The 144179-nt window shown below is 39.2% G+C and overlaps 1 protein-coding gene and 1 pseudogene across 5 annotated transcripts; one reads left to right on the top strand and one right to left on the bottom strand.

The window, feature by feature from the left end:
• Positions 1–53264: 53264 nt before the first annotated feature.
• On the bottom strand, positions 53265–54235 carry LOC115898631 (annotated as a pseudogene).
• Positions 53683–139626, top strand: ACSL4 (acyl-CoA synthetase long chain family member 4). 5 transcript variants are annotated; one of them, XM_010378640.2, is made up of 16 exons: positions 53683–53934; positions 92154–92206; positions 104992–105228; positions 105468–105645; positions 106990–107099; positions 107224–107362; positions 110239–110389; positions 110543–110666; positions 114769–114840; positions 119302–119441; positions 120152–120324; positions 122973–123047; positions 125060–125251; positions 126840–126954; positions 128935–129092; positions 136754–139626. In XM_010378640.2, the coding sequence occupies exons 3-16, from the start codon at positions 105001–105003 to the stop codon at positions 136909–136911; spliced, it is 2013 nt and encodes a 670-aa protein (XP_010376942.1). In that variant the 5' UTR covers positions 53683–53934; positions 92154–92206; positions 104992–105000; the 3' UTR covers positions 136912–139626. The 5 variants fall into 5 exon arrangements, with proteins under 5 accessions (XP_010376942.1, XP_010376935.1, XP_010376926.1 ...); XM_010378633.2 differs by having other exon boundaries at positions 53788–53934; positions 104989–105228; positions 136754–139261; XM_010378615.2 differs by having other exon boundaries at positions 53813–53934; positions 104700–105228.
• The last annotated feature ends 4553 nt before the right edge of the window (positions 139627–144179 follow it).

Here is a 144179-nt window from a genome sequence, read left to right as displayed (position 1 = left end):
AGAAAGACAGAAAACCCCCATGAACCTCATGAAGAAGGCCAAATTTCACTGTCTTCCATTTTCCTTTCTCCAGTGGTCATCACTAAGATATATTTAGTCCAGTGCTTCCCAAACTATTTTAGTAAAGGAACAGTTTTCCTTTCTTTAAAAGAAAATTCCAATCTGTCATAGACTGATACTTTATTTTAAAAATAAAAATAGTTATAAAATGATATTTAATAAAAACCAAACTTGTAAAAATACAAGCTCAATTTTTTTTTAATAATTAGGTTCAACAGACAAGAATATTCTGTTACATTGCTATACATTTTTTAAAAATTCTAACTCTCAGTTTCTGACTAATCTCGTCACAGACCAGTACTGGTCTGTAGCACACACTTTTAGTGTGATTGATCTAGTTAAAGTTCACAATACTCATCATTGTCCTCTAAAAATGGGGCACAGTGGTTAAGAGTACAGGTTCTACCAACAGACTTTCAATTCCCAGTGAATGAGTGGTGAAGTCAATACTTGCCTCATAGGGTTGGTACAAGGATTAAACAGGAATTTGTTTAAAGCACTTGTCTATGTTGAGCCTCTTGTAAGTGTCAATAACTTATTATTCTGGACCAGTATACATGCTGGGAGGTACACTTCTGCTTAATGTTTGTACCTCAATGGGTACAAATAAATATTTCCATACCATGTTCTTTAAATGAATCAGATTGTATTATCTTCTAATAACTGGGGCAATTGGTCTTTGTGTTTTCTTACACCCAGAAGCTGACCAAATCTGTACAAGTGAACCAAGCGGCTTGAAGACTTTTGCTTTCAAAGCTCTATTGGTTCATCCTTGAGATAGAAACATGACTTTTCCAGCTAAGTTCTAGATTCCACGTAAGCTAAATAGTCATAGTCAAAGGTCTAGCCTCAGTAAGATCACTGTCTATGTCTCTGTGAACATTTGCAAAGCTAGTGTTGCTGAATACTGCCTCCTAAAATCTCGGTTATGTTTCCTATATAAGAGAAGAAGGCCCGGAAGGCATTCAAAGTACTGGAAAAACTTGGAGTTGGGAGGGGTGGGTTGGGGGTGCCCTGGAGCCCGGAATGTACCTGCTGAGTTGGATCAGGAAGCAAAGTGTGCCAAATGGCCTTGTAACAGGGTTAAGCAAAGATTTATACTTGTCAGAGACGTGGCTAACTGTTCTAACCTCCACCCCCATCTTGGCGTTTCCTATTATGCAATTTTCTAGTTCCAGCTAAATCCACTTCTTTTGATTGTAAAAAAAAAGTAATAATAAACCTACACCTGAATGGCATAGAACATTAACCGATTGTTTCCCCATATCAAGCAAACATACTTTTCATTAAGGCAGAGCTCATAAAAATCCAATTCACGGCCGGGCGCGGTGGCTCAAGCCTGTAATCCCAGCACTTTGGGAGGCCGAGACGGGCGGATCACGAGGTCAGGAGTTCGAGACCATCCTGGCTAACACGGTGAAACCCCCGTCTCTACTAAAAAATACAAAAAGCTAACCGGGCGAGGTGGCTGGCGCCTGTAGTCCCAGCTATTCCGGAGGCTGAGGCAGGAGAATGGCGTAAACCCGGGAGGCGAAGCTTTCAGTGAGCTGAGATCCGGCCACTGCACTCCAGCCCGGGCGACAGAGCGAGACTCCATCTCAAAAAAAAAATAAAAATAAAAATAAAAATAAAAAATCCAATTCACTCTCACTGTTCTGGTCTGTTCAGGATGTAGGGCCAAAACTGAGGCAGTTTGGGTCACGGGGGCTGTTTAGAGCATTGCCTCCGGCCTCACTAGGGTACTGAGTTTCCTTCTCTGTGGTGAACCGAACTGACTTCACTTTTTCCAGTTTAGTCTGGTAAAGCTACAAGTTTCATGTTCCAAATTTACTTCAAGTTGCTGCAAAGTCTATTTCTGTGTAGTTGTAAAGGGAATACTATGTATTGAGAAAGGCAAACCAAATTTCTCAGAGGTTCAATTTGGTTTTTAGCAGAAGGAGTAGGCTCAACCACATTTGCAGGGGAAGGGGTGGTTGTAAATTCAGAGCATCAACCGGTGATATATTATGTTCATCTCTGAATTTAACAATTATGAGGCCCCATGATTTCCCACCAATGGTGGGTGTGTGCGGGGCAGGGAAGAGGCCATAAAGGCTACTAGAACGGAAGGAAGTTTGTTAGATTGTTATATTAAAAAGTAAGCTGAGTGATGAGTAAGACATCCTTCCGCCTCCAGAAACAAGGCCATCTGGCAGGTCCTTGGCAGAATTGAAAATGAAACAAAGTATTAACTCTCGAGTCCTTTTTCAAAGTTAAAAGCTATTTTGTTCCTCATCCAATGAGTAAAAATGATGCATATTTACCTGGAATATGAACTGCAAATGCGTGTCTCACTGTCTTTGGATTTTTTGAAATGAGTAGAGAGGGTTGCTATTTTAACAATTGAAATTCAATGACTCTGCTGCTGCTGCTGTCACCCTCTTGCTGTGTGGTTTATCAAGCATTCGCGTCGAAATGATCCACTTCTTGGTGGGAAGACTCACCTGGGAAATTGTGCTCTCTGTAGTCACATAATCAAATGTAGTTACAGAGACAATGAGAAATCTTAGAAGATTCCTTTGAGGAGAAAGTCAGTCTATTGATAAGACAGAACCAAAGAATTTTCCCCAGGAGGCATCACATTGCCTTGTGTCATTTTCTAAAGCAGCACAGCATAGCAAGCCACTAGTGAATGAGAGTATCTTGGTTCTGATTCAGTAGTGTCCTTGGATAGTTTAGGCCGCAGTGAGAAAATACTTGTCTAAAATACCTTTGAAACCTAGAGCTGCTGAGTACACTGTCAAAATCACTAATGCTCCCATGGCATTTAGCCCCCACCTACACCCCAAATTCCATATGCCACAGTGATGCACCTGGCTTTGTTTCTCCCACAACTTAAGTTTTTCGTGGGGGAGATGGGGTTCATTCATATTTATGCTTCGCGGTAAGTGGCATTTATTTGTGTAGGAATCCTTTTGGTTAACGTGTGACAATCCCCTGAAGTCTTTCTAGTCTTATTTATTTTTGGTTGTGTGAACGTTCTTAGTAAGGAAGAGTCAATGGTTTTAATACTCCTCTCTCTCTCTCTCCCTCCACCCCCTCAGCCGCCCCCCACCCCCAACCGCCACTTCTCTTTTGGGTCTGGATATTCTGAAGTTCTCTGAGAATTAATCCAAACCAAACTGCCTAGGTGCAGGGTGAGCCCTCTAGATAGGGTAACTATGGTAGAAAGTGTTCCTAAATCTAACTTGACTTCCAGAGGAAATTTAAGAATCTTTTTTTTTTTTTTTGAGACGGAGTCTCGCTCTGTCTCCCTGGCTGGAGTGCAGTGGCGCAATCTCGGCTCACTACAAGCCCCGCCTCCCGGGTTCCCGCCATTCTCCTGCCTCAGCCTCCCGAGTAGCTGGGACTACAGGCGCCCGCAACCGCGCCCAGCTAATTTTTTTTGTATTTTTAGTAGAGACGGGGTTTCACCGTGGTCTCAATCTCCTGACCTTGTGATCCGCCCGCGTTGGCCTCCCAAAGTGCTGGGATTACAGGCGTGAGCCACCGCGCCCAGCCTTTTTTTTTTTTTTTTTTTTGAGAGGGAGTCTCGCTCTGTCGCCCAGGCTGGAGTGCAATGGCTGGATCTCAGTTCAGTGCAAGCTCCGCCTCCCGGGTTCACGCCATTCTCCTGCCTCAGCCTCCCAAGTAGCTGGGACTACAAGCGCCCGCCACCTCGCCCGGTTAGTTTTTTATTTTTTTTTGTATTTTTTAGTAGAGAGGGGGTTTCACCGTGTTAGCCAGGATGGTCTGGATCTTCTGACCTCGTGATCCGCCCGTCTCGGCCTCCCAAAGTGCTGGGATTACAGGCTTGAGCCTCCGCGCCTGGCCTAAGAATCTTTTAAGCTGTTCTTGGGCCCAAGGATTTGGGATGAGTATATTTAGTGATCTAAAAATGATTGTTGGAAAACAGAGGCTAACCACTATGCTACTTGGATGTAGAGAGAAAATATTTTTTGTATTCAACACTTGTATAATGATTTATAGTTTTCATTGTGTTTAAATATTGTATTACTAAATTCCCTCAACCTGTGTGGTGAGGGAGTTGATGATATTCTCACAAGGAAACTAAAGTCAGAAGATTAAATAAGTTCCTCAAATGTAGTATGCCAAACTCTTTCAACCAGAAGGGTGACTTTAGCACAAAAGGGAATTTTTTCACACGACTACATGGTACCTGGCAGAACTGAACAGAGAAAGCGTTGCCAGAAACCTGGGGTTCAGAGATTTTAATAAGGATTCAAAATTGCCAGAACATTCTCTCTACTCATCTTTATTTTTTCTTTCTCTGCTTGGATTCACTCTGTAGACACTTTCCCTATATATGGTGAGAAAGATGGTGGGTGGTAGCCTACAGACGTACCCTTACGATTCATGATCAAAGTGAGGGCTACCTTTACTTCAGACGCTTTTGGGTAAGACTCAAATTCACTTAGCTTAGATCATGAAATCTCTCTCTTGGACCAATAACTGTTTCCTCGGAGGTGCAGTGCTACTGTCACCGGTGGAGGGTGTCCAGGTTCTTGGTGTCTTGAACAAAAAATTGAACAAAATGCACAAAAAAATAAGGAAGGAATGAAGGGATTTATTGAAAATGAAAGTACACTCCACAGTGCGGGAGTGGGCCTAAGCATAGGGGCTCAAGGGCCCTGTTGCAGAATTTGTAAGCGTTTAAATACCCTCTCGAGGATTCCATTGGTTACTTGGGATATGCCCTATGTAAATGAAGAGGATGAAGTAAAGTTACAAAGTTCACTTGGCCTATGTCCTATGGAGAGGATATTTCCTGTCATAGCTGAAGTGTGAATTGGCCTTACGTTCCCTGCCTCCAGACCCTATTTTCCTGCCTCACTATGGTAGGACCAGGCCTGGATCATGTGCCCACCCTTGTAGTCGGGTAAGGGTGGGTGCACCATGATTGCCAGCTTCACCTAGAAGACAAGGAATGGGGAAAGAGTTATTCAAAGGCAAAGGGATGATGTTACTGGACAAAGGAGAATGTGTGTGAGGTAGGCAAAAACACCAAGTATTGCAGCCCACTACACCCAAATTCTGGAAAGTCCAGGTGGCTCTTTCTAAAACACCATGCTAAGAGAGAATGAGGTGAAACAAACTGGTCAAACACAAAGGATAGCATTTAAGGAGTTTTAGAAGTTTGTTTTAGAGGTCTTAGTCACTATTTTTGAGAAGTCATGAAGAATAGATAGGCCTAGTGAAATGAAAAGTCTGCATACAACCCATGATTGAAAAGAGTGATGTTGCCGGGCACGGTGGCTCAAGCCTGTAATCCCAGCACTTTGGGAGGCCGAGACGGGCGGATCACGAGGTCAGGAGATCGAGACCATCCTGGCGAACACGGTGAAACCCCGTCTCTACTAAAAAAATACAAAAATCTAGCCGGGCGAGGTGGCGGGCGCCTGTAGTCCCAGCTACTCCGGAGGCTGAGGCAGGAGAATGGCATAAACCCGGGAGGCGGAGCTTGCAGTGAGCTGAGATCTGGCCACTGCACTCCAGCCTGGGCGACAGAGCGAGACTCTGTCTCAAAAAAAAAAAAAAAAAAAAAAAAGAAAAGAGTGATGTTGGGAAAACTAAGAGAGCAGTAGTTCTCAAACATTTTGGTCTAAGGAGTCCTTAATACCCTTAAACATTATTAGGAACCCAAAAGATATTTTGTTTATGTGCTATCACTATCTATATTTATCAAGTGAGAAATTAAAACTAAGACATTTAAAAATATTTAGATTATTTAAAAATAAAAAACAACCCATTGTGTGTTAAATAGTATTTTAATGAATAATAATTATAATTCCTTCTGCTTAATCAAGGACATTCTTAAGTGAAATGGCATTTCTTTTTCTGCCAATATGTGGTAGTAAAGCACATAATAACTAGTAGCATAGTTTGGTACCCCTGCTTTAATCCATGCTACAGCACCAGCAGTTTTACCCACCATTGCTTTTTCACCATCAATACAATTACCAACACTCTGGAAAGGCAAATAATATTTTAGCATTATTTTGAAAATAAGTTTGACATCTTCAGCTCCCTAAAAGGGTCGTAAGAATTCCCAGGCATTTGTGGACAACTTGTCGAGAACCAGAACTGCTGCAGTGGAGATCATCATGTAATTCATTTACCCACAGAGACTAGCATCAAGTACTGGATAGCAGTCAGCCCAGGTTCATATAAAGCAAATCATCCTATGACATTTTTTTTTTTTTTTTTGAGATGGTGTTTCCCTCTTGTCGCTCAGGCTAGAGTACAATGGCACGATCTCGGCTCACTGCAACCTCCGCCTCCCAGGTTCAAGGGATTCTCTTGCCTCAGCCTCTCTAGTAGCTGGGATTACAGGCGCCTGCCACCACGCCCAGCTAATTTTTGTATTTTTGGTAGAGACGGGGTTTTACCATGTTGGCCAGGCTGGTCTCAAACTCATGATCTCAGGTGATCCGCCTGCCTTGGCCTCCCAAAGTGCTGGGATTACAGGCGTGAGCCACTGCACCCGGCCCATCCTATGACATTTTAATTTTCTTATTTGAAAGAAAAAATGGACCATAGAGTTAAGAGTGAAATAGTATCATTGTAATGAAATCACTTTGAAACTGTTTAAAAGTCTTGTTAGGTTTTCACAATCAACATGGAAAAACATTTGTTAATCTTGCAATTCCCTAGAAGAGTTTTCTGCCCCTTCTAAGAGTTTATAATGTAAGCCAGCCTATATCTACACAGTTCACCACAGGAATAAATCTGTCTAAAAAGCAGATAGCAAAATAAAAGAAAACACCCCAGATTTAAACAATTGAATTAGTATGTCAGATACTCAGATCTGGTTTATTGTCACAGTCCTGTCCATGATACCATCTTCAATAGCAAGTTATAAAGACTTCTCACTATGGACAGCATGAAAGGCCACATCTGTCTGGAAGCCCACATCCCAAAAAAGAGACTATCAGTGGCTCATTATTAATCTGGAACTGGATTGGGCATGGTGGCCTACACCTGTAATCCCAACACTTTGCGAGGCCAAGGCAGGAGCATTGCTTGAGCCTAGGAGTTCGAGACCAGCCTGGGCAACAAAGTGAGACACTGTCTCTACCAAAAATAGAAAAAAATTAGCCAGGCATAGTGGCACATACCTGTAGTCCCAGCTACTTGTGAGACTGAGGTGGGAGGATCACTTGATCCCTCAAGCGAGGCTCACTGAGGCTGCAGTCAGCTGTGATTGTGCCACTGCCTTCCGGCCTGGGTGACGCAGCAACATCCAGTCTCAAAATAATAATAATAATAATAATAATAATAATAATAATAATAATCTGGCATGGTACTGGGGATCTTATGTCAAATCCACTCATGATTGCCAAAAAGATATTGATAGAGTAATACACTTGAATATAGTTTTTGTTGTTTTGTTTTTGTTTGTTTATTTTTGAGACAGAGTTTCACTCTTGTCACCCAGGCTGGAGTGCAAGGGTATGATCTCAACTCACTGCAACCTCCGCCTCCCGGGTTCAAGTGATTCTTCTGCCTCAGTACCCCCAGTAGCTGGGGTTACAGGTGTGCGCCATCACACCTGGCTAATTTTTGTATTATTAGTAGAGATGGGGTTTTACCATGTTGGCCAGGCTGGTATCGAACTCCTGACCTCAGGTGATCCACCCACCTCAGCCTCCCAAAGTGCTGGGATTATAGGCATGAACCACTGTGCCTGGCCTGAATGTAGTTCTAACGTGGGCGCCTTGTTAAATTGGGACTGCATTGTGGGAACAGGCCAGGTAACTTTTTAAAAAACAAATCAAGCCACTGAACAGAGTTTTGGGACATAAAACTTTTTTTTTTTTTAACAACGGAGTCTTGCTCCATCACCAGGCTGGAGTGCAGTGGTGCAATCTCGGCTCACTGCAACCTCTGCCTCCTGGGTTCAAGTGATTCTCCTGCCTCAGACTCCCGAGTAGCTGGGACTACAGGCGCCCACCACCACACCTAGCAAATTTTTTAAATTTTTAATACAGACATGATTTCACCTTGTTAGCCAGGATGGTCTCAATCTCCTGACCTCGTGATCCGCCTGCCTCAGGCTCCCAAAGTGTTGGGATTACAGGCGTAAGCTACCCGCCCAGCCAGGACATAGAACTTCTAAAGGCAGAACTTTGTAATTAAAGATTTGAGTATTTATTTGTTCAATGTCTGCTTTTCTCATTCACCACAGTATCCACAGAGCCTGATGTAGAGTAGTGTTCAGTAAATATTTGCTGAATAAATAAAGCATTGATTGCTGCCATGGTCCTTTATAGTCTGACCTGTGCCTATCTTCCCAGCCCCATCTCTCACCATGCTCTGTCTGGACTCCAATCATGGTGACCTTATTTTCATCACTTGAATGCACCATACTTTCTATTCGAAAAGAACTTATGCTGTTTCCTTTGCTCCAAATAGTTGTTTTATTGTCTAATAGAGCAACTCACTTGTCAGATCTCAGCTCAAGTTTTAGGTTCACGTTTCTCAGGGAAGCCAACCATGAGCTCCATGACTAGAACCATCCTCCTCTTACAAGCTTTTGTAGGATCTAGCATAGGTACAGGTTTAAGTTTGGTCCTGTGATTATTTGATGTTTATCTGATTAGATTGTGCTTGTACGTTAAGTGAAGGCAGGGACTAGATCTGTTTTCACTCTGCCTCATAGATCACAGAGCAATGCCTGGGGCATAAGTGCTTCACAATTATATGTTAAATGAAGGAGACAATAAACGAAGTTCATTGTTCCCCTGTCATCTAAGGCATCTACTACTACTTGGGATGGGAGAGGAAAGGCATTAAATGACCCATTGTTTATTCTTACATTTCTTGAATTATCCTCATTCCTTATATTCTCCTCCCTGATGTATTTGCTTTCTGTGGTTACTCAGCTTAAGTGGCCATTAGAACCCTAATAGACTAGGATCATTATTTGGAGCAGAGGTGGGCAAATAATGACTCATGGGCCAGCCCATTGCCTGTTTTTGTAAATAAAGTTTCATTAGCTATTCCCATTCATTTACACATTGCTGATGAGTGTTTTCGCCCCATGGCAGCAGAGTTGAGTAGTCACAACAGACACTGGTCTGTAAAGCCTAAAATATCTCCCATAGGGTCCTTTATAGAAAAAGTTTGCCAACTCCTGATTTACAAAAATGTAATGTATGGGTTTTTTGAAAGCCTTGTTTCCGTGTTTCCAATATACTTCTGGACTTCCTAGTTATAAACTTAAAATGATCACTGTGTATGAGGGCTTGACACAAAGTGATAGTCTTTCCATCATTTTCACAAAAGAAGATGTTCTTTGATTTGCAGCCAGAGTTGCCTTTTTTAGACTCTGCAAATTTTGAGTCCCTTGTGCAATAATAGCTAACATTTATTGAGCATTTTCAATTTACCAGGTTCAGTTCTAAGCACCTTACATGAATTACCTCATTTATTCCTCACAACTCCTCTGTGGTATACATTTATTATTATTGCTTTACACAGGAAGACAGTAATGAACAGAGAGGTTGTACAGCATGCCAGTGTCACACAGCTTGTGGAAGTTCCTGAGCAGGAATTTGATTTGAGCACTCTGATTCCAGACAGGACCTATGCTCTTAACCATTCCACTATCCTGTTTGTATGAATCCTTTACTTCAAAAGCTCCATCTTATTTCTGATTTCTAAATACAAAGACAGTTTATGTGCTATTGTTTCCAAGTGAGACAACTTAAAGTTTTGCGGTTGGGGGTAAGATATAGAAAGGTTATTAAAGTCTCAATGCTTGCCAGAGTGCCAGATACACACACAAAAAATCAATCAACAAATGTCTTTATTGTTGTTAGGAGTGAGTTGATGTCAAGGAGGAAGAGGATGAAGACAAAGAAATCTCTACTAGGAGTTTTGTCTCATCCTAGGTCATTGCCAATGAATGAGGACATAGTTGTAGGTATTGGTTATAGTACTTAGGGATCTGACTCCCTCTAAGCATGGAAGAAGTAGAAATATCTCAATATTTTAACTACTTATACCTTGTAAACAAAAGAAGATAGAAGCAGGCAGTAATTAATTAACTATAGAAATAAATTAATAAGTTATACTCCATAGAGGTTAAAAAGAATAATACATTTCATGAAATGAAATGTGACTGCAAAATCTGACCTATTTTATTCAGCTTTCTCATGTGATTTAACAGACTTCATCAGAACGGTTCTATCACAACTACATCTACAACAATTGGCTAGCTCTATTTTTTTCTTTCTATGTTTTTTCATTGTTCTTATGAGCTCCGGCTAGTTCAGTAGTATACTTATGTTCCTTCATTTTTTTATTCAACAGCTATTTATCATGTGCCTACTATGTGCCAGGCTATATTATAAGTGCTAAGTATACAGCAGTGGAACAAATCAAACAAAAATATCCTGTTCTTATAAAGCTTACATTCTTGTTGGGAGGAAAACTGAAAAACAAATATTGGATGTCAGGTGGTGATTAGTGCTATGCAAAATAATAAAGCAAACCTAAGAGGAGGGAAACAGACACATGGGTGGCAAGTTTTAGGGGTATGTGCTACTTTAAGATAGGAGTATTTAGGGTAGTTAAATAGGGTAGTTAGAGAAGGCGTCTGCATCATATCTCAGGCCGCTGAGACTCAAATGAAATGAAGGATGTCAGGAGGAATTGATCGCATTCTGAGTGAATAGCAGCAGTACAAAGGCCTTTGGGTAAGACAGTGCTTGGGTTATTCAAGGAACAGCAAGGCCAAAAAGGCTATAGCAGAGTGAGGGAAAGTCAAAGATGAGGTCAAAGACATAGTTGGGAACTAGATAATGTAGGGCCCAGTGGGCTAAGTCAAAGACCTTTGAATTCACATTACATAAAAAGAATTACATAAAAAGTAATCTTGGTTTTTACATTTTTTGTTGCGGAGCTTCCATTTGTAAACTGGAACACTGATTATTATAACTGCTTATTTAGATACTCTGATACTTACTTTGTAGTGGTAGAAGCAGCTAGCTGGAAGAATAGAACAGGAATTAATACATCAATGGTGTAACGAAGTTATATCAAGACAGACTAGCTCTTGGTGGACGGCTTCCTTTTTGGCATGATAATGTCTGACCTTTAAGAAATGCTTTCAAATCTGTGATCTCATCACACTCTCATAACAACCCCAAGAGATAGGGGGGACATGTGGTATTACTGATATTGAAACAGAGGGAGTTTGTATGGCTTACCCAAAGGTCACTCAGCATATGAATCATTATCAGAGGCATAGACTCCTGACTCTGAACGTATTACCCCCTCATCGCCTGCTAAAAGGACTGTTGGGTAATTTTTTGACTCAGAGGTCAGAAGGTTGAATCAACCAAATTATTAGCTCATTCCTCCCTTCCACTTCCCAAGGGCATAAAAGTATGCATTACAGAATGAAGCGAACAAAGGTGGAGGGGAAGCCCTTGCTTTTTCTTTTTCTTTCTCACTCTCTTCCAGAACAGCCTTTAAACTTAGAAAGCATAGCTGTATTCTTAGAGAATGACTGCGCATGTAGGACCACAACCGTCTTGAAGACCATAATAGTCGAGGGGCCATCCCTCTTCCCACCACTGTAGGAGAGTATAGCAGTCACTGTGAGTCCTACTTGTCTTGCTCAATATTCTTTTTTTTTTTTTTTTTTGAGAAGGAGTCTCGCTCTGTCACCCAGGCTGGAGTGCAGTGGCCAGATCTCAGCTCACTGCAAACTCCGCCTCCCGGGTTTACGCCATTCTCCTGCCTCAGCCTCCTGAGTAGCTGGGACTACAGGCGCCCGCCACCTCGCCCGGCTAGTTTTTTTTTTTGTATTTTTTTAGTAGAGACGGGGTTTCACCGTGTTAGCCAGGATGGTCTCGGTCTTGCTCAATATTCTAACAAGTTAAACCTCTGCTGCCATATGCTCAATTTACAGTATATTTATGATCATCTTCCTAATGATACTTGGTAAAAAAACTAAAGTACTCCTCAAAAATGACACAGTCCCCTTCGACAACTGGAATGCTGATTTAAACAGAGGATAGTTGCTTTTTGGGATGGTGCCAAGTAATTGAGTGGCCAAACAAACAAACAAAAAAAAAATTCAGGGTTTCTGAATTCCGGAAGTAGAGAAATAACCCATGTATTGTTGCAACTCCTTTCCCATGACAAATGCTGGCTTTTCCTAAGGCCGAGTCCTCAATTCTCTCCCATCTCACTCTATACTGTCTCCCTAGCAAGCTCACCCATAACCACAGCTTAATTACCACTGTCATACAGATGAGCCCAACCTATATTTCCATCTCGGACTGCTCCTCTGACCTTTAAGACTGTATATCCAACCATCTACTTGATTTCTCCTATACGATATCTTAAAGCCCCCTCAAACTCAACTCACTCTCCAAACCTGGTACTCTTCCAGCCTTTCTTATATTAGTGGCTTGCCCTACCATTCTGTCTAGTTGTGCTTAGGAGTCTTTTGATACCTCCTGTTCCTCCCCTCAACTTGACACTTGTGTTTTGCCGAATTCTGCTTATTCTACTTCCTAACAAAATTCAGAATCTATCCACTTCTTTCCATCTCCATTATCACTATTGTACCATCACCTCTCACCCGGAGTACTGCAGCATTTCCTAATATCTACACATATCTACTCTGGCTCCCCTCCAATCTATTCTGATTATAATCAGAAAGGTCTTTTTGTAAGGAATGCTTTATCATCCTCTTACTTAAAACCTTTGTGACTTCCCACCACCCTTACAGTAAAACACAAAACTCCTTAATGTGGCCTACAAGGCCCTGTGTGATCTGGCACATGTTTTGTTTCCAACGTAACCTGAAACCCCATTACTATTCACACCACAGCTACATTTATCTCTAAGTTATTCATGTCACCATGCTTCCTCCTGATATGGGGACTTTGCATATTTTGAGCTTTCTTTTTTTCAGATGGAACCCTTTCTCCTTTTTTTCTCACCTAACATTTATTCATGCTTCAGATCACATTTTAAGCAATCCCTTCAGGGTAGCTTTGATCCTCCTCACTAGGTCAATCCAGCTGTTATAAAGTATCATAGCACTGTCCTATGCCCTTGGAGCACTTGTCACAGTTGCTTTTTACATTTGTTAGTGTGATTGCTTGATTATGTTTTTTCATTAAAAAAATATTTATTGATTGGCCGGGCGCAGTGGCTCAAGCCTGTAATCCCAGCACTTTGGGAGGCCGAGACGGGCGGATCACGAGGTCAGGAGTTCGAGACCATCCTGGCTAACACGGTGAAACCCCGTCTCTACTAAAAATACAAAAACTAGCCAGGCGAGGTGGCGGGCGCCTGTAGTCCCAGCTACTCGGGAGGCTGAGGCAGGAGAATGGCGTAAACCCGGGAGGCGGAGCTTGCAGTGAGCTGAGATCTGGCCACTGCACTCCAGTCCGGGCGACAGAGCGAGACTCCGCCTCAAAAAAAAAAAAAAAAAAAAAATTTATTGATCAACACCAGGGAGTGGCAGCCTGCATTGAAAGTGCCCTAGCCTTCTTCCTTGTCAGGGGCCACAACACTGATTCCTTAGCAACCACCTCCCACCCCCACCCCTTATTTTATACAGTCAGGGTCTTGCTCTGTTGCTCACACTGTAATGCAGTGGCGCAAGCATGGCTCACTGAGACATGGCTCACTGCAGCCTCTAACTCTTGGGTTCAAGTGATCCTCCTACCTCAGCCTCCTGAGTAGCTGGAACCACAGGTGCACACCCGGCCCTTTTCTTTTCTTGTCTTGTCTTGTCTTGTCTTGTCTTGTCTTTCTTTCTTTTTTTTTTTTTTTTTTTGTAGAGGTCTCCCTATGTTGCTCAGGCTGGTCTCAAACTCCTAGCCTCAAATGATCCTCCCACCTTAGGCTCCCAAATCACTGGAATTACAGCATGTACCACAATGCTCAGCTTGAAGCCCTTCTTTCTACGTGGCTTTGGGCTTACTCTCTGGAAACATCCAAAGAATAGAGCAATGGGGTGCCTCTGTTATGAGGACTCCTTGCTGCCCCTCCAGCCTGCCTACCACTGAGGGCTTCTTGACTTCGGAGAATCAACCTTCCTTCAGAAGGGCTGACCTTCCAAGGGTATGCCAAGGAGCAGCTGACCTCAGAGACTAGCATCCCACTTCCTGATTATTTGATTATCATCTGTCACCTCTCACTAAATTGTGAGTTCCTTGAGAGCAAGAACTCACCATGGTATTCCTAGTGTTTACCACAGTGCTCAGCACATAGTACACTCATTTCTTTTTTCTTCTTTTTGAGATGGAGTCTCACTCTGTCGCCCAGGCTTGAGTGCAGTGGCACAATCTTGGCTCACTGCAACCTCCGCCTCCTGGGTTCAAGCAATTCTCCTGCCTCAGCCTCCTCAGTAGCTGGGATTACAGGCACCTGCCACCTGGCCTGGCTAATGTTTGTATTTTTAGTAGAGACAGGGTTTTGCCATGTTGGCCAGGCTGGTCTCGAACTCCTGAGCTCAGCTCACCCACCCACCTTGGCCTCCCAAAGTGCTGGAATTACAGGCGCGAGCCACCTCGCCCAGCCTGCACATAGTACACTCTTAATAGATACACGTTGCATGAATGACTGAACATGTTTAAGGACATTAGGTCAGTAATTTTTTTCTCTGGGAGCAAAGTACTAAACATTTTCAGTTTTCTCAATTTCTTTTTATTTTCTTTCTTTCCTTCCTTCCTCCCTGCCTCCCTCCCTCTTTTCTTTTCTTTCTTTTCTTTTCTTTCTTTTTTTTTGACAGAGTCTTGCTCTGCCACCCAGGCTGGAGCGCAGTGGTGTGATCTCGGTTCACTGCAACTCCGCCTCCAGGGTTCAGGTGATTCTCCTGCCTCAGCCTCCCAAGTTGCTGGGATTCCAGGTGCCCGCTACCACACCTAGCTAATTGTTTGTATTTTTAGTAGAGATGGGTTTTTGCCATGTTGGCCAGGCTGGTCTCGAACTCCTGACCTCAAGTGATCCTCCCACGTGGGCCTCCCAAAGTGCTGGGATTACAGGAGTGAGCCATCGCGCCCAGCTATTTTCTCACCTTCTTTAAACCACTGACTGGATTCCACATCCATGCCCAAGTTCAAATAGTTGTGTATATTTTATAACAGTATGTTCTATGATGGTAGAAAAATAGATCTAGTCATGGCTCCCATAAATTTAAATACCAGTTTAAAGACAGGAATGAATAGAGTTTTGCAACTGGAATTTCTGATGTGAATCTTTGAAAAGAATGTCGCCTTATAGTGCCATTAGAATAACTTAAATTTTAACATTTTTCCGTTGTGTTTTGTTTTTCCATTTTGGTTTTCTTTTTTTCCTTTTGAGAGTTTTGTTCTGTCTCCCAGGCTGGAGTGCAGTGGCTCAATCATGGCTCAATGCAGCCTGGACCTCCCAGGCTCGAGCAGTCCTCCCATCTCAGCCTCCTGAGTATCTGGGACCACAGGCGCATGCCACCACACCTGGCTAATATTTTTTTTGTAGAGATGGGGTCTCATTATGTTGTCTGGGCTAGGCTTAAACTCCTGGGCTCAAGCAATTCTCCTACTTCAGCCTCCAAAAATGCAGAGATTACAGGCACAAGCCACCACACCTGGCATTTTTTTTTTTTTCTATTTTAAATACATTTTATTGTTTAGGGCAATTTTAGGTTCACAGAAAAATTAAGAAATTACAGAGTTTCCATATACCCACTGACCACCCCCAACCTCAGTCTCTCACTATCAACATCATGCATCAGAGTGGTACATTCATTACAATTGATGAAGCTATGCTGACACATCATTATCACCCAACGTCCACAGTTTACATTAAGGTTCACTCTTGGTTTTGTACATTCTGTGAGTTTGGACAAAGGTATAATGATATATACCCACCTTTAGCACAGCATACAGAATAGCCTCACTGCCTAAAAATTCTCTGTGCTCTGCCTGTTCTTTCCTTCCTCCTCACTATCCCCTGGCAACTATTGGTCTTTTTACCATGTCCATATTTTTTTATTTTCCAAAATGTCATATAGCTGAAATCACACAGAATGTAACCTTTTCAGATTGGCTTCTTTCACTTAGCAATATGCATTTAAGTTTCCTCCATGCCTTTTCATGGCTTGATAGCTCATCAGTTTTTAGAGTCAAATAACATTTCATTGTCTAGATTTGCCACAATTCATTTATCCATTCACTTACTGAAGGACATCTTGGTTGCTTTCAAGTTTTAGCAATTGTGAATAAAGCTGCTATAAATATCTATGTGCAGGTTTTATGTGGACAGAAGTTTTCGATCATTTGGGTAAAAGTCAAAGAGCACAAGTGCTGGATTTTATGGTAAGAATATGTTTAGTTTTGTAAAGTGTCTTCCAAAGTGGCTGTACAATTTTGCATTTCCATCAGCAATGATTGAGAGTTCCTGTTGCTCCACATCCTCACCAGCATTTAATGTTGTCAGTGTTCTGGATTCTGGGGATTCCAATAGGAGTGTAGTGGTATCTCATTATTGTTTTAATTTGTATTTCCCTAATGATATAAGATGTGGAACATCTTTTCACATGCTTATTTGCCATCTGTATATCTTCTTTTTTTTTTTTTTTGAGACAGAGTCTCGCTCTGTGGCCTGGGCTGGAGTGCAGTGGCCGGATCTCAGCTCACTGCAAGCTCCGCCTCCCAGGTTCACGCCATTCTCCTGCCTCAGCCTCCTGAGTAGCTGGGACTACAGGCGCCCGCCACCTCGCCCGGCTAGTTTTTTGTATTTTTTAGTAGAGACGGGGTTTCACCGTGTTAGCCAGGATGGTCTCAATCTCCTGACCTCGTGATCCGCCTGCCTCGGCCTCCCAAAGTGCTGGGATTACAGGCTTGAGCCACCGCGCCCGGCCTGTATATCTTCTTTGACTAGGTGTCTGTTCAGGTCTTTTGCCCATTTTTCAATTGAATTGTTTGTTTTCTTATTGTTCTGTTTTGACAGTTATTTGCATATTTTGGATTACAGTTTTTAAATCAGATATGTTTTTTACAAATATTTTCTTGTAGCCTGTGATGTGTCCTGTCATTCTCTTAACAGTATCTTTTGAGGAGCATACGTTTTTTATTTTAATGAAATCCCATCTATCAATTATTTCTTTCGTAGACTGTACCTTTGGTATTGTATCTAAAAAGTCATCACCACACCCAAGGTCATCTTGATTTTCTCCGATGTTACCTTCTAGGAGTTTTACACTTTTGCATCTAACATTTAGCTCTATGATTCATTTTGTGTTAATCTTTATGAAGGGTGTAAGTCTGTGTCTAGATTCTATTTTGTGCATGTGGGTGTTCAGTTGTTCAAGCACCATCTTTTTTCTTGTTTTTCTTTTTAAAGGTGGGGTCTTGCTCTATTGCCCAGGCTCATCTCAAACTCTTGGGCTCAACCAATCCTCCCAGCCATAGTGCTGGGATTGTGGATGTGAGACACCATGCCCAGCCGAACCACCATTTGTTGAAAAGACTTTCTTTGCTCAATTGCATTGTCCTTGCTGCTTTGTGAAAGATCAGTTGACCATACTTACGTGAGTCTATTTCTATGCTCTTTACCTTATTCAGTTAATCTATTTGTCTTTCTTTTACCAATACCATACAATCTTTTTTTTTTTTTTTTTTTTGAGATGGAGTCTTGCTCTGTCGCCCAGGCTGCAGTGCAGTGGCCCGATCTCTGCTCACTGCAGCCTCCTCCTTCTGGGTTCATGCTGTTCTCCTGCCTCAGCCTCCTGAGTAGCTGGGACTACAGGCACCCACCACCACGCCTGGCTAATTTTTTGTATTTTTAGTAGAGACGGGGTTTCACCACGTTAGCCAGGATGGTCTCAATCTCCTGACCTCATGATCCTCCTGCCTCGGCCTCCCAAAGTGCTGGGATTACAGGCCTGAGCCACCGCACCTGGCTTACCATACCATCTTAATTACCATAGCTTTATAGTAAGTCTTAAAGTTGGGTAGTGTCAGTACTCCAACTTTGCTCTTCTTCAATACTATGTTGACTATTCCGGGACTTTTGCCTCTCTTTATAAACTTTAAAATCAATTTGCCAATATTCGCGACGTAACACTATGGGATTTTGATTGGGATTGCATTGAATCTATTCATTAAGTTGTTGGGAAGAACTGATATCTTGACAATATTGAACATGGATTATCCCTCTTATTTAGTTCTCTTTCTTTCATCAGAGTTTTTTTTTATTTTTTATTTTTTATTTTTATTTTTAGATGGAGTCTTGCTCTGTCGCCCAGGCTGGAGTGCAGTGGTGCGATCTCAGCTCACTGCAACCTCCACCTCCCGGGTTCAAGCAATTCCCTGCCCCAGCCTCCTGAGTAGCTGAGATTACAGGCACCGGCTACCACGCCCAGCTAATTTTTTTGTATTTTTGGTAGAGACAGGGTTTCACCATCTTGGCCAGGCTGGTCTGGAACTCCTGACCTCATGATCCACCTGCCTCGAACTCCCAAAGTGCTGGGGTTACAGGCGTGAGCCATCGCTCCTGGCCTCATCAGAGTTTAATAGCTTTCCTCATATAAATCTTGTACATATTTCATGAGATTTATACCTGCATATTTCATTTTTGAAAATGCTAATGTAAATGGTATTGTGTTTTTATTTCAAGCTCCACTTGTTTATTGCTGGTGTATGGGAAAATGATTGACTTATGTACATTAACCTCATATCCTACAACCTTTCTATAACTGTTTATTAGTTCCAGGACTTTGTTTTTGTTTTGTTTTGTTTTGTTTTTGCAGTTTCTTAAGAATTTTCTACATAGATGATCATGTCATCTGCAAAGAAAGTTTTATTTCTTCCTTTCCAACTTACATACCTTTTATTTCTTTTTCTTGTTTTATTGCATTAACTAGGACTTCTGATACAATGTTGGAAATAAGTGGTGAGAAAAGATGTCTTTGTTCCATATCTTTGCAAACAAGCTTCTAGTTTCTCATCATAAACTATGATGGTAGTTGTAGGTTTTTTGTTAGCTGTAGGTTTTTGTAGATGTCCTTTATCAAGCTGAGGAAGTTTTCCTCTATTCCTATTCTGCTGAGAGTTTTTTTTTTTTTTTTTTTTTTTTTTTTTGAGACGGAGTCTCGCTCTGTCGCCCAGGCTGGAGTGCAGTGGCCGGATCTCAGCTCACTGCAAGCTCCGCCTCCCGGGTTTACGCCATTCTCCTGCCTCAGCCTCCGGAGTAGCTGGGACTACAGGCACCAGCCACCTCGCCCGGCTAGCTTTTTGTATTTTTTTAGTAGAGACGGGGTTTCACCGTGTTAGCCAGGATGGTCTCGAACTCCTGACCTCGTGATCCGCCCGTCTCGGCCTCCCAAAGTGCTGGGATTACAGGCTTGAGCCACCGCGCCCGGCCGAGTTTTTTTTTTTTTAATCATGAATGGGTGTTGGATTTTATTAATTGCTTTCTCTCCATTTGTTGATATAATTATGAGACTTTTCTTTTTTGCTTGCTGATGTAATGGATCACATTAATTGATTTTTCAAATGTTGAACCATCCCTGTACACCTGGTATATCCCACTTGTTTGTGGTGCATAGTTTTTCAAAAATTCTTTGTTGGATTTGATTTGGTAAAATTTTGTTGAGGATTTTTGCATCTATGTTCACGAGAGATGTTGGTTGTTGTTTTATTTTCTTTTAATGGCTTTGTCTGATTCTGGTATTAGGGAAGAGCTGGCCTCATAGAACGAGTTAGGAAGTATTCCTTCTGCTTCTATATTCTGACAGATATTGTAGATAATTTGTATAATTTCTTTCTTAAATGTTTGGTAGAATTCACCTTGATAGAATTTACCATCTGTGCCTGGTGCTTTCTGTTGTGGAAGGTTATTAATTATTGATCAATTTCTTTAATAGATTAAGAAATTCTCTATTCTTATTTAGATTGTCTATTTCTCCTTGTGTGAGTTTCGGCAGATTATATCTTTCAAGGGATTGCTCTATTTCACCAAGGTTATCAAATAATTTTTTCATAGTATTTCTTTATTATCTTTTTTTTTGAGACAGCGTCTTACTCTCATTCAGGCCAGAGGGCAGTGGTGTGACCATAGCAGCCTTGAAATCCTGGGCTCAAGTGATCCTCCTGTCTTAGCTTCTTAGGTAGCTGGGACTACAGATGCATGCCACTACACCTGGCTTTTTTTTTTTTTTTTTTTTTTTTTTTTGTAGAAACAAGGTCTCTATTGCCCAGGCTGATCTCAAACTCCTGGCTTCAAGTGATTCTTCTGCCTCGGCCTCCTAAATGCTGTGATTACAGGTGTGAGCTACAATACCTGACCTCTTTCATTATTTTAATGTCCATGGGATCTTTAGTGATGGTTCCTCTTTCATTTCTGATCCTAGTAATTTGTGTCATCTTTTTTTCCTTGGTTTACCTGGAAGGACGTTTATTAATTTTATTGGTCTTTTCAATGAGCCAGCTTTTTGGTTTTGTTGATTTTCTTTATTGATTTCCTGTTTTCAACGTTATTGATTTCTGGTCTGTCATTATTTCTTTTATTCTGTGTACTTTGGATTTAATTTGCTCTTCATTTTCTAGTTTCCTTAGGTGCAAGCTTGGATAATTGCTTTCAGATTATTCTTCTTTTCTAATATACATATGTAATGCAATCAACTTCCCTCTAAGTACATTGCTTTTGCTGCATTGTGCACATTTTAATAGTTGTATTTTCATTTCTATTTAGTTGACAATATTATTAAGTTTCTTTTGAGATTTTTTCTTTAGCCCATGTGTTATTTAGAAGTGTGTTGTTTGATCTCCAAATATTTTGAATGTTCAGGTTATCTTTCAGTTATCGATGTTTAATTTCATTGTGGTCTGAGAGCACACGGTGAATGATTTCTATTTTTTAAAAAACGTAATGTGTGTTTTATTGCCAGAATGTGATGTATATTTCAATTTAGCTTGAGAAGAATGTGTATTATGCTGTCGTTGGATGAAATCATTTATAGATGTCAATTATAACCAATTGATTGATGGTGCTGTTGAGTTCAGCTATGTCCTTAATGATTTTTTGCCTGCTGCATGTGTCCATTTCTGATGGAGGGGTGTTGAAGTTTCCAACTATGATAGTGGGTTTCTCTGTTTATCCTTGTAATTCTATAAATTTTTGCCTCATTTATGTTAATACTCTGTTATTAGACAAATGCACATTAAGGATTGTTATTCTTCCTGAAGATTGACCCCTTTTATCATTATGCAATGCCTCTTTGTATCCCTGATAATTTTTCTTGCTCTGTAGTCTGCTCGTCTGTAATTAAGATAGCTTCTCAAGACTTTTGATTAGTGTTAGCTTGGTATATCTTTCTCTATCCCTTCACTTTGAATCTATGTGTGTCTTTATATTTATAACCGACATATTGTAGAAATAATCTAACTGGGTCTTGTTTTTTTGACTCATTCTTACAATCTCTGTTATTTAATTGGTATACTTAGATCATTGACATTTAAAATCACTATTGATTAATCATCTGGGTTAATATCTGCCATATGTATTACTGTTTTCTCTTTGTTGCCCTTTTTATTTGTTCTTGTTTTTGTCCTCTATCCTTTTCCTGCCACTTTTGGTTTTAATTGAGTATTTTATATGATCCAATTTTCTTTCTTCTCTTAGCATATCAATTATACATTTTTTGGAGCTTTTTTAGTGGTTGCCTTAGAGTTTGCAATGTACTTTTACAATGAATTCAAGTCACATTCAAATAACATTTCACTAATTCATATGTAGTGCAAGTACTTTATAACAAATTATCCCCAATTCTTCCCTCGTCCCTTGCATTACTACTATCATTTATTTCACTGATACACAAGTGTATGCAACTATATATCTATACACACATAAATGTGCATATGTAATCTAACCCTTGTTGCTCTTATTATTTTGAACAACCATTACCTGCTAAATCAATTAAAAATCAGTAAATAAAAGTTTTCCTTTACTTTTATTTATTTCATCTCTAATGCTTTTTATTTCCTTATATAGATCCAAGTTTCTGATCTATATAATTTTCTTTCCCTCTGAAGAACCTTTAAAACTTTATTTATTTATTTATTTTCTTTGAGACAGTATTGTGCTGTCACCCAGGCTGGAGTGCAGTGGTGCGAGCTCGGCTCACTGCAACCTCCGCTTCCTGGGTTCAAGCAATTCTCGTGCCTCAGCCTCCCAAGTAACTGGGATTACAGCCATGTGCCACCACACGAGGCTAATTTTTGCATATATATATACACATATATATACACTATATATATAGTATATATATCATATAAATAAATATATATATGTATATATATATTTTAGTAGAAACAGTGTTATGCCATGTTGGCCAGGTTTGTCTTGAACTCCTGACCTCAGGTGATCTACCTGCCTTGGCCTCCTGAAGTACTGGGATTACAGCCATGAGCCACCATCCCCCAGCCTAAACTTTTTTTTTTTTTTTTTTTTTTACAAAGCAAATCACTGTCAAATGTTCCCAATGTTTTCTTGTCTGCAAAAGTCATTATTTATCCTGCACTTTTGAAGAAACTTTTTACAGGATACTTAATTCTAGGTTGGTTATTTTTTTTTCTCTCAACACTTTAAATATTTAACTCCACTCTTCTTGCCTGTATAGTTTCCTAGAAAATCAGACGGGGCACAGTGGCTCACACCTGTAATCCCAACACTTTGGGAGGCCGAGGCAGGTGGATCATGGGGTCAGGAGTTCGAGACCTGCCTAGCCAATATGGTGAAACTCCATCTCTACTAAAGAATATAAAAATTAGCCCGGCGTGGTGGTGTGTGCCTGTAGTCCCAGCTATTTAGGCGGCTGAGGCAGGAAAATCACTTGAACCCGGGAGGTGGAGGTTGCAGTGAGCTGAGATGGCGCCACTGCACTGCAGCCTGGGCACCAGAGTGAGACTCCATCGAAAAGAAAGAAAGAAAGAAAGAAAGAAAATCAGATGTCATTCTTATCTTCACTCCTCTATAGGTAAGATGTTTTTCCCTCTGTCTTCTTTTAAGCATTTTTTTTAATCTTTGATTTCCTGATAATATATGCCTAGGTGTAGTTTTCTTTTTTTTTTTTTTTTAAATATTTATCCTGCCTGATGTTCTCTGAGCTTACTGGGTCTGTGGGATGGAGTTTGACACTAATTTGGGAAAATTCTTAGTCATTATTCCCTCAAATAGTTTCTGTTCCTTTCTCTTTTACTTCTCCTTGTTGTACAAAGGGTCTTCTAAAAGTTCATGGAAAGTGTATATTATGAAAAACTATACATGACTTAAAAATTTTTTGCACCAAACTAAAGTCATCCTAACTTGTTCTAACATGTCTGAACGGGTTCTAGTTTGAAGAACTAAGAAGAATAGGACATCAGTTTGAAAAGAGCCTCTATTAGAACATTATGAATTCTGCTAAAATTGAAGGAAGAACCTGTTTGGACGAACGGAGGCAAGATGGTGCACTTCCGGGTTCTTCATCACCAACTTTTCCCGCGCGCACGAAAATGCAGCCGGTGCTCGGGAAGGTGCAGACCAACCGGGCATGCGCCAGGTGACGTCAATCCGAAGAGACCAAGATTTACCTGGTTGCACCTGCGGAACGCCCCCCCACACGCCCGTGCCCCGCCTATTGCCCTCCCACTCCTAGAAAAGCCGCTCCGGACGGACGCCACGCGTGGACTTCCCAGCCCCACTCCTGTCGGGATGTGGGGACTGTATCAGGAACCCCGCCGGAGAGCCCCACCGGGGGACTCTGTCGGCCTCCTTTGCCGGAGGCCGACAGACCTCTCCCCCACACCTTAGGTGACCAAAATAAATTTGCAGTTTTGCTCCTACCCTTGCCTGCTCGCTGGTTCTTTTGTGCCCGCTCTGGTGGTCTTTAGAAAAAAAACAAATCAGAACCAACATTAAATTTGTGATGAAACTCGGGTGGAATAATGGTGATATCATTGATGTTTTATGAAAAGTTTACAGGGACAATGCCCCAAAGAAATCATCAGTTAACAAATGGATAACTCATTTTATTTTATTTTATTTTATTTTATTTTATTTTATTTTATTTTTTTTTGAGACGGAGTCTTGCTCTGTCGCCCGGGCTGGAGTGCAGTGGCCGGATCTCAGCTCACTGCAAGCTCCGCCTCCCGGGTTTAGGCCATTCTCCTGCCTCAGCCTCCAGAGTAGCAGGGACTACAGGCGCCCGCCACCTCGCCCGGCTAGTTTTTTGTATTTTTAGTAGAGACGGGGTTTCACCGTGTTAGCCAGGATGGTCTCGATCTCCTGACCTCGTGATCCGCCCGTCTCGGCCTCCCAAAGTGCTGGGATTACAGGCTTGAGCCACCGTGCCCAGCCTAACTCATTTTAAAAAGGGAGATTATATTGAAGATGATCATGCAGCAGCAGATCATCCACATCAATTTGTGAGGAAAAAATTCATCTTTTTCATGTCCTAATTGAAGAGGACCAACGATTAACAGCAGAAACAATAGCCAACACCATAGACATCTCAGTTGGTTCAGCATACACAGTTCTGACTGAAAAATTAAAGGTGAGCAAACTTTCCACTTGACGAGTGTTGAAACCACTGCACCCAGATCAGCTTCAGACAAGAGCAGAACTTTCGATGGAGATTGTATTTTCTTAAAAATTATTTTTAATTATTGTAGGTAAATAGTAGGTGTACATATTTATAGGGTACATGAGATATTTTGATACAGGCATACAATGAGTAATAATCACATCCTGGAGAATGGGGTATCCATCCTCTCAAGCTCAATTGAAATTTTTTTTGACATTTTCATCATATACTTTAATCCCTTCATTTTACAAATGAGGAGAATGCATTGCCTATGGTCTCATAGCAAAGTGACGACTAGGTTGGGGCTAGAATCAGTAAAGGTTGGGACTAGAACCAGGTGTTTCAACTAGTCTCGTATGTGTCCAAGTGCACCATACTTGGTGGTTTTGAATTCTTAGAGCTGAGTCTTGTGTGGTTAGGGGGTCATGTACAACTTTGCTAGTAGGGAGTTCGCTTCTTAAAAACATTTTTTTTCAGCTCCCCACACATCTAAATATTTTGTGATGAGATACTTTGAAAGGGTAAGTCTGGCTCCATGAATGTCCCATCTGTATAGCTGCCAAGTATCCTGATTTAGAAGGGTCCTGGGCTCTGGCTGTTTACTTTTTTGTTTGGTTGGTTTTTTTTAAAATTATACTTTAAGTTCTGGGGTACATGTGCAGAACGCACAGTTTTGTTACATAGGTATACATGTGTCATGTTGGTTTGCTGCACCTGGCAACCCGTCACCTACATTAGGTGTTTCTCCTAATGCTATCCCTGCCCTAGCCTCCCAGCCCCCGACAGGCCCTGGTGTGTGATGTTCCCCTCCCTGTGTCCCTGTAAACTCATTGTTCTCATTGTTCTCATTGTTCAACTCCCACTTATGAGTGAGAACATGCGTTGTTTGGTTTTCTGTTCTTGTGTCAGTTTGCTGTGAAATTTTAAATAAGTGGGATCAAGATCCTGAAGCATGTCTTTGAAGAATTGTAACAGGAGATGAAACATGGCTTTACCAGTATGATCCTGAAGACAAAGCACAATCATAGCAATGTCTACCAAGAAGTGGAAGTGGTCCAGTCAAAGCAAAAGCAGACTAGTCAAGAGCAAAGGTCATGGCAACGGGTTTTAGAGATGGTAAAAGCGTTTTGCTTGTTGACTTTTTGGAGGGCCAAGAGACAATAACATCTACTTATTATGAGAGTGTTTTAAGAAAGTTAGCCTAAGCTTTGGCAGAAAAACTCCCGGGAAAACTTCACCAGAGAGTTTTTCTTCACCAGAACAATGCTCCTGCTCATTCCTCTCATCAAATAAGGGCAATTTTGTGAAGGCTTTGATGGGAAATCATTAGGCATCCACCTTACAGCCCTGATTTGGCTCCTTCTGACTTCTTTTTGTTTCCTAATTTTACAAATTCTTTAAATGGCACCTATTTTTTTCTTCCGTTAGTTATATAAAAAAGACGACATTGACATAACCAAATTCCCAGGGCCCTCAGGGATAGACTAGATAGCTGGTATTATTGCTTATAAAAGTGTCTTGACATTGATGGAACTTGTATTGAGAAATAAAGTTTATGTATTTTTATTTTTATCTTAAAAATTGTTTTAGACAGGGTCCTGCTTTGTTGCCTAGGCTGGCATGCAGTCGTGCATTCAAAGCTCAATTAAGCTTCAAACCCTTGGGCTCAAGCAGTTCTCCCTCCTCAGCTTCCTGAGTAATTACTACTCTATGCATGCACCATCACTCCTGGCTTTTTAAAAAAAATTTCTTTTGTAGATATGGGTCTTGCTATGTTGCCTATTTTTATCTCTTAATTCTATTTTTTCCACAAACTTGTTGAAGTCTTCTTGTATTTCTGTTATGCATATGCTATATCTTTGTTTCCTAGTTCTTGGACATTCCGTTTCTTTTTTTCATTTTTTTCTCTTTGCTTTTCAGTTTTGAAAGTTTCTATTGACACATACTTAAGCTCAGAGACTCTTTTCTCAGCTGTGTGCAGTCTACGAACGTGTCCATTAAAAATATTCTTCATTTCTGTTACAGTGTTTTGATCTTTACCATTTCTTTTTTTATTCTTTCTTAGAATTTCCATATCTCTGCTTACATTACTCAACTGTTCTTGTGCATTATCTACTTTTTAAATTAGAGCCCTTATCATATTAATCATACATAGTTTCTTTGAATCTACCAACTGATAATTCCAACTTCCCTTCCATGTATGATTCTGGTTCTAATGCTTGCTCTGTCTTTCAAAGTGTATTTTTTTGTTGTTGTTTTTTAGTATGCCTTATAATTTTTTGTTGAAAGCTGGTCATGATGTACAGGTACTGGGTGAAAGAAACTGTTCAATAGGCCTTTAGTGATATGGTGCTAAGGTTTTGGGAGACGGGAAGCATTCTATAATTTTATAATTAGGTCTCACTATTTTAGTGATGCTGTGCCCCTGGGCTGTAGACTTCAAAAGTGCCTCTCTGTGTCCTCCCTTCCCCCTACCTTAGATGGGACAGAATGGCTGGAGGGGACTGGAGCTGGAGTTGGGTATTTCCCTTCCTACAGGCAGAAGGGTAGGGCAGACTGGAGTCGGCCATTTCCCTTCAGCCAGGTCAGTTAGGCTCTGATGAAACCTCAATAGGTTAGGTTCCGGTAAAATAGATTCTCTTGATGGCAGGCCTTGTTAAGAACAGAATGCTCTGGCATATTTCAAAATAATTACTTTCCTCCCGCTACTTGAAACCCTAAGGAGTTCTTCTCTGATCTTTACTGTGAGAACCTGGTAGAACTCCCAGGAGGTAAAACAAAGAAGTTTTCAGCTCACAGGCTTGTCCACACTGAGCCTCCAACAATTCATCAATTACAGTCTAGGTTTTCCTACCCTGTGCTGGTTCCTGTGGATGTTTCTGCTCAGGTTAAGTTGTGATTCTCTGGATTCTCCTGCCTGTCTCTCCAATTCTGGAGGCAGCAGTTTGCACTGTGACCTTACTTCCCTGACAGATGTAAGAAGAGTTGTTGATTTTTCAGTTTGTTCGGTTTTTTACTCATTTTTAGGATGGAATGGCAACTTCTAAGCTCCTTACATACTGGACAGGAAACCAGAAATGTCTGTTGGGTTTTTAATGGCACTTTTCAATGTAGATGTTATCTCTGCAACTCTTAGATAAACATTTAAAACACAAAAGAAAGTAATCTGATCTGTGTTAAAATGTGAATTGCTTACTGAAATATTGGCAAGGTAGAAAGGTAGGCACTTAATTGTGTACTAACTGTCAATAGATTAAATAGCTATTACTCTCCACAGGCAAAGGTTAAGTTTTTTTGTAAGAAAAGAATTTCAACATCAATGGGTGGAGCATGTAATAGTGGTTTGCTTTCAGAATACAGAGACAAAACATTACTTTTTATGTTTACCCAATTTCTACATCATCATCTGTTCCCTTTGTATTATTCAAAGAGACACTATGGGTAGAGACCTCCGCATGTGAAAGAGTGACTGAAGAGTCTCATTAGTGATGCAGCCCTCTCTATACCGGTGTGCGTAAAAACATCTAGTAATCATTTCTGTGGTTTTTCAGGGTTTGGAGCTCTGAAGTTCTCTTGCAACTTGCAGACTGTCTCTCCCAAACTTCCTTACCATTCTTCCCTGACAAGAATCCTCTGCTCCTTTTAGTCTAGTTTCTGGACTCTTCCCAATGTGCCCTCTTTATTCCCAGTCTCTACCCTTGCTCATATTGTTTTTTCTTCCAAGGATGCAGTCTGCCCTACTCTGTGCCATCCAGCTCAAATCCAGACTTCTCTGTGAAACCCTCCACTATTCTGGCCTTTTTGGACTTATTTTGACTCTTGTAGTCTGCTCCACAGCATTTAGCCTTTTTGTTTTGTTGTATGGCTTCCTTTGTCTTATGTATTCAGAGCCTGTCTCCTCAATAAAAGATTATATCTTGTCTCTTTCATATGCCCCACAGCATTTAGTACAGTGGAAGGCACATAGCAGCTTTTGCTTGTTGATGACTTGCTTAATTGTTGTCTGACACATTGGAGTGTTTACTGCTATGGATGTCTGAAATTCTACAGTTACGAAAAAATTGTGAAAACTTTGCTTTACTTTGACTGTATGGCATATTCTTGGGGATAGGGGCTACCTGTATATAGTTACCCAACTTGTGCTTGCTATGTGAAAACTGTTGGAATGGGTATCAAAACTATTATAATTCCACTTACCTTCATTCAAAGACTTTTCCGGTTTGTCATTTGATTTTTTAAAATTATTTATTTTTGTGAGGACATGGTAGGTGTATATACTTATGGGTTACATGAGATATTTTGATATAGGTATGCAATCCATAATAATCACATCAGGATAAATGGGGTATCCGTCACGTCAAGCATTTGTCTTTTGTGTTACAATCTAATTATATTCTTTTTTTTTTCCTTTTGAGAGGGAGTTTCACTTTTTGATGCCGAGGCTGGAGTGCAGTAGTACAGTCTCGGCTCACTGCAACCTCCACCTCCCAGGTTCAAGTGATTTTCCTGTCTCAGCCTGCTGAGTAGCTGGGATTACAGGCGCCAGCCACCATGCTCGGCAAATTTTTGTATTTTTAGTAGAGACGGGTTTCACCATGTTGGCCAGGCTGGTCTTGAACTCCTGACCTCAAGAGATCCGCCCGCCTCAGCCTCTCAAAGTGCTGGGATTACCAGTGTGAGCGACCGCGCCCGGCCTATATTCTTTTGCTTATTTTAAAATGTTCAATTAAATTATTATTGACTGTAGTCACCCTATTGTGCTGTCAAATACTAGTTCTTATTCATTCTTTCTAACTTTTTTTTGGTACCCATTTAGCTATCCCCACTTTGTCTGCACCCTCTAAACCCCCCACCACCTATCCCAGCCTTTGGTAACCATCCTCTTGTCTTTCTGAGCCTGGCTTATTTCACTTAACATAATGACCTCCAGTTCCATTCATGTTGTTGCAAATGGCAGAATCTCATTCCTTTTTTTTTTTTTTTTTTTGGCTGACTAGTACTCTATTGTGTATAGGTACCACATTTTCTTTATTCATTCATCTGTTGATGGATGCTTAGACTGCTTCCAAATCTTGGCTTTTGTGAACAGTATACCAACAAGCATAGGAGTGCAGGTATCTCTTTGATATACTGATGTCCTTTCTTTTGGATATATATCTAGCAGTGGGATTGCTGGAGCTTGAGGAACTTCGAAACTATTCTCCATAGTGGTTGTTCTAATTTACATTCCTACCAACAGTGCATGAGGGTTCCCTTTTCTCCACATCCTTGCCAAAATTTGTTATTGCCTGTCTTTTGGATTTAAGCCATTTTAACTGGGGGAGATAATATCTCATTGTAGTTCTGATTTGTATTTCTCTGATGATCAATGATATTGAGCACCTTTTCATATGCCTGTTTGCCATTTGTATGTCTTCTTTTGAGAAATGTCTACTCAAATCTTTTGCCAATTTTTTAATCGAATTATTAGATTTTTTCCTATAGAGATGTTTGAGCTCCTTATATATTCTGGTTATTAATCTCTTGTCAGATGGGTAGTTTACAAACATTTTCTACCATTCTGTGGGTTGTTTCTTTACTTTGTTGATTGTTTCTTTTATCATGCAGAAGCTTTTTAACTTGATGTGATTCCATTTGTCCATTTTTGCTTTGGTTGCCTGTGCTTGTGGGGTATTACTCAAGAAATCTTTGACAACTCCAGATGTCCTGGAGATTTTCTTGTAGTAGTTTCATAATTTGAGGTCTTAGATTTAAGTCTTTAATTCATTTTTATTTGATTTTTGTATATGGTGATTTTTGTATATGGTGAGAGATATGGTGAGAGTTTTTCTCCTTTGCATGTGGATATCCAGTTTTCACATCATTTATTGAAGAGATTGTCTATTCCTTAATGTATGTTCTTGTCACCTTTGTTGAAAATGAGTTCACTGTAGATGTATGGATTTGTTTCTGAGTTCTCTGTCCTGTTCCATTAGTCTATGTGTCCATTTTTATGCCATTACCATGCTGTTTTTGTTACTGTAGCTCTGTAGTATAATTAGAAGTCAGGTAATGTGATTCCTCTAGTTTTATTCTTCTTGCTAAGGATAGCTTTGACTATTTTAGGTCTTTTGTGGTTCCATATAAATTTTAGGATTTTTTTTTTATTTCTGTTAAGAATGTAATTGGTATTTTGATCAAGATCGCATTGAATCTGTAGATTGCTTTGAGTAATATGGACATTTTAACAATATTGATTCTTTCAATCCATGAACACGGAATATTTTTCCATTTTTTGGTGTCCTCTTCTTGTTTTTTTTTTTGAGGCGGAGTCTCACTCTGTCACCCGGTCTGGAGTGCAGTGGCCAGATCTCAGCTCACTGCAAGCTCCGCCTCCCGGGTTTACGCCATTCTCCTGCCTCAGCCTCCCGAGTAGCTGGGACTACAGGCGCCTGCCACCTCGCCCTGCTAGTTTTTGTATTTTTAGTAGAGACGGGGTTTCACCATGTTAGCCAGGATGGTCTCGATCTCCTGATCTCGTGATCCGCCCGTCTTGGCCTCCCAAAGTGCTGGGATTACAGGCTTGAGCCACCGCGCCCGGCCTTTTGGTGTCCTCTTCAAAGGACATTTTAAAATGATGAGACATTTCTTTCTTCAGCGTTTCATAGTTTTCATTGTAGAGATCTTTCACTTCTTTGGTTAAGTCCTAGATATCTTGTTTTATTTGTGGCTATTCCAAATGAGATTATTTTCTTGGTATCTTTTTCCAGCTGTTCACTGTTGGCATACAGAAATGCTACTGAGTTTTGTATGTTGATTTTGTATCATGCATCTTTTCTAAATTTATCAGTTCTAACAGTTTTTTTTTTGTGTGTGGAGTCTTCAGTTTTTTCCAAATATAAGATCATATCATCTGCAAACAAATATAATTTGACTTCTTCCTCTCTCATTTGGATGCCCTTTATTTCTTTCTCCTGTGTAACTACTATAGCTAGGACTTTCAGTTCTGTGTTGAATAACAGTTGTAAAAGTAGGCATCCTTGTTTTGTTCCAGATCTTAGAGGAAAGGCTTTCATTTTTTTTTTTCCTATTCAATTTGATATGAGCAGTGGGTCTGTCATACATGGCTTTTATTGTGTTGAGGTATATTCCTTCTATACCCCATTTGTTGGGGGTTTTATCAAGAAGGAATGTTGAATTTTATCAAATGCTTTTTCACCATCAATTGAAATGATGGTATGGTTTTTGTCCTTCATTCTGTTGATATGATGTATCACATTGATTGATTTGCATATGATGAACCATCCTTGAATCCCAGGGATAAATACTACTTGGTCCTGATGAATGATCTTCTTTATGCATTGTATTGTTGAATCTGATTTGCTAATATTTTGTTGAGGATTTTTGCATTAATATTCATCAGCTATTGGCCTGTAGTTTTATTTTTTGGATGTACTTTTGTCTGTTTTTGGTGTCAGGGTAATACTGACTTCGTAGAATGAGTTTAGAAGTATTCTCTCCTTTTCTATTTTTCAACATAGTTTGAGTAGAATTGGTGTTATTTCTTCGTTAAATGTTTAGCAGAGGCTGGGCGCGGTGGCTCAAGCCTGTAATCCCAGCACTTTGGGAGGCCGAGACGGGCGGATCACGAGGTCAGGAGATCGAAACCATCCTGGCTAACACAGTGAAACCCCGTCTCTACTAAAAAATACAAAAAACTAGCCGGACGAGGTGGCGGGCACCTGTAATCCCGGCTACTCGGGAGGCTGAGGCAGGAGAATGGCGTGAACCCGGGAGGCGGAGTTTGCAGTGAGCTGAGATCCGGCCACTGCACTGCAGCCTGGGCGACAGAGCAAGACTCCGCCTCAAAATAAAATAAAATAAAATAAAATAAATGTTTAGTAGAATTCAGCAGTGAAACCATCACGTCCCAGGCTTTTCTTTCTTTTTTTTTTTTTTTTTTTTTTTTTGAGACGGAGTCTTGCTCTGTCGCCCAGGCTGGAGTGCATTGGCCAGATCTCAGCTCACTGCAAGCTCCGCCTCCCGGGTTCACGCCATTCTCCTGCCTCAGCCTCCCGAGTAGCTGGGACTACAGGCGCCCGCCAGGTCGCCCAGCTAGTTTTTTGTATTTTTAGTAGAGACGGGGTTTCACCATGTTAGCCAGGATGGTCTTGATCTCCTGACCTCGTGATCCGCCCGTCTCGGCCTCCCAAAGTGCTGGGATTACAGGCCTGAGCCACCGCGCCCGGCCAACCCAGGCTTTTCTTAAGTGGGAAACATTTTATTGCAGCTTCAATCTCTTTACTTGTTATTGGTCTACTCAGGTTTTGGATTTCTTCATGGTTCAATATACGTAGGTTATGTGTGTCTAGGAGTTTATCCATTTCTTCTAGGTTTTATAATTTATTGCCATATAGATGCTTATAGTAGTCTCTAATAAGCATAGTAGTCATTAATGAATTTCTACAGTATCAGTTGTCCTGTCTCCTTTTCAATTTAGGATTATATTGATTTGGGCCTCTGCTCTTTTTCTTCTCGCTTTTCTTCACTCTTTTTTAGTATGGCTAAAAGTTTGTCAGTTTTGTCTTTTCAAAAACCAACTTTTCACTTCCTTGATTTTTTGTATTTTTTTTGTTTTAATTTCATTTATTTATCTTCTGGTCTTTATTATTTATTTTCTTCTAATGGGCTTGCTTTGCTCTTGCTTTTCTACTTCTTTGAGATGCATTGTTAGGTTGTTTATTTGAAGTTTTCCTTTTTTTTTTTTTTATGTAGGTGCTTATTGCTATAAACTTTCCTCTTAGTACTGCTTTGGCTGTATCCCATAGGTGTTGGTATACTGTGTCTCCATTATCATTTGTTTCAATACATTTTTGATTTCATTATTAATTTCCTCATTGACTCATTGGTAATTCAGTAACATATTATCTAATTTCCATATGTTTGTATAGTTTCCAAAGTTCCTCTCATTATTAATTGATTTCTAGTTTTATTCCATTGTGGCCAGAGAAGATGCTTGATATGCTTTCAATTTTCTTGAAATTTTAAAGACTTATTTTGTGGCCTAACATATGACCTATCCTTGAGAATGTTCTATGTGGTGAGGAGAAAAATGTGTATTCTGCAGCCATTGGATGAAACATTCTGTAAATATCTATTAGGTCGGTTTGGCCTACTGTACAGATTAAGTCTGATCTTTCTTTGTTGATTTTCTCTCTGGATGATCTGTCCAATGCTGAAAGTGGGTTGTTGAAGTCTCCAGCTATTTATGTATTGGGGTCTGTCTTTCATTTTAGCTCTAATAAAATTTGCTTTGTATATCTGGGTGCTCCAGTGTTGAATGCGTATGTATTTACAATTATTATATCCTCTTGGTGAATTGACTTTTGTCATTATACAATGACCCTCCTTGTCTCTTTTTATAGTTTTTGTCTTGAAATATATTTTATCTGGTATAAACAGAGTGACTCTTGCTCTTTCTTGGTCTCCATTTGCATGGAATATCTCTGTCCATCCCTTTATTTTCAGCTTATATGTGTCTTTATAGGTGAAGAGTGTTCCTTGTAGGCAGCAGATAGTTGGTTCTTATTTTTTTTCATCCATTCAGCCACTCTGTATGGTTTTGTTTTGTTTTGTTTTTTTGAGACTGTCACCCAGGCTGGAGTGCACTGGCACAATTTCAGCTCACTGTAGACTCAGCCTCCTGGGTTCAAGTGATTCTCCTGTCTCAGCCTCCCCAGTAACTGGTATTATAGGTAACCGCCACCACACCCAGCTAATTGTTTGTATTTTTACTAGAGATGGGGTTTCACCATGTTGGCCAAACTGGTCTCGAACACCTGACCTCAAGTGATCTGCCCACCTTGGCCTCCAAAAGTGCTGGGATTACAGGCATGAGCCATCACACCCGGCAACTCTATGTGTTTTGATTGGAGGGTTTAGTCTATTTCCATTCAGTGTTATTATTGATAAGTAAGGACTTACTCCTGCCACTTTGTTATTTGTTTTCTGCTTGTGTGGTGGAATTATCTTCCTTCCTTCCTTCCCACCTTTCTTTTTGTGAAAGTAATTTTCTCTGGTGGTATGTTTTAATTTATTGCTTTTTTATTTTTTGTGTATCCATTATAGGTTTTTTGATATGAGGTTACCATAAGGCTTGAAAACAACATTTTAAAACCCATTATTTTAAACTGATGAGAACTTAACTCTGCAAAAACAAAGTAGCAAACAAAGAGAAAACTAATAAAAACTCTACACTTTAACATCGTCTCCCTCTCCTACTTTTTCAGTTTTTTTTTTTTTTTTTTATATCTTGTGATATTTGTTCAATTTGTTGTTCCTGTGGGACAGACAATTGCTGGATAATTTTTTTTTTTTGAGATAGGGTCTTGGTCTGTCACCCAGGCTGCAGTGCAGTGGCACGACCATGGCTCATTGCAACCTCCACCTCCCAGGCTCAAGTGATCCTCCCACCTCAGCCTCCCAAGCAGTTGGGACTACAGGTGCATGCCACCATGCTCAGCTAATTTTTGTATTTTTTTTTTTTTTTTTTTTTTTTTGTAGAGATGGGGTTTCACTATGTTTCCCAGGTTGGTATCGAACTCCTGAGCTCAAGCAATCCGCCCATCTTGGCCTCCCAAAATGCTGGGATTACATGCATGAGCCATCACACCTGGCCTAATTGCTGGAGAATTCTATTCAGCCCTCTTGCTCCACCTCCCAACAAGGATTTCTTAAAGGCAATGGCTGGCCAGGTGCAGTGGCTCACGCCTGTAATCCCAGCACTTTGGGAGGCCAAGGCAGGTGGATCACTTCAGGTCAGGAGTTTGAGACCAGCCTGGCCAACATGGCGAAACCCTGTCTCTACTAAAAATACAAAAAGAGTAGTTGGGTATGGTGGCACATGCCTGTAATCCCAGCTACTCAAGAAGTTGAGGTGGGAGAATTGCTTGAGCCCGGGAGGTAGAGGTTGTGGTGAGCCGAGATTGCACCATTGCACTCCAGCCTGGGCGACAAGAGCGAAACTCAGTCAAAAAAAAAAAAAAAAAAAAAGCAGTGGTCATGTAGCTATAGCTATTAAAGAAACCTGACATTCAACTCTGATGACCTTTGGATTCATGTTGCTTTAACACTATTTCTGCTTACCTAAATCTCTTCACATATTGAGTCTATAACTTTGGTTTCCTGCTCTGTCTAGAAAGTAAGATTTGGCAATAGTGCTCAGTTGCCTATCTACAGGAATATCTTAGGGTGCTATTTTAAATTTCCATGATATAGACTGGTACATGACCTCAGTAGTAAATATATTTATTTTCTGGATCCTTTGCACATCATCTTGTGAATATTTTCCATGGCACATAGTCAGTCTACAAGAGTACTTAGCTCTCATATAAACTCATTTTAATTGAAAGGCAGATTGGAAGCTTAGTCCAAAGACCAATTTGTAAGTTTCTTGTTGGATTATTAGCTTTTTGTAGCCAAAGATAAAACTGAACTTACTATGCAATCTTCTTTCATTTCCTTAGTAATGGGGAAAATGTTCAAGATGCCAACATCTATGTCCTAACTAACCATGTTATTATGGAATATTAAGTGGATCTTAAATGAATCTTTAAATTCTTAGGCAACAAGACGTGGCTACAGTCCAAGAAATTGGTCTTTCTAAATCTTTTGTTAGTTGGTAATATAGTCTAGATGTCTTGATGTTCATTGAATTTTTTTCTGTACTTGCCACATGCAGAGAACATGAGTGTCTATTTTTCCGTATTAACTAAAGAGTACAAAGAAAAATAGAAAAGGAGCAAGATAATTATTGTAGCTATCTGGGATACAAAAGTCTGGATTTTCAGCAAAGAGTAATGGTCTGAAGAGGCCTATTTTCTTTCTTTTCTTTTTTTTCTTTTTGAGACGGAATCTTGCTCCGTTGCCCAGGCTGGAGTGCAGTGGCGTGATCTCGGCTCACTGAAAGCTCCGCCTCCCGGCTTCATGCCCCTTTTTTTTTTTGTATTTTTAGTAGAGACAGGGTTTCACCGTGTTAGCCAGGATGGTCTAGATCTCCTGACCTCGTGATCCGCCCACCTCAGCCTCCCAAAGTGCTGGGATTACAGGCGTGAGCCACTGTGCCCGGCCGAAGAGGCCTATTTTCACAGAAAGAAACACTGGTTATTGAAAGGAACATGTGGCTCCCTGTGGTAAGTGTTTTTAAAAGGATATTTAGAGGCTACCAAGGGGGATAAAGTAAAAATAAGCTACATTACTTTTCTGAAGGAGGAGTATCCTTGTTAACTTAGGGGTAACTAAGGAAGGCTAACTCTAGGGAACTTCCAGAGAAGGAGCCTATAGCCACTTACTATGCTGTTAGACAAGATTGCTCAAAGGACTCTCAGTGGAGACTATAATAGTGTGTCTTTAGACCTGGGAGGTAAATGATGGCTTAGGTATGGAGTAATATTCTTCTAAGATGGAGACAGGTTTAAGAAATCTCAGCTCTTATTAGAATTGAATCCTAGAAAACAAAAATTATATAACCCAAATATTCCAGATTATTCCTGCTGGTAAGATGAGATCACATGTACACTTGTATCCAAATTTCATCAGCTGCAAGCCCTCACCTGCTCACAGAGGAATTTCAACCCCTTCCAAGGACTCTCTGGTTATTTCTGGCTGTTTTCAGAAGAGTTGTTTGCCACATGTGTTTGTAACAAGTTCACTTACGTTCTTATACTCTAGCCTCCTAGCCAAAGCACCTTATCACTGCCTCTGCTGCAGATGCCCTTTGTGCAAACAGCATTGTCTGAATCAAGGGTACTGGCTCCCTATTTTCACAAAGTTTCCAGTCCTTGAGGTACTGGGATCTAGGCCCCTCACCCAACTCTACAATAATTTTCTAACTTTGTACCTAAACAGCATTATTTCAGCCCAGAACCGCATAAAGTCCTTCAAGAAAATGACTCCCTCAGCTTTGGCCATATACCCTTCTCCCCCACCAGGCCTCAAATCCAAAGATTCAGCCATAGCACCAGCACTCTACCTTACCTTCTTTTCTTTCCAGCTTTCATTCTCTTTTTCTGTGTGCTCCAGCAAATAACAACAAATGAAAACCAAGTTATCACTCCTCCTTCAGTCCAACCCCCAGTCTCCATGCATATGAATTTATGCAAATAGATAAAAGAAGGGATGGGGGACGTGTCATCTAATTTCTCTCGGACAAGGTTCTGGCACTACCTTCCTTCAGCCCAGCCAAGACACTGCTACACATATAATAAAACATAGGCTATGTTTCTATTAGAGCTGGGTGGGAATAGGAACAGCAATTCAGAGGAAGGAAATAGTGGTGTAAAACGAACCACCACTTCAGAAAGAGGATTACACTTTGAAAACATTAGTGGCGGCCAGGCGCGGTGGCTCACGCCTATAATCCCCATGCTTTGGGAGGCCAAGGCAGGTGGATCACAAGGTCAGGAGTTTGAGACCAGCCTCACCAACATGGTGAAACCCTGTCTCTCTCTACTAAAAATACAAAAATTAGCTGGGCATGGTGGTGCGTGCCTGTAATCCCAGCTACTCAGGGGGCTGAGGCAGGAGAATCCTTTGAACTCGGAAGATGGAGGTTGCAGTGAGCTGAGATGGTACCATTGCACTCTAGCCTGGGTGACAGAGCGAGACTCCATCTCAAAATAAAAAAAAAATTAAATTACGTTAGTGGCTCCACTTGTCTTTCTTTTTACTGGTATCTTTAATTTTTTCAGGTTTAATTTAAATATTGGGTCAAATTCTTTTGTTCCTTCATATTTAGATCCAGAAGAAGGCAGAAATTCATATTCATGGCTGAACAACTACTAGGTAAAATTTTTTTAAATCCCAAAATGCTATGGAAAGTGTCTGACAGTGTTGGATTTGGCAGACCATTTCGCCTTAAAATAATTATATTTCATATCTGCAGCTGAAGCCTCTGTTCCATATATTGGTGGAATATCTTTTCAGGGCAAAGCAGTCTTAATACTAAGACAGTATCACTCTTGAACTGAAGTTTTTGCAACACTGATGAAGTGCAAGTAGCCCTTTTTATTGTAATCACAATATGCAGATTTTCAAGCTGAAAAAAGTAGTTGAACTATTACCTCATGTCTTGAAGTAGAAGAATTTACAGACTTGATTTGTTAGATAGCATTACCTATGAGGGAAATGACATTGAACTCCACTTCAATTGGTATGTAGTGAATAGACAGACAAAAGTGGAGAGGAGGAAAGTTCTGGAAGCTGTGGGTGAGAACAAAGGAGATCTTAAAATCATAAGAATTCTTGAATATTAAGAGTTGCTGACAACATAGAGGAGAGCTGGGAGTTAGTAAAAATATTGTAAAAGGTGGAAAGTGTTATAATGAGAAAGCAAATGTCTAGATTGACCTAGAACAGTGATTCTTAACTGAAGGAGATTTTGCTCCCTAGGGAAAGTTTGGCAATATCTGAAGACATTTAAAAAATAAACTTAAAAAATTTTTACAGTATTTTAGAGTTACAAAAAAAGTTGCAAACATAGTACAAACACTTGCCTATATCTTGACTCAGTTTCCCCTATTGGTAACGTCTTACGTTGGTATGATGTATTGTTACAAGGAACAGATATTGACACATTATTAACTAAAATTTATTCTTTATTTCAGTGTCCTTAGTTGGTACTTAATGTCCTTTTACTGTTTCAGGACCCCACCCAAGAAACCACATTGTATTTAGCTAGACTTCTCTTGGCTACAACAGTTTCTCAGACTTTGTTTTTGATGACATTGACAGTTTTGAGGAGTACTGATTAGGTATTTTGTAGAATATCTTTTATTTGGGATTTGCCTAATGTTATTATTTCACTCTGTTGCCCAGGCTGGAGTGGAGTGGCATGATCTTGGCTCACTGCAAACTATGCCTTCTGGGTTTAAGGGATTCTCCTGCCTCAGCCCCCAGTAGCTGGGAGTATAGGCACCCACGACCATGGCTGGCTAATTTTTGTATTTTTAGTAGAGACGGGGTTAGGCCATGTTGGCCAGGCTGGTCCGGAACTCCTGACCTCAGGTGATCCGCCCACTTTGGCCTCTCAAAGTGCTGGGATTACAGGCGTGAGCCACTGCACCTGGCCAAAGTTTCTTCATTGTCAAGTTATTTTCCTGTCTTTCCATACTATACTCTTTGAAAGCAAGTCAGTATGTGCAGCCTTTACTCAAAGGGTAAGGAATTATGTACTACCTCCTTGAGGGAAGTGTATCTACATAAATTACTTAGAATTCTTCTCTGTGGGAAATTTGTATCTTCTCCCATATCTATTCATTAAGCCATCATTTCTTTTACATCATTATGGACTCCTGGATATTCTTTACAAACATTTTTTTATTTTTGCAAAAGGACTGGGGAGGGTGCTTCTGGCATCCTGTGGGCAGAGACCAGGGTTGCTGTTCAATATCCTATAATGCACAGGACAGATCCTCACAAAAATAATTATCTGGCCCCAAATGCCAATAGTTCCCGAGAGTCTCTGACTACTCTCTCTGCTACTCTCACAGTCTCATACTCTGTTAGGAGGTGCTGCTTATGGAAATGCAACTCTAAGTTTATAATCGAAGTCAGTGAATAAAAGTTGTGTTTTCAGAAAACTTGGTTGGAATTTAGAAAATGAATAATTCTTTTGGTGTTCTGTAGACATCCAGTAGGAGGTTTTGTCTCTTTAAGGCTCTGTATAAACAAAATGAGCTGCAAAGTTGAGGCAGCTACCCAGACTACTCAAATCCAGTGGTATCCTCCACCTACCACCCTGTTATTGAAGAAAAGTTTTGGCTCAGTGTGTACAGATTGGCAGTCGGTATTGGAAGAATTTACTGAATATTTACTTAACACCAATGTATGTGTTCCAGAGGCTGAGGAATCAGGAGAGGCTTTGGAATGAGGCTGGAGGTGGGAAAGGCAAAATTAAAAAGAAAATGCCACTTCCTTCAAAGTCTACCTCCCTACATGGCATCTATTCACTTTCCTGCCTTGCATTAGAACAATTGTACTCTACTGAGGTCAATTTTGCTTCTATAAGACATTTGGCAATCTCTAGACATGTTTCTGGTGGTCACAGCCTTGGAGGGGGTGCTACTAATATTTAGCAGGTAGATATCAGGGATGCTGTTAAACATTCTGCAACGTACAGGGAAGCTCCTCCCAAAATTATCCAGCCCAAATATCAATAGTGCCAAGTTTGAGAAACCCTGGACTAGAAGGAAAAGAAAACAATCTTTCAGTTTGATCAAATTAATTTCTGACAACCAAAGGGAAGTATATGTCTTGGTATATCCCCTCTTAAATGTGTGTGTGTGTTGTTTGTGTTTCACCAATCCCTTTTATCTACTGCTTTGACCAGATTACTCTTGGTGTTGTAAACATTTCAGAGCATAGGTGTACTTAAATAAAATCAGACTTTTTACCCTGGACTATACTACCCTGAAAAACCAGTCCCTCCTCACCTCTCTGACTTCTTTCCATGTCACCTCTGCCCTTAGTTCTCTAGTTCTCTATGATCCGTCCGTCCAGTTGTACAAGGCCCAAGCCCAGACTGGCTTTATGACTTTCGCTCTTGATGATCCTTTTTTTTTTTTTTTTTTTTTGAGACAGAATAGTGGTCGGTCTTGTTGCCCAGGCTGGAGTGCAATGGCGTGATTTTGGCTCACTGCAACCTCTGCCTCCCGGGTTCAAGCGATTCTCCTGCCTCAGTCTCCCAAGTGGCTGGGATTATAGGTATGAACCACCACACCTGGCTAATTTTGTAATTTTAGTAGAGACAGGGTTTCACTATGTTGATCAGACTGATCTGGAACTCCTGACCTCAGGTGATCCACCCACCTCAGCCTCCCAAAGTGCTGGGATTATAGGCGTGAGCCACCATATCTGGCTCTTGATGATCCTTCTAACTAGACCATTCTCCCCTTGACCTGGGCCTGACTGAGTCCCTTTTATTATTCACATCTTAGCTCAAATGTTGACTTGGCAGCTAGGTCTTTCCAAATCACCTTATTTAAAGTACACCTTAAGGCTAGGTGCGGTGGTTCATGCCTGTAATCCCAGCAGTTTGGGAGGCCGAGGCCGCTGGATCACTTGAGGTCAGGAGTTCGAGACCAGCCTGGCCAGCCTGGTGAAACCTCGTCTCTACTAAAAATATAAAAATTAGCAGGGCATGGTGGCACATGTCTGTAATCCCAGCTACTTGGGAGGTGGAGGCAGGAGGGTTGCTTGACCTGGGAGGCGAAGGTTGCAGTGAGCCAAGATTGCACCACTGCACTCCAGCCTGGGTGACAGAGCAAGACTGTGTCTCACATAAATACATAAATAAGTAAATAAAATAAATAAAAATAAAAAAATACACCTTGAGGCTGGTCCAAAGATAGTAATTTATCTCAATTGATTGTTCACAGTCAGTTACAGATCAAACTCCTTGTTCTACTCTTTCACACCTTCTCACTACTACACTAGACTAAAAGAAAAAAAAAGTACAGCTTTACACAAAAATGCACTTTTAATTTCATAGTCACGTTTTATGTTGTCTATGACATATCATTTTCTGAAGTTATCTCATTTGGTTGTCTTATACATCAACATATAAGCTCCCTAAGGGAAGTGACCTGTCTCTTGAGTTTGGCACCATATCTGTGTTCCCCACTCCCAGTTGGTCACAAAGTCACAGTTAAATAAATATTTATTGAATGACTGTGTGAATGAGTTTGAGGTAAAGATTTAAAATTTCTTGAAATTCTAAATTTGTGGAACACATTTCTTGTTGTTATTTCCTTAGCCTCTTAAAAATGGAAATTTGGGGGCCAGACACGGTGGCTCAAGCCTGTAATCCCAGCACTTTGGGAGGCCAAGGAGGGTGGATCACGAGACCAGGAGATCGAGACCAGCCTGGCCAACATGGTGAAACCCTGTCTCTACTAAAAATACAAAAAATTAGCCAGGCATGGTGGCGGGCGCCTGTAATCCCAGTTACTCGGGAGGCTGAGGCAGGAGAATCACTTGAACCCCGGAAGCGGAGGTTGTAGTGAGCCGAGAACGTACCACTGCCCTTCAGCCTGGGCGGCAGAGCAAGACTCTGTCTAAAAAAAAAAAAAAAAAAAAAAAAAAAAAAATCTTAGAAAATTAACCAAGTAAAATGAGTGAGAAAAATACCTCATAACTCTTCAAACCTAAATTTTACCCCAAGGGAACTTGGTCTACTCCGTTTTATTTTCTGAGACATTATTTTCTGCAGTATCTTCTCTAATGCTTCATTACATGAACTTTTGAATATTGAAAGTTTAGAATCTTTTGCTTCATTGTTTCGATGCAGTTTATTTCTTTTTAATAATAATTTGAGGCAAAATTCAAATAACAAAATTAACCATTTTCAAGTGAACGATTTACTGGTATTTAGGACAGTCACAATGTTGTGCAACCACCACCTCTATCTAGTTTCAAAGCATTTCCATCTCTCCAAAATAAAACTCCTTATCCACTAAGCAATGTCTTCCCTCTCCTTAGCTCCTGGCATCCACTATTCTGCGTTGTGTCTCTACGAATTTATTTTGGAGACTTCGTTTAAACGGAATAGTATGATAAGAGATGTTTTGTGTCTGGCTTCTTTTAAATAACATATTATTTTCTTTCTTTTTTTTTTTGAGACAGAGTCTTGCTCTGTTGCCCAGGCTGGAGCACAGTGGCGTGGTCTCGGCTCACCACAACCTCTGCCTCCCAGTTTCAAGTGATTCTTCTGCCTCAGCCTCCTGAGTAGCTGGGATTACAGGCACGTGCCACCACACCTGGCTATTTCTTTTTTGTGTGTGTGTGTGTGTTTTTGGTAGAGGTGGGGTTTTGCCATGTTGGCCAGGCTGGTCTCGAACTCCTGACCTCAGGTGAACCACCTGCCTCAGCCTCCTAAAGTGCTAGGATTACAGGTGTGAGCCACCGTGCCTGGCCTAATGTACTATTTTCAAGTTTCATCTATGTTGTAGCGTGTATCAGTACTTCATTCCTTTTTATGGATGAAAAATATTCCATTGTATAGATGTACCAAATTTATTTGTCGAGTTATATACTGATGGTCGTTTGGAGTGTTCCACCTTTTGGCTTTTGTAAATAGTGCTGCTATGAACGTGAATGTACATATATTTGAGTACTTGTTTTCAATTTTTTTTTTTTTTTTTTTTTTTTGGACAGAGTCTTGCTCTGTCACCCAGGTTAGAGTGCAGTGGCACAATCTCAGCTCACTGCAACCTCTGCCTCCTGGGTTCAAGCGATTCACATGCCTCAGCCTTCTGAGCAGTTGGGATTACAGGCATGTGCCACCACACCCAGGTTTTTTTTTTTTTAATTTTTAAAAAAATATTTAGTAGAGATGGTGTCTGCCTTGTTGCCCAGGCTGGGCTCGAACTCCTGGTCTCAAGCAATCTACCTGCCTTGGCCTCTCAAAAAGCTGGGATTACAGGCATGATCCACCACGCCCAGCCTCAATTATTTCGGGTATATACTTAGGAGTAGAATTGTTGGGTTATTAGTAACTCTCTGTTTAACTTTTTGAGGAACCGAAGTGTTTTCCACAACAGCCGCACCACTCTGCATTCCCACCAGCAATGTAGGAGGATTCCAATTTCTCCATATTCTTGCTAACACTTGTTATTTTCCAGTGTTTTTTTTAAAAAAATTATCATTATAGCCATAAGCAGGTATGGAGTGATACTTAATTGAGATTTTGATTTGCCTTTCCCTAATGTCTAGTAATGCTGAGCATCTTTTCATGTGTTTCGTGGTCATTTTTAATGTAGCTTATTTCTTACATTTGGGTATTTCTGAACTTTTACAGCTTCTGTTATAGAGTACAGAAGATGGAAAGATCGGAAGCAAACAAGAATGAGAAAGCTGTTTTTACAAAATTATATTTGTCAAATGTCCCAAATGTCTTCCCGGCCCTAATCACTGAGAGTGTTACATTTTCTGCTACAATGGGAAGTTCCTTTCTGATATCAAGTCTACGGGCTTGGAATATTTGCTGATATAGTTAAATGAAATAGGGATAATGTCATAAAAGTGGCAGATGGGCCGGGCACGGTGGCTTACGCCTGTAATCCCAGCACTTTGGGAGGCTAAGGCAGGTGAATCACCTGAGGTCAGGAGTTCGAAACCAGCCTGGCCAACATGGCGAAACCCCATCTCTACTAAAAATACAATAATTAGCCAGGCATGGTGGCGGGCAACTGTAATCCCAGCTACTCCTGAGGCTGAGGCAGGAGAATCGCTTGAACCCAAGAGGCAGAGGTTGCAGTGAGCCGAGATCACACCCTTACACTCCAGCCTGGGCGACAGAGGGAGACTCCTTCTCAAAAAACAAACGAACAAACAAAAAGTGGCAGATAGGAAATAAGAAAAGCAAGCTATCAACTCCATCAGCACGTTGGGTAAGGAGGAGTTTGCAACCTGGAGTGGACGTTTGTTGACGGGTAGATTAAGCACATCCAGATGATAACAAATGTATTAGAAAAGTTTAGATTTGTTTCTGTAACAAATGATGTAAAGGAGAAGAAATAGTCTTTCTCTTCAAAAATTCCAGTTGCTTCCTCAGACATATTCCACATAAATCCAACAGATCATCTTTTCCTGTTTTCCTTAGATATTCCTGTTGATTTTTTAATCCAAGCAAATCAAGGCAATTTAGTAAGTGTGGTTATGATAATTTTGTTTATGGTTATATTGTAAAATCTCTAGAAAATGGTATGAGGTCAGTATCAGTGTCAGTGTGGGGTGATCACTGTACTGAGAGTCAGGAGATCTGTGTTCCAGGCCCCAGTTCAGAAATAACACGTTTTGTAAACTTGGGTAAATTATTTAACCTCTTGGAGCCCCAGTTTCCTCTTTTTTAAATAAATAAATGACTGGTCTTTTGATGATCTTTAAAGTTCTTTATTGCTCTGTCATTCTATTTGAAAAGTTCATGTGTTAGGTACTTCAAATTTCACAGGCAAATGCATATCCTTTCTTTGTTTACATTTACAGAAAGTAAAACTGTTGCCTTGATCAAACCTGTATCATGAAAATAGTTTTTATTTTATTTTTTTTAAACAAAGAGGCCCAAGGACACAGAATTCGAAGTGCTGAAGCCATGCACCTCTTTGTGTACTGGCTAAGTGCCTGGGTACACTTGTACATGTGATGATCTGCCCTCTGCCCTGAGGTTTCTTAATCTAGGTTTTGCAATGTGTGTCATAGATGTTTGTTTTTCAAACATGGTGCAACGGGCTCAGACGGGACATAGCACTGTCTCCTATTCAGTGGCTAAAACACTTTTCATCTTCTGCATTTTTCCAATCTTTCATGCTGTAACTTCTGTGATGATCTCAAATGAGGACACTTTGACTTTCACTTAATCTGATGACGCATTTTATTTTCTACAGGAAGGTACTGGGTTTTGAAACTCCCCCCTTTGTTTTTCCATTTGTAGGAAAAGTCATAATAAATGGTGAGGTCATTCTGCCCTGCCACTATAGGGTTTTCTTCTAACATAGGCCCTAGTGAGCTCTGGGTCATCTCATTGCCACAAGAGTACAACTGGCAACTTCAGTCTATGATGAGGAGTCAGGAGTTTAAGATCTACCTGGGAAAGATTATGTTGCATTTAGGTACAGCACAGCATGAGTTTTTTCATAATCCTGGGATTATTAATACAAAAAGTCAATGGAAAGAGAAAGGCTAGCAATCTCAGATGAATGTTGCTGACATGGTCGGTACATTAGTATTTTTTTTTTCAATTTTAGAGGTTTTCTCATCTTGAACACTGTAGCAGATAAAGGCTCTATTAAAGTTCACTATCAGATAACTTTATCAGGGAACTGATCTGATCTGGATTATCTGAAAATCTGATTTTGATATTTTTATTACCCCGTGGCTATTTCTTTTCTGTTAATTTACAAATGTACTTTGCATCAGTGCTTTCCTTTGTATCTGTATTTAGTCTTTCTTTCAGTCTTAGGTTAACTTATTTTTTAAAAATATAGCAGCTTCTGCAACGCTGGGAAACAACGTATAGTATGGGGTATGGATAAGGGAGGTATGATTGAAGCGGAAGGGTCTTTTTTCTTTTTTTTAAGACAGAGTCTCCCTCTGTCGCCCAGGCTGGAGTGTGATCTCCCTCACTGCAAGCTCCGCCTCCTGGGTTCACGCCATTCCCGTCTCAGCCTCCTGAGTAGCTGGGACTACAGGTGCCCGCCATCACGCCTGGCTATTTTTTTTTTTTTTTTTTTTGTATTTTTAATAGAGGCGGGGTTTCTTCGTGTTAGCCAGGATGGTCTCGATCTCCTGACCTTGTGATCCTCCCACCTCGGCCTCCCAAAGTGCTGGGATTACAGGCATGAGCCACCACACCTGGCTGAAGCTGAAGGGTCTTTTAAGGTTAATGTGTTCTGTTCAATTAAGCTGTCTTTCCTCCCACTTTTTTCCCCAACAGAATGTTAAAATATTCTCCTGCAAAAAAAACCTCCCCAATTTCAAATACCAAACAAAAGAAATGACCTCTCTCTCTACCCAGAATCAAACCCAGGGTGAACTTCTCCCAAGAGAAGACATTTATAGCAAATACCTTGAAAGTGAATCACAGATTTTAAGAAATTCATTTTTAGCTATTATATGTATCTAATACAGACTGTCTCTATACAGGCAGCTCCCAGAATCTGTGGCTCACCTCACCTCTTTCTTTCCTTTCTTCCTTTCTTCTTCCTCTCCTCCTCTCTTCTTCTTCTTCTTCCTCCTCCTCTCCTCTCCTCTCTTCTCCCTTCCCCTCCCTCCCCTCCTCTCTCCTCCTCCTCCTTCTTCCTTCTTCTCTCTCTCTCTCTCTTTCTCTTTCGGCCAGGGTCTCACAGTGTTGCCCAGGCTGCTGTCTTCTTCTTTTCTTCTTCATCTCCTCCTTCTCCTTCTCCTTTTCCTTCTTCTTCTTCTTTCTTTTCTCTCTCTCTCTCTGTCTCTCTCTTTTGGCCAGGGTCTCACAGTGTTGCCCAGGCTGCTGGAGTGCAGTGATGTGGTCATAGGTCATTGTAACCTTGAACTCCAGGGCTCAAGGGTTCTTCCTGCCTCAGCCTCCTAGAGTACCTGGGACTCCAGGTGCATGCTGCCACACCTAATTAATAGTTTTTTTTTTTTTTTTAGAGATGACATATCACTATGTTGCCCAAGATAATCTTGAACTCCTGGACTCAAGTGATCCTCCCGCCCCAGCTTCCCAAGTAGCTGGGACTTCAAGCATGGGCCATCACACCTGGTCTTAACCTCAACTTTTTACAAGCTTGTTTCAATGGTATCTATGAAATAGTTCAACAAATCTAATTTTGTTGCCAAAGGGCAAAAATTTAGGTATGATGATCTAGAACAGCTTAGGAATTGGTCCTCCCTAAGACTATACTCTCTTTATTGAGCCATGGTGCAAATAGGCTCTATGTGAAGGTTTCCAAATTCTCTGTAGCTGTACATCACTGTACATAGACTAAATACGTTCCTGAAAGGATATTTGTAAAGCAAATTTTCCTTCAGTAAGGCTCATTTTTCTACTGATTGTCTCTTTATTCTTATTTATATTACAAAAGAAGTGCCCGGTCACTTCACCTCTTTTGCTTAAATAGAAGTATATAAAGAAGTCTCTGATCCCTTTCTGTAGAGATAACAACTGTTCATCATCTGGTATAGACCTTTCCAGATGTTTGCTGCACACACATACTGTGACATATACTTACTTTTTTTCAAAATGAGAATGAATTATGTGTATCGAACTGCAAATTGCTCTTATTTGCTTAATAATATATCACAAACATCATTTCATGTCATTATGTTTGCATATAGATATTTAAATAATTGTGCCTCATTTTTTTTTCTTTTCTTTTTTTTTTTTACCTAACACAGTATTCCATAGTATGGATATACCATAAGGTATTAACCATATTCCTATTAATGAACACTTGAGATTTTTGATTAATTTTTCACTATTAAAATAATACTCTGGTTACTATTCCTGTGCATATATCTTTGTGTATTTGTTCAAGTTTCTCTGTATAATAGAGCCCTGTATATGAAAATGTCAAAGAGTATATGCATTTTAAATTTTAAAAGATACTGCCACATTGTCTTTTAAAAAGGCCAGGCTGGGTGCAGTGGTTCACGCCTGTTATCTCAGCACTTTGGGAGGCCGAGGCAGGTGGATCACCTGAGTTCCGAGTTCGACACCAGCCTGGCCAAGGTGGTGAAACCCCATCTCTACTAAAAATACAAAAGTTAGCTGGATGTGGTGGCGGGCACCTATAATCCCAGCTACTCAGGAGGCTGAGGCATGAGAATCTCTTGAACCTGGGAGGCAGAGGTTGCAGTGAGCTGAGGTCGTGCCACTGCACTCCAGCCTGGGCGAGAGTGCAAGACTCTGTCTCAAAAATAAATAAAATAAAATAAAGGGACCAAAACCATTTACACTCCTACTTAGAATATATGAGTGCAGGCCGGGCGCGGTGGCTCACGCCTGTAATCCCAGCACTTTGGGAGGCCCAGGCAGGCGGATCACGAGGTCGGGAGATTGAGACCATCCTGGCTAACATTGTGAAACCCTGTCTCTACTAAAAATAAAAAAAATTAGCCGGGCGTAGTGGTGGACACCTGTAGTCCCAGCTACTCGGCAGGCTGAGGCAGGAGAATGACGTGAACCCGGGAGGCGGAGCTTACAGTGAGCCGAGATCGCGCCACTGCACTTCAGCCTGGGCGACAGTGAGGCTCCATCTTGGAAAAAAAAAAAAAAAGAATATATGAGTGCAAGTTTCTTCATATTCTTGCCAAAATTGAATATTATCAATCTAAAAATCTTACCAACTTGAAGGGGAAATTAAAACATATTTAAAAACCTTTTATATCTATTTCTAAAAGTAATAATTATTCATTCAAACATATTGTTAAAAAATGTTTTATTTGAATAACAGTAACTTGGCTTGTACCAGGTGCCATGTAGGATCCAAGTGAAGCAGACAGTTTTATTACAGAATTTTGGTTTGAAGAGGGATGCTTTGAATAAATATCCAAAGGTTTAATCAGTCCAATAGTCCCAGTGGGACTATTCACTCGGTCTGAGTGAAATAGTCCCATAATTATTTAAGTATAATAATGAGGTTTGTCTATTTCATAGAAGGCATTAGCAATAGGAATATTTGTAGGATTGATGGGAATGGAGATTAACTTGGAGGTCAGATAGTGATTTAGTGAATGAAGTGGCTGTAGACCACTTCTCAAGGAATTTGTCCTTAGTTGTAAAGAAAGTCACTGAATAAGGCCGGGCGCGGTGGCTCAAGCCTGTAATCCCAGCACTTTGGGAGGCCGAGACGGGCGGATCACGAGGTCAGGAGATCGAGACCATCCTGGCTAACACGGTGAAACCCCGTCTCTACTAAAAATACAAAAAACTAGCCGGGCGAGGTGGCGGGCGCCTGTAGTCCCAGCTACTCGGGAGGCTGAGGCAGGAGAATGGCGTAAACCCGGGAGGCGGAGCTTGCAGTGAGCTGAGAACCGGCCACTGCACTCCAGCCTGGGCGACAGAGCGAGACTCCGTCTCAACAAAAAAAAAAAAAAAAATAAAATAAAATAAAATAAAATAAGGCAAGTTATGATATTGATGACCTATCTTTTTTCATAATATTACTGGGCTAGAATCACTACAGAGAGTGGGCAAAAATATACGAAAAGCAACGTTCTTACAGATTCAATGACAACCACAGCAGATTTTTCGCATACTTATGGCCTTATGGATAATAAAAATATTTTGTTATTTTTGATCCTTTATAGGAAGGTTGCACAAACAATTTCAAGGATAACTGTGGAGGATTTTATTTGGGGGGGTTGGAGTTATCTTTAAAAAGGACAAATGAGTTTCATGAGAGAAACTGAAATTAAGTTCCATTAAAATCCTGCTGTGATTTTGACGTGGACCACAATGTCCTGATGGATTAATTTAGAAAGACTTGACTCCATACAATACTGTGTCTTCCTATCTGGGTGCATTAGATGTCTGTTTGTTTTGGTGTTTTCATTAATTTAAAAACCTGAAAAATGTGCCAGAATGAAAAGAAATAGTTATTTTGAAAAAACAAATCATTTTTCAAAAATAACATTTAGATGTAGCCACTATGCCTTTGATCATTTTTGAAAGGAGTGGCTTAGGTTATTATTTATGTTCACAGTGAGATCATCTTCTGCCTAGGTTTCTGATTTCACTGGTTGTTTAACACAAGCCACTAAAGACAATATTTGGCCTGGTTGTTGGGTCTGCCAAAAATAAGGTTTGTTAATGACAAAATCTAACACAACTTGTCAATGCAAATATTATTATGAAGTCCTGCTGCTTGTATGTGGACCACAGGAGAAAATTATTATTATTCTACAAACCCGTGAAGTTTAACAAGCAAAGGCTTGTTACACAGTCAATGAAGAACAGTTGTTTTTTGCCCTTCCATAAATAACTAATGCCAAGAGCAGCCTGGCTATCTGTTTCAGCTTCTTGTTACAGAATAATAAAACAGGCAAGGCCTAAATATCAGTGCCTCTTAACAGAGCTGTCCTTTAAATTCTGTTTAGCTTCTAACAGACTAATTCTCATGCTTTTAGTACTTATTACATTGTATTTTGAATCTGTCAATTGCATTGTACATTTCCCTAACTCTTCCATTTCCTACGTTTATCTACTCCGTTTCTAATTGGTTTGGTAGTTCTGGGTAGGACTCATTACAGAGGCAGCTTGATGTAGCGGCGAGCACCCTGGTCTAGGAGTCATAAGCAGTGTAGTAGGAAATTCAGGCTCTGTTACTAGTTAGTTGTGTGACTGGACAAGACACTTAACCTGCATCTATTTCTTCATCTGTGAAATAGGGATAATAATACCCTATCTTCCTAATAAACAGCGTTGCAAATGTTCTCTTTAAAATGTCAGACAGCTGCTTGGGAAATATTTTGCTCCTGGGCAGTAATTTCTGGAAGGTTTCTGATGACAAGAAATTAAGCAAGGTTTGTTTTGACTCTGAAAAAGGAAAGCTGGAAATAGCGTGGTTATACTTGGTTTCCTTTTTGGAGATAGAGTTCTTCTTTCCTCTTCAACTTGGGTGCAGTTAAATGTGGAAGAAGGTGAGATGTGGTAGGTGATGAAGACAGCAAGAACTGTACACACTAATGAATAGCTTAAGTAATAAGAAATCTTGAAAATCCAAGTAGCTTCTTGGTCTGATAAACATATGTATATCATACACACATTCGTATACTTAAAAACGAATAGTTTCAGGCTATAATGATTTCTTTCCTTTATATCTTGTAGAGCTGGAGGAACTTCAGTAAGCTGAAGACTGTTCAGAGGAAATTACCTAATTGAAAATGTCTGGGCTGAGAGACTGACAATAAAGGAAACTGGCAAAAGTACTCTTTAATTACAAGTTCTTTTTCATCTTCATCCAACACATTGATTTATGTGCTACACTGGGTTTGTATTATGTCTATATTTTAATTCCACAACTAGACACTAACTTTGTTGAGAGCAGCGATATTCATTTCTTCAATTTCATTTGTGTTAAGCCAACTGTAGGTGATAGTGCTCTGTACATCATAGTTACCTGAAAAATGATTGCTTATTTCTGGTATTGAAACAAGATTTCATAAAATAAACAATGCAATTAAACTAGTTGTTTGAAGTACTGAACTTTGTAGGTCAGTCTTCAAAAAGGAAGCTACATGACTGTCTTAGCAATATTTATAGGTATATTATATGTAAGTGGGTGGGTTTCTTGGAAATTGAAATGGTAATATGACTTCAGAGTAGTAACACACAAAACTGTAGCTCTGTGCTCTCAGCTAACCACTTTTAGTGTCACCTGGGCTGCTTATTAGAAATTCAAATTTCTTATCCCTACCCAGATCAGAATAAAAATACCGGAGGGTTGTAGTTCCAGGTACCTACGTTTTAACAAGCACCCCAGATAATTGTGATGCACACTGAAGTTTAAGAACTACTCTAGCCTGTAATCCCAGGTGGTAAGGCATTTTATATATACATATATATACACACACACACATATATACACACACAAGCAGAAATGGTAATTCTATGGGAAAATGGAAATCAGCAGGTGAAGTGAAATGTCGATTGCCATCAGGAACAGGAAGCTAGTTCACCATTACACATCAGGGAACTGTAAGAATTCTTGAGATTTAATTTTTTGGGTGATATATTCTTGGCAGTTTATCAGGGCTCATTTGCAATTATGGTCTTTCCCTTTTGAAGCCCTCAGATAGTTCGCTGGAATTTTAATTTTAATGGCAATTTCTTGCATCTGTTGTAACAGCATTCGTATGACCAGCTTATAAGCAATGATCAGGGCTAGTAAGATGTCACAGAGCTGCGGTGACTTTTCCTTATCAGTTGGGGGTTCTTTTGCCATGAAACCATCGTGGAAATGGAAGACAACGTGAAAATCCTGCGTCCTTGTGATATTTCATCAGTGGGAGTCAGCGGGGATCTTAACGCAGTGAGAGGCAAGATAAATGGATGAGAGGCATCAGCTCAGGCTTACAGGGCCAAGATGTTTTTAGTCAGTGTTTAAGATAGCTCTCTAAACTTGGAGCAGTGAAATCCATAAACGAGTGTCTTTTGAGGGCAGCTGGAAGATAACCCGAGAGGAACTTTTATCCTGGGGTGGAGTCCCGCGAAGCAAGCCGCAGGTGAGGGCGTGGGCCAGTCCTGCGCCTCACTGCTATTAGGCGCAAGGACATTCCGAAACACACTCAACGACACCAGCAGCGAGCCTCACAGAAGTGGCTCGCCAGCGGGAACAACAACTTGAGGCGAGCCGTTAGCCGCCTCGCCTTCCCCGCAGCGCCCCTCCCTCTCCCCGGGAAGCCCGTTCGGCTCCGCCTTTTCGGCTGACGTCCCGGGCGAGCGGGGGAGGGCGCGTGGGTGGGCCGAGCCGTCTGCAGCCAGCGATTCGGCTGGCTCTGCCACACCACCGCGCGCCCCCGCTCCGCCCGCCCCTCCGGGCGCGTCTTTTCCGGGATCGCGCTGAGCCCCGCCTCCGCCGGCTGTCCGGGTGCGCGCGCGCCGCTGCGGCTTTTTCTCTGGCCTCCGTGGCGCGCTTCTCCTCGTCCCAGCGCTAGCGGGCACGCGGTTCCTTTTTGCGAGCTTCCCGAGTGCCAGGCGCCGGCCGGCTGCGAAGACGCGGTGGGCCGCCCCTCCGGTGAGTATCCCTGGCTGGGGAGGCTGCGGCCCCGGCACCCCTGCCCTGTCGGTACCAGGGCCCCATCTCCAGGGTGGGGACTGGCTTACCTCACCTGAGCCGGGAGGAGGTTGGGTGGGTATTCCAGCTGCTGGAATCGGCTCGCTTTTTTTCTTGAGCTAGGGCTATCTATCCGCTCGCCTCCGCTGGGGCCGGGAAGATTCCCTAGGTTATAGTAACCTCCTGTGATGGAGTCTGGGGTCCTCGGAACCCCAGCCTGCCTCTTCCTGCGGCTCACCGCATCCCGAGGGCTAGAAGTCATCTTCCTGATCGGGGTAGTAGGCTTTGCCACGGCCCTTTCCAGAGGAGACCATGAAGTGCTTGCTAGACCTCCAAACGACCTTTAGGATGCCCCTAAACCTCAACTCCATTTTGTCCCCTCCCAGTCGCTCTGTTAAAGAGGGCCAGGGAGTCTCTCTAGCCCTAGAGGCATCCGCCCTCTCGAATTTGAGGGATGCCCTCGCTTCCGATATCTTCCTTGCTTCCGATATCTTCCTAGCTTCCGTAGGATTAGGTATGTTAGAAAACAGCTGGATCCTGGCGACGCGTGCTTTCCTTCCTTCCCCCACCCCCGTTCTTTCTGTCTACATCCCTGCCTTCAGTGGGTGCTATATATTTAGTATGAGCTTTATTCACTTCCTCTTCCTCTCGTTTGAGTGCCCGAAAGAACTGTGGCTGATGTCTATAGACACAGAAAAATCTAGGAGAATATGATTCATTGTCTAACCCCATCAAGGGGTTACATATTTTAAATAAGACGTCATTTCTCCTCTTCACTCCAGCATCTCCTCCTTCAAAGGCATTTTTCACCCTCTTGAAATTAATTTGCTCTATTAGCACTTTTCACCTAAAAAAAGGTCAATCGTCGCCCCGAGAAACAACAGTGAGATGCAAAATAAGGGTAAAATGGCATTGAAATGAATCCCTTTGAAAAAGTAAGCGGTTTGCTTTATTAGTTAATGGTCTCATCAGCGCTTCAGTTTCCTCTTCTGCAAAAATCAGTCTGTAGAACTAGAGCATAACTAAGGTTCCTTCTAGTGTTTTGATTCTAGGACCTCTAAATTCATGCAGGCTGCGTAATGCAAATTTAACCTGATTAAAGCCTTACTTCTCATAGTTGCTTGTCACTTTAGTTTTTCTTTTATTTTGTCTCTAACAAGAAAGACTTTTAAATGTTCTTGATACATAAAACAGCAGGTGGAGATTCAATGATGGTACTGCCATTGAGCATATCAATAAAGATTTTAATAATGTAAGGCCTCTTCCTTAAATTGTAAAATAGCTCATCTTTTGATTGAAACTGCTAAAGTGTAAGACATGTAAGATTCCTGTTAGAATTAACACTCTCTGCCATTTAGGTGGGGGAATGAAACATTAAACTGTCAGTATACTTGTACCTTAGAATAAAGTACCTTATTATCCTGATATAATAAATAATTTGACAACTAAAAATCCATGGAAGGTGTAATACAGCAATTGAAAGCTTGAGTAAATTCAGTTTTGTGGGGTTTTTTTTTTTTTTTTGGAAAACCCCCTATTTAAAAACACAAGTGATTTAGATTAAGATATCTCTTTCAGTATTTTTGGTAGGGGTGAGATGGGTGAAGAAAGAAGAATCTTGTTCAATTCAAAGACAAGAGAAATGAATTGGAACTCTGTAGAAGCTCAGGTTCTAGACCCAGCTCTAGTTAGATATATAATCTTGAACAAGTCACTTCACCTCTCTTAGTGTTTGCATCTGTAAAATAAGTGTCTTTATGGCTGTTGAAATGATCCACAAGTCCCCCAATTTGAATGATATATTCTTAAAATGAATATATATGACAAATATATATGTATACACACGTGTATATATATATGTATACACACACGTATATAAGGCAATTTGCGTTAAGGCTGTCATAAATCCTGTTATACCAGTTGAGTAGAATGTTTTTCTCAAAGGTTTGTGTATAGTGGTTTCAATTTAGGTATACTTAGTTCTTAATTCATCCTGATTAAATAAATTATTGTAAAAATCTGTAAACTCAGAAGCATTTTACAAATGTTGGGTATTATATTAATTTCTGCTTACAAGTGAAATGTGAGTTATACAGCACTATTTTTTAAACGTCCATGGCTTTTAGAAATTTGTAAGGGAATGGCTGGGTGCGATGGCTCACGCCTGTAATTCCAGCACTTTGGGAGGCCAAGGCAGGTGGATCACGAGGTCAGGAGATCGAGACCATCCTGGCTAACACTGAAACCTCGTCTCTACTAAAAATACAAAAAATTAGCCGGGCGTGGTGGTGGGTGTATATAGTCCCAGCTACTTGGGAGGCTGAGGCAGGAGAATGGCGTGAACCCAGGAGGCCGAGCTTGCGGTGAGCCGAGATTGCGCCACTGCACTCATATACTGCCTTACAACTGTAACTGGCTAGGAACTTTAAAAGAATATGTGGGCATCTCATTCATTTATTAATTCATTCAACTGTCTTCTTCCTTCATCTGTCACTTATGTCAAGCCCTCAGTACATGATGGTTAAGAAGACAAACCCTATTCTATGAGTTTATACTTTGGGCTGATGGAGATGGTTGTGAGGCATGTGGAGAGACAGATGTACATGCAGTTTATTTTTATTAAAAAGAACAACAGTCAAATCAAGGACAAACAAAATTCTGGAGAAGTTAAGGCTCCACAGGGAAGGAAGATTCGATTCTATTAATTGTAGCCTGTAGACTCTTTGACATTACCTTTTTCTCCATCCTTTCACTTTCAATTGCTGAGCCTTTAGCAAAAATAAAAGCTTTGTTTTTCCACTTCTACCATTGGCTGGTCTTATATACTCTCTTTCCTTTTTAACTTTTTATTTTGAGATAGTTGTAGATTCACATGTAGTTGTAAGAAATAATACGCTTTATCTAATTTCCCCCAATAGTAACCTCATGCATAAGTATCGTGTAACATCACAACTACAGAATTGAAATAGATACAATCCATCAACCTTAACTTAGATTTCATCAGCTTTAATGCAGTAATTTGCATGTGTGTATTTAATTCTACATAATGTTATCACGTGTAGATTCGTATAAGCACCACCACAGTCAAGATACAGAACAATTGCATCACCACAAGGATCCTTTTTGTTGTCTTTTTATAGATGTAGCCATCTCCCTTCATCCCTAACTCCTGGCAACCACTGATCTGTTTTTCATGTCCATAATTTTGTCATTTCAAAAATGCTTATATAAATGGAATCACACAGTATATAACCTTTGGAGACTGGCTTTACTTCACTCAGCATAATTCCTTGGAGATTAGTTCAAGGAATGTACCCTTTATCAATGGCTTGTTCCTTTCCATTGCTGAGTGGTATTCCGTAATATGGATTTACTGCAGTTTGTTTACCAGTCACCTGTTGAAGGGCATCTGATGTTTCCAGGGTTTTTGTTTGTTTTACTTATTTATTTATTTATTGCCTATTTTGAATAAAGCTCATATGAACAGTTGTCTACAGGATTTGGTATGAACATAAATTTCTGTTTCTGAAATGCCCAAGAGTGTACTTCTTGGGTGGTATATAGCACTTGCATGTTTAATTTTCTAAGCAACTGCCAAACCATTTTCCAGAGTGGCTGTGTACCATTTTACAGTCCCACTAGGAATGTGTGAATGCTCCTCATCCTTGACAGCATTTGGTGGTGTTACTATTTTTTATTTTAGCCATTCTCATAGGTGTGTAGTAATATATCCTCCTAGTTTTAATTTGCACTTTTCTGATGGCCAGTGATGTTGATCATCTTTCCATGTGTGCATTTGCCATCTCTGTATCTTCAGTGAAATGTCGGTTCATGTCTTTTGTCCATTTTCTATTTGGATTTTTTTTTTTTAAACCTGGTGAGTTTTAAGAGTTTTTTATTCTTTTTTTTTTTTTTTTTTTTTTTTTTTTTGAGACGGAGTCTCGCTCTGTTGCCCAGGCTGGAGTGCAGTGGCGCGATCTCGGCTAACTGCAAGCTCCACCTCCCGAGTTCATGCCATTCTCCTGCCTCAGCCTCCCGAGTAGCTGGTACTACAGACACCCGCCACCACGCCTGGCCAATGTTTTTTTTTTTTTAGTAGCGACAGGGTTTCACCATGTTAGCCAGGATAGTCTCGGTCTCCTGACCTCGTGATCCACCCGCCTCGGCCTCCCAAAGTGCTAGGATTACAGGCGTGAGGCACTGCGCCTGGCCTTTTTATTCTTCATACTAATCATTTGTCAGCTAGTGGTTTGAAAATATGTTCTCCCAGTCCGTGGCTTGTCTTTCCAACCTCTTCACAGGGAATTTCACAGAGCAAAAGGCTTTAATTTGGATGAGGTCCAGTTTTAATTTTTCCTCTATGGACTGTGCTTTTGGTGTCAAGAAATCTTATGAACTTTTGTTATTTAATTTTATTCCTTTCTGTTCTGTATAACATCCATTATTTCTGCAAGCTACTTGAGCATTTTCTCTTTCAACAATTTTAGAGCTCAAATATATTCTGTGAACAAGTGGCCTTAATGGCTTAGAATGTTAATACATAGTCACACATGCTCTCACTATATTAAAATGGCTGCCTTAAAAATGCCTACCTCACCAGGCTGTCAAATGAAACATTAAAATTTGTATTTTAAAATTAAATAGATGCATGATATGCTAAAGAGGTTTTTGGTCTCACTTTCTAAATTAAAAATATTTTGGCAAAGCTGTATCATTTTCCATCAAGGATTTTGGTAAGTAATCCAAAAAACAAATTTGTGTTCTTATTTAAATGCAAAGTCTACTTCTGCATTTTCAGTAGTGAAGTTATGATTCATGACCATGTATTTAGCACTCTTTTCTACTCCCTGTTGATTATGAGAATAATGAATAAAAGATCATTGTATTTGACTGTCTAGACTGCATTTTTCCTTTTATAGCAGCTACATAACATTCATTGTAACTGTCTTTTGAAATAAGTATTAGGTTCAAGGTGATTACAGTTTTATATTTTGAAAAATGTATGTGCTCATATGAGAAGGACTTATAGGAAGAGGTTAGTGATTAATTTTGAGAATATTAATTTCTGTAAGGCAGTACTGAAATTATTTGTCCCTTCAGTGTTACTATATTTACTCAAATACATGTGCAATGAGGGAAGTAGATTCTTTTTTTTTTTTTTTTTTTTGAGACGGAGTCTCGCTCTGCCGCCCAGGCTGGAGTGCAGTGGCTGGATCTCAGCTCACTGCAAGCTCCGCCTTCCGGGTTTACGCCATTCTCCTGCCTCAGCCTCCCCAGTAGCTGGGACTACAGGCGCCCGCCACCTCGCCCGGCTAGTTTTTTGTATTTTTTAGTAGAGACGGGGTTTCACTGGGTTAGCCAGGATGGTCTCGATCTCCTGACCTTGTGATCCGCCCGTCTCGGCCTCCCAAAATGCTGGGATTACAGGCTTGAGCCACCGCGCCTGGCCAGGAAATAGATTCTTACTTGAAAAAGATAAAACATTGGTGTAAGGCAGGGCCTGGCAAAATACTGCCTGTGGACAAATTCTGCCCACCACCCGTTTTTGTAAATAAACTTCTCTTGGAATATAGCCACATCCATTCATTTATGTATTTTCTGGCCGCATTCACAATACAACATCAGAGCTGAAAAATAGACCTTATGGTCTGTGAAGCCAATTGTCTTTCTGGACCTTTATAGAAAAAGTTTGCTGACCCCAGAGAGGAGGTAACCTTATAAATTGTTGATTTACACACACACACACACACACACACACACACACACACACACACAATTTAACAAACTACCCTGACTTTTTATACCTTCTGGTTCCATTTCCAGGTGATACTGTGATTCAGGAGAGTGCATTCATTTTCTTTACTAAGTCTCCAAAGCACTGTGGTCTAGGAGCAGCAATAAGGAATGCACAGAGAATTGAGACGGTTGATTTGTTGTTAAGTGTGGGTTATTTAAATGTGAATGTAAATTTACATGTGTGGCAACCAGTAAGCTGCAGATAGACTAATATGCAGTCTATGATGTCTTTTGGAGACCCTGTTGTGAGCCATAGCGGTAATGAGAGAGCCAGGCATGGTCATGTTTTTGTTCCTGAAACTGCTTTGTGATCCTTAACTACATAGTACTAAGAGCCTATCAAACTGAACTTAGACTGTTGGTTTATTATTTTGTTTGTACAACTTCCTTTCTTATAACTAAGCAGTTGACACTTTAGTTCTTTTAAGTGTTCTAAGTGTGATGCTGAAAATGGAAGTTGAGTAAAGACAGGTGGCTGTGTATTTAGAAAGTAATACATCTCCATCTCTCATCATACATAAAAATAACTTAAGGATATATTTTAAAAATCTAAGTATATATTAAAAAAAAAATCTTCTGGAAAGCGTAAGACATCATAACCCAGTTAAAAAGACAAGTGATGGCTGGGCCCTGTGGCTCACGCCTTTGGGAGGCCAAGGTGGGAAGATTGCTTGAGCCGAGGAGTCTGGGCAACATAGTGAGACCCTGTCTTTACAGAAAAAAAAAAAAAAAAAGGCCAGGCATGGTGGCATGTGCCTGTAGTCTTTGCTACTCCAAATGCTGAAGTGGGAGGATCCCTTGAGCCTGGGAGGTCAAGGCTGCAGAGAGCTATGATTGCACTACTGCACTCTGGCTTGGGTGATAGAGTGAGACCCTGTCTCAAAAATAAATAAATAAATAAATAAATAAAAATGAAAAAGCTTCTACATATGCAGTAGAAGCTTTAACTGACCTCCACTGACTCACCACGTTGAATAATTTTTATTTCCTTTGTAAAATACAGTGTACACTGAATACTTGGTATTAGTTGGTGGATCTCCAGTACTCCAGTGTGCTTGTGTACCTACCAGTACAGTAAATTTTTTTTGTTACTAAACCTGTATATGTTGGTTGTGTTTGTTTGTTTGTTTGTTTTTGAGATGGAGTTTCGCTCTTGTTGCCCAGGCTGGAGTGCAATGGTGCAATCTCAGCTCACTGCAACCTCCGCCTCCCAGGTTCAAGCAATTCTCCTGCCTTAGCCTCCCGAGTAGCTAGGATTATAGGTGCCCACCACTAAGCCTGGCTAATTTTTTTTTTTGTATTTTTAGTAGAGATGGGGTTTTGCCATGTTGGCCAGGCTGGTCTTGAACTCCTGACCTCAGGTGATCCACCTGCCTCGGCCTCCCAAAATGCTGGGATTACCGGCGTGAGCCACCGCACCCGGCCATCTGAAAGGGTTTTATACTCACATTACTTTTCAAATGTAAAATCAATGGGCCTGGAGTTAGAGAAAAAGGTCTTGGCCTCTTGGCCCCATATGGAAAGTTTGAGGCCGGCATGGTGGCTCATGCCTGGAATCCCAACATTTTTGGGGGCCAAAGCAGGAGGATTGCTTGAAGCCAGTTCAAGACCAGCCTGAGCAACATAGCAAGATCCTGTCTCAAAAAAAAAAAAAAAAAATTAGCTGGGCGTGGTAGCACACACCTGTAGTCCCAGTGACTCAGGAGGCTGAGACAGGAGGATTGATTGAGGCCAGGAGTTCAAGGTTACAGTGAGTCATGATCACATCACGGCATTCCAGCCTGGGAGACAGAGTGAGATCCTGTCTTTAAATAAAAAAAACAAAACAAAAACAAACAAAAAACCCAGGTCAGGTACTAGTGGGTCACCCCTATAATCCCAGCACTTTGGAAGGCCAAGGCAGGCAGATCTCTTGAGGCCAGGAGTTTGAGACCAGCCTGGGCAACATGGTGAAACCCCATCTCTACAGAAAATTGTTGTTATTATTTTTGAGGCGGCGTCTTGCTCTGTCACCCAGGCTGGAGTGCAGTGGCATGATCTCGGCTCACTACAACCTCTGTCTCACAGATTCAAGCGATTCTCCTGCCTCAGCCACCCGAGTAGCTGGGATTACAGGTGCCCACCACCACACCTGGCTAATTTTTGTATTTTTAGTAGAGATGAGGTTTTGTCATGTTGGTCAGGCTGATCTCAAACTCCTGACCTCAAGTGATCTGCCTGCCTCAGCTTCCCAAAGTGCTGGGACTACAGGCGTGAGCCACCATGCCTGACCCAAAAAATACAAAAAATTAATTGGGCATGGTGGCATGTACCTATGGTTCCAACTACTGGGGAAGCTGAGGTGGGAGGATTGCTTGAGTCCAGTAGGTGGAGGTTGTAGGGAACCGTGATCACTCACATCACTGCATTCCACCCTGGGTGACAGAGTGAGGCCTTGTCTCAAAAAAACAAAAACAAAAATTAGCCAGGCATAGTGATATACACCTGTAGTCCCAGCTACTTGGGAGGCTGAGGCAGGAGGATAGCTTGTGCCCGGGAGGCAGAGGTTGCAGCGAGCCAAGGTCATGCCACTGCGTTCCAGCCTGGGCAACAGAGCAAAACCCTGTCTCAGAAACAAACAAACAAAACAAACAAAAAAGCCCCCTCAAAATAAATCAAAACCACACACACAAAATGTTTGGTGAATGAGTGTATATATATACACCACCGATGAAAGGAAGGTGAAATGTTTGCCATACATATTTTTTGTGATCGTTTACCTGAAATTAACCCTTTAAATTATGTAACCAATTGTTCCAAATCACATTAGATAAAAAGGGTTTCTACTGCATAATATCCATAATAGAGAAAGAGCTCCTACAGATCAATAAGAGAAAGGTACCTACTACAAAAAGCAAAAAGTGGCAGATTATACGTGGGCATTTCCCAGGAAAATAAGTACTGGTGAATAAAAAAGAAAAGATGTTCAAATTCACTCTGGTTATTAGGGAAATGTAAACCATTTTTCACCAGACAGATTGGCAAGAACTTAATATAATATCCACTTTTAACAAATAGGCATTCGCATACACTGTTAATGAGAGTTCACATGTATAACTCTTTGCTGAAGAATACCAAAATCATCTCATTTTTAAATGTGCATACATTTTGACCCAATAGTTTTATTAGAAAACAATTCTAGGGAAATTGCTTCACATGTGTATAAATCTATGTATAAGGTTTCGATGCAGCGAAACTGTAACTGAAAATTTGGCAGTATCCTAAATATCCATCAGTACAGCAGTGATTCAAATAATGATAAATTATACTGTGGAATACCGTTGAGCTATTAAATAAAAAAAGGAGAAAAGCCTTTCGGTTAGACCCATATACACTGACATAGGAGTTCCAAAGTATGCTGTTAAGCAGGGGAAGAGAGGGGGAGGGAGTCAAAGAACTGTTGTATACCATAATTCCACTTATCTAAAAATAAACCCTTATCATGTGTATGGGTAATACAAAACAATCTGATTGATACACATCAAGAATAATTATCCCTAGAGGAAAAGGGAGTGGTGTTAGAGGAGGGCAGTATAGTTTTACTTTTTCCCTATACAGTTCTATATTATATGTTATAATTTACAATAACTTTTGATAGTAGGTATGCAGATTACCAATATGAAACATTTGCACACTGGAGGATGCTTATTATAGGATTCCTTCATTCTACAACGACACTCTACTATAAATGTAATTAAGCCTTGTACTGAACACTCAGGTTTTTAAAAAAATGACGTTTTCTGCTATCAATGAAGTACTATTGGTATTTTCTAAATTTTTGAAACCAAAAATATAAGTATAAAAAAGAATAAAAGCAGTAATTTCATACCCAGAGGCATCCATTGTCAACTTTTTGGTATATATGCTTGTGCTTATATGTATGGACACTTGCATGCACCTGTGCACACATATATCACCTTTCTACAAAAATGGGTTTTTACTGTACATACTGATTTGTAACTTGCTTCTTTAACTCGACACTATATTGTGAGCATCTTGCAGGATCAGTAACTCCAAGTAAGTGAAAAAGACTTTTTTGGGAAAAGACCAGCATCATGCCGTGTAAATACAGTGTTTTAGTTAAAATAACTAGTTTCTAGGACAAACCATAATTAAAAAAAAAAAAAAAGTCATGGTCATCAAAGTAAATAACCAAGGATTTTTAAAGTCTTTAATGTTGAATTAGTTCAGTTCTGTTTTGAATTTAACTATGAACGTGTTATTTACATTGTAGTTACCAATGACGATGTAAAAGTGCAATGTATTCAAATATCATTAGGAAGCTTTTTTGGGTGGAGTTTGATTTTAACGAAGAATTAAAAACTGAACCTGAATGGTAATTTTTGTTCAAAGAAAAACCAACTGCTGTGGCTAGTTTTTGGTAGAGGTGTATGTAGTTGTATTTTTTTACAACTTATAAAAGTAAAGAAAATCTAGGTATCTGTAGCAACATTAATCTTTTTCTATGATATCTCAGTTTGTAGTTTATCAAATTGATTGTTAGGAGAACTGTGTCAGATAATTAAGTTTGATTTGGGCAAGTATGTATGCTACTTTCTCTTGTTATCTAGAAGTATTTGTTAAACAAATTTGCTGAAGACCCATTATAACTTCCTCTGGGTTTATGCTGTAGGATTTAGAGGTGAAAATATCTGACTTTTGTTGAAGGCTTTTTGTTACTTATTATTTTCCATGAATTCAACAGTGCCTTTTACGGAAGAAGATTCTACCTGGTAGACAATGGTGTTAATGTGAAGGCCCAACATAGCTATACTCAGGTTTTTGTTATGATTGAAACAGTGTCCCTATTCTCCAAAGCCATTTAGGCCTTTTTGGAATTGATTTCACAGTACAGAGGATTTTAGGTGCTATCAAGTTAGCAGATTTTAAAGGGAATCAGGATAGAGTTTCTCTATTTCTCACTTGATTAATGAGAGGGCATGTGAGATTAAACTTTTAGAGAGGTATTGAAAATGTTAATGATGGATTCTTGTGGTAGTTATGAGGTTAATGCAGTGGGTAGGTATGGTGAAATACCTGTTTGTTTTTTTTTTTTTGACGGAGTCTTGCTCTGTCACCCAGGCTGGAGTGCAGTGGCGGGATCTCGCCTGACTGCAACCTCTGCCTCCCAGGTTCAAGCGATCCTCCTGCCTCAGCCTCCCGAGTAGCTGGGACTACAGGCGTGTGCTACCACGCCTGGCTAATTTTTGTATTTTTAGTAGAGGTGGGGTTTCACCGTGTTGGCCCGGCTGGTCTCGAACTCCTTACCTCAGGTGATCTACCCACCTCGGTCTCCCAAAGTGCTGGGATTATAGGCGTGAGCCACCACACCTGGCCCCTGTTTTTTCTTAGGTATTCTGTTTTATTACCTTTAATGTGGACTTAAAGTGTTTTAATACTATAAATAATGATAGGGTTTTGAAGAACCAACTCTCCTGCGGATACCTGAATGATGCTTTATCAAAGAAAACCTGGAAAAATAGACAGAGCTGCCACTGCTAAGATGGTGAAAATGCACTGTGCTCAGGATATGTTAGTAATTTCTGCTTTTCAAATGAACTGAAAACTGAAAACTTCCCTCAGTCAGGAGACAGGAACTTGGTGAATGAGGATAAGATTCAGTCATGGTTTTGAGAAGAAAAAGAACTAGCACTAATACCGCATGGCATGAATCCACGTAAAAGATCCTGTGTTCCACATGACCACTGAAGATACTAAGTTGAGAAGCAGCTTCAAAGAATAGTTGAAAAATCACAACTTTACTGAAGGGTAGAACTGGGCAGAAGTAGCTGTAGCAATTGTTAGATGAATATGTTTCAGACAAACAGAGTAGAAAAGAGAAGAGGAGGCCTAGGATAATGATATTTCTTCACCTGGAACCATGGAAGCTTTCCTAATTTGGTCAACAGTCAATAGCAAGGTTAGTCTAGGATGGTTTAAAGTCTTTAGTGGAATATTTGGGGTTCAGAAAGTGTCAGGAACCAAGGCAAGACCCATTTCAGAAGGCATCGGGGTCCCTTCTATACCCAGACAATTCCTTATAGGAATAGGTTAGAATTTCTGTGAAGCAAGTTGTTTCCATAACCTGGAAACTACAAAAGGCAGGGCTCAGGCACACAGTATTGGTAAATTATAGCAATCCGTAGATGGGAAGCTGTGTAGTTTTTTTATTTACTCAAGTAGAAATGTGAGTATTAGCATATTCATTCAAATAGAGTTACATGTTATAAACTTTTAAGGAAAATGACTGACCTAAGTATGTTATACAGCTCAAATTTCCGCCCAGAAAATTTTCGACTATTTTACTAAGATTTTATTTTTTAGTGTCAAGTATTAAGGCCAGGGTTTTTATGTGGAAGCAGGTGTTTAAAAATTTATATACACATTGACTTAATTTTAACATCCTCTTGATCATCAAGAGATTAAGTATTAAAATGTTTGTGGGAAAGTAGCTTTTTTTTTGAGGCAGAGTATCTCTCTGTTGCTTAGGCTGGAGTGCAATGGCGCGATTTTGGCTCACTGCAATCTCTGCCTCCTGGGTTCAAGTGATTCTCCTGCCTCAGCCTCCTGAGTAGCTGGGATTACAGGCCTGTGCTACCACGCCCAGCTAATTTTTATATTTTTAGTGGAAGAGTGGTTTCACCATGCTGGCCAGGCTGGTCACAAACTCCTGACCTCAAGTGATTTACCTGCCTTGGCCTTCCAAAGTGCTGGGATTACAAGCCTGTGCCACTGTGCCTGGCCAGGAAAGTAGCTTGTTTGTTTGTTTGTTTGTTTTCTGTGAGACGGAGTTTTGCTTTTGTTGCCCAGGCTGGAGTGCAATGGGGCAATCTCAGCTCATTGCAACCTCTGCCTCCCAGGTGCAAGCAATTCTCTTGCTTCAGCCTCCTGAGTAGCTGGGATTACAGGCATGTGTCGCCATGCCCGGCTAATTTTATATTTTTAGTAGAGACAGGGTTTCTCCATGTTGCTCAGGCTGGTCTCGAACTCCCGACCTCAGGTGATCCGTCCACCTCAGCCTCCCAAAGTGCTAGGATTACAGGCATGAGCCACCGCGCCCGGTGGAAAGTAGCTTTTTAAAGGAAACATTTCCCCAAAGAATTTACTTCATTACAGGTGGTATCCCACAGACTGTTTCAGAAGAGACAATAGCAGAATGAAAACTTTCATGGTGAATTCCCGACCTTCTTTTTTATTCCTGTTTTGAAATGGAGTTCCCCATCATCACCATTACAGCTCAGCCATATCTTTGCATTTCTTTGTGGACTTGGTTAGAACTGAACGATTGATTTTCAGCGCGAGGAGTACAAAATAGGGGAGTTGACACTTGCACCAGCCCTGACAGCTGTCTTGAATCCTAGCTCAGTAGGGGTCACTCTTAAGCTGCCTTAGGCATAACAACTTTTACATAGGTGGCACTTCTGGCACTTTGGAGAACATTCTAGTGGTGGGATAGTTCCTTAACCCCTGTCTTATCTCTGTGGTACCCTCCATCTATGCCATTGTTGTTTGGTTACATAAAATGTTTCTGTGGAGTGATTGGCCTATGATTGCAGTGACAGACAATATTTAGTAAAACAGAAGATTTGTTCCTAACACACGTTTTACAGAGCTGATCTTTTTATTGAAAAACCCCTAACCCTAAAGACCATGGTTTTTTGTTTGTTTGTTTGTTTGTTAGCCTCATAGGGATAAAGTGCTTCCTTATAATCTTGTTTCCAGTTGTTTTCAACTGAGGAAGTCTGTTGACTGTCTTCCTGCACCCCCTGTGATTGAAGGATCACCTTGCTTAGGGCCCTGCCACCTTAAAAGAGGAGGTGGATGCCATACTAGGATATTACCAAAGATGAGGAGGAGTGGCAGTGAACTTACAGTCTATAGCCAGAGTGTACACTGAGTTTTAAAAACCAAGAATCTGAGATCTAGTCTCTACTTAAGAGACATATTTAAACAACAAATTGTAGACTATGGGATTTCTTTTCTTTTTTCTTGAGACCGGGTTTCACTTCTGTCACCCAAGTGCAGTGGTGTGACCTCGGCTCACTGCAACGTCCACCTTCTGGGCCCAAGTGATCCTCCCACATCAGCATCCTAAGTGTGGGGACCACAAGTGCGCGCTACCATGCCCGATTAATTTTTGCAGTTTTTGTAGACACGGGGTTTTGCCATGCTGCTCAGGCAGGTCTCCAACTCGTGAGCTCAAGCAGTTCACCTCCTTCAGTCTCCCAAAATGTTGGGATTACAGGAGTGAGCCACTGCACCTGGCTGACTATGGGATTTCTTAAGCTAAGTAGTATATTGAGAAGTCTGCAGTATTTCATTTGATGATCAGTCTCCAGTGAAAATTTGCAAAATTGAGTCAAAACTGAATTTGTCTTTCTTTTTCAAAGTTGGGATTATTGTTATATAACACCTGTTACCTTAATGACTTCAGTGAGATGTAAGCAACACGTTTTGAAGCAGCTGACTTTGGGTGAAACAATTATTTTTCAACCTGGAGTTGATTTATCCAATATTGCATCATTCCTAGCAAATTGTAACTTTAAGGTCATATTATTTGTCCAGTCTTTTCTAAATGCTGTAATGTTTTGTCATGAAATCATGGGAAAATGTTACTTTTGCATTGTGAGGAGTGAATAGGAATTTGTTTAGGACAGAAAACCAGATCTTAGAATTGTGGACTTTGCTTATGACGTCTACCTCTTTAGTTAAAATCAAAGTTGCACAGTTACCTGTTTGAGTTGCATAAAACTGTTCTGTGGAATGATCCTCTAAGTGATGGTTGTCCAACCTTTTTTTTTTTTTTTTTTGAGACCGAGTCTCGCTCTGTCGCCCAGGCTGGAGTGCTGTGGCGCGATGTCGGCTCACTGCAAGCTCCGCCTCCCGGGTTTACGCCATTCTCCTGCCTCAGCCTCCCAAGTAGCTGGGACTACAGGCGCCCGCCATCTCGCCCGGCTAATTTTTTGTATTTTTTTAGTAGAGACGGGGTTTCACCGTGTTAGCCAGGATGGTCTCGATCTCCTGACCTCATGATCCACCTGTCTCGGCCTCCCAAAGTGCTGGGATTACAGGCTTGAGCCACCGCGCCCGGCCTGTCCAACCTTTTGGCTTCCCTGGACCATGTTTGCAGAAGAATTGTCTTGGGCTACACATAAAATATGCTAACACTAATGATAACTCATGAGCTAAAAAAAAAAAAAAAAAAAAAAAAAAAAAATTAAAGGTGTGTACATAATTTTCACAATATCTACCACCAGAGATAAGCAAAAAAGTCCTCGCATTCAAAGGGTTGGACACGACTGTGAGTATAAACTATTGGCAATTGTGTTGAGTTTGATTTTTGTCCAGGACTGGGGCCATGTCCTGCTATTGCCGGACCATTTTTTTTCCCTTGCTCTTACTAGTACTGCCCCATTGCTGCTGAAAGACCAGGATGCTGTCTGGGCTTGGCACAAGGCTCTGAACCTCAATGTCATTCCCATCTAATTTCAGGTATTAGCAGCCCTGAAAACTGTAAGATGGGGCTGTTGAAAGCATTTTGATATTAATCTTTTCTTGTTCTTTTTTTTTTTTTGAGATGGAGTTTTGTTCTTGTCACCCAGGCTGGCGTGCAGTGGCGCTATCTCGGCTCACTGCAACCTCCACCTCCTGAATTCAAGCAATTCTCCTGCCTCAGCCTCCCTAGTAGCTGAGATTACAGGTGCCCACCACCACGCCCAGCTAATTTTTTTGTATTTTTAGTAGAGATGGGGTTTCACCATGTTAGTCAGGCTGGTCTTGAACTACTGACCTTAGGTGATTCGCACGTCTTGGCCTCCCAAAGTGCTGAGATTACAGGCATGAGCCAATCTTTCCTTATTCTTAAAAAAAAATCTGGCTTGTAAGACACGGTCACATAGCCATCAATCAGAGTTAAAGATGTATGGTAAGAGAACAGTTTTGTTTTCAAAACTGTCCTCTGTGTTGGCCTTAGTTTTGTCTTTGATGAAAAAGCAAACTAACTTCTTGTATTTTCTTGCTATTCATATTGGTTGCAGCTGCTTCAAGGAGGATTGAATTACTGCCTAGTTTAAAGGTGATATATCTTAAATAATCATAGAAATAGCTGCAAAAGGATATCTTAAAGGTACATTACATTGCAGATGCAACAGAAGCTAAATGCATTAGGATACATGGGCAATATCTACTAGTAGGAAATATCAACACTGTTAGGATTACAGCAGTTTTCTTGGCTGACCTTTGTATGGGGATACATAACTCTCCTTCCTTAAATAGTATTTCATTGAGATGGGAAAAAAGACTCCTGCTCTGCTTGGGCTTTTTTAGTGCTCTGGCTCTTCTCTTTAAATCTGTTCTTAGAGTTCTTGTTTTGGCACCATGCAAAAGTGCCTTATACTGAGGCATTTTAAGTACTTAAAGAATGAAACTTCCATTGGCTGTGTTACACAGTGGAACTAACCTATTCCAAACTTTACACTTGCTGGAGTATTATAACCAGACAGCAGTGTTGTTTGTAACAGCTGGCTAGTCTGTAGATGAAATTGATCAAGACGTTTTAGTTTCTCAGTTGGTGCTTTTCGACTCTGCATTTTTCTTCCTCTATTCTTTCAGAACCTCACTTTCATCCTTTGGCTTTGCATACTCTTCCTTGCCCCAATATTTGAAGGAAGTTTTTAAATAACATTCATTTTCAAAACAAGCCAGGTGATACCTAAGTAGTAACAGGTATAACTGGTTAATTCCAGAGGGTAACTATTATTTTTAACTTTTAAAAAGCGTATAATTGTCAGGTTGGGCAATTATTATAGGGTTGAGGATTGCCTCATGTGTGACCTTCCTTTCCTATTCTACCTACATGTCTAGTTCTCTCTGTTAGTCTGTTGTCCACTTAAAATATCAGTTGAACGGTAAGCTCCACAAGGGCAGGGCATAGTGTATACTTACTGAGTATTTCTTGAACAAATGCATGCACGTGTACCTGTAACTACCCAGGGTTTGGGAAACTAGATTTTTAAAAATATTTTGAAGGAAAAGGGTTGTTACTGGCTATACTTAACTTTTATTTTTTCTCTCCTTAAATCAACATGTTATTCTTCAGCAATGATGTTTACAAAACCAAATAAAACAGAATTAATCGTTTCCCACTTCAGGGAGTCTGTACCCAGTGGGGTGACGTCACTGTCATATTTAGGAGAGGCCAGATGATATAATTGCCTTTATAAAACTTTCTGTTGCAATTTAAAAGAGCATAGTGACTTACTACCAGAAAAGCTTTGTGCCACCGTATTCTTGCTTATATGTAGGGACCACTTAACCAAAGGGATACTTTTGTTTAGATTTTTAAAAAGTTTTAGTTTCATGCCCTCTAGATTTTTAAAATATGATCTTATTATATGATTTATTGTTTTGATCTCTCTCTCTATATATATTTTTTGAGATGCAGTCGGAGTGCAGTGGCATGATCTCAGCTCACTGCAACCTCAGCCTCTCGGGTTCAAGTGATCCTCCCGCCTCAGCCTCCCAAGTAGCTGGAATTACAAGTGTGCACCACCACGCCTGGCTAATTTTTGTATTTTTAGTAGAAACAGGGTTTCCCCTTGTTGACCAGGCTGGTCTCGAACTCCTGACCTCAGGCGATCCTCCCACCTCAGCCTCCCAAAATGCTGGGATTGTAAGCATGAGCCACTGTGCATGGCCTCTTTTATAATTTTAAATTACAGAAAATTTGTTTAAGATAGTTCAGAGGTCCCGTGTAATGTGCACCCAGCTTCCCCTAATGTTAATATTTTATGTAACACTAGTGTGATACTATTAACTAAACTAAGGAATTTATTTGGATTTCCCTTGTTTTTCTACCAAAATCTTTTTCTTTGGTTTCAGAATTCAAAATTATTATACATGTTTATTTTAGAAAATGTATGTTTATAAAAGCGTAAAACAAAATACAGTAATCTTCCTACCCAGAGACAACTACTGATATTTTTAGTATATATCCCTCATTCTTTTTTTTTTTTTTTTGAGATGGAGTCTTGCTCTGTTGCCCAGGCTGGAGTACAGTGGTATCATCTTGGCTCACTGCAACCTCCATCTCCCAGGTTCAAGCGATTCTCCTGTCTCAGCCTCCTGAGTAGCTGGGATTACAGGCTTGTGCCACCATTCCTGGCTAATTTTTTGTATTTTTAGTAGAGGTGGGGTTTCACCATGTTGGCCAGATTGGTCTCGAACTCCTGACCTCAGGTGATCTGCCCACCTCGGCTTCCCAAAGTGCTGGGATTATAGGCATGAGCCACCACACCTGGCCTCTCCATACTTTTTTACGTGGAGAATATAAATCCATTCCCCCCAAAACTGTTGAGATTTCCCTAAAAGACAGGTTTCAAACCTATTTTATGTACTGTTTTGCATTTTGCTTTTTTTTTTTTTGAGCTGGGTTCTTACTCTGTCACCTGCGCTAAAGTGCGGTGGCACAATCATAGCTCACTGCAACTTCGACCTCCCCAGGCTCAAGTGATTCTCCCACCTTAGCCTCCCAAGTAGCTAGGACTACAGGCACTCATCACCACACCCAGCTAATTTTTTTTTAGTGTTTTTTGGTAGAGATGGGATTTTGCCATGTTGCCCAGGCTAGTCTCGAACTCCTGATCTCAAGGGATTCCCGCCCCCCACCTCAGCCTCCCAAAGTGCTAGGATTAGAGGCGTGAGCCACCACACCTGACCCACATTTTGCTTTTTGAATACTTAGTATAGCATTTAGTTTTTTTGTGAACCTCTTGCCATGTTTGCTGTTTTTAATACATGTAGTTACATAGTCATAGGTTGTTTAATGACAGTGACATGTTCTGAGAAATGGGTCGTTAGGCAATTTCATCATTGTGAACATTATAGAGTGTACTGACAGAAACCTAAATGGTATAGCCAACTGTGCACCAAGACTGTATGGTACAGCCTATTGCTCTTCGGCTACAAACCTGTGCAGCATGTGACTGTATTGCATACTGTAGGCAGTTATAACACAGTGCTCAGTATTTATGTATCTAAATATATCTAAACACAGAAAAGGTACTATAAAACAGTATAAAAGATTATAAAATGGTCCGGCTGTATAGGGTGCTTACCACGAATGGAGCTTGCAGGACTGGAAGTTGCTCTGGGTGAGTCAGTGAATGAGTGGTGACTGACTGTGAATGCCTAAGACATTACTGTACACCACTGTAGACTTTATAAATACTGTACACTTATGCTACACTAAATTTATAAAACAATTTTTTAGTAATGAGCCTTAGCTTACTATAACCTTTTTAGTTTATAAACTTTTAAATTTTTTTGACTTTTTGATTCTTTTATAATAACATTTAGCTTAAAACACAAACACACCGTACAGCTGTACAAAAATATTTTTTTCTTTATGTCCTTATTCTATAAGCATTTTTATATTTTTAAAATTGATTTTTTTTCTCTTTAAACTTCTGTGTTAAAACTAAGACAGTCTAAAACAACAACAACAACAGAAAAAACTAAGACACGATCACAAACATTAGCCAAGGCCTATACAAGGTCAGGATCATCAGTATCACTGTCTTTCACCTCCACATTTTGTCCCACTGGAAGGTCTTTAAGGGCAGTAACATGCATGCAGCTGTCATCTCCTATAAGAAGAGTGTCTTCTTCTGGAATGCCTCCTCAAGGACCTGCCTGAGGCGCTGCTTGAGAAGGTGTCATTCTTTTCAGAAATATTGATACGTCCATGGTGGTTTGCTAGATTTGTTCCTTTTTTTATCATAGATATTCATGAATAATGTGCTCTGCTGTGACTTCACTAGTCTATAGGAATTTTTCAGCTCCATTATATTCTTATGAGACTACTGTATATGCAGTCTGTCATTGACTGAAACATTACTATGTGGTGCATGACTGTAGTTTATTCCCTATTTTTAGATATTTTGTTGTTTCCATCTCTTTGCTCAGTTAATTCTTCATGATTTTAAGTAAAAGGCCAACTGTTTGTGTCTTCTCAATCTTTTCCTCCCTAACAAATGAGAAATATGACACTCATCATTACAGTGGCTCAATAAGCCAGTGATTCTAAATGTATGTATATTATGTGGAACCACTTGAAATTGCCTTTTTTTTTTTTGTCTGTAGCAAATTTTTTACTATTGGCAATTTTATGTGGTTCAGCCTAATAGCTTAAAAAAGCTTTCTAGGTTATTCTGACCACCCTGCATCCCTGTCACATCTCTCACTTCCCTGAGAATCTGCATTTAGAGTAGTGAGCTGTTTCTGAAGCCTTTGGACTAGGCAACAATGTTGACAAACTCACCTTCCAGGAGTCTCTGATAAACACAACATCCTGAAGACATATCCTTGTGTTGATGACATACGCAGAGAACTTTAACTATAGTGACTTGCATCTGTGTGTCAATACAATGGAAATAGACTTCTGAGTTTTCACCTAAGCTCTGCAAGAGAGCCTGATGTTCCTCTATCCTGGTTCCATATCTGTAGTGACTAGCTAAGGACAGTGGTGCCACCCAGTGGCACGTTGTAGACAAGCTGCTGATGTTGCTCTAGCACTCTTCACTGTATCAAATTCTTCTTTCCTTTCCCATCCCTTTCCCTTCCCCTTCCCTTCTTCTCTTCTTCTTTCCCTCCCTCCCTCCCTCCCTTTTTCCCTCCCTTCCTTCCTCCCTCCCTTCTTCTCTCCCTTTCTTCCCTTCTCCCTTCTCCCTTCTCTCCTCCGTCCCTCCCCTTCTTTCTTTTTGTTTTCTTTCCTTTCTCAGAGTCTCACTCTGTCACCCAGGCTGGAGGGCGGTGGTGCAATCTCGGCTCACTGCACCCTTCACCTCCCAGGTTCAAGCGATCTTCCCACCTCAGCCTCTGGAGTAGCTGAGACTACAGTCATGTGCCACCACAGCCTGCAAATTTTTGTAGAGACAAGGTTTCCCCATGTTGCCCAGGCCAGTCTCAAACCCCTGGGCTCAAATGATCTGCCCACCTCAGCCTCTTGAGTAGCTGGGACTACAGGCACCTGCCATGGCACCTGGTTTTCTTTTTCTTTCTTGTATGCTCTTCCACATTCATGGTCTCACTTTCCTTTTATTTGCTCTTCCACATTCATGGTCTCACTTTACTTTTATTTTCCCCACCTGTGCCACTGGTATTTATGAGCTTCATTTCGGCCAGCTGATAATATTCAGGGAGCTACACTAGCCACATAATTTTGCTGTGATACCCTTATTTTAATAAAGCTTTGGAATATAGGATGTGAAATAATAAGTGTAAACACACCAAACACACTATCACTTACTCTGCTTATGAAGTCATGGTTCTTACCCAGAATTGGCATCAAGTTTGTTCTTGGTCAGAATGTGGCACTTCTTGGCCAGGCATGGTGGCTCACCTCTGTCATCCCAGCACTTTGGGAGGCTGAGGTGGGAGGGTCACTTGAGCCCAGAAGTTTGAGACCAGTCTGGGCAAGATGGTGAGACCCTGTCTCTACAAAATCTTTAAAAATGAACCAGGCATGATGGTGAGTGCCTGTAGTCCCAGCTACTCAGGAGGCTGAGGCGGGAAGCTTGCTTGATCCCAGGAATTTGAGGCTGCAGTGAGCTGCGATTGTGCCACTGTGCTACAGCCTGGGCAACAGAGCAGGACCCCATTTCTTTAAAAAAAAAGCCACTTCTGTTCAATGGTGAGACTCCTAATACATGAGAGGAGGCTCTCCTATGTATTTCAAATGTGGAGAGGCATATACTTCTACTCAGATTGAAAGACTTAGCTTGGAAATCCTTTTTTGGTTTTCTTTCTACATAATGTGACTTGTTATTTCATTCCAACTTAATTCCAAAAATATTTCTTCAGCACCTACTGTGAACCAGTACTGTGCTAGGCCCCAGGTATTACAGTGGTTATCAAGACAGACATGACCTCTGCCTCTAAGGAGCTTACAGCCTAGCAGGGGAACAGAAACTTAGACAAGTTTAAGTGCTATTCTGTAGAGTACTTTGAGGTCAAATAGTAGAGGCACCTCACATAACAGGAGGTCAAGGAAGGCTTTCTACATATTTCATTTAAATAAAGACCTAAAGGGAAGCAAGAAAAGGCAGAAGAGAATGTTACTGGCAGAGGGAAAAGCATGTGCTAGAAGCAGAGATGAGAGATTAAGCGTGATGCTTTTGAGAAATTAAAAGAAGTTCAAGTTCATAATGGCTAGAGCTATAAGATCAACTCATTTAAGCCTCATGACAGTACCTGTAAGTAATAATATTATCCCCTCCATTTTTATGGTTGTGGCAAATGAGGAAAAGATGTTAAATATTTTGCCCTAGGTCATCCATCTCTAGTAAAGTGGCACAGCCAGGATTTGAACCCAGGTCATCTGGCTGTAGTATATTGGCTCCTAACTACCATACTGGATTGCCGCTCAGCTGGGGCATAGTCTTCCTTAGTAAATGGAATGGTCTGTCTGGTACTACATATCATAAAAAGAGCTGGAGCTTATAGGATCTGGATTAGTTTAGAAATACAGGTTTGCTTTAGTCTTTTATTCTTGATTGGGAATGAACTGCTTCATTTGATATGCAACTCTGAGGCTATTGACACATATTTTCCAGAAAATCATAGATGGGAAATTATAACTGGTTACATATTTTATTGCAAAAATAAAATTAGTGTGAAATATGTATTTCCTGCAAGGCTAGGGTTTTTGTTTGATTATTAAAGTTAATTTGGCAATATCCTTTTCTCTGATTTTTAAAGTTAGTTAGGCTGAGTGCAGTGGCTATTGCCTGTAATCCCAACCCTTTGGGAAACCAAGGCCGGAGAATCACTTGAGCCCAGAAGTTTAATACCAGCCTGGTTAAGATAGTGAGATGCTTACTCTACAAAAATAAAAATAAATTAGCCGGATGCAGTGGTGAGTTACTAAGTCCTAGTTATAGGAGGCTAAGGCAGGAGGATCCCCTGAGCCCAGAAGTTCAAGGCAGCAGTAAGCTGTGATTGTGCCACTGTACTCCAGCCTGAGTAACAAAGCAAGACCCCATCTCTAAAAAAAGAAATAAAAATTAAAAAATAAAGTTAGTTAAGGGGTGAACATAACTTATTAAATAGGACTATAATTTTTTTTTTTTTTTTGAGGCGGAGTCTCGCTCTGTCGCCCGGACTGGAGTGCAGTGGCCAGATCTCAGCTCACTGCAAGCTCCGCCTCCCGGGTTTACGCCATTCTCCTGCCTCAGCCTCCCGAGTAGCTGGGACTACAGGCGCCCGCCACCTCGCCCGGCTAGTTTTTTTTGTATTTTTAGTAGAGACGGGGTTTCACCGTGTTAGCCAGGATGGTCTCGATCTCCTGACCTCGTGATCCGCCCGTCTCGGCCTCCCAAAGTGCTGGGATTACAGGCTTGAGCCACCGCGCCCGGCCTTGGACTATAATTTTTTTAAAGTCACAAATTAAATACCTATACACGGAGATATTTTCTTACAATGCATCTGATTTATCTTATATGTGTTTAAGATACAAGTGTGTTCTTTGTGAGATGAGAAATTGACTTCAGTTTGAAGTCATCAGTTAAGGTGTTAATCTAGATTCTAGAAATTAGATAATAAATGTTGCACATAAACGAAGATTGTAGTAATTTGATATAATTGAAACACTTGGAATAAAGAGTCTTGTGTGTGTATGTGATTAATGGTGTACAGCTGGTGCTTTTATTTACTTGCCCATCGTATATGACTGTGGATTCAAACAGGAGTTTTTACTTGGAAGTGTTTTTCCATGAGTGAAGGTTGGCTTCTGCTAATATACCCATGCCATACCTATACTACCTTGTTCTCTGTGGGACAAAAGTTAGGATACAACTAGGGTCATCATTAGGATATTTTTGCAAAAGAAAGAGGGATTTGATAATTATGCTGGGACAACCACAGGACAGTCCTTGGAAAGCTGGGAAATGTGTTCACTTTCATTTTATTTTAATTTAATTTAATTTAATTTTACTTTATTTATTTTATTTTATATTTTATTTTTTGAGACAGTTTCACTCTTGTTGCCCAGGCTGGAGTGCAATGGCCTGATCTTGGCTCACTGCAATCTCTGCCTCCCGGGTTCAAGCAATTCTCCTGCCTCAGCCTCCTGAATAGAGGGGATTACAGGCATGCACCACCAGGCGCAGCTAATTTTGTGTTTTTAGTAGAAATGGGTTTTCTCTGTGTTGGTCAGGCTGGTCTCGAACTCCCGACCTCAGGTGAGCCGCCTGCTGCGGCCTCCCAAAGTGCTGGGATTACAGGCGTGAGCCACCGCACCCGGCCTTGCCTTCATTTTAACCAGTTTATCTGGGGATCAAGTTTGTGACTCTAGCTTCAGAAGTACTGGCTCAACCCAGTTTAGTGAACCATCAACGACAGAGAGATTTCCCTTTGGAGTAAAAATGTTAATTTTTGAGTAAATATTCTATTGTATTATTATATTTGAATTGTATGCATAGCAGCTGTATTCTTTTTATACTTTCTAGCATTGTGAACCCCATGCTGCCAGACCTTGTTGGGGTTATTACAGGACACATTTGTAGATGTGTGGGCTTTACAGGAAGTGAAATTACTTAATGATACTTTACCACTGCTTGAAACATTTTGAAATAAGAACTTTGAGAGAAAGAAATGATTCAGCCTTTTCTGCCTCCTACTTTTCGAAATCAGTTAGTACACATTTGTAATGTGATAGCACAGTTGATTGGAATGTCTGAAGCTAGACAGGTAAGATGATATCCTCTGAAGTTTGAGTATTTGGTCCCAGAACCACGTTGTAAAGAAGAGAGTACTGATGGAAAGCTCACTTCTGAAATACCCTCCTTTCACAGGCCCTCTGATCACCCGTGTGGAAAGTAGCCCTCTGGGTCTACTAATCACAGACATCAAATGAATGATATTCATTTGGTTCCTTTTGCTTAAGTTACCTTCTCCTGGGGCAGGCTTCATTTCCTGTAGGGGACTAATTCTGGTCAGTTGAAAAACATTTTCATTATGGGGCAGAAGGTTGCAAGTATGGCATGGTACCTATTCAGTCTCGTGCAGATATAATCTGGCATTTGAGTTCCCATTTGTTTTGTTTTAATAGGATAAGTAAGTAGAACTCTTAGCTTTAAAGAAATTATACTTTCATCTGTGAAGAACCCCTCGTGATTGTCTGGCTTTTTGATCCTGTCTGTTCACTTGCTATTACAGGTTGAGTATCCCTTATCCAAAATTCCTGGGGCCAGAAGTGTTTGGATTTTGGAATTTTTCAGGTTTTGGAATATTTGCATTATATACTGACTGGTTGAGCATCCCTAATCCAAAAATCTGAAGTAGTTCAATGAGAATGTCCTTTGTGTCATGTTGGTGCTCACAAAGTTTCAGATTTTGGAGCATTTCAGATTTTGGATTTTTAGATTAGGGAGACTCAGCTTGTACTAGTCAATTTTTGTTAGTCACGTTTTGACATAGGGGGCCACAAGGATGCTTAGCTTCAGAAAACAGTTAACCATGGTAGTTATAGTAAGGAAGAAAACCCTCATTTTATTTAGTTTATAGATTATATTACATGAGCAAAAGAAGAGTTTATTTTGCTTTGAGCCTAATTTAAAAACAGAAGAGTCTAACCTGCTTTCCTTAGTACAGGTAAATCCAAGTTTTAGCTCCTTTTACAGTATTACTTTGCCACTTGAGTAGGGCTAAACACCTTTTGGACCATATTAATTGTTACTATCAATACACAGACACACATTAGAATTAATTGAAAGGCTGGTGCTGTATTTTCTACTTTATTATTAAATGATAAAAGTGACATTCACTGTAGAAGTTTTAGAAAATGTAGGGAAATTATAAGGATAAAACTAAAAATAACCTCTAGGTGGGCGCAGTGGCTCATGCCTATAATCCCATCACTTTGGGAGGCTGAGGCAGATGGATCGCTTGAGCCCAGGATTTGGAGACCAGCCTGGGCAATATGGTAAAATCCTGTCTCTACCAAAAATACAAAAAAGTAGCATGTGGTGGCGCATGCCTGTCGTCCCAGCTACTCAGGAGGCTGAGGTGGAAGGATGGCTTGAGCCCAAGAGGTCGAGGCTGCAGTGAGCCGAGATTGCACCACTGCTTTCCAGCGTGGGTAACAGAGCAAGACCTTGTCTCAATTAAAAAAAAAAAATCACCTGTAATTCTACAACCTAGAGATTAACATTTTGGTTTATAGCCTACATAAATTTGAGGAAGTTGATCTTGCGTATGAAATTTCATCTTAAACCAATTTTACTTCATATATCTTAAACATTTTCTCATACTCTTAAATACTCTGGCAATACTGCATTTGATGGCCGTATAGTATTTGATCACATGGATACATTATTTTACCAATCTCCTATTGGGCATTTGAAGTTGTTCCTATTTTTTTTCTGTTATCTGTACCACCATGATGACTGTCCTCTATTTTTTGTGTGAATCTCTAATGATTTCCTTTAGGATAGGGGTCCCCAACTCCCAGACCATGGACCTGTACTGGTCCATGGCCTCTTAGGAGCTGTGCTGCATAGCAGGAGGTGAGCGACAAGTGAGCATTTCTGCCTGAGCTCTACCATTGGTCCCTGGTGCCCAAAAGTTTGGGAACTGCAGCTTTAGGATATTCCGAGAAATAGAAAGTGAAATTACAAGTGCAGGAAGTATAACTGAAGGCCTGTTGTCACGTATTGCCAAGTTGTTTTCTATTTAGCGTGTACTAATTTCTACTTCTGTCAACAGTATATAAAGTGCCTTTTTGTATACTTTTGGCAGCACTAATTTCTTTATTCTTAATTGGCACTAGTTTTTATGGACCCGCAGCGCATTGCTATCTGTTTTAGTAAATAAAAGTTACTCATGGCAGAAATGAAAGTAAGGATGCGATATTATAAGTAGTAGTACTGCAAGGAACTGGTAACCCCAGCTGGTACTTTGAGAATTGTCTAAACGGACTATATTTTAACTCTAAGAGTCTATGTTTCTAAAAATATATTTTTCCTTTCTGAAATGCTTTATCAGTCTCTAATGTAGAGGAAAGTGCTAATTTTTTCTCCTAAAATTATAATTCCATATGTACTTTCTGCTCATTATGTTAGGCATTTCTCTGTGTGTAAGACTTACGTTTTTGTCATTTTAAACAAAAACAAAACATACCTTCTGGCAAAAATTATACAAATTTTGTGGGAAGTCTTGATTGTTACACAGGAGTACTTTCTGGTTAAGAACACTTAAGGTAACAAACAATTTCTTCAAGTATTGTTCAGGTCTCTAGTATTTTAATGAATGTCTTGTAAATTCAGATTCATCCATGTATCAACACACTTCTTGACTAAACTTGGAAGGGAGGGAGAGTTATGGTAAGGTCAGTGTTTGCTGTTACGTAATCTGTTTGTCCAAAATATTTAAAAATCAGTATCGTAAGATTCTTGATTCTGAGTCAATTACCAGTGTGACAGCAATTTTCATATGTTGAAAGTTTTTTCCCCAGTAGTTGTTTCATAATAATCAAGCTGTTTCTTAGGTGTGGACCTAAAAAAGCATGATCTGTTGATTTTTATGACTTTGAAAAATTCTAACTTAAATGCAATTGATATATTCAGAGCTCATAAAGAGAATGTCCTTTCACTGTTGATACCACGCTAATTTAATTCTAGGTAACTGAAATAATAGGAATGGTGTACTTTCTTGTTTTTTCATATTCTCACATTCATCTTTTATCTAGTCTCAAGATCTTAAGAGTAAAGCTGTAATTACAACTGATTAGAAAGAATTTCCTAATTTTAGTACAGAGGGAAGTACATAGGGTGCTTTCTTAATGTTCTAGAAAGCAGACCCTATTTTAGCTTCTTAGTCACGGAGTAGGGGGAACTGTTTCTTTCTTTTTAAAATTATTTTATAGTTATTGTTATGTTCAGTTTTTAAAATTCTTACAACACTCTGTGAGGAAGGTAAAGAGTAGATTAATAAATTTTAACGTCAACCTCGTACTTCACTCCATAATTTATTTGTGTTATAGTAAGTTATTTTAAGCTAGTATATACCCCATTCAAAAGTCAAGATTTAAATATTATTGCTAAAAAGTAAATGGGGCCTGGTGTGGTGGCTCACACCTGTAATTCTAACACTTTGGGAGGCTGAGGCGGGCGGATCACCTGAGGTCGGGAGTTCCGAGACCAGCCTGACCAACGTGGAGAAACCCCGTCTCTACTAAAAATACAAAATTAGCCAGGCGTGGTGTCGCATGCCTGTAATCCTAGCTAATCGGGAGGCTGAGGCAGGAGAATCGCTTGAATCTGGGAGGTGGAGGTTGTGGTGAGCCAAGATCGCGCCGTTGCACTCCAGCCTGGGCAACAAGAGTGAAACTCCACTTCTCAGAAAAAAAAAAAAAAAAAGGAATTTTCTGGCATTTAAAAAACTTTCTATTTGTCACTAAATATGAGGGATGGGTGGGTTTGTGGTTAAAAAAAATAAATAACAACACTTTCCCAAAAGGTACATATTTAAACTGAATTTCAAAGCTGAGATAAAAAGTATGGCTCAGAAACTGGAGATTTCAATTAAGCCTCAGGTAAAGGAAGCACATAGGCAGAATAAACCACACAGACAAAATGTCAAAGCAGGCAATGTTTGTCTTTGAGCATCTTCCATTTCTTATTTTAGTAGGCATCTCACTGGTTCCCTGTGTCTTTTACCCTGCTTTTTGTCACTGGTAGCAGAACAAGCTAAACTTCCTTAAGCAAAACTGTCCTAAGAGATGTATACTGCAGAGACTTCCTAAAGAGAGATGGATGGATTCATTTGGAAACCTCTGTGTGCACACTCTAATTGGTATTCATTTTTCCCTGGAGAATGATTACACCTATATAATTACAAAGTTGCCTTTGAAAACTATTGGCACCAAAAATGGACAATAATTAATCACCCATCCCTCATTTTTTAAAACCATTTTATTGTGGTATGATTGACATAAAGAAAGCTGTAAAAATGGAATGTAAACAACTTGGAGAGAATAATCACCACAATCTATGCCATAAACCCATCCATCACCTCCAAAAGTTTCCTTCTGCCCTCTTTTGTATTGTTATTTGTGTGTATGTGTGATAAAAACACTTAACATAAGATTTACCCTATTAGCAAATTTTAAAATACACAATGCAATATTGTTAAGTATAGGCACTATGCTGTACAGTAGATCTCTGGGACCTTTTCATCTTTCATAACTGAAACTTTGTATCATTTGACTAATACCATCCTGTTTCTCCCTCTACCCAGCCCCTGGTCACCACCATTCTGCTCTCTGCTTCTTTGAGTTTGACTATTTTAGTTTCCTCCTATAAATGGTATAATGTAGTATTCGTCCTTCTGTGTCTAGCTTATTTCACTTAGCATAGTGTCCTCCAGGTTTGCCCAAGAGAAGAGTTTCTTTTTTAGAGACAGGCTCATTATCTTCACTTTAAAGCCTATTTTGGTTCTGAGAGTCTACAACTTGGTATGTCAGGAGTGAAATTTGTGTGCTTGCAGTTCATTAGGCACTTGATAGATCTACATCAGTATTTATATATCTCCATACTAATCACAGGGGAGAATTTATGTAACAAAATGAATGATAATAGAATTATTAGCTAAGATTGTAATTTTTCTCTTGGCATTCAAACTAGACTCTGTCTTTGAGTTTAGATGAAGAGAATGGGTCTAGGATAAATAAGCATTGCTTATTTGCTTTAATTTTTACCTTAGATAAGAAAAATAAAAATAAATAAACTGCTTCAAAATGGATAAAGTGAAAACTATCAGAATACTGCATATTTATCTATGCAGAGAAATAGATAATGGATATGTAATTTGTCATGGATATGTAATTTGGTCATGGATATGTAATTTGGTGTCTCAAGCAAGAAGGCATCAGAGAATGTGAATATGGCATAGTTTATAAGATCTTTGACCTAGTAATCATACTTCTAAGAAATGCGAGGGAATAATTTTATAGTCTTGAAGTGGGAAAATGACCCAGAAGCCATAAAGGAGATACATTTTACTACTAAAAACTAAAAAACAAACAACAACAAAAAACCCCACAATATTTATCCAAAACAAGCACTCAAAACAGAGTAAAGCTATAATGGAGAAAATATTTGCAATATCTCAAAGGGCTTATTTCCTTAATATACAAAGGGCTCTTATGAATCATAAGAAAAAAATGAAAAACCAAGTTGAATATGGGCAAAGAACTTGAGCAAGTAATTTATATAAGAAATTCAGACATAGTGAATTTTTTTTTTTTTTTTTTTTTTGAGATGGAGTCTTGCTCTGCAGTGGTGCGATCTCGGCTCCCTGCTACCCCCACCTCCCAGGTTCAACCAATTCTCCTGCCTCAGCCTCCTGAATAGCTGGGATTACAGGTGCCTGCCACCACACCTGGCTAATGTTTGTATTTTTGGTAGAGACAGGGTTTCACCATGTTGGCCAGGCTGGTCTCAAACTCCTGACCTCAAGTGTTCTGCCCGCCTTGGCCTCCCAAAGTGCTGGGATTACAGCATGAGCCACTGTATCAAGCCAGTGAAATATTTTCATATGTTCATTGTCTAATAGTGAAAAGCAAAAAATTAAGACAGTGTTTTTGGTATCTGTCAAACAGTTCAATCTAGTATTGGAGGAGATATGGGGAAATGGGCATATTAATATACTGCTGGTGGGAATATGAAACACTATATTCTTTTTTAGAGGGCATTTTTACATTTTTATAAAAAAAATTTTAGACTTACAATAGAGTTGCAAAAATTATACACCTTTACCCAATTTCCCCTAATGTTAACATGTTACACAATTATAGTACAATTATAAAAACTAAAAATGTTCCTAATCTGGGTTAATCTAATGTTTTTTCATGATTTGATTGAGATTATGCAATTCGGGCAAGAATACCACAAAAATGATGCTGTGTTCTTCTCAGTGAATCAAGCTAGGGCTTACATGATATAGATGCACCTTATTACTGGTGATGGTAAGTCTGATCACCTAGTTAAGATGGTATCAACTGTGTTTTTCTACAGTAATGTTATTATTTTCCCTTTTGCAATGAAGTAATATCAATACACTTTTTATTAATACATATTTGGGGGAGATCCTTTGAGACCATGTAATGTCCAGTTTCAGCTTTTGCTCACCAGCATTAGCATTCACTGATGGATTTTGCCTGTAGTAATTATTCCTGTGGTGCTCTAATGGAGATTTTCTATTTCCTTTATTCCTTCTACATTTATTAGAATTCTTCTGTAAGGATGATTAGTCTCTTCTCCCTCATTTACTTATTCAGTCGTTCATTTATATTAGTACGGACTCATGGATATTATTTTATTCTGTGGGATATAATCTAGTATTACTGTTATTTGTTGCCCAGGTTGTGTTAATACCAGCTTTGGCCGTTGGGAGCTCTTTTTTGGTTGACCCCTGTGTCCTTTTCACATGTCCCCATTTAAAAAAATTCAGCCCTTCTTTATTCCTTGGCACCAGATGACACTAACCTCATCTTGAATATTTCCTGCCTCAGACCTGGAATCAACTGCTCCAAAGAGCTCTGGTTCCTTTTCTTAGAGAATTGTATTTGGAACCCAAGATCTGTGTGCTAGATCTGCTCATTGCTATTGGGGTATCGCAGCTTCTAGGCCTGGAGGGCAATTTTTAATAGACTAAATATAAAATGATCATACCCCTTTGAATCAGCAATTCTGCTAGATATAAACCCTCTAGAATCACTAGCATAAGTATATTGATAGGGATGTTCATTGTGATCTTTTGAATGATCAGAAATTAGAAAAACCCCAAATGTCTACCAACAGAGAATATGGGTTAACTTAATTGTGATGTCATGTAATCAATGGAATGCCATGAAATGGTTAAAAAGTAGATCTGTGTATTCTGCCATGGAAAGACATGTAAGAGAGTCAGTTTTTTGTTTTTCTTTTTCTTTTTGAGACAGAGGTTTGCTGTTGCAACCTCCGCCTCCTGGGCTTGAGTAATTCTCCTGCGTCAGCCTCCCGAGTAGCTGGGATTACAGGCGCCCACCACCATGCTCGACTAATTTTGTTTTTGTATTTTTAGTAGAGATGGGGTTTCACCATGTTGGCCAGGCTGGTCTTGAACTCCTGATCTCATGTGATCCACCCACCTCGGCCTCCCAAAGTGCTGGGATTACAGGTGTGAGCCACCGCACCCGGCCCAGTGTTTTTTTTTTTTTTTTTTTTTTTTTTTTTAAAGCAAGTTGCAGACATGTATAGATGGTATGATTCAATTTTTGTTTAAAAATTTTATGTGTTGGCCAGGCGAGGTGGCTGATGTCTGTAATCCCAGCGTTTTGGGAGGCTGAAGTGGGTGGTTCACTTGAGGTCAGGAGTTCAAGACCAGCCTGTCCAATATGGTGAAACCCTGTCTCTACTCAAAATACAAAAATTAGCTGGGCACTGTGGTGTATACACGCCTGTAGTCCCAGCTACTCAGAAGGCTGAGGCAGGAGAATCTCTTGGACCTGGGAAGTGGAAGTTGCAGTGAGCCAAGATCATGCCACCGCACTCCGGTCTGGGTGACAAAGTGAGACTCCAGCATCTCAAAAAAAAAAAAGTATGTGTGTATTAGAATATGCTTAGAAAAAGGGCTTCAAAGTTACCCACCAAACATAAAAACTGTTATTTCTAGGTGGTTGGATAAAAAAGGACACTTTCACTTCATTTGATATATTTTGTAATGTTTGAATATTTTTATTTTATTTTTTGTTTGTTTGTTTGTTTGTTTATTTATTTATTTATTTATTTATTTATTTATTTTGAGACAGAGTCTCACTCAGCCAGGCTGGAGTGCAGTGGTGTGATCTCTGCTCACCACAGCCTCCGCCTCTGGGATTCAAGTGATTCTCCTGCCTCAGCCTCCTGAGTAGCTGGGACTGCAGGTGTGTGCCGCCACGCCTGGCTAATTTTTGTATTTTTAGTAGAGATGGGGTTTCACCGTGTTTGTCAGGCTGGTCTCGAACTCCTGACCTCATGATCTGCCTGCCTCAGACTCCCAAAGTGCTGGGATTACAGGCATGAGCCACTGTGCCCAGCCCTGAATATTTTTTAAAAACTTTTAAAAAAAGTTTTCTATCTTTTCCATGAAGCAACGTATCTAGTTCATTCTTTACATTGCACAGGCTAGATTTTGGGTAGTTGTACTTATAACATTTATTTAATATGTTTTAATATTTACAAATCAGATGACTCACAATCTTTTTTTTTTTTTGAGACAGAGTTTCGCTCTGTCGCCGAGACTGAAGTGCAGTGGCGCCATCTTGGCTCACTGCAAGCTCCGCCTCCCGGGTTCCCGCCATTCTCCTGCCTCAGCCTCCCAAGTAGCTGGGACTACAGGCACCCGCCACCATGCCTGGCTAATTTTTTTGTATTTTCAGTAGAGACAGGGTTTCACCGTGTTAGCCAGGATGGTCTCGATCTCCTGACCTTGTGATCCGCCGGCCTCAGCCTCCCAAAGTGCTGGGATTACAGGCGTGACCCACCGCGCCCGTCCGACTCATAATCTTATAACAACTTAGTCCTCCTGTGCTACACATCCACATATACTCTTTTTTTTTTTTTTTTTTTTTTTTGAGGTGGAGTCTCGCTCTGTCACCCGGGCTGGAGTGCAGTGGCCGGATCTCAGCTCACTGCAAGCTTCGCCTCCCGGGTTCACGCCATTCTCCTGCCTCAGCCTCCCGAGTAGCTGGGACTACAGGCGCCCGCCACCTCGCCCGGCTAGTTTTTTGTGGTTTTTAGTAGAGACGGGGTTTCACCATGTTAGCCAGGATGGTCTCGATCTGCTGACCTCGTGATCCGCCCATCTCGGCCTCCCAAAGTGCTGGGATTACAGGCTTGAGCCACCGCGCCCGGCCTTTTTTTTTTTTTTAAATGAGACAGAGTCTCAGTCTGTCAGCCAGGCTGGAGTGCAGTGACGCAATCTTGGCTCACTGCAACCTCCGTCTCCCGGGTTCAAGCAATTCTTGTGCTTCAGCCTTACCAGTAGCTGGGATTACAGGTGCGCACCATGGCGCCCGGTTAATTTATTTTTGTATTTCTAGTGGAGAGGGAGTGTTTCACCATGTTGGCCAGGCTGGTCTTGAACTCCTGACCTCAGGTGATCTGCCCGCTTTGGCCTCCCAAAGTGCTTGGATTACAGGCGTGAGCCACCGTGCCCGGCCACATTCACATATATTCTTTTTTTTTTTCTTTTTTTGAGACAGAGTCTCACTCTGTTGCCCAGGCTGGAGTGCAGTGGTGCGATCTCAGCTCACTGCAACCTCCGCCTCCCTGGTTCAAATAGTTCTCCTGCCTCAGCCTCCTGAGTAGCTAGGATTACAAGCATCCACCACCACGCCGGGCTAATTTTTGTATTTTTAAGAGAGGCGGGGTTTCACCATGTTGGTCAGACTGGTCTCGAACTCCTGACCTTCTGATCTGCCTGCCTCAGCCTCCCAAAGTGCTGGGATTACAGGCGTGAGCCACTGCGCCTGGCTCACATATACTCTTAAGGGGAAAAGAAAAGTTTCTCCCACAGCTTAGCCTGTGAGTGACACCTTCCGTAGTTTGGCTTACGACAGTTTTTTAGTAGTTTTTAATGTGTCATTTTCTTGTTCCTTTATGGTTTTTAAAATAAATTTTAAGTATACAATTTTTAGTTTTGAAAATTTTGGAAGACACTAAATCAGCAGAAAAAACCCAAAATATATGCAAATATTAAAACAATTCACCTCTAATCCTACCACCCAGCAATAACTGTTAGTATTTGAAATACATTTTGCTAATTTTTCTATGAATATGTGACACTCAAATATATGTACGTATGTAGAATGGAGTCATACATACTGTTTTTGACCTGTATTATTTCTTGATAACATTTCTAAACATTGAAATGTATTTTAGTATGGCAGTTTTAATCTACTATTTACCAATATGTGATTTCTGTATACTTATCTAAAATAAGACCTATCAAGGACCATTGCGTAGGGAATTGTTTTGAAAAGGACTTGGCCAGAATTTACTTTTAGATTTGAACATTAAGTGCTAAAAACTTTCTTAATATTTTTCTTTTCTTCTTTTTGTTTTTGAGACCGAGTCACTCTGTCACCCAGGCTGGAGTGCAGTGGCGTGATCTTGACTCCCAGGTTCAAGCGATTCTCCTGCCGCAGTCTTCCCAGTAGCTGGGTTATAGGCATGCACCACCACACCCAGCAAATTTTTGTATTTTTAGTAGAGACAGGGTTTCGCCATGTTGGCCACGCTGGTCTCAAACTCCTGACCTCAGGTCATCTGCCCACCTCAGCCTCCCAAAGTACTGACATAACAGGCATCAGCCACCACCCCCGGCCAAAAGCTTTCTTAATATTTTTCCACTGTTTTCTGAAACATTCTATTTTAAACTTATTAAGATCCATTTTTGAGACATTCAGTATAGGACGATGATTTTTCGTGCTTGAAACATTTCCAACAGATGCTATCACAAGTTTAGTATTGACTTTGCTTGTGGAAGAATGTTTTCAAAATATTGGTTAAGAGACCAACTTATTTGCAGAGAGGGCTAGAGCCAAACACATTAATGATTTGTTTTTAAGTCTGTCCCCATATATGAGGGTTGTCTGAAATTGAACACTGCCTTGTATTTGTATCAGTTTTTACTTTTTTTGTATCACTTTTTGCTCTCCTATTAGCTGCATGTACTTCGTTTTGCTCACTGGCATTTGGTGAGTTGGGCTTTCTCAGTGCTGCCTTCTTTTCTAATGGTAAGATAATAAACTCTTGATGCTGTATTATCCCTTTTTTCTTTTTTTAATGCCACCATGTTACTGTTAGGTTGAAATAAACAATATTATATGCTTCAGTCTGTTAACAATTTGCTAGGCTAAGACTTTCTAACTTTCTTATGTTACAAAAACCTTGCATATATCTGAAGTGAAAGAGTCTGAAGTTTGTTTTACAGTTTTAGCTAAATCATCCCAATTCCTGATCGTCTGTAAATTCAACCCGCATGGTGTTAATCTGCTTAGTTTTTTATATTAAATTATTTCTTCAATTTGTTTTAATATAATGCAAATTTAACAGGGAGGTGCTATTTTGTAGGAGGAGACTAGGAGAGAGGAGAGTGCGGGATCAGTTTTTCTGTTGTGTAGAACTAAATTAGGCTAGGTTACAAAATGTGATTTGGTTTCCTTTTCTTTCCCGGGTAGCTGCTACTTTCTTTCATTTTTTTGTGATGAAAGAAATGGCTTTTAAGGTGATAGGCATTGAGAAAAATTACTTCCTTAGCATTAGAGAACCTCTGAGAGTTGCTTCTCCTGCTCAGCCAATTTGGGGCTAAGAGAATGGAGATGAGTAGAAGGTTTAAGCTGGGGCTCTCATCCAGCTTGGAGAATTCCCTGACACTCTCTAGTACCAAGGGTCAAGATTTGACTATCCTTTGCAAATATTTATTTATGGAGTTATTTTCCAAATTAAGCAAACTAGCAAGATAGTTTTGTGTTTTCCCTTATCCTTCTCCCCTGCAACTTCCACCTTTAGATCTTTAGATGATTTTATAGAAGGATGGGTTTTTTTTTTTTGGTCATTTATTTTTAAGTTATTGGAATTATCTATGGGGGAAATGTGTACGTTTTTATATAGAAGTATGAAGTTTTTCTTTCCCAGCATTCTCCTTGTGAGCTCTTTGGATCTTATTTTAATATAAGTGCCCCCGCCCTCCGCCCCGCCTTCATGTTAATAGCCAAAAAATAAGAACATATGAAATGGCATGACTTCTGTTTATAAGTAGTTTTAACTATTTGTGTTAAGACATATACTGATGCTGTCCCTGGTAACCCCTCAACAAAAGTAGATTGTGGATATTAACATAAAGTTGAAAGTAGTTCACTATTAGTAACTAGTCTTTGTTAGTAATAGGCTTGGGTATAAATCATTCTTTCCTTCATCTCTTTAATAGTAGCAAGGAGAAAATTAACTGTCTGAATTAACACCAGCTAGTTAGTGTGATGATTACAGTTATGTGGATGTTTGTATGACTTCCATGGGGGCGTCTAGACTAAAAAAACAAAAAAAAAAAAAACCCAAAAAACTCGAAGGGTTATTCTTGATACATAATCATATGCAAGTAGTAGTGAATACTGCTGGATGGAATAAAGCCTCAGTTATTTAGAGTATAGCATCATGCCCAGGGAGCCCCAGCTCTGTAGAAAGCAATATCAAATTACTGAAGGGCCTTATTTTACTATTCCAAGTATTCAGGTGGTAAGTAGTTTACTCCTGCATTGTCCAAAATAGGTCAACCCCAACCCTAAACTGACAAACATTTCTGGTGTATATATCTTTTTCTTTTTCCCTCCCTTCCTCCCTCCCTCCCTTCCTTCCTCCCTCCTTCCTTCCTTCCTTCCTTCCTTCCTTTTTCTTTTTCTTTTTTTTTTTTAAGACAGGATCTCACTCTGGTTGCACAGTCTGGAGTGCAGTGGTGCAATCTTGGCTCATTGCAGCCTTGACCTCCCAGACTCAGGTGATCCTCTCACTTCAGCCTCCTAAGTAGGTGGGACTACAGGCATGCACCACCATGTTTGGCTAATTATTTGTATTTTTAGTAGAGATGGGGTTTTGCCATTTTTCCCAGACTGGTTTTGAACTCTTGGATTCAAGGAATCTGCCTGCCTTGGTCTCCCAGGGTGCTGGGATTACAGGTATGAGCCACCATTGCCTGGCCCTTTTGGTGTATATCTTGAAAAATGTCACAAAAATGGTGTGTTTACAGACTGAAAGAAGATGGAAATATATTTAGGTTTCTACTTAGACTAGTGTCGTATTTGTATTTGGGAAGGAACCTTGTGTTGTTTCGAGGAACTTATTCGTTTTTGGTTTCGATGGGAGAATAGATGCCTATAGTCATCTGCGTGTGGGGATGGCTGTCTTGTGTGACTGACTAGTTTGCTGTGGTCAGACATTGTCTCTGTGTCTGAATATGGCTTTGGTCCTGACCATAGGGGATTCAGAGATACAAATAAAACCGTTAAGAACATGGCTCTTGCTTCTTGTCATTTTTCCATAGAGTTTCAACTACTGTTACTTAGAGTCTGGCTCAGTTACTTTCTGAGATTGTAATAGCACTAATTCTAGTCAGACACTCATCTCTAGTCATTTCTTGCTTTTCCTTTAGTAAAAAGGAAAAGCTTACGAGCTAAGGTGCGCAGATAATGTGAATAAGCACTCAACATTTCTTTTAAAGGGGCACTTGTCTCATGTCACTGTACTCATAAATGCTGTCTCTTACTGCAGATTGAAATCACAGAAGATATTCGTGTTCTTCTTAAGAGAAAAAGAGGACATTTGTAAGTATTTGTCCTTTAGAAATTCTAAATGTGTAATTTTATTAGCTTTTTGAGAAAAGTAAGTGACCATACTAATAGGCATCTTGACTCTTATAGAGGGAAAAACTCCACCAGTATTTATGACTGTGTTTAAAAAGGCACTATTTTATAGAGCAAAATAGGAAAACATTTTACCCTGTGCAGCTTCTAAAATTTAAACCATTTGCCACTCATTTGTAAAAGAGCAAGTGGTAATTAAAATCCAAGCAACATCTTTCTGTTTGAGTCCTACCCAAAACTGGAGTTAGAGATTAGAGTTCCAGTTCTGACTACTGAGGCTTATAGAATATGTGTCTTTGGTAAACTACTTAGTCTCTCGTTATCTCAGTTGCCTTATCTTTAAAATGGGTTTAGTAGTAAGTACACAATCAGGGGTTCATTATTATTATTATTGTTGTTGTTGTTGTTGTTGTTGAGACACAGTCTCCCTCTGTCTTCCAGGCTTGAGTGTAGTGGTGCCATCTCAGCTCACTGCAACCTCCGCCTCCCCCTCCCGAGTAGTTGGGATTACAGACACGTGCCACCATGCCCAGCTTTTTTTTTTGTATTTTTAGCAGAGATGGGGTTTCACCATGCTGCCCAGGCTGGTCTTGAACTCCTGGCCTCAAGTGATTATCCCACCTCGGCCTTCCAAAGTGCTGGATTACAGGCATGAGCCACCGCACCTGTCCTCAGTGGTTCGTTATTATTGATGAAGTTAAATCCATAGCAGTTTATGCTTGCCCTGATGCATTGAAGCTTATTGTTTTCTTTTTGTTGTTGTTTGTTTTTTGCCCCAAGATGGAGTCTTGCTCTGTCACCCAGACTGGAGTGCAGTGGCATGATCTCGGCTCACTGCAACTTCTGCCTCCTGGGTTCCAGCAATTCTCCTGCCTTAGCCTCCTGAATAGCTGAGATTATAAGTGCCCACCACGGCGCCTTACTAATTTTTGTATTTTTACTAGAGCAGGGGTTTCACCATGTTGGCCAGGCTGGTCTGAAACTGCTGACCTTGTGATTCGTCCACCTCGGCCTCCCAAAGTGCTGGGATTACAGGCGTGAGCCACCATACCAACCTGAAGCTTATTCTTTGAGAGACAGCCACAATGTATACTTGCGCCAAAGCTTATTGAAGAATAAACTTCAATGTATTGGGGCAAGTATACATTGAGGCTGTCTCTCAAACTGATTTAAGTGTATTTCTGATCTTCATAAATTTTTAAGTATATATTTCGTTGAGGCATCTATTCTAGACTACAATATGGAGTAAAAGAAATACAACAGAGCACTTAAAATTAAAATCATAGTGTTTGAGGCTTGGACTTTGAAATTTACCTATTCCCATAATCCCCAATTATTGACTTTTAGACCAGTGCTGGTTAGTGAAAACATTTTCACTGGTCCATGGTGAAGTGAGAAAAATAAGGCCAGCAGATCATGAGTTTTTAAAAGCTAAACATTTTCACTTTAAAGGAATGCTTCTTATAGAATATATCTTTCTAATTTAGGGGAATTAAACATGTTCTTTATCTCGTGAAATGATGGTGATAGTAAATGGTAGGGCTTTCAAAAAAATTCATGCTCGGCAAAACAACAACAACAACAACTTGGTAGCTCTGTGTCATTTCCCCCTACGATTCTTCTTTCTTTTACAGTTTTTACTGTTTTGTGATATCTTAAAATATGAACCCAACTTCTCATTTTACAGATGAGGAAACAGACATTGAGAGGTTAATTTGTTCCAGGTCTTACAGCTCAGCAGCTTGTGAACCAGGACGAAAACCCTATATGTGATACTGTCTCTCTAGAGTTCCTGGTTTTCTGAAAATTGCTTTCATTTTAATAGGTTATAAATTTGAAACTGAAGATATAGTAGTTCTTATGTGCTAATAACTATTTTTGATTTCCAAGTATAATGAAATTCAAAAGACCATGTTCTTGTATAGCGAAGTGCTGAAGTCCACTGATTAGCCTGCATTAGAAGAATCTTAAACATGGCCAAAGATTTTTATCAGCAGATCAGAATTAGCTGTCACCGAATTCAGCTACTTAGGTATTACACGCTCCCCAATGACTGACAAAGAAGTTAAAATATCAGTAAAGTTATTATTTCCTTTTGGAAGTTGACAGACTATACTGCCACTGTGAAGAGTGTAGTATTCAAACTTCTATAGTTAATTTAACTACAGAAAGTACTGTTTTCTCTCTCACAGATTCACACCCCCACACACAATACATATTTATACCAATCAATCTGCAGCCCATCTAGATTTGGAAGGGAAAAAACTACCAAGGTGAAGAGTAGAAGTTACCAGAAACATTGGCATGAACATATCTGGCCAGTTGTGTTCAGGAGATTGCAGATAGTACTCTGTGACACTTTGGAGGCTCCCCATTAATTGCCTTTGTTTGAACTTTCCCAAAGTATGTTTCAAAATGGAAATAATTAACTTCCATATCACCCTTGTCTCACTCATCTTACTGAAACATAAGCCAGATAAACAAATGAATGTGGAGGGAGAGAACAGAATGAAATGTATTCTCAATCCTAATGCGGAGACATTAACTCTAGGGGTACTTTTCCATGGCTTCTTATATTTGGCTTTGTGTGACTTACTTCTTTACGTAGGAATTCTTTAATTTCTGAAATGTCAGACATACTCAAAATGAAATGCTAATAAGGATAAAATGCATTTTTGAATTACCTGCTGTCTTTAGAATATGTGTCCTTCTGTTCTTTACTACGGCTAATATGTGAGCGTTGACTATATGGCCATAAAATTTCAATATTCAACAGATTATTGAATAATCTGTCTTTGAGTTCTTTAATTAGAATCACTTCTAAGATCCATTTAATACTGAAAAGCAGAATGAGTTTTTTGTTTTTTTTATCACGATACAATTTTGTATTATGGTAGTCAGGCAGCTGAATTATAGTCATTTATTTGGCCATTTTATAAGAAATGGTTTCAGACTACATTGTTGCATAATTTATTAACAGTCTGACATATTGGAAAGAACATTCATAAACTAACCTATTAAACTGGTTCCTCCTCTAGCAGATGGGGAGGGCAGATCATGTGGCAAAAAAGGGCATAGTTGTAAAATTCCCCCTGTAACATGAAGATATTCCTATGGGAAATACTACTGCTGCTTAAAGACTTTTTTGGAACCTACACTCATGGTTGAAAGCCCTAAGTTGTATTACTTTATTATAATAAATATGTAGGATTACAGGAAATAGATGTATAACCTATAGATATTTTGTATATTCTTCACTTGAAGAAAACACATTTGTTATAAAAGTTAACTTTAAAGTTAAATTCTATAACCCAATTATTTTTGGTTAACTTCTGTTAAAATCATATATATATCCCAACAGAGAAAAAGCACCCAGTAAATTGAAGACTTTGTAGATAAAATTAGTCTCCACTGTGGTACAATGGGCAGTTTAATTTAGCAGCAAGGTTTTGTGTACAGGGACCTGCAGCAGTTACTCTTTAGCATCAGGTGGACAACATTGACATTGTCATTGTGCTATCTGCTGCCCTTCTACAGCACTGAACCATTTGTATTGCTCTCTAAACACATATCACCCAGAACTTAGTTTTTGTCCGTTTTTCATTATGTTTAATAAAGTTTGATTACAGGTGCCCCCTCTAGCCTGATTTATCCTCAAGATTCCTTAGATGTAAGCTTTGGATTAAATTATTTACAACCAATTATTGGATTATATACAACCAATTCCCAGCTTTAGAAAGCTACATTTTTAAAAATCAAGTATATCTTGATCACTTGAAATGAGGAATAGATGTATAATTATACACAGTGTATGTGAAGTGTGTAGGCAGCAGCATTGGCTCCTAGAGCTCCTCATTTTAACATATACAGATAGGATACCGATTATAACATCCTATGACCTAGAAACAACATTATCTGATGCATGCTGGGGATCTTCTTAAGGCATGATAGGAGGGAACTCACTGTAGAGCATTAAAAGTATCTTCAACATGGCAGCTGAGGTGCTTTCTTTGCTGGGAAAAGCTGCAAAGAGACTGGCAGAATGGCGAATTCAGGAGTTAATACCTCTCCAGGTGATGAAGTAAACAGGGTCAGTTTATCTTGTGAGAGACGCACCCAGAGATCAGTCATAATTGTGAAAAGCTTCCAGTCAAACTAGCCAGGCACAGGTGTAATGTGTTGGTATACAGCATCTATATAGTCATCTTAGGTTTTGTTTTGCTTTTCTTGGTTTTAAAATGTATTTATTATAATTACTGTATATTTGAGCTTAAGGTTTGATTGCACAAGTTATTTTATATTGAATAGACTGCTTGTTATTTGCAATATAACAATTTGAATCAGATGAGACAAGTGCTGTAATGATACATGTATTTTACATGATTATTTCATCTTGCAGACTGATGAAAGATCTTGTTAGCAACTCTTAATGCCTTTATTTTCTTAAGGTATTGTCATTCTCTAAGTTTTAATGTTAAAGTATAAAGTTAATTGTAATGTCTCTTGTAAAGTTTGATTTCATTTACAAAGTGAAACCATTCTTAACCTAGTAGTTGAGCTTTCTCTTGTATGTTTTACAATCATTCCAAAAACAATTTGGAAGTTTTTAATAGTGTGTTAAAGAAAGTAAGATTTTAAGGAAGCACTCTGCCCCTTTACAAAAGTCTTTGTGATGCAACATCTATTTAGAAATATGATCTTTTAAAGTACAGCAAGTATTCTTACCTGTTTAATCTCTTGGAGCTTTTATAATTGTTTCCTGATTTAATGTTTACTAGTTACAACTAATCTGTTTCAGAAGGCAAATTGTCTCTTTATTTGGTGTTTAAATTACTCTTAAATAATGTGTAACTTGAAAATGAAACTTTAAAAAAGTAGCACTTATATTGTTAATTGTTGATTTTCAAATTGATTTAAAAACTATCGTTAAGATCTTATGTCAAGGACAAAGTTAATTTGTCACTACTGTATGTTTCAACTTGGCAGATGCATGGATCCTTGCTTGGTTTAGTTCATTTTCTAAAACTTTTGAAAAAATGTCTTGGCATTAACCAACTGCAGTTCAGTAGTTTTTCTCTTTCATTCTCAAATTGGTGTTGTGTCACATGCTTCTGGGTAAGACGATTTCTTCTTTTAAATTCAGACTTTAATTAATATGTAGTGTCTGTTTACTTTGTGTACTAGAGCTTAATATATCACTAATGCTTTTTGTGTTTAACCTGTCTTGGAGTGTTTGAAGTAACTGGAATGAAATACTTATTAAATCTCACCTCAGAACAAAAAAATAAAATAAAATTGAATCTGATTTTCACTAAAACTTCTAGTACTTACTAGACATCTAGACAGCCCCCGCCCCCAAGCAAAATGTCTTAGGATGTAGGACAGATCATTGCTCAAAATTGTTGCCAGTATTTCTTCATATCCAAAGTTTGTCACTCTCACTTATTTAGGTTATACCAATATGACTAGGATCACAGACAACTGAGCTAAAAACATGGACTTTAAAATCAAATCGTCCTGGGTTCAAATCTCTACTCAGCTGTGCTGTCTTGGGCAACTTAATCTCTCTGAGTCTGTTATATCTTTAAAATGAAGGTACTACCTCAAAGAAGTTTTCTGAAGGATTAAATGAGATAATAGATCTGAAGGACTTAGCACAGTACCTAGCCTGTAGTAAATGCTCAGTACCTGGTTATTACTATGATTCCCATATGGAATGGTGAAGTTCAACAGGAGCAATTAACTATCCAGTGACTGAAGATAATGCCCTGCCCTTTTCTGGCTGACATACAAATACATGATCTCAAGGAAGCACCAAAGTCCATGTCCTCCTAATGGTGGGATAGCAGTATCACTCTTCATACATGGAAGGACTGCATACCTTTGTGAAAAGTATCAGTGAAGATGCACATAGTGCAAATTGTGTAATCGTCATGCTTTTATAACACCAATCTTTTTCCTCTGTGCAACAGGCAGTTTTTCCAGTTTCATATTTTCTATTAAGCAACTAACAACACATGAAGTTTATTTTAATTACCAGGGATTTTAAGAGTATAGTATTTCCTAGGATGTTGACATGGACAAGTAATTGTTTTTAAGATGATTAAAGTTAGCTACCTTCATGTTATTGTACTTGCATATATTTTTACCTTATAGATTCAGAACAATTCCGGTACATTCTTAATTCAGTAAACAGTTTTATTGAAGCTAACACATGGAGGCACTGTTCCAGTCACAGATTCAGCATCAAATGAGACAAACTCTTTGCCTTGTGAAGCTTATATCTACTGGGGGCATAGACAGTAAACATGAAAAATAAAACATGGTATATTAGTGAAAAGTACTATGGACAAAAAATAATGCAAGTAAGGGACAGAAAGTGTGGGGAGTCCAATTTTAAAAGAAGGTGGTTGGAGAAATGCCTCACTGAGAAGGTGTTCTTTGAGTAAAGGAAAAAAAAGAGGCAAGAGAATAAGCTATGTAGGTGTCTTGGAAGAATATTCCAGGCAGAGAGAACATCAAGTACAAAGGCCATGAGGCAGGAACAAATGGGATTGCAGAACAGTGTTCCAGGGAAAGCGTACTAGGAGGTGAAGTCATAACCTTGGGGTAGGGGAAAGATTATATAGTCTTGTAGGTTATAGTAAGGACTTTAGCTTATATTCTGGGTGAGTCATATGGGAATTCTTTGAAAGATTTTGAGCAGAGGAATGGTATGATCTAACTTACATTTTGAGAATAGTACTGTGTCTTCTGAATTTAGAATTTATTGTGGGGGTACGAGGTGGAAGCAGGGAGACGTGATCGGCTATTCCATTTATCCACTTGAGAGATGATAGTGGCTTAAACCAGGATGGTAACAGTGGAGGTGGTGAGAAGTAGTTGAATTAGATTCAACTGTTTTGTAAGTCAAACCATTAGGATTTGCTGATAAATTGCCTGTGGAATGTGTGAGAAAGGGGGGGGGGGATGGTAAAAGGGTGAATCTAAGGTTTTTGGTCAAAACAAGTGGAATATATAGAGATGGGCAAGACTGGGTGAGATAGGATTGTGGAAAGATGATCTCAGTTTTAAACATGCTAAGTTTGAGGTATTTAACTGACATCTAAGTGGATCTGTTGAGGAAACAGTTGGATATACAAATCTAGTGTTTAAGGCAGACTTCCAGGCTTGAGGGAGAAATTTGGAAGTCATCACAACATATATGTGGTATTTAAAATTGTGAGGTTCAAGGACCAAGCCCCATACCATTTAAAGGCCAGGAATATGAGGAAAAAGCAGGAAAAAAAAAAAAAAAAAGACCGAAAAGAAATAGCCAGGGAAGTAGGAAGAAAACCTGAAGAATATGGTCTCCTGGAAGCTAAGTGATGAAGTTTAAAGCAGAAGAGGGCTCAGCTGTGTTAAAGGCTGCCAGTGGGTCAAGGAAGAAGAGTACTGAGCTTTAATTGACCTTTGGATCTAATAGCATGGAAGTCATTGGAGACCCTGATGAGGAGAACAAGTTTATAGAGTGGTAGGAGACGTAAGCCTGATTGTAGTAGGTTCAAGAGAGAGTAGGAGAGAACTGGGAGACAGAGAGCCATTGACATGTCTTTCAAGGAATGCCAAAGAGATAGTAAATAAATGGGCTATAAATGAAAAGAAGATGCAAGGGAGGGAATGATTTTTAAGATGAAAGAAATAACAGCTGGTTATGATGCTGAAGGGAATAGTTCAGAAGAGCAGGGAAAATTAATGAGGAAGGAAGAGAGGGAAGAATTGGTAGAGTAGCACTTCCATGTCCTTATAAAGACAGGGTGTAATGCACAAGTGAAGGGGTTGGCCTCAGCTTGGAGCATCAACAGTTCATCCATAGTCACAGGAGAGAAAAACAGCATGTGGCCACAGATGTGATTAGGTGGGTAGATGTAGCAGTGAGAGTCTGTGGAAATTCTCTTTGGATTGTTGCTGTTTTTTCTGCAAAATAGGTCAGCTGCTGAGAATGAGTCTGGATGAGGAATGTTGGTGGTCTGAAGAGAGTAAAGTATGAAATCCAGAGGAGTGGGCCAGTGAGTGTACTAGTGCAGTGTGGTCTCTCTGCATCAGGGAGAGGCCATTTGAGGTAGCAATCACAAATTTAAAGTGAGAGATTCAGCACAGTTGTGTGTTTCTCACAGCAAATTCAGCTGCATAGGTACAGGTACAGATTAGGTGGAGAATTGGATAGGATAGAACCAGGCTGTGGTTAAGATGATTAAGTACAACCAAGTGAGGGCGTGGCAAGAGAGATGAGAGTATTTATCAGGGACTGAGCATGATTGCCTATGGAATTTAAGAGGAAGAAGACAAAGGTTTCTCCCAAAAGCACTATAAAGGAGGTAATATAAGCAGTATTCCTGTTTTACAAATGAAGCCACTAATATAGACCTTTCTTTTTTAAATTATACTTTTAAGTTCTGGGATACATGTGCAGAACGTGCAGATTTGTTACATACGTATACATGTGCCATGGTGGTTTGCCGCACCCATCAACCCGTCACCTACATTAGGTATTTCTCCTAATGCTATCCCTCCCTTAGCCCCCCACTCCCTGACAGGTCCCTGTGTGTGATGTTCCCCTCCCTGTGTCCATGTGTTCTCATTGTTCAACTTCCACTTATGAGCAAGAACATGCAGTGTTTGATTTTCTGTTCCTGTGTTAGTTTGCTGAGAATGATGGTTTCCAGCTTCATCCATCTCCCTGCAAAGGACATGAACTCATTCTTTTTCGTGGCTGCATAGAACCACATTTTAAACCCAGATCTGTGAGCCTAGAAAATTTTTGTTGTTTCTCTTACGAGACATTATATTCTGCCTAATGATGGGTACGATGCTCAGCATCATACCCTTACCACCAACTCTTTTTTTTTTTTTGAAGTAAAATGAAATGTTTAAATGTTTTTTGAAATGAATTTATCAATAGACTGAGTATAATCCCTGACAAGGAAGTATTATAGTTTAAGATGATAGGCAAAACTGGGCAGAGGCTGGCTAGTGTACTTGAAAGAGCACTGGGTGCTCGATTTGTGCTCTACCATTCATTTGCTTCTCTGTAAGATGAGGGATCAGACAGTATCGCTTGTTCAAATACTCAGCTGAACTGGAAGTTCCAAGGAGTACCTTCAGGGGCTGTCATAGCCTCCCCTACCAGAGCAGCTATGCTTTTTGCTTTCATCTACGCTTGTGTTTTTGTATCTATATAAGATTCTATTCAAATGGATGACCCATGACCCCCTCACTACCTGCAGAAAGAATTTGAAAACCTCTAGACTAAATGATCTCTCTGGTTTCTTCTCACCTGAATGTTCTTTGAGCCTTGCCTACTCTGTGTGTGTGTGTGTGTGCATGCAATGTGTGTATGTCTGTACTAACCATTATGAGGATTACCTAGAAAGCATTTCTCTTTCTCCAAGACTTAAGGCAAGTATGTATAAAAGATTAAATTTATGTAACATCAATAACTAAAAAACATACAGTGCAGTTTAAATCCAACTAAAGTATAGGCTCTTCAAAAGCTATTTTCTATTTCTTTATATATCTTCAGCCTTAAGTCTGAAGAGTTCTCAATTGAGGATAAGGTGGTACTCACCCTTTAGGGGCATTTTGTAAATCTGAAGACATGCATTTATGTCTGCTAATATTGTCTCTGAGAATGTATGTATTGAAACAACTATTTTTTAAAATTTTAAATTAGTTTCTTTATGGTACTCTTTTATAGTACCAGTAAGAAATTATTTTTTAAAATGGTATGTTGGTAGATTATGACTATCCTTTGATGTTTATGAAGAGGTATCACAAAATATTTGTCATAAGAAAGAGGTATTGGGTTTGATATGGTTGAGAACTACTGGTCTGTGTTCTATACTAAGGCACCCAGAAGTTTGGAAGTGATGGTAGTATAATCATATATCAGATTGAGTGGTAGATACTGCTAATGATATGTGAAATTAGAAAAATTAAAGATTGTTCTGGACTTGGGTAGCCATGAAATCTTCAGTGGGAGGAGAGGATTGTTAGAGGGGATCTTACATTCAGCACTGTGATTAAACACTTGACATGACACACCTTATCTTGAAGAAATGAATGACCAGACTTGTCCAAGAGACTGAGAAAGTACTTTCCAGGTAGGGTAAATCATAGAATTTAAAGCTGGAAAGGCCCTAAGAATCACCTAGGCCAGACATTTTTAGTTCAGGGTTGTTGCCCTTTGAAGTTCATGGATGGATTTCAGGGAGCTTGTGAATCACTTGAAATTGTGTCTGTCATTTAGCATGTCTTTCTGAGGGGAATTGGGTTCCTAGTTCTCATTCTCAAAAAGGCCCATCATCTCTAAGAGGTTAAGGCCTACTGATCTAGTGTGATCCCAGATTCAGACAGATGGTTTGCTCAAGGTTACACAGCCAGTTAGGGGCAGAGATGAGGATTGACACCCGGTGACTTCTAGTTTCTTGCTGATTTCACTATACTCAGCTAAACTACATGAACAAAGGCACAGGCAGGATTAAGCTACAATTTTATATTAGATGGTATAAAAACAGTCAACTAGCCTGGGGTCAATTGAATTAAGTCTGTCAGTCTGTTTCTACAAAAGTTGCAGAAGGATGGGCTTCAGTTTGTCTCTTCAAAGTGAACTAATATTTTGATTTTTCTTGTTGAAATATGCTATGACTCACCAAAGTAGCTTTCTCAGTTGAAGGTAAACTCTTTGAAAAATATTCCTATTCTTAGGCCGGGTGTGATGGCTCCCACCTGTAATCCCAGCACTTTGGGAGGCCATTGAGGGCAGATCGCTTGAGCCCAGGAGTTTGAGAACAGCCTGAGCAGCATGGCGAAACCCCATCTCTACAAAAAATGCAAAAACACTAGCCAGGCATGGTAATATCAGCACATCTGTGTTCCCAGCTGCTCGGGAGGCTGAGGTGGGAGGATCTTTTGAGCCCTGGAGGCAGAGGTTGCAGTGAGCTGAGATCACACCACTGCACTCCAGCCTGTGTGACAAAATGAGATCTTGTCTCAAAAAAAAAAAAAAAAAAAAAAGCAAAATTACTATTTTTGAGCCTGTTTCCGCAGTTTCTTTCCAATGGCACTGTTTTTCTAACCTGCAGCAGCCCCCAGCTTTCTGCGTAATCCAATCAAAATTACTTTGCCTGATTTGTTAAATCTTGTAACTACCATAGCATATTTAGTCAAGCATATTTAGCGTATTTAGTGTATGCTGTGCCCCAGTCAGACTAGTGTCCTTGCTATTGGTACTTCCTATTCTCCCAAAGTCCTTTCATTCCCACCTTCATATCTTTTTCCGTATAGTCCCTGAGCCTGGAATGCCTTCCATTCCTCTTTCATTTCTAGATACCCAACATAAGGTCCAGCTTAAATCTAATCTCCACAACGCCTCTCCTAGTTACTCTTGGCCATTTTGCACTTCCTGTGAACTCCTTTTGCATTTATTGCTTATACTACTGCCTATACTGCATGTGGTAGTTATGTATTAGTTATGTATTACCACAAGGCTTTTCAGTGGAAATGCTTTAGTGGTCACCTTGGGAGTTGGGATTCAGGGAATTCTGGGGCAGGACTCTAGACATCCCCAAACCCTGTTTTGGCCAGAGCAACTCCACTTTTTAGTATTATATATGGGCAGTTTGCAGTAGTGTTTATTAGAAGAGATGATTTAGTTGCACCCCCTGTCCCCATGCCCCCAAACAGTTTCAAAAACACTGGATCTATCTTGTGTGATAGTTGACTCATAAATGTTAACTTATAATGGCCAAGGGCCAGGAATTAATACTACTTCAGTCTTGTATTACCACTCCTAGGCAACTGGTGCAGTTTTGAGCACAAAGTGGACATACAGGAAATGATTTTACAACTGCATTGATCCCATATGGGAAACAGGAGATAGTAAATAGCATTACCTGAGAAATGTACCTTAATGAAGAACTCAGAATAATGTTTCTGGGTTGACCTTTGAGAAATAAATCTAAGTTGGTAGTATCTGCCCCTCCACCCCCCGCCTTTGGATATAAACTTAACACTATTTAAAGATGTCTAGTTTACATGCACATGTTTAAGAAAAATCTCATTGGCATACCCTATTCTATCAAAGTTTTGCCAAACTTAAATATCGTATTCATGCATTTGCGTAAGCATTAAGGTTGTTGTTCAACTCACAGAATGATATGCAGAGTACCACTACACCTAGAAATCTAGAAAAAATTAAATTCAGAAGTTGATGTGCTCAAAGACATTTATGTCAATAATGATTACAAATGGAAAATGCCAGCCTTTCAGACCAGTTATTTCAGCTTTCTGTAATTAATTGTGTAAACTAATAAAGACCTGGGTATTTAAATCAATTGTGCTATCAACTTGTTAATACTCTTTTTTTTTTTTTTTTTCTCCTGCTCTCTGCTTGGTTCATTGTCATCATCTACAGGCATACTGTATTGTCGGCTTCCAAAGATTACTAACTTATCTGTATCACTGAGATTGAACTGCCTTGGCTGTACTGCTATTCTTACTGCTGCTTCTATTATTGCCTTCTTCAGCAAAATAAGGCTTTCAAAAGCCAAAGAATAACAAGAAATAAGCACCATTTTAGAAGCCTTTCCACTATGAAACTTAAGCTAAATGTGCTCACCATTATTTTGCTGCCTGTCCACTTGTTAATAACAATATACAGTGCCCTTATATTTATTCCATGGTATTTTCTTACCAATGCCAAGAAGAAAAACGCTATGGCAAAGAGAATAAAAGCTAAGCCCACTTCAGACAAACCTGGAAGTCCATATCGCTCTGTCACACACTTCGACTCACTAGCTGTAATAGACATCCCTGGAGCAGATACTCTGGATAAATTATTTGACTATGCTGTATCCAAGTTTGGGAAGAAGGACAGCCTTGGGACCAGGGAAATCCTAAGTGAAGAAAATGAAATGCAGCCAAATGGAAAAGTTTTTAAGAAGGTAAAGTATTTTGGTGCTTTTCATTTATGTTTTAAAGAGTAAGACACATTTGTTTTATTATAAATGGAGTGCGTTTTAAATATGCTGGCATTCTATTATAGTGCTGTGTAAAACTACTCAGAAGCCGTTCGTAGCTTCTTTATGTTCACTTAAGAGCATTTTTAGAGTTTTATGCTTTGGATAGTATTTTAATTGCTTATTTGAATATACTAATATTAGGGAATGTATCACTTTAACAGTTAATTCTTGGGAATTATAAATGGATGAACTACCTTGAAGTTAACTGCAGAGTGAATAACTTTGGTAGTGGACTCACTGCACTGGGACTAAAACCAAAGAACACCATTGCCATCTTCTGTGAGACCAGGGCCGAGTGGATGATTGCAGCACAGACCTGCTTTAAGTACAACTTTCCTCGTAAGTGCCTTGTGTTTTTGGAGCGGGGAGAGAAGGGTTTTTGCTTGCATGTGAAAATTGTTTTGAGATGCTTCTGTTTTCAGAGTAGGTGTTGTTTAGCCATTTTACACATAAATTACGTCCACAATACAGTATGTAATATTGTGGCTAAAAGATATCTGATAGCTCCTGTTAAATATAACTTTTAAGAACTAATATGGGAATTGGCAGCTTTAAGGGATATGATTTACACTTTTATTTTCCAATTGGAAATGAATTGTACCTGAAAGAGTTGGAGTTTGGGGGTATTTTTCAGGGATGATATACAAAGAGTAATGATTAAAAGAACAAAAAAGCATTTCTTAGGATAATTCAAGTTCATTGCTACACTTCGAGACCTCTTATTTGACTTATTCCATTTTACATGTGAAATATGCATGTGACAACTGGAATTGGCATTAGATATGTTAGAAAGTAAAATTGAGTATGTTTCTAATACTCAAGCATTTGTTGTTGCCACTGTTTAAGAAGTAAACAATGTATTGTTCCATACTAAGTACTCCGTTGTTTGTTGAATGAAATATAACACTGTAGGGTAGGATTGAAGAACTTAAATTTCAAACAAAAAATAGATAATATGAAAATGATCCCCTATGTACCCATTACCCACTTTCAACGATCAACAGCTTGTGAAAAGTGGCTATTTTTAACCACGTTGTTTCTAATTACCAATCTAGAGCTGAATTTTCAGTTCTTTCTAAGTTCAGCAAATGTCCTTTGATTCCAACTGATCTTGGTTTAAGTTTATGTTATCTCTGGTGGCTCCTAAGGAGTAGGTCTCCTTGATCTCTCTAATTAAGGTGTGGAGGTCACCAATCACATTGGACATTGGACTCACTAAAGCAGCTTCTTAGAAGGAGTAATATTATCTGTGGCTGATCTTATGACTTAAGATCCTCAAGATTTTCAAGGACTTATCCATTCTTTGGAGGCTATGGCCAATGAAAGTATGTATCAAGAGGAAGCCCTAGCTGGGCCAGTCTGACCTGAATTAAGAGTTCAGCCAGTACCAATTGGCCTGGAGCATCTTAATTAACAGATTTTTGATCAGCTGTGGCAGTGTGAGTGTTTCTGGGTTTCTTCAGGTTTAGGAAGTGAGAGTTCTGGGAATTTGTAAGGAAAACTTTGGGCTCCGAGGGAGTTTGAAGCAAGGTTGAAGGATGGTGACAGAGACTATGAAATCAAATTAAAATATACAATGTCTTTGTGTCTCTAAGTGTACCTATTATTAAAGACTGACTTCAATAATATCCATTTCTAATAGATGTTTATTACTTAATATTTCTGTTTATTTTTATTATGTAGTTGTGACTTTATATGCCACACTTGGCAAAGAAGCAGTAGTTCATGGGCTAAATGAATCTGAGGCTTCCTATCTGATTACCAGTGTTGAACTTCTGGAAAGTAAACTTAAGGTAAATATGAAATATTCTTTTAATTCATGGTTGCATTGTCTGGCAGGACAGAAAAATATTCAGTAAGTGAATTTTTGTTGCAGGCCCAAATTTAATAGCTGGTTTTTTTCTTTCTGCCTAACAGACTGCATTGTTAGATATCAGTTGTGTAAAACATATCATTTATGTGGACAATAAGACTATCAATAAAGCAGAGTACCCGGAAGGTTTTGAGATTCACAGCATGCAATCAGTAGAAGAGTTGGGATCCAACCCAGAAAACTGTAAGTAAAGCAGTAGAAACAATTTTATTTACCTATTCCAGGATAGTTATTTCGGTAGGTTAGGGAAACAAGTGATATGAGTAAATCCACAAAAGTTCTTTGACTGAAAAAAAAAGTTTAAAACTCTTTAAAAACCATCAAGACCATATATGATTAAGATTTTCCCTCCATTTCTCCTAAAAAAAAGTAAGTTAGTAAATTTCACTAAATGATTGAGATGTAATCAGTGGTTCAGACTTTATGGCAGTTGCTGCCAAATGTTTCTTCATTTTTTAAATAACCCACTATAACCTTCCAATTTGGGCCTCATAAAAGAAAAATATCTCAGGCCTTGCATTCAGTAAACTTTCTGAAATAAATGCTTAATGCTAGTTATCTTAAGAATGTTTCAGAGGATGCAAAACTCTTTACCAAGATTAATGCTTGGATGTATTTTACCACTGAAGTGGTAGTTGGTATTTCATTTAAAGCAAGTAAGTGTACCTTGTAGCAAAATGTCAGTTGGCCATCAGGGCAGAGAGTTGAGGAAATTAATACTCCATTTGAAGAGTTTTCTTATTATGTTTAATGCCATAATACCATACTATAATGAGGAAAGGATACATTTTTGCAGAAGAAAGTGTTGGTCGAACCTCTACTCAGCTTCTGAACATTTTACTGTTAGAGAATGAACATGCGTTTATAATAACAGGTATAGATTATAGCTTTCTGCCATGTGTCCAGAATGGCAGAGAGTCTGAGATTTTACCCTGCTTGCCGGCAAACAGATGAGCCTGCAAAACTTCTTGGGGCCATAGACTTTTGGGTCTGAGATGAGGGACAGTTTTTTACTCACAACAATAGCAGTAGCCAGAGTATCATATCAACATTTGTGTCATAAGAGAGGAACTCTGAGCTTAAAGAGCCTGAATATCTTATTATCTTATTGTACTGGACAGTAAGCATGCCTTCTGTTTGCTCTGGGGAGAGACACTATCTCTTTGCATAGTCTGGAACAAAGTCAATGTCTCTGCTTGCAAGATGTGTGGAACATGAGACCCATAGAGAATTATTTCTCCACACCAGGTTGACCCTGTAAGACTGGGATAAACTTGACTGAAAAGTCCTGATTGGTAGGGATCAGTTGCAGTTCTGCTGATTCACCAAAGGGTGTTGGTAGCAAACTAAGGGGTCAGCAGTCTTCATAATTTGGTGTGAGCAATAATGTAATAGACCACATATCCCGCTTAGTTCTACTCATCTCTGCAGTAGATAGGATACATATGTTTTTGTGGTACAGACAGTTATTATGATGCCACTTTTTTGCATATTTACTTAAAAGTGGGCAGAAGCAAAGTATCACATTATGTGCTAGATTTAAGAATTTAGCGACTGCTGTTGCTTTGGTCAATCATCAGGAAATATGCAGTCCTTATGTGCTTGGTTTATAAACTATGACTATATCTTTAAAAAGCATTAAAATTAGCCCGTTTAAGTGTAACTATCTTTGTTTCAGTGGTATAGCTCACTGTTTAAAAAAAAATTTATTTTAATGTGTATAAAAATGTAAATAATTTGTGTAAAGATTTTAAAATCTGATAATCCTGTTAAACTTGTATTTAATTCTGATGATATATCTGTGGCTTCTTAGCCACTTTGGTATATTCTTGGAAGGAAAAGTGGTTACTAGGTTAGCACTATACACTGTCTTGAAAGTGGAAGCTCCAGGGTGCTGTTTAAAACTTATCACCTTCGAATTTTAGCATTGGAGTCACCTTAAAGGTCAGATCCAGTGGTTTTCAATCAGGGGCATATATGAGAATCACTTGTGGAGCTTCGTTCTATCCCGGACATATTGAATCTGAATTTTCAGAAAGGGGGTTCAGAAATAGTATTTTATTTAAGTTCTGCAGGTGATTCTGATACCCACTAGGGGTCAGTAACCACAATCTGTCCAACTGTCTTATTTTAGAGATGACAAACTGAGGCCTAAGAAGTTTATACAGAATACTCTGTCCTCCTGATACTCCAAAGTCCCAGAAATCTTTCTACGACATTGCTCTGTACACAACACTGTGGAGAGGCAAAGCACAGACAGGGATTAGGTTAAACATCCAGAAAATGGGCCAAATTGAGTCCAAAATGCTCACTGTAACCAGAATTTGATAAACATTTTTGTTTTCGGCTGGGCGCGGTGGCTCAAGCCTGTAATCCCAGCACTTTGGGAGGCCGAGACGGGCGGATCACGAGGTCAGGAGATCGAGACCATCCTGGCTAACACGGTGAAACCCCGTCTCTACTAAAAAATACAAAAAACTAGCCGGGCGAGGTGGCGGGTGCCTGTAGTCCCAGCTACTCGGGAGGCTGAGGCAGGAGAATGGCGTAAACCCGGGAGGCGGAGCTTGCAGTGAGCTGAGATACGGCCACTGCACTCCACCCCGGGAGACAGAGCGAGACTCCTTCTCAAAAAAAAAAAAAAAAAAAAAAAACATTTTTGTTTTCTAGCCCAGGCTGGAGCACAGTGGTATGACCATAGCTCACCATATCCTCAACCTGCTAGGCTCACCCAGTCCTCTTGCCTCATCCTCTTGAGTAGCAAGGACTGCAGGTGCATGCCACTGCATCCGGCTAACTTTTTTAGTTTTTGTAGAGACAGAGTCTTGCTATGTTGACCAGGCTGGTCTCGAAATCCAGGGCTCAAGGGATCCTCCCACCTTGGCCTCTCAAAGTACTAGGACTACAGGCATGAGCCACCTCACCCAGTTCGTTTTGATGATTTAAAGCAAATACTGTCTATTGATAGTTTATCATTATGCAAAATCTAAATATCCTATTATTGTTTAGTAATTTAACTTTTGAACTGAAGTAAATGTGGTGTTTTTCATTCATTCATTTAGTGGGCATTCCTCCAAGTAGACCAACGCCTTCAGACATGGCCATTGTTATGTATACTAGTGGTTCTACTGGCCGACCTAAGGGAGTGATGATGCATCATAGCAATTTAATAGCTGGAATGACAGGCCAATGTGAAAGAATACCTGGACTGGGGTAAGATAGTTCTTTAACTTTCTTCTTAGAAATCAGAGTTCATGTTCAGCATTCTCTAAACTCAATCTATATTAAAATGATAAAGTTCTTGGTATTTCTAACTTCAAATGCCTTTTCAAGAATGGTTAAAATATTTCTCTTATTTTGTTTTAGACCAAAGGACACATATATTGGCTACTTGCCTTTGGCTCATGTGCTAGAACTGACAGCAGAGATATCTTGCTTTACCTATGGCTGCAGGATTGGATATTCTTCTCCACTTACACTCTCTGACCAGGTGACAAACTTTTCATATTGGCATGATTATATGATGCTGCATAGTTTGGCTGAGAACATAATACTAGGACATGAGATATTTTAATTCAGCTAAAGCTTTCTCCTTGACATCAAAATAGCTTCCATGAACAATATGTAGCTATAGGAAATTACCCTGTGGATATGTTAGCATTGCTTTAGCTATATATTTTTAAATTACTTCTTTTTTCTTTTCTTTTGCTCTGTCGCCCAGACTGGAGTGCAATGGTATGATCTTGGCTCACTGCAACCTTTGTCTCTCAGGTTCAAGCAATTCTCCTGCCTCTGCCTCCGGAGTAGCTGGGACTACAGGCGCCTACCACCACGCCCTGCTATTTTTTTGTATTTTTAGTAGAGATGGGATTTCACCATGTTGACCAGGCTAGTCTCGAACTCCTGACCTCCAGTGATCCGCCCACCTCAGCCTCCCAAAGTGCTGGGATTACAGGTGTGAACCACTGTGCCCGGCCTTACAATTATTTCAGAATGAATAACTATTTTTATCTTTCTCTACTAGATTTTTACTCTTGAGAACTATGATAGAGAATATAAATACAGTGAGCCTTTTTGACACACTACCCATGAGCATTGGTGGGTTTTCTGGGAGGACATATGTTAGGGTTTTGGCCCAGTTTTTCCGAGATTTTTCTGGAGCAGTGCTGTCTGATACAGTAGCCACTAGGCAGATATTTAAATAAAAATTAAGTAAAATTGAAAAAAAAATTCATTTGCTTTTAGCCATATTTCTTTTTTTTTTTGAGACAGAGTCTGGCTCTGTCGCCCAGGCTGGAGTGCCCAGGCTGGAGTGCGGTGGCCGGATCTCAGCTCACTGCAAGCTCCGCCTCCCGGGTTTACGCCATTCTCCTGCCTCAGCCTCCCAAGTAGCTGGGACTACAGGCGCCCGCCTCGTCACCCGGCTAGTTTTTTGTATTCTTTAGTAGAGATGGGGGTTTCACCGTATTAGCCAGGGTGGTCTCGATCTCCTGACCTTGTGATCCGCCCGTCTCGGCCTCCCAAAGTGCTGGGATTACAGGCTTAAGCCACCGCGCCCGGCCGCTTTTAGCCATATTTCAAGCGCTCAATAGCTATGTGTGACCAATGGCTACCATATTAGGCAGCAAAGATAAAGAATATTTTTATCATCACAGAAAGTTCTATTGGTAAGGGCTGAGGCATCTCCAAAGGTAGTCTCAGCTCACCATACTAAGTTAGGATTCTTCCTTCTTCCTGTAGTTCATAGCAGAAATCCCAACAATGGGTGGGGCTAACTCATATATGTTATACCCATTTGAAATTACACACCTAATACTATTGTCCACAGTTCTGTTTTATGTCTTCTTTGGAATAGTTGCTGTAGAAAAGCTTCAACCAGGCATAGGGGGAAAAAAAAAGCCACTAAAGAAGCTGTGGGGTTCTGGATGCTGAAAGATAAAGCGAGTATAGGTAGGAATGACTTGTCTATATGTGGCTCTGCTCCTTCAACACTGGGGGCCCAGCTGTTGTTTTTCAGGCCCCCCGCCCCCCCACCTCCGGCAATGCTGCCTTTTGTTTGAGTCTCTATGGAGCATGGAGTTGGTAAGATATGTCCTTGGTGTTCACAGTTAGAAATTGTAATACTTTATTTGTAGAAATACCATTGTAGGGAAAGGCTAGATAGGTTGTATACTATTAAAACAAAAAAAGTTAAATAGTTTTTTTTTTGGACTTGAGATTCCAATCACCTTTTTTTTTTTTTATGTGTGACTCAAAGTGCACAAATATTAAGTGTACTGCTTGATTAGATTTAATAAGCATATATACATATAGACCTCTGTGATCATCACCATCTAGATTAGGAAAACAAAGAACATTTTCAGTACCCGTGAATGTCCCTTGTGTCCCCTCCTAGTCATTACCACGTTGGATTCTCTTTGAAAGAAGAATCCAGCCTCCTTTTAAAGTGGCTTTTTCTGTGAGAAAGCATTCTGTTGCAAACAACTCCTACCTTTTTACTTTAAGAAGCACAATCTTTGTATGACAGGGTGCTGCTGTGTTTGACTATACCACTCAGCTATAAATTCACATTTAAAATCTGCTAGAATAGTAATGGAATGAATAAATACACAATTCAGTTGATAAACAGAACTTGATCTAGTAAAATCAAAGTAGACCTATCAATAAGACTGAGGCTTAAACTCTAAAAAAAATTTAGTAAAATCTCTGATGATTATGTTTTATTGTCATGGGTTTTTCTTATGCTCAGAGACATTATCAAAATGTAGAAAACATTTCAGTAAACTTTGAGTATAATTTTTTTTCCCTTTATGAATTTGGAAGCCGGGACTAGCCACTCTTTGATTTTTCACTGCCTTTCTGAGAACAATAGCCTCAGTGTGGGAAAGGAGGGACAGTTGGAGTCTGTTGCTGGTCTGACATAATTCTTGCTGTCTCTTAGGCTAAGCTAGTACATTAGAAGCCTGTTCAATAAAATTCACACCTACTTTTTAAATGAACTATTGTAAAGACTCTCAATCTTACTAGGAATCTAAAACACAGGAACTTCCCTCACATAGGAAATCAGAAGGATGCAGGAGACTAGAAGCACCACATTTGGAGCCAACTGATGATAGCAATATTGTCATAACTAGGATTACTATGATCACAAGAGGACGAAATAACTGATAAAATTACTAAGAGTAAAAAAAACAAAGAAGGACTTCTTGTGGCTTCTGCTATCCTAGAACTGCTCTCTGTAGCAAGAACTGGTCAATAGCATGCAGAGGGCAACTCTGACCTGAAGGACATGAGAGCCCATTTTGTCTCTGCAGAGCAGCCCTCCTGTGTGTGGTGTACATGGTTTCTGTGTAGGTTTCCACTTGCAAATTTGCACATCCTTGCACATACATAAAACAAGTTATTTTATCTCCTTTATCCATATTAAAGAAAAGTAGGAGAAAGGCAACTTAGTTTTATCAGGAGAACCATCCTGTATATGGCCAAGCTGGTAGTTCTTATGGATCACACTGCTTAACAGCTGGTTTTCTTCTTTCCTGTATTAGCAATGGCTAACGTGTGACAAACACCTAAACTTGCAGGCTAATGAACTGTGTTGTGGCAGATTTTTATTTTTATCTTGCTTTTTCAGTGGGTTACTTTATCAACTTTTCTACCAACTGATCTAACATTTGAAATACCAAATTGTATTTATGTGTATAAGAAAGAAAGATAAAAAGAGAATATGTGCACATTTATGTATATATATATGTATCTCTACTTTGTCCCTGGCAGTGTTCTCTGTATCATACCAACTAGGGTATTACCAAATTAGAGTTTCAGTATGATGTTAATTGATGTTCATAGTGGTGTCTTTTTTTTTTTTTTTTTTTTTTTTGAGATGGAGTCTCGCTCTGTCACCCAGGCTGGAGTGCAGTGGCCGGATCTCGGCTCACTGCAAGCTCTGCCTCCCGGGTTTACGCCATTCTCCTGCCTCAGCCTCCTGAGTAGCTGGGACTGCAGGCGCCTGCCACCTCACCCGGCTAGTGTTTTTTTATATTTTTTAGTAGAGACGGGGTTTCACTGTGTTAGCCAGGATGGTCTCGATCTCCTGACCTCGTGATCCGCCCGTCTCGGCCTCCCAAAGTGCTGGGATTACAGGCTTGAGCCACCGCGCCCGGCCATATAGTGGTGTGTTTAAGATGTGGCTTTGCCTATTGGTTAATCAAAGAAAGTTAAAATCACCTTCAATTTTGTTTTAGTGTTATATCTGTCTTAATCAAGTTTTTTTGAAAATGTAGTAGTAGTCTGTGCTGTATTTGATAGTGTGTTATTAATAAGAATGTTTGATTCATCAAAATATCCCATTCTCTTCTTATCCTGGATCAAGGTTTCTCCTCTAAGGAAGGTGAAATGTGCTAGAAGCAGTTATCTGTAGCACTAAAGTACTTACACTTGAGACTTGTAGGTTATGATAGTTGTTAACAGATAATCACAAGCAGTAACAGCTCAAATTCCATGTGTAACTTCTATATTTGTTATTAATACTTGAATTACAACATGTTTTGTTAAGGTTGGTTTTCCTGATTATATTTACTTTTTCTTTAATGTAGTCCAGCAAAATTAAAAAAGGAAGCAAAGGAGACTGTACTGTACTGAAGCCCACACTTATGGCTGCTGTTCCGGTGAGTACAGAATATGAATATGAGCATAAGAGAATCGTTTATTTAATTTATTGCTCATACTTGGACCTTTTAAAAAGTAATACTCTTAGATATGTCTACATTTTAAAATAATTTTACCTTGTTGAAATCACAGCAAATATGTTCATTAAAATCTTAGGTACTGTACTGGGGAAGACAAAATGGCAAGCTTTTGTAATGTATGCCTGTTTGAGTTTGCTGATACATGAAAATTAGGTGATGAAAATGACCTAGTTCAGATTACCTACTGTGAGAATTGGTCAGACCATTTTAAGATAGAATATACTCTAAAGACCATCTTGTTTAATCTCTTAATTTAAAATACGAGGAAACTTAAGCCATCCTAGGGAGCTGAAGAATCATATACAAGGTCGAGGATCTAAGCCCTCCCAACCCTCTTATGGTGATTAAGTAAACTGAAAATTGGAGAGAGCTCCCAAAGGAAAAACGTTTAATTCTATATATTCAGAATCCTCATGTGAAATACTGCCTTAAAAACAAAAAACAACAAGATGTTACATTTTATAGCCTTGTAATGATGAATTTTGAAACATTTAACACCGTATTTCAGTTTTGTGTAATCAAATATCTTCTAGCTTTTTTATGCTTCAGAAAACTCCAGAAAGACTGTGTGTCACTACTGCTTATATTATGATCAGACTTGAAATCTTATCCCAGTATCTTTCACAGAATTACTTTTGTATATGGAAAGTCTGAGATTAGATAAGAAAGTATTCAGTCCAGATTTTTCTGAGAATTACAGATGGAAGATACTTTATGGTCGTTTTAGCTTCTAATTGCAAAATTACCAAATAACAAAGAAGTAGAATAGGTCAGAGAAGACTTTGTCTTTTTATTTAGAGGTTCTGTATAATTCATAAAGTTTTCAAACAGAAAGAAGAGGCTTCTGACTAAAACCATAATATAAAGTTGCTAATAATAGCTAGTGCAGTACTTCCTATGTGCTAGGTAGGCACTGTGCGAAATGCCTTAGATAAATGATCTCACTTAATTCTAAGACTGCAAGGTGGGCCCTGTTACCCCTATCTTACAAAGAAGGAAAGTTGCCCCAAAGCCACACAGCTCATAGGTGATGGAATCAGTGTTTGAGTATCAGTCTACCAGTCTTCTTAACCACTATGGCTGTCTATTTAGGACTGTTGTATGTTCTTGTTATTATTTCATTTTGGAAAACAATACATTGGCTTTATTATCTAGCATACAGAATTCCGTAGCAAACCTTATCAGATAACATAGGAAGAGGTAAGGGCTGAGGTGTTTAAGAAGTAATCTCCAGTAATGGGATGGCTGGGTCAAATGGTATTTCTAGTTTTAGATCCCTGAGGAATCGCCACACTGTCTTCCACAATGGTTGAATTAGTTAACAGTCCCACCAACAGTGTAAAAGTGTTCCTATTTCTCCACATCCTCTCCAGCAGCTGTTGTTTCCTGACTTTTTAATGATCACTATTCTAACTGGTGTAAAGACACATGCACACGTATGTTTATTGTGACACTATTTACAATAGCAAAGACTTGGAACCAACCCAAATGTCCATCAGTGACAGACTGGATTAAGAAAATGTGGCACATATACACCATGGAATACTGTGCAGCCATAAAAAAAGGATGAGTTCATGTCCTTTGTAGGGACATGGATGAAGCTGGAAACCATCATTCTCAGCAAACTATCACAAGGACAGAAAACCAAACACCGCATGTTCTCACTCATAGATGGGAATTGAACAATGAGAACACTTGGACACAGGAAGGGGAACATCACACACCGGGGCCTGTTGTGCGGTGCGGGGATGGGGGAGCTATAGCGTTAGGAGATATACCTAATGTAAGTGACTAGTTAATGGGTGCAGCACACCAACATGGCACATGTATACATATGTAACAAACCTGCATGTTGTGCACATGCACCCTAGAACTTAAAGTATAATAAAAAATAATAATAATAAAAAAAGAAGTGATCTCTGATTTTAGGCCTGAAGGATAAGCACAGTTAACACATAGGCTGCTTATCCTCTAACTGCCCATTGTCCGTTCTTCCCTGCTTTACTTTGTGTCTTGAGGGGCTACGTTCTATGCACAAATGACCAGTGCTTCCTTGCCTTATGACTTCTGGTTGGGTTCAGCCAATTGGAGGCCCTCATGAGAGATCAGAGGGCAGAAAGAGAGAGAGTCTGCACACTTACTACCTTTGCTCCTTTCCTGCTGGGCTGCAAATTTTAGCAGTTGTCAGGAGACCCTGTTGGTTACTCTCCTTCCCATTGTTTGTAACCAGGTCTTTCCCATGGCTAGAGTCCTCATCCAGGTTCCAATGACACTTTTCTTATTTCTTGAGGCCTTGAGATAGTAAATGGTCTCCTATGTTGCTAGTCCATTGGCACCTCATCAAATATTATCGGGTTTCCTTTTTAGCTCCTCCTATTTCTCCAGAAATAGGCCATTTAAAAGAAAAACACTTTTTATTGAGAATTATTTTTGGTAGAGTCTGTTTTTTGAGTTTGTTTCTTTCCTGGGTCAGAATGAAAGATTGATTGAATACTATAACATTCACAATGAGAATTCAGAGTAAGTCACTACTTATCAGCCGTGGCTCCATTGAACATCATGTAATGTTAGGTTGAGATAAAGGGTGACTTAATGTGCTAACCATAAACTCTGCCAATGTGTTACAACTGTATTATGTTCCTTTCTCATCAAGGCCTTGCCTAAGTCTATGATTAGTACCCAGTGCTGGAAAGAACAGTAGATATGGTTCTCACACATCTGTCTCATTCCCAAGCCCCTGCCCCCTCTCCCCTCCCCCCACCTCCCCTCCTTTTTTAAGATCTCATATACTTTTTAAGAAGGATGGTTACAGGATGTTCAAGTCCTGCTAGGGAATGATTGGGGATTCTGTCACAGATGTAGAGAAATATTTCAGTTATATAGTAGTGACTCCTCTTGTGGAAATGGAGAAAACAATATTGTACCATGCCTGAGTGCTATGTAATGGAAACTTTTTTTTTTTTTTTCTTTTGAGACGGAGTCTTGCTCTATCACCCAGGCTAGAGTGCAGTGGTGTGATATCGGCTCACTGCTACCTCCGCCTCCCAGGTTCAAGTGATTCTCCTGCCTCAGCCTCCCGAGTAGCTGGGATTACAGGCGCCTGCCACCGCGCCTGGCTAATTTTTGTATTTTTAGTAGAGACGGGGTTTCACCATCTTGGCCAGGCTGGTCTCGAACTCCTGACCTCACGATTCACCCGCCTGGGCCTCCCAAAGTGCTGGGATTACAGGTGTGAGCCACTGCGCCTGACCTGTGGTAACCTTTTTAACGGATGGTTCTGCTGTCTTCATTTGTGAGTGGCTCTATTCTAATATTAAAAGAACTGCTCATTAAGTTATTCATTATAGCATACCTTAATTTGTACTGATAATTGATATTTTAAGTATTTGGAAACACGTATTTATAAATGGGTGTGCTTTATGTAATAATTCTTGTTAATTTGTGTTAAATAATTTCAAGAAAACATCATTTAATGGTAGTCTGGGCTGTTTGGTTTTTTGTTTGTTTTGTATTAACCTTGGAGTCAATATATCTTAAACCTGGTCCTACCTCCAGTTTTTCAAGTTTGTATGAGCAAGAATCATGTTCTTTGCTTCTATTAAAATGTAATAGAAATGCTTAAACTATAGATACTTAGGATTTTAAGAAACTAATGCTTTCTGCCACGCTGTAAGAAGATTACAAAGTTGTAGTAAAAAAAGAGAAAAGCATCATGAATAGATTCAACATAGGCATTTTGGTGCTGTTTGAGATTAAGTGAATATATTGTAACAAAGAGATTTAATTTTTTTTTTTTTTTTTTTTGTGACAGCTGAGTAAATTCTCTAAACTCGAGCTAACATTTCTTAAAAATGTAGATTAACTTGGCTGGGCACGGTGGCTCACGCCTGTAATCCCAGCACTTTGGGAGGCCAAGGCGGGTGGATCACGAGGTCAGGGAATCGAGACCAGCCTGGCTAACACAGCAAAACCCTGTTCTACTAAAAATACAAAAAATTTAGCTGGGTGTGGTGGTGGGGGCCAGTAGTCCCAGCTACTGGGGAGGCTGAGGCAGGAGAATGGCATGAACCCAGGAGGTGGAGCTTGCAGTGAGCCGAGATCCTGCCACTGTACTCCAGCCTGGGCAACAGAGTGAGACACCATCTCACAAAAAAAAGAAAAAAAAAAAATTAACTTAATGTATAGAACTGAAGAAACCCCTATAGCTGTCCTTAGTCTTTTTGAAGTAGTGAACAAGGAGTGAAATTAGTTATATAATTAAAGAAACAAATATGTCCATTATGCTAATGACTTTTACCCAAGACGTTGCAAGTGAGGTATCTTCAACTAAAGACTGTCTCCATTCTTTTCAGATAATTGAATATTTTGTTTTACTTTCAGGAAATCATGGATAGAATTTATAAGAATGTTATGAGCAAAGTCCAAGAGATGAATTATATTCAGAAAACTCTGTTCAAGATAGGGTATGATTACAAATTGGAACAGATCAAAAAGGGATATGATGCACCTCTTTGCAATCTGTAAGTACATTTCATAGACTCTGTGGTTTGAGCCTTTAATTTTTTTTTCTGCTTTTAAATCCAGAAGATGAATAAATAAATGGAAAGTTAATTCATTTGAATATCACCACCATGATCATAAGTTTGAATTTCTCTTTTATTCTAAGTTTTATTGTTTATACAGCAAGCAGAGGACTCTGATCTTGGCAATTTAACAGATTTTAATAATTGAGTATGTATTTAAGATTTATTTATAAAATTTAGTCTCATGAAGAAAAACTAAAATAGACTTTTGAATCAAGACACTTGAGCTTAAAAAATGTCATTTCTAACTAAAAAAAGTGACCTTCATTGCATGAAGGTTTCTGATTTATTGTATTCATAAAATAGTGTTGTAAGTATATGAACATAACCGTTATTTTAAATGTGATACTGAGGAGTGGGGATGGGGAAGCATTTTTTATTGGAAGCGAGATAACATAAGTGATCATTTACTTGTGTCAGCATAGTTTCCCGATACTGTACATTATCTTTCTTCATTTTTAAAGAGTTTTTTCTGGCATTTTTTCAAGGCGTTACTGGTTGTTGCCTTGTTAACCTCTCATTCTCACCGTGATTCTGACACTGAGATGTTCAACCAGTTGAGGAATCTTTCCCAGAGCTTATGAATTAGTGTGTTGCCAAGAATAATGTATGCATACATTAAAATCATTTATCCTCCGTTTATCAAGGTTACTATTTAAAAAGGTGAAGGCTCTGCTGGGAGGGAATGTCCGCATGATGCTGTCTGGAGGGGCCCCACTATCTCCTCAGACACACCGATTCATGAATGTCTGCTTCTGCTGCCCAATTGGCCAGGGTTATGGACTGACAGAATCATGTGGTGCTGGGACAGTTACTGAGGGTAAGCATTGTTAAGGTGGTAAATATTCTGTATCAGATACTACTAATAAAATATATTTGCATTACCTTTGGAAACCATGGTAACTTTAAAATACCTCTTAACTAATATCAGATTCATTGCAACTTTAAAATACCTCTTAACTAATATCAGATTCATGGCAAATCAATGTAGTTTTAGTTTATGAATTCTTAGTTATAAGAAGTATCATGTGGACCCTTTAATTTTAAGCCTTATAATTTTTTTTTTTTTTTTTTTTTTTTTTTTGAGTCGGAGTTTCACTCTTGTTGCCCAGGCTGGAGTGCAATGGCATGATCTTGGCTCACTGCAACCTCCACCTCCTGGGTTCAAACGATTCTCCTGCCTCAGCCTCCCAAGTAGCTGGGATTACAGGCGTGTGCCACCACGCCCGGCTAATTTTTGTATTTTTAGATGGGGGTTTCACCATGTTGACCAGGCTGGTCTTGAACTCCTGACCTCAGGTGATCTGCCTGCCTCGGCCTCCCGAAGTGCTGGGATTACAGGTGGTGAGCCACCATGCCCAGTCGCCTTATAAATATTTATGCCACATAGTCAGTCCTCAAAATCCTGTCACCCTGGTCCTTTAGTCTTCTTTCTCTAAATGATCGCTTCTTTGGAGAACCGTACTATTAAAAATGAAGTATCACTTTTATGCTCCCCCTTAAATCTGTGTTCCTGTCCTGACTTCTTTGCTTTCCCGTTTGTTATTTTTCAACAGCCTAAAGCGAATTTTCCCAACCTTGACAATGTTCAGATTTTGAATCCGATGATTCTTTGTTGTTGAGGACTCTTGTATGCATTGCAGGATATTTAGTTGCCAAAGCAGATATTTATGGGCTCACCCCAGCTGTGACAATGAAACGTATCCCCAAACATTGCCAGATATCCCCTGGGGGGCAAAATCACTTTAGGTTGAGAAACACTGGGGTATAGAAATTGTATTTTTGGATAATCTTATTTTTGCTTTAAACTCATTGTGTCCAAAATCAATGCCATTATTCTAAACTGTCTCTCTATTGACAAATTATTTGTTTGTGTGAGTGGTATCACCATCCTTAAAGTCATTCCAGATACCAGATCATTCCTTCATTAGGTTTCTCCTTTCCCCCCATACCACCTTTGTTGTGCAACATTTTATTGCTCCATTCTGCTCTGACCTAAAACCCTTTTTTTTTTTTTTGGAGACAGAGTCTTGCTCTGTTGCCCAGGCTGGAGTGCAGTGGCACAATCTCAGCTCACTGCAACCTCCGCCTCCCAGGTTCAAGCAATTCTCTTCCCTTAGCCTCCTGAGTAGCTGGGACTACAGGCATGTGCCACCACACCCAGCTAAGTTTTGTATTTTTAGTAGAGGCGGGGTTTCACCATGTTGGCCAGGCTGGTCTCGAACTCCTGACCTCAGGTGATCACCCACCTCAGCTTCCCAGAGTACTAGGATTACAGGCATGAGCCACTGCGCCTGGTCTGACCTAACAGCCTTTTAACAGCTGTGTCTGCCTACATTACGTCACTTCTAATGTATCCTGTATCCTTCTATTAGATACATCCACCTCACCCACTGCTTGATACCTGATGTATCAAATCTAAACACCTCTTTACCTAGCTTTCAGGACATCTTTAATCTGATGCTAGTGTACTTATCCAACATCATTTTCCGTTATTCCCCACATATAAACATGCCTGGCTCTTCTCTCCAGACCAGCCAGTCTTCTTACTGTTTCTCATGAAGGCATTCTTGGTCTCACCACTCTGTATTTTCTTTTCCCTTCTCTTGGAATGAATGTCCTTTTTGCTAATTGATCACAACCATCTTTTAATGCCCACTTTTCAATAATGTCTTTCCCAACTACTTCATTTTGCATTGATTGTTTGAGTCTCTAAGCTGCTATTGTGCTCACCTTCAGTGCCATGCAGTTTAGTATTTAAATGTTCTCTGAATTGTTTCACATGCATTTCTTCCCAGTTCATTCCTAAGGTCATTGAGTGCAGGGTCTTCTTATCTCTCCTGTGTTTTCTTCACAACAGTTAATATAATGCTGTTTACATAATAGGCTGTCCATAAATATTTTTTTATTGCTAGCAATAATCACAAATTACAAAGGGATATCATCATCATGATGGTGTTTGATAACAACAGCTAGCATCTTTTGAAGGATTAGCTTGTGCCAAGAAGTGTTAAGCATTGTCCATGTATCATCTCATTTAATCCTCACAGCACATCCCTGTATGAAGTAGCTTTTGTTACTATCTCCATTTCATAGATGAGGAAGTGGAGGCTTAGAGAGGCTAAGTTACTTGTCCATGTTACACAGCCAGTGAGTGGTAGAGCAGGAATTCCGATTAAAATCTATGTTATGACAATCTTAGGTAGATAACGGTGGAGCCATCTCTCCTCCTTTAACAGATTTTTGTACTTAATTACATAAAATATAACCATGAAAAGCAAAAATGATGTAACAACAATGGAATCCATCACACTATTGAAATGGAGTTGAAATACTGAAAAATGATCACGCTTTCCACTCCTTCTTTTGTCATTTTTCTGACTCTGGCTCTAATTCTAATATTCCCAGTACATTGGTACAAATCTGGAATGTGGTATGTTAATATCTCTGTTACTTTTTCCCTCACAGTAACCGACTATACTACTGGAAGAGTTGGAGCTCCTCTTATTTGCTGTGAAATTAAGCTAAAAGACTGGCAGGAAGGTAAGAATTTTATGGAAAGCTCTAGTGATTCAAGATATGCTGAAAATTACTGTCAGCTTTATGACTTTCATTTCTTTAAAGTCTGGGGAAGCAAATAATTCTCTGCTGGTTTGCTATTGCCTGTCCCCATGCGTTCTTTTTCCTTAGTGATATCTTTAGGTTCCCAAGAGGAAAATAAAATCTCTAGAATCTAGGATTAATGATTCTGAGCTTGACAATACTTGAAGGTAAAGAGAAAAAAAATTCTTACTGGAGCTTTCTGGGTTTGGAGAAGGTGAGGATCCTTGAAACTTGACTTTACTAGTGAGAATGTTTGGGCTGAGAAAGAAATCCCAGATTTTTAGGGGATAGAATGATGGGTTGCAAACATACACCAACTTCTTAGATCTTGACCCCAGAAAAGATTTGCATAGTTGAGACTCAACTGTCCAGCTATTTGTATAGTTTAATTTTTATATGTACCTGCAGAGACAAGCCATGTAGAAGAAACCTAGAGATATTGGTGATCATCCTTTCTATAAATTAGCTGAAGGCAAATATCAACCAGTCTTCTTAATGAAAGATACTAAACATACACAGTAACTACAGTAAAGTAGATTGTTAAATAAAACAAATAATTAACAGCCTAGCCATGTCAGATAAAGGAATAATAATTAAAATGCTTCAGATTTTAAGAGAATATTTACCTTAGGATGGAACCACAGACCAAAAATTTAAAGTACAATTTACCTTGTAGGACATACCCTTAGGTCGTACAAACCCTAAGAAAATGAATGCATTTTTATCTAACATAAACTTTAAGTTTCTAAAGCATTTTTTTATTATGTGTGTTATTGTCAGTGCTCTATGAGCAAATGACTATTTGTTTTTTAAAAACACATTTTAAAAAGCCAGTTGCATTCCCAAGAGTTTTACACCTTGGGACTTAGTCTTCCCTTCTTCCATGGTAATGGCATTCCAATTTTACCATGAAAATCTGAAGAAAATAGTATGTGTGTATGTGTTTTGGACATCAACATCAGAATTATTTTATTAGGTAAGTTTTTATTTGTTAGGCAGTGGAATCACAGAAATGTTTAAAGGCAAAAATCTCCTTAACAAGTTTTACTATAATTTTTATTTTCTGATTTCCTGGTACTGGGCCTTAATGTCAGTTTTGGGGAGTAGGTCCATTGTTGAACATGTATTTGGAGTTTTCCTTGCTGTAAAGTCTCTTTGGCTTTATACTGTAGGAATTAATGATCTCAGTTTTTTTTTTTTTTTTTTTTTACATACAATGGGTTTTATCATGTTGAAATATTGAATAGTTTTAAGTTTATCAGAGCAGCTAACAGCTGAAAGGAACCCTGATGACACAAAATCTAATCTATATCTTAGTTTACAAATTTAGATTTTTGTATATTTTTCTTAAAGTAAGCTTCCTTCAGTAATACAGAGGTAATGAGTAGTGATAAAATATATTAGTAGTTATTGTCAATTAGTTTAGTGTTTGAACTTTTAAAGTCATGACTGGCCACAGGTAAAATTAATACAATTTTCTTCCTGTTTCCCATAGTCCCCCCTTTCCCTCTCACTTTATGGTGCTACCATTTTTGGGTACTTACTGCACGTTTTTTTGGTTAAAACCTCCTTAGAAAAAATTTGAAATGCATTGATATCAGTATGTTAGTAATTTACTTATAACAGCTTCAAGTGTTACTCTTCCTGGGGGTGATTTTATCTTAACAGAGCTCTATGAACACTAAGCTCTAATGGTGTTCTAAGTGTGAAATGTTATGGTATGGGAAGGTTTGAGATGAGTGATTATTGGTAGTGATTATTATTGAGCCTTTCTTGGTATTTTTAAAATCACAGTCACCCAGTATCCTCATGTAAATCTTAGTAAATATAAACTAATGTTCTCTCATAAAGTGGTATAAAATTTGATCAGCAGAAAAATACTAACATACAAGCTTTAAGAGTTAATGAAATTTGTTGTAGAACAATAACTAATTTACTTTTATGATTTCCAGGCGGTTATACAATTAATGACAAGCCAAACCCCAGAGGTGAAATCGTAATTGGTGGACAGAACATCTCCATGGGATATTTTAAAAATGAAGAGAAAACAGCAGAGGATTATTCTGTGGATGAAAATGGACAAAGGTGGTTTTGCACTGGTGATATTGGAGAATTCCATCCCGATGGATGTTTACAGATTATAGGTCAGAATGTTTTCTTTTTATGGTTTTCTTTAGTTTTATAACTTCAATATATATGAAAGGTAGTATTGATCAGTCATTAATAAAGTTGGTGGTTCCATTAGTTCAAACTCTGGACAAGTTATTTAACTTATGTATGAGCTTCTCCATCAGCAAAACAGGGACAATACCAACCTTATAGGGCTGTTAAGATTAAATGAGTTGATATATGTAAAATATTCTAAATAGAGCCTGAACCTTAGTGTAAGTACTAGCAGCACTAGCCACAGCAACGCTGAGTGTAGAGAGAATGGACAGGGAAATAGCAAATTGGTAATGAGAAAACAAAAAGAGCTCAGAGGAGGTCTTTCTTGGTCAACCACATGTGATTTTATATAACTATTTCCTGTAACATACTCTATGCTAGGCCTTCCTCACTCTTTACCTCTCCACCCATGGGGCAGCATGGGCTCATATTTTTTTTTTACTGTTGGCTATTTATATGGGTCTAACTAGGCCTGAACCTTAGAAAATTAGTATCAATCCTTAGCACTAGTCGGTTCTGAGAATGTCAGTTACTTTGGCATTGTCCTTATTGAGTCTACTGAAGTGGACCTTTATGTTCAAAAAATGACTCCAAAATGGGCTGAATGTGCTGTTCACTTGGATGAGGCAGAAGTTAAAACTTGCTGAGGAGGACCACTCAGCAGGATCCCAGTCAGGTCTTTTTTAAGACATAGAGTTTCCTCACCTATATCCAGTGACTGATTTCAATCCGTCGCTGGACCTCATGATGTCTGACCTGAGTATAGTTAGAGATTTACTGGGAAAATTGGTTCTTCATCTAGAAATTTGATCTGCTGGGGAAACTCCCAGGAACCATGGTTCAGTTGAGAAACAATAAGCTTATTTTCCCCTTGTTCCTTAATTGCACTGGAATCAAAGGTTATTTCTGTAGACTGGGTTCCCAGGCTATGGGTAGGCAAATCAGCACTCACACGAAGGTTCCAAGGCCATGAGATGATTATTCAAGCTGTGCCATCCTGTACTAGCACTTTCTTAGAGAACTGTCATTTTAACAAGATAATATCAAAAGTGGAAAAGGAGAATTAACATGTGTTAAATGTGTTCTATATGCCAGACATTGTGGGATATATCTGTATGAGGTAGGCATCATTATTCTGATAAAACTTGAGGATTAGGAGGTTAACTGACATGCCCAGGATCACTTAGCTAGTATCAGGCAGAGTTACCATTCAAATAGAATGTTCCAAAGTCCTAGTTCCTTCTATTAAATTGATTATAATATTTAAGATTATAATAAGATGCTAAAGCTTAGGGTATAAGGTGTAACTTTTAGCCAATACTTATTTAACTAGGCATTTTCTTTTTAACTGGTGTGTATGGGCAAGCATTATGTATATGCAGTTTTTGCTATTTTAAAAGAAATGGCAAAAACCACAATTACTTTTGCACCAACCTAATAATAATTTTAGAAGAAGTAGTTTTGTAAATAACAATTAAGGCAATGATATTCAAAGAAGACAGTCAGAATTGCATATACCTTAGTAAAACAAACTATGGCTGACTTAACATTCTTTATGATTTACAGATCGTAAGAAAGATCTAGTGAAGTTACAAGCAGGAGAATATGTATCTCTTGGGAAAGTAGAAGCTGCACTGAAGAATTGTCCACTTATTGATAACATCTGTGCTTTTGCCAAAAGGTAACTTTCCAAAGTTGTATTTTTTGTTTCAAAAGTCAAAAGATATTTAGAAAATAATGTGATTACGTATTATCATAAAGGTAACATAGACTCCTCTTAGAATTTTCATCAGATCTGGGGAATTGTACATTTATGAAAGTTATTGAATTCAACAGCTCAAAGATCATTTGAGATAACTCAGACATGTTAACTATTTTTTTGGACACCTGCATCTTGCTAAATACTTAGCTATGCGATAAATTATTTCATTTAACATCCGTGACAACTGAGACTTAGCATAAGTAATTTTCCCAAAAAAAGTAACACAACTACTACATGTTGAGATGGATTTTGAACCCAAGTTTTTCTAAATCAAAAGCCTAAGAGACTGAGCCATTTTCTTTATATGTTGATATGTCTTATTTTTATGGATTTTATTCTTTTTTAAAAATTGTAATTGTGGTAAAAAGCATATAACATAAGATTTACCATCTTAACTGTTTCTAAATGTACAGTTCAGTAGTGTTGTGTATATTTACATTGGCGTGCAGCCAATCTCCAGACCTTTTTTTCTTGTAAAATGGAAACTCTATACCCATTAAACAACAACTCCCATTCCTCCTCCCTCCTTCCCCTGGGACCCACCATTCTACTTTCTGTTTCTATGAATTTGACTTCTCTAGAAATCTCACATAAGTAGAATGATACAGTTTTTGTCTTTTTGTGATTGGCTTAATTCCCTTAGTATAATGTCCTCAAGGATTATCCATGTTATAGTACATGTCAGAATTTCCTTCATTTTAAAGGCTTAACAATATTCCATTGTATCCGTATAATGTATTTTGTTTATATATTCATTGTCAGTGCACATTTTGGTTGCTACCCCCTCTTGGCTGTTGTGAATAATGCTTCTAGGAAAATGGGTATGCAAATATCTCTTTGAGATCCTGCTTTCAATTATGTGGATAGATACCTAGATGTGGAATTGCTGGATCATATGACAGTTCTATTTTTCATTTTTTAAGGAACAGCAATACTGTTTTCCATAGCAACAGCACCATTTTTACATTCCTGCAACAGTACACAAACATTCTAGTTCCTCCACTTCTTCATTAGCACTTGTTTGTTTTATATAGTAGTCATCCTCATGGATGTGAGGGGATATTTTGTTTTGGTTTTGATTTGTATTTTCCTAATGATTAGTGCCACTGAGCACCTTTTCCTGTGATTGTTGCCCATTCATATATTATCTCTGGAGAAATGTCTATTCAAGTTCTTTGTTCATTATTTAACTGAGCTATTTGGTTTTTTGTTATTGAATTATGGAAATTATGTATTCTGTTTATTAACCCCTTATCAGATATATGATTTGCAAATCTTTTTTTCTATTCCATAGATTGTCTTTTTACTCTGCTGATTGAGTCTTTTGATACACACAAGTTTTTAATTTTGATGCAGTCCCAGTTATCTGTTTTTGCTTTTGTTGCCTTTGCTTTTGGTGTCACATCCAAGAAATACTGCCAAATCTATTCTCATAAAGTGTTTCTTGTGTTTTTTTTTTTCTAGCAGTTTTATAAGATTGGTGCAAAAGTAATTTCAGTTTTTGCCATTAATGTCAATTACTTTTGCACCAACTTAATAGCTCTTCAATGTTTAGATTTTTGATCCATTTTGAGCTAATTTTTGTATATGTTGTAAGGTAAAGGTTCACTTTCATTCATTGCATGTGGATATCCAGTTTTCCCAGTACCATTTGTTGACGAGACTGTCCTTTCCTCATTGAGTGATCTTAACACCCTTGTTGAAGATCATTTCTCCATAGATACAAGGGTTTACTTCTATTTTCTCTATTCCATTGGTCTATATGTCTGTCTTTATGCTGGTACTATGGGTTTTATTATTTCCTAATGAAACTTTATCTGCACTGTACTGTTTCATTGACTAATTTATGAATAACTTTTCTCAATGCTTTCATTTCTATTTTATTTTCTATTTTTTTAGTGACCAGTCCTATGTGATCAGTTTTGTGGTTCCTAATCAGAAAAGGTTGACACTCTTGGCACAACAGAAAGGGGTAGAAGGAACTTGGGTTGATATCTGCAATAATCCTGCTATGGAAGCTGAAATACTGAAAGAAATTCGAGAAGCTGCAAATGCCAGTAAGTAAGAAATTGCTAGACTGGTGTAGTCCCTAAAAGTCATCTAATGATGTCTTTTGCATTAGGCTCTTCAAGATGTTCACTTTAATAATAAAATACAGGATTTTAAGAAACCTGTTTCTTAAATATGTATAATGGATTTCCATGTTGGAAGGATCCTTCAGTGTCGTATGGTAAAATAACCTATCTAGTTCTTTATTGCATGTTTCAACATCTTTCCCAAAGTGGTCATGTAGCCTGTGTTTGGAATGGTCCATCTTTGGGTAGATCTGTTATATAAATCTACTTTGTGTCTGCAAAGCAGAAATTAATAACTCTAAGTTTAGTAAATAGTGTTATAACCATGATTATGCTTTGTGTGTATACTTTGGCTCTGTAAATGGACTGTCTCAGATGGTACGTTAATAACCAATTGGAGAAAATCTGCTTATATAGTATATGCCAGGAATTGTGTTGCACACTAGGAATACAGAAAGTAGTAAGACTCATTTCTTGCTCTCATGTAGTTCATTATCAGGTGAGAGGGGCACATGAGAGAGACAACAATCTTAACAGCAATAGAGAGATGAACAGAGAATCATGGTACCACAGATGGGGGTGCCTAACCTACTTGGGAGGACATGGAAGAGATGTCACTTAGGCTTATTCTTAAGGGTTAATTAGAAGTTAACTAGGTTGGGCATTCTAGGCCAAGAAGCAACATGAGTACGGGCAAATAGGTATGAAAAGGATGATGTGTGCAGGGAGCTACAAGGAGTCTGGTGTTACTGGTACAGTACAAAGTATGAGGCAAGGCTGTAGAGGTTGGCAGAGGCCAAGTTGTGTAGTACCTTCTGTGCTGTGTTCAGAAATTTGGATGTAATCCTGTAGGCAGTGAGGAGCCATTGGCAGGTTTTACTAGGTTAGTGATGTGGTCAGGTTTGCATTTTGGAGAGATGCAGTCACTCTGGAGGCCGTGCTGAAGATGAATTTGAGGGGGACTGGACTGAGGCAGAAGGCCAGTGGAAGAGGACTGTAGGAGATACCTAGACTGAGGGGTGGTGAGTAATGAGGGCCTGAAGCAGGGAATCAGGAAATGTTTATGAAGCAAAATTGGCACACTTCAATGATTAATTGGATAATGTAGATAAGGGAAAAGAGGAGTCTAGGATAGCTCCCAGATGTGTAGCTGAAGTGACAAGGTAAATACTACTACTGGTTGAGCTAGAAAATACAAGAGGAAGAGCCAGCATATACAAGAAGATGATGAGGTCAGTATGGGACACACGTAGTTTGAAACATCTTTTGGATAATCAAAGTTAAAATGCCCAGCAGGCGGTTGTGTATAGTCCAAATTTTATTGGGCGAGGCCTGGACTATACTATAGACTCAGGGATAATTGAAACCATGAAAGAAGATGGGCCAACATTGGGCGAGATTGTAAAGGGAGAACAGGAGGCTGCAGATGGGTCTCTGGATAACACCAGCATATCAGGAATGGATGAAGAGAGAGATGTGTGTGGGAAGCATGATTGGCAAGATGCCAGGAGAGCAGTGCCCATGCAGAGCACTGCTAAGAGAGTTTCAGGAAAGAGAGTAATCAACAGTTTGACATTAGCAGAAAGGACTGACAAAACTTATTGGAACACTGATTGGAAAATTAAAGAGATTAAAAATTAATGCTCAAGTTCAATAGTAGGCTTTTTTCCCCCTTTTTCCCAACAAGGGATTCCATTTTTTTTTTTTTTTTAAGTTTCAATGTTATCAGTATAACAAGTATATATCGTTTTAAAAATATCAGTATTACGGACTTGCAACAAAAAGCAACCCATATTGTATCCCTCTTTTCCCCAAGTCTCATCTGTCTTCAACTTTAGTTGTTTTTTCCAAGTTTCTGGCATTCGTCTCCATTTTTCTAAAGAAAATGGTTATATTGCTCCTTCTTGAATTTTTCATTTATGATGTTGTAGACTTTTATGGACCACTAACCATAGAAGATGATTTAGCTTTCTTATTACCATTCTCCTCCCCTTCCCCACCACACTTTTTCTTTTCCGATATATAGTACAATTCGCATTTTATACCCAGGTTTCCATTATGACTATGAAAATATTCACAGCTGAATTACATAGTGTTTTATGATTATATTTCCTTTCTTGGACAATTTTTTGTGTTTCCTTGGATCTTAAAATTTCCTCTCTTCATTAGTTTTTTGTATACCTATTCTTAACTCTTCCTCCAAACTCTGATAAAATTGTAAAAATTCTCCCTAATACAGGAAAGGATAGTGTGTCTGTATTTTTGTTTTCAGAGACATACTTCTTAGAGCCCTTTATCCTTGTGCTGAAATTTAGACTATTTGCTCCCCAAGGCTTCCCTTTACTATCATCCTGGGAATTTCCTTTGCTTCTCTCCTATGTTGGATCCTGTTTCCTGGATCTCATATCTGTCTTTTTGCTGGTTTACTCGCCAGTTTGGGTACAGCACATCCTTCAGCAGCTTCCTGAGAAAGGTGCATGGGAGGTACATTCTTGAGACTGTGCTTGCATGTCTGAATATGTTTTTATTCTGTCCTCACCCTTGAGATGTATCTTGGCATAACTTACAATGATAAATTCTAAATCATTTTTCCTGAACACTTTGCAGACTTAGCTTTGTTGTCTTCCAACTCCAGTGTTGCATCCTGATTCCCATTCCTTTGTGTATGATCTATTTTATCTCTTGTAGCTTTCAGAGTCATTATGTTAATTTCTGGTGTTTTGATAGTTCATAATGATGTATCTTGGTGTGGGTCTTTGATCATTTATCATTGTGCATACTTGGGGTGGGCCCTTTCAGTATGGAGATCTCTGCCCTTCAGTTCTGGGAAATGTTAATTTATCTTATGTTTGTTCATTTGCTTTTTTCCCCATAATTCCCCCCACCCTGTGTGTCTGTTTCTGGGACTACTTTTATATGGCTGTTGGACTTCCAGCTTTCATCCTCTAATTTTATTATCCTTTAAAAAACTTCTTATTTCTCTTCTTGTTTTATATTCTAGCAGAGTCTCTCAACTTTATCATCTCTTCTGTCTACTGAATTTTCAATTTCCACTATCAGAATTTTAATTTTCGAGAGCTTGTTTCTGTCCTCTCAGTATTCCTTTTAATAGCACCCTGTTGCTCTTTCATGGATGCAGTCAATGCATTGTCTCTTATTCCTCTGAGGATATTAAAAGGAATCCTTTTCATGTAGTTTTCCCCTCCTGTTATTGTCTCTTTTACCTCCAAGTTGCACTTTACGCTTGCTTTGGTCATTGAGTCGCAAGTGTCTGCTGATCTTTGTATGTCCGTATTTAAGAACCAGATACTAAAAAACTGTTTGGAAAGCTTACTGGGCTTCACTGAAAAGGCATTCCAATGTTAGTGTCTTTTTAGTACATAGGCATGGGCAAGGATTTCATGTCTAAAACACCAAAAGCAACGGCAGCAAAAGCCAAAATTGACAAATGGGATATGATTAAACTAAAGAGCTTCTGCACAGCAAAAGAAACTACCATCAGAGTGAACAGGCAACCTACAGAATGGGAGAAAATTTTTGCAATCTACTCATCTGACAAAGGGCTAATATCCAGAATCTACAAAGAACTCAAACAAATTTACAAGAAAAAAACAACCCCATCAAAAAGTGGGCAAAGGATATGAACAGACATTTCTCTTAAGTCATTCTATTTCTCCAAAGGAGATTTCTCCAGTCTCTTGCCCGGCGATATTAGCCTGACTGCCAGAATTCTGGTACCCAAAAGAGGTAAAGGAGTTATTGGGGGGATGGGAGAGCAGTGGGTCTCACCCTCACTGAATCCTTCTCTTTTCAGCTTTACTCCCTCCTTCTGTTGTACCTAATGTCCTTGAGTCCCGAGTCTCTGCTTCAGTTTTTCCAAAAAGTAGACCTGCCTACAAACGGCTTTGGGAACAGCAGCACAGGGTGAGGGAGAACTATTCTCTAAACAGGCTGGAGCCCGGTGCTGCTGTTTCCAGCTTTACCCCTCATCTCTATCTTCAGAGGCACAGGCTTAGGGGGCACTTGCCCAGGCTCTACTGTGAGGGCAGTTTGCTGCTTGTTGGCAATCTCTTTTGTTGGTAGTTGCTTTGGATCCCTCAGCCTTAACTTAATTACCACAAATTCCTTTGCTTTTTGTCTTCTAAGATTTTGTTGCACTTTCTCATTCAGTGCCCTTTTTCTCTTGTTTCACTTTTTGCCTGGTGGTTAATACCTTTTTCATTTTTAAATTATTCTAAACAATTTAAATTCTTTTTTAGGCAGAACAGAGAAAAAAAACTGTATATTCTTCATGTTCTGTTGGAAGCTCTTAACCTAATTTTAACCCATTGTTTTTCTCTTACAAATAAAAATATCATTTTTTTTCTGATTATAGGTTATCTATACTCATTATAAAATATTGGACAACAGAATATTATAAAGAAGGAAGTCAAAATCACTTGAGAGTAGTTTATCTATGGGTGGCGAGATTACTTTTGGTATATATACTTAACCTGTCAACATAATCAAAGTTTTTCTATGTCTGTAAATAGAAAATTACACTATCATTTTAAATACGAAATAGTCCCAGTACATAAATAGCCATTTAAAGTCCCTATTAGATTTTTAGGTGAGTTTCACCTTCTTCCTCATCACTGTAAACAAATATAACACGAATCTTGTATACTCAATTATTTTCTTATGTGATTATTTTCTTAGCGTGAATTCCTAGAAACAGAATTTCTGAGTCAAAGAGAATATATATTTTAAAGACTTTTTCCCTCATTGCCAAATTGCTGCCTCTCCCCAGGAAAACTGAACCGGTTTATATTCCAATCAGAGATACATGAATATACCTATTTCCCTAACTCTGGGCTCCTATTATTTTTATTTATTAAAAATATTAACTACTTAGGTTCCATTTGGGTTTAAAAATATAGTTTATAGTAATAGTTTTTCTATCTGAAAACTAATTTCTCCCCAAGAATAATTTTCTTAATTCTAGACACTGTCAAGTTTTAAATGACAATTGCCTATTAACATAATCAGATTGAAAAAGCTTATTTATTTTATACTTATAAAAACAGTGTGACATAATATTTCCTGCTTCAAGATGGTTTTGTTATATTATTGATATAACACACTTTCATATTAATGACACCAAGCTCCCAGAACCTTTTTTGATACAAAGCCTGATTTGCTTTCAATATAGTATTCCCAAAAATATATAGTATTTTCTTTAGGTATTTAAGTATAGCATTACAAATATGGTATTTTCTTTAAATATAGTATTTCAAGAAATATATAGTATTTCAACCAAAAGGCTAACCATCAGAGGTGCACTGTCGTTATTCTTAGTCATCCTCTGAATATATTAATGGATTAGAATGTGACTTGAATAATTTTCCATTGCATATTTAATGTGTAAAAGCAACAATGGGGGAAGTCAAGCTGCATCCTACTTTGTTAGAAGGCAGAATAAAATCCGAGGACCCACTAGGTCCTCATAACTTTCCTATGCTTGGAGTGAGGCATGTAACTCATGATTTGGATAATGAGTGGTAATCATGAGCTAAATGTATAAATCATAAGCCTTTTGTGCCACAAAGGATTTATCTTGCCAACATTTTGCAAATTATAATTTTGGAGACTTATGCAAAAAAGTGTAAAATAGTTTTGATTATATTCAGCAAATCTGTCGGAAGTTATACATCTTTCATAGCAGGCCTCTTCATATTTTAAGTATAATTGTGTGAGGTATACATAGTATCATAAGAATGCAAAATACTTGTTTTTGGGTGATTTGAGCGACTTCCAATGGCTATGAAAATCGATATTTGCTGCCACCTGCAGGTCACGTTTCATAATGTTGTAGTTAATTCAGATAAAAATGCCACATTTTTGTTGGTTTTGTTTGTTTTTCCTTCCCCTAACCTTTCTCACTTGTTGGCAATTTATTCTATTTACGGGAAACTGTGATAGCCCATTGCTTCCTATGGCTTGGGGTATTCAATAATGTTTAGGAGTTTTCAAGATGAAACCTCTATAGCTGTCTTTATTTCTTTGGCTTTAAAGCAGGGATTTAACTAAATGGAAAGATTGTTTTCAGCCTGCTTTCATTTGCTTGTGTGCAACTGAAATAATGTGCTTGCCTTGTCCCAATGTTGTCAGTGTTTCTGGACTAGCACCTATGTATGTAAGAAAAGGAAAATGAAATAAAAAATTGGGGGGCCAAATCTGTACCTGAGAATTTAACTGTTTACTTGAGTTCCAATTGTGACCTTGGGAGCAGATAGGCTTATTTTATGAACCTCTGTGTAATTGAGCTGTACTTTATTAACAGAGTAGACCTGGTTAATTCAAGCAAGTTTTATGTTCCTTTATGACCTCTTCAGGCATTATTTATAGGAAGTTGGTTCTAAGTTAGATTTAAAAGATATTTTCATACTCAACTTTATATTTTTCTGTCATTTTAGTGAGAAACTCACTAGTTCAACCAAACTTTCATAAAACATAGACTAGTACTAGAAAAGAACTTCGGTGAATGTGAGTTCTTTGTGCTTGCCACTGAAACCAAATCATTTCTAAAGTCATCTAGGCTATTTTTTAGTAGTTTTTAAAAATGTGCCAATGTTTGCTTCTTGGCAATTGCTGTTTTAAATAATCACATAAAATAAGGCTCATCTATTGATTAACATTACTGTTAATAGGCCTCCATAATTTAAAGAATTACCCTTGTAGTCATGATAAATAACTTGATGGCATGTAATTTATGGAATTTGAAAGTATTAATACTATATTAATTATCTTTATGTCCTTCCTTATATTTTTTCCAACATGTATTAGGTTGTCTAACTCAAATACAATATTCATTGCATCAGTTTTTATACCATTTAAAGATATGAAATTCACAATCCCCTTTTTTATCTGTATTTGAATATATACTAAAGTTTATAAAGAATATTTGTCTAGAGAATTTTCTGTAGAATGAATAAATAAACTTGTATGTATTTATGGAGGGCTCTCAACTCTATGGATGGCAGTGAAAAAATCAAAGACCTTGCTTTTATGGAGCTTACATTTTAGCTCCATGGCGAGACAAATATATAATATGTTGGGTGGTGATAACTACTTTGAACAAAGCATAGTGTTAAGAAGATATAGAGAGACAAAGGTACTTCTCTTTTGTTACGAGTGATCAGGGAAGTCCTCTCTGGGGAGGTGGCATTTGAGCAGACATACAGATAAAGTATGGAAGTGACACACAACTGTATTGAGAAAGACCATCTCAGGCAAATATAAAGTCTCTGAAGAGGAAGATGTGTGTGTTTGTGTGTGTGTGTGTGTGTGTGTGAGAGTATAATGTGTATATGCATGTGTATTAAAAACCACATAGACTAAAACTATCCAACTGAAACAACTTATGTATACATTGAGAAATATGAAATGAAATTGTAAGGTAGAGGTAGCATTAGTAAACTATCTAGTATACCATTAAATAAGTTTGTGGTGATTGGTGATTCAGCACCTGAATCATCTAGGTAAATCCTGAAAAACTCATATTTTATTAATTGCTTCTCCTTCCCCTTCTTTCCCTGTCCCCACTCCTTTCTTCTCTCTTTCCCCCCTCTCCTTTTCTCCCATCTTTTCCCTTCTAATTTCAGTGAAATTGGAGCGATTTGAAATTCCAATCAAGGTTCGATTAAGCCCAGAGCCATGGACCCCTGAAACTGGTTTGGTAACTGATGCTTTCAAACTGAAAAGGAAGGAGCTGAAGAACCATTACCTCAAAGACATTGAACGAATGTATGGGGGCAAATAAAATGCTCTCTTATTGACAGTTGTGCAGGAGGTAGCCTGGTGGTTTTTCACTTCTAGAATATTAAGCCTTTGTTGAGCTGTTAGAATGTAAGGTATATCATTCTAAAGATACAGTAAAAAGCAAACAAAACCAAAAGTTATTAAATTTGTTGTCCAGTTTACTTTAACTTAGTTTTGCATAGTTCTAGTGCAGCTGAAATTGAAAAGTTATTTCCCTTTAGCTGTGTTATTATAGAGCAGAATTTTGTTTTTAAAAATTAGCCTAAGATATACTTGTTGTTGTAAAGAAAAATTTTAATGTTGAACAAAATAAATCGGAGTTGGAGTAGAATGTAGTTTGAGGAAATTTGCAGCTTCCAATGCCTCTTGTCTTCCTATTTCAGAAGAAGTTTAAATATTAAGCATGACAGAAAATATGTATTAACACTACTCAAAGCAAAAGTGCTGCAGGGCTTTAAAATTCTCTTCCAACCATTTATCTTGAAGGAAAAATTCAATAGTAATATAATACACAAAATCAAATAATACCTTAGAAGGTATTAAGATTATAATTGTTGCATAGGTTAGATATAGAGTCATTGTAATGTTGTGAATAATTACAGTGCCTAAAGTAAGAATAAAACAACATATACAACACCAAAAAATATCTAGTAATATATTTAAAGCGAAATTGAGCTGCTTTTTTGAAACTTTGAGATCTAAAAATAACTGTAATTATTTGAATGACTTAAGAGGAAAGTACATTTTTTGAAATGCTGAAAATTGCCTTTCTGTGTTTATTCAAACTGAAAAGCTGAGACCAAGAGCAAAATGACAGGAAGGTAAAAAGTTAACAGGCAAACATTTTCTCTTAGAAAAGATGATAAAATCGTAAGTATTTGGAATTAGAAGCCTTGCACAACACTGAACCTGGGAAAGAGATTTAAACTCTGAATTTATCTTTGATAACAGGGATTGATTTTAAAATGTACATGTAGTAAATTACATTTGTAATTTAAGGTCTGTTTGCTGTTGCTGATTTGATTCTTGATCAGTAGTTTGCATTTCAGGAAGCCTTTCATTTTGCTTTAATTTTAGCAAAGCGGGTTATAACGAATGACTTCCCCAATATCTTGCTCGAACTTACAGGTGATTAACTTGGATGAGTTTTGGGAAGTTAAAGGGAAGAAAACACTGTTACCATTTTTTCCTGTTTGGGAAGAGCTTAGAAACTGGAAATACTAGATTTGGGAGAAGGGCAGAGTTACTTGATAAGGGACTGATGTTTGTGCAGTAACTTGGGAGTGTGGTTTCTTTTTGAATCTTTAATTAAAACCTGGGATTATATATCCCTGATAAATATTCACACTTGAACCATAGTTACTGTAAAACACAAAAAATCTTAATACTGTTACTCTTTGCACTTTTTCTTAATCATTTTATATATATATATGCATATATACATATATATGTGTGTGTGTGTGTGTGTGTGAGTTGCTTATGTTGTTATGTACAGATGTGGGCCACCATTGCAACAAAATAAATTCTTTTTGCTCTAAAATATTTATAAAGAAAATACTTAAATGTTATGCATATGGTGGTAATAAGGGAAAAATCAAGTATTATAAACAAGAATGAAGGTTTTTGTAAAGATTTCTGTTCAGTGTTTTGCAAGGTAAAATTTTAGGCAAGTTTTCCCTGAAGTTATGTGTATGTGAGTATTCTCATTCTTCCCAACTTGCCTTTGAAGAGTGAAAAACCATTATTATCAAGTAGACTACTATTCAGCTTTTATTCCTGCCCTGCTGTTTACCCATTAAGAATGAGTTTCTTAGACTTTTCCAATATGTGATTTTTTTTTCCCATTTAGAATGGTGATTTTAAATGTGTGAGTGCATGCACTGTCTTATCTCAGATATTTGCACCCCCGATCCGCCCCCGACTCCCAAAAGCTGGAACACTGCCAACTGATCTGTTATATAGGTCCTGTAGAAACACATCATTAACACTTAAGGTTGGGTGCTGCTAATTCTTTGCAAAAATCCAAACATTGTTAAGGGACCAGGGAGATGCCACTACCCCTTGATTTTCCATCTAAAAATATACATGTTTATGTAAGCAAATCTTTCCATATTCATAGTGACTTTTCAAGTATTTAAGACTAAAGATTTTGATCTCACATTTTTATACTGTTTAAATTGCTCACAATTATTACATACATGTCAGCCATCAAATAAAGTTGTACTTTAAAAATTTACTACAATATGGACATTTCTAAGTCAAACACTTGTGACTTTTGCTTTAATTCCGTGAATGTTCCTGCCTCCTTGATATTTGTATTTATTCTTTTTTTCTCTAGAGTGGAGGTATAATTGTGTGATATTTCAGAAATACAGATACATGATTCAAAAAGTCACAGTTAAGGAGATTCATGTTTCTTTGATCATGAATAACTGGTTAGTGATTCTTGCCTATATTTTCCTGATAGCATATGACAAATGTTTCTAAGGTAACAAGATGAGAACAGATAAAGATTGTGTGGTGTTTTGGATTTGGAGAGAAATATTTTAATTTTTAAATGCAGTTACAAATTATAATGTATTCATATTTGTACTTTCTGTTAAAATGCACGATTGCAGAATTGTTGAGATTTTGTGTTTATTCTTGATGAAAAGCTTTGTTCTTGTTTTTAAGTTTGCACTCAAATCTTAAGAAATAAATTCACCCATGTTATCAAGCCAATTTGTACTTCATTATGCATTGAGAGAAAATCTCCAAGTCTGAAGATTATTAGCCAACGTTTTAAACACATATTTTTAAAGTACTCATCTCCAAGTTTGTGGAATTGCATTAAGCAGTTAAACAGGTTTGTATAGTCCCATCCTTTAGTTCAGAGTATTTGAATCCCAAACTGTTACTTTGATCCAGTCAATAGAGTAAAACCCCTTTGTAACACTGATACTTTGGGACAAAACATGGATTATCAGTAGGTGCTACCAAATTATAACTGCTACTTTTAGGGTAATTAATATTTTAGAGAGAAATTAATTGGAGTTATATGAGGGTATGTATAAAATGGCATTAAGAGCTCTATTTCCTGGCTTTGCCACTGTAGTTTTTGGCAAATTGATTAACATTTTGGAGCTGCATTTCTTCATCTGGAAAAATTGGGTTGATAGGATCTGCCTAATAGGATTGTTGTGAGAATTAAAATGTAAAGTGTTTAGGAAAATAGCTTATGCTAGCTATTGTTATCATAATTATTATTGTATCTAGACACTATTCATCAGTCAGGTTGTTTAAAGTATTGACTAGCATACTCAGGGCCTTCAAGAACTGACTGCCCCTGAAGATTTTGTGAAAAAAGTTCTAGATCTAGAGGTCAGGAGACCTGGGTTTATTGACACCAGCTTTGTAACCATGGGCCAATCTCATAACCTTAGCCTTAGCCTTAGTTTCTTCTTCCCATTAAAAACACACACACACACACACACTTCAAAAATGATGCCTTTTGCAAAAAGGGAAACACAAATGACAGAAGAAATAGGGAACACAATAGTCCTTACGGTCCATCATGTCTAGCTTTAGTATTGTGATCTTACTGTTCCGAGCTCTATTTTCTTAAATGATGCCCTAGGTTCTGAGTTTCCTATAGGGCTATGAGACTATGGATCACAAGAAGTTGAGGATTCTACTAGGTATAAGGAGTCTGTGACTCTTATTTTTAAATTATTTATGTATTTTTGTCTTGAGATAGGGTCTCACTCTGTCACCCAGGCTGGAGTACAGTGGCTCCATCATAGCTCACTGCAGCCTTGAACTCTCCTGGGCTCAAGCAATCCTCTCACTTTAGCCGCCGAAGTAGCTAGGACTACAGGCGCGCACCAGCATGCCCAGCGAATCAATTTTTTTTTTTGTAGAGATGGGGTCTCGCTATGTTGCCCAGGCTGGTCTTGAACTCCTGGCATCAAGCAATCCTCCCACCTCAGCCACCCAAAGCGCTGGGATTACAGATGTGAGCCACAGTGCCTGACCCTTATGTTTTTTAAAATTTTAATCAGGGTTTTGCACACATAATGTAAAGGAGTGCTTCCAAACTTCTTTTTATTGTGATCCACAATGCTGTGCACACATATTTTATGAAAATATTTTGTGAAAAAACAATACTAATGAGATGCACACTGGTGTTCTATTTCATTTACTTAAATGTTGGCTGTGACTCACTAAATTGATTTAATTACCCTGTAAAATAGTGCTGCTCAGTAGAACTTTCTGTGAAGTTGAAAAGATTCAGTATTGGCACTATCCACTGTAGTGCATGTGGCCGTGGATCATTTAAAATGTGGTTATTGTTGGCCAGGCCCGGTGGCTCACATTTGCAATCCCAGCACTTTGGAAGGCCAAGATGGGAGGATCGCTTGAGGCCAAGAGTTTGAGACAAGCCTGGTCAACATAGTGGGACCTCAGCTCTAAAAAAATAAATAAAAATAAATAAAAAAGATCTTTTAAAAAACAAAATGTGGTTAGTATGACTGAGGATCTGAATTTTTATTTTTATGTCCCTGTTGGACAGCATCACTCCAGAGAGATTGTAAGTCATGGTTTGAAAAGCACAGGTTTAAAGGCAGCTGTTACACAAAGTCTCTGAAAAACAGCTATCCACTCCCTTCATCCTCCCCATTTCCTCCGCCTCAGAGGCAACCACTTTTAACTCTCAGTTGATTATTTTGGTATTTACCCTCTTGTATCTAAATAACATGCTTGTATCCCTGCTTCTTAATTTTATCAACTTTTCAGTGTACACAGGGACACTTCTCATCCTCTCAATATAAATGCATAGTTAGATCAATAAGTCTTTACATTATAATAACTGCTATTCAGAGCTGAAATGTAGTGGGAAAACAATGATTCATTTTCTTCTGCACTTTTAAACCACTGGAACTAATAATTGTCTTTCTTTCATTTGCTTGGTTTTCTATGCACTTACCGCTAATTCTACCGCAGGCTCTGCAACTAATTGCTTAAATCTCTCTCGACTTCCAGATAACAAGAATTCTAACAATTTCATCTGGAAAAAAATCTCTCCTAGAACCAGATCATTTGCCCTCCTTTCCCTGGTGCAGGGTCCCGTCCTGAGACTTCCCTTTACCTTCGTCATGTGTTGGATCTCCTGTTTTCTGTATCCCATGTCTTTTTCTTACTTGGATTATTACTTCTCCTTGATAGAATACATTCTACAGTACTTTACTGAGAAGGGATAAATGGGAAATAATTGGAGACCTTAACTGATAATTTGGTTGGGTATAGGATTGAAAATTTCCTCTCCATGTTGAAAGCATTATTCCACTGTCAATAAGCTTTCCATCTTCTCTCTCCAACAGGAACTTCCCTCTCTCCCTCCCTCCCTCCCTCCCTTCCCTCCCTCCCTCCCTCCCTCCCTCCCTTCCCTCCCTCCCTCCCTTCCTTCCCTCCCTCCCTCCCTCCCTCCCTTCTGTCTTTAGACCAATTCATTTTATATCCTTTTAAAATATCATCCAACAAAAAACAATGAAGTTTACATCTAGGGCAGATATACGTAACTCAAGGTACTTGTAGTCCATCATGCCCCTTGAATAACAACTTTGCTGTTGAAATTTCTTAAAACTTACCAAGTTAAAAAGCTGAGTGATGCAAAAGGAGGAGTATTTTAGTGTAATCTGTAAATTGGCTTTTCTAAAAAAGGAAATACATCCTGTTTCCTCAGATGGGTAAATAAGCAAGAGCTACATGCAGCAGTGTCAGTAGTAAGACATTTCTCAAGTCTTTTCAAATGAACCAAAGGTGGGTATGGGATAGGAGAGAAAATTGATAGAAAAACATTGACACCATAACAATATATTTAGATAATTTAAAAAGGCAAGAGGTGGCATTTCAGTAGCAAAGTGCTTAATAAAGAGTACATTGTAGAGAGTCTTACAAGAAGGTATCTCATGCCAGTCACAATGGCGATTATTAAAAAGTCAGGAAACAACAGATGCTGGCAAGGATGTGGAGAAACAGGAAAACTTTTACACTGTTGGTGGTAGTGTAAATTACTTCAACCATTGTGGAAGACAGTGTGGTGATTCCTCAAGGATCTACAACCAGAAATACCATTTGACCCAGCAGTCCCATTACTGGGTATGTACCCAAAGGACTATAAGTCATTCTACTATAACGACACATGCACACATATGTTTATTGCAGCACTATTTACAAAGCAAAGACTTGGAATCAACCCAAATGCCCATCAATGATAGACTGGATAAAGAAAATGTGGCACATACAACCCATGGAATACTATGCAGTTCATGTCCTTTGCAGGGACATGGATGAAGCTGGAAGCCATCGTTCTCAGCAAACTCAGGAACAGAAAACCAAATACTGCATATTCTCACTTATAAGTGGTAGTCGAACAATGAGAACACATGGACACAGAGGGGAACATCACACACTGGGGCATGTCGAGGGGTGAGGGGCACAGGGAGGGAGAGCGTTAGGACACACACCTAATGCATGTGCAGCATAATGCCTAGATGGTGGGTTGATAGGTGCAGCAAACCATCATGGCACATGTATGCCTATGTAACAAACCTGCACGTTCTGCATATGCATCCCAGAACTTAAAATAATAAAAAAAACAAAGGGGCCAGGCATGGTGGCTCACGCCTGTAATCCCAGCACTGTGGGAGGCCGAGGTGGGCAGGTTACGAGGTCAGGAGATTTAGACCATCCTGGCTAACACGGTGAAACCCCGTCACTATTAAAAATACAAAAAATTAGCCGGGCGTGGTGGCATGCACCTGTAGTCCCAGCTACTCAGGAGGCTGAGGCAGGAGAATTGCTTGAACCCGGGAGGTGGAGCTTGCAGTGAGCGGAGACTGCACCACCGCACTGTAGCCTGGGCGACAGAGCAGGATTCCATCTCAAAAAAGAAAAAAAAGAGGGCACATAAATGGCTCAGCAGCAGGATAGGTAAAAGCCTCAAAGGAAAAATGATGTCCTCGGTGTCATTGTTCTGGGAGGAATAACACATTCTGAATCTGGAACTGTCTGGAATAAATTTATTTCCCTTGTATTTACATATTTGAAGACGATGACTGAAGCAGTATTTCCACAACAATAGCAGTAATTAGGAAATGTATAACTTTTGTGTAACAGAGGTGTATATAGCACCTCTGTAGATGTGCTCAGCAGAAGAGTTTTAAGTTGTTGATATAATAAATTCATTGTGATCTTTAGTCCGGTATGTTCTTCAGTATGTTAAGCTCA

This window comes from Rhinopithecus roxellana, chromosome 7 (assembly GCF_007565055.1).
Source record: "Rhinopithecus roxellana isolate Shanxi Qingling chromosome 7, ASM756505v1, whole genome shotgun sequence".
Taxonomy (NCBI): Eukaryota; Metazoa; Chordata; class Mammalia; order Primates; family Cercopithecidae; genus Rhinopithecus; species Rhinopithecus roxellana.
This window is presented reverse-complemented; position numbering and strand designations above follow the sequence as displayed.

Bases quoted from the DNA above. Each gene is read 5' to 3' on its own strand.
- ACSL4 (XM_010378624.2), top strand. From the start codon at position 104,878: ATGAAACTTAAGCTAAATGTGCTCACCATTATTTTGCTGCCTGTCCAC. The intron at 120,325-122,972 runs GTAAGCATTGTT...TTTCCCTCACAG, and splicing joins TGCTGGGACAGTTACTGAGG to TAACCGACTATACTACTGGA. The intron at 126,955-128,934 runs GTAACTTTCCAA...CTATTTTTTTAG, and splicing joins ATCTGTGCTTTTGCCAAAAG to TGACCAGTCCTATGTGATCA.